The sequence below is a fragment of the Erythrolamprus reginae genome, chromosome 4 (assembly GCF_031021105.1).
Source record: "Erythrolamprus reginae isolate rEryReg1 chromosome 4, rEryReg1.hap1, whole genome shotgun sequence".
Lineage (NCBI taxonomy): Eukaryota > Metazoa > Chordata > Lepidosauria > Squamata > Dipsadidae > Erythrolamprus > Erythrolamprus reginae.
Window position 1 is genome coordinate 52,366,896 of NC_091953.1, and position 144,179 is coordinate 52,511,074.

Genomic DNA, 144,179 nt, shown 5'->3' on the forward strand with positions numbered 1-144,179 from the left:
TAGGGTCCATCAAGATTTTGAATGAGTAAGTAACAATTTTGTTTCATGTAGCAGAATGATAAGAGAATAAGTTTTAAGTTTCTTGCAGGCTGGACCGGTATCCAAAGTCACCATATGCAAGGACAAAGATGGAAACCCCAAGAGTTTTGGATTTGTCTGCTTTAAACACACAGAGTCAGTGCCTTATGCTATGGCTTTGCTGAATGGGATTCGTTTATATGGAAGACCAATTAAAGTTCAATATCGGTTTGGTAGGTTTAGTTACCTGCCAATACTATTTCATAAAAACTCAGAGATCTCTGGAATATAAATGTCATCAAAATCCTGACACATGAAATAATGTGTCAAACAAAATTCTGCTCTGACAAAGTATATTTTTCTGTGCTTTGGGCAGTGTTGGACAGCAGCCGGTGCACTCAGGTGCTCTGTCCTGATAGGAATTTCCCGGATGCATATGCAGCTGCGCACCCTCGTGTGAGATTTGGCTTCTGCGCATGTGCCAAAATATTGTGTGAGGATCCTCATGTGAGTGAGATTTTGGCTATTTTCGCCTATGTTTTGCTTCTGAGCATGCGTGGAAGCAAAAATATTGGCAAAAATTGCCGAAATCTTGCATATGCATCCTCACACAACATTTTGCTTGCTGCGCATTAGCAGAAGCCAAATCTTGCACCAATGCGCCTGTTGGGCATGCACACATCCACATTGGCTTTGGAGGGCACATTGGTAGGAGGTAAGATGAGCGGCCCTTCTCTGACTTTGGGGCCCATTTACTGAATTAACTTTTTTTAAAAAAAACAACTGATATACAGTATTACATTTCTGATCTTTAATAGTCATTCCCAAGAAGCAAGAAATTAAAATTTTACTAAATTAAAAAGAATGATTTGATATTAGATGCATTTTTATTTCTTCAATGATAAATTATTAACCCTTATTTCTAAACCAGTGCTTTGGTCCATTCTTAGTGGATGATTTGTCAGATTGACCTTTTTCTAGTCTTAAAGAATTCTTACCCCATACAGATTTTGGTCTAATCTTAACTGTGAGTCTAGGAGGACACCCAAATTGCAAACCCATTCTGAGGGGGATAATTTTCCTCCCGACCAGCACCAAGGATGACCAGAATAGTATTTCAGAGGCAATATCCACAGCCACTCAGTCTTGTCAGGGTTAAATTTGAGCCTGTTAATTCCCATCCAGACCGTCCCAGCCTCCAGGCACCAGCACATCATATCCACTGCTTCACTGGGCACGGGTTGGAGATATATAACTGGGTGTCATCAGAATATTGCTGATACTTCGTCCCGTGTCATAGGATGATCTCACCCAGTGGTTTCATGTAGATGTTAATTAGGAGAGGAGAGAGGATGAAACCCTGAGGCACCCCAGAAAAGGGGTCTGGGGGTCCACTTCTGACCTCCTACCAACACTGACTGCAACCGGCCAGAGAGATAGGAGGAGAACTATCCAGAGAGGGGTGGCATACAAGCCTAATTAATAATAATAATAAATAATAATAATGATGATAATAATAATAATATCACAGTGCCTCTAACTCTCAACTCCCTTAGTTGTTGCAGAAGGATACCATGGTCAATAGTATCGAAAGCAGCTGAGAGGTCAAGTAGTAGCAACATAGAGGAGTGACCTCAATCTCAGACTTGCTAGAGATCATTCATCAGAGTAGCCGAAGCAGTTTCCATGCTGTAGCCAGGTCTGAAGCCCAATTCAAAAGGGTCTAGATAATCTGTTTCATCCAATGACCGTAGGAGCTGGAGTGCCACCATTTTCTCTACAACCTTTCCCACAAAGAGTAGGTTGGAGACTGGATAAAAGTTCTTTAACTCATCTGGCTCCAACGAAGGCTTTTTGAGGAGGGGCCTCACAACCGCTTCCTTTAATGGTTGCAGGAAGGACCCCCTCCCTTGAGGCATTAACCAAAGCCTGGAGCCAGCCTTTTGTCACTTCCCTGGTGGCCGAAACCAACCAGGAGGGGCATGGGTCCAATAAACACGTGGAGGAACCCATTGCTCCCTTAGCCTTGTCCACATCCTCAGGAGTCAAATTCATCTCACACAATAGGCCTAAAACCTACCCCTGTCATCTTGGTGAGAATTGCCCAATTAGAGTCCAGGTCCATCCAAATCTGGGTGACTTTATCTCACAGAAACTGAACAAATTCATCAGCTCTACCATGTAAGGGTTGCTCCATTCCCTTTGCATTGAGAAGGGAACGAGTCACCCTAAAGAGGCGGCTGGGCACGAATCAGCTGATGCAATAAGTGCAGAAAAATGTGAACATTTTGCCACCCTTATCGCCACTAAGTACAGTGGTACCTCTACTTAAGAACGCCTCTACTTAAGAACTTTTCTAGATAAGAACTGGGTATTCAAGATTTTTTTTGCCTCTTCTTAAAAACCATTTCCTACTTAAGAACCCCAGCCCAGAAAAATTTTCCAGGAAATTTGATAGCGACACGAAAGTCCGGCTAATTTCCTGCCATTCCCCCTGGGTTTCCCTCTCTGGTACATTGTATGGGAGGCAGCCTCGCGCCGGCTGTATGGGAGGCGTGTGCTCCTCGCTGCCTCAGAGTCCGTCTCTTTTTTTTTAAGGCTTAAAGTTTTGGATTTTTTTTATTACCCTCACCTCACCTTCAATACACATTTTAATTAAAAGGTTTCAATTCAAATGTACTTACCATTGTGAAAAATTATATTTTTTTGATTGTTTATGTTCTTTTAGTGAGCATGAAAAGAAACTAATAATTTTAGTATAATTCTGATATTTGTTTCTATGCATTTTTAGACATATGTACACAAGTGCAGTGATATTTTTAATCCTAAAATATTTAGTGTTTCATTTATAGGAAGTACTCACTGCCTAGAGTTAAGCAGTCCTTCCCAGAATATAGATGAGGATGTACAAGCATCAACATACAGGTAATGTGCATTCAGTTGTTGTGGGGTAGGGGTAGGGGTAGAAAAGGGCAGAAGAAAAAAATCACCATCATTATAGGACAAGCCCAGGTACTTTCATGACACTGCACATCAGAAACCTTGTAGTACAACACTGTTAATACTATTAGGATAATCTTGTAGACCACTATATGGCTCAAAAACTGCATGTACATCACTGCACATTACTTTCAAAGTATTTGTAAAACCATAAACTCTATCCAATGCTATGGAGATGTAGCTTTTCCATAAGTATGTATCAGTGGTGAAATCCAATTTTTTTAACTACTGGTTCTGTGGATGTGGCTTGGTGTGACTTGGTGGATGTGGCTTGGTGGATGTGGCAGAAGAATGATACTGCAAAATCTCCATTCCCACTCCACTCCAGGGGAAGAATGCTGCAAAAATAGCCATTTCCACCCAACTCCAGGCAAAGGTTGTTGCAAAATCCTCATTCCCAACCACTCTAAGGCCAGCCAGAGGTGGTATTTGCCAGTTCTCTGAACTACTCAAAATTTCCACTACTGGTTCTATGAACTACTCAAAATTTCCACTACCTGTTCTCCAGAATTTGTTAGAATCTGCTCGATTTTACCCCTGGTATATACAGTATATATTAGATTGTAGGCTTAAGATGTTTGTTTATTATTTGTTCATTCAATTTCTATAGCCACTTATCTCAATCAATTATTCTTCATGTCTTACAGTTAATTTAACTGTATAACTTGCACCCAAATTAGAATTCTAGTATGTGCTCATTTAACTGTTTGCTATTATTTCATACTATTTTGTCTACGGTTAAATCACATTGAGTCACAATTCTGCTTAGCATATAGGAATCTATTGGTAAAGAAATGAAATAGATTGTCTGTATATTGTTAATAGATAAATTTTGAGACTTTATTCATCCTTGTTTTTAATAGGTATGCAGACTCTTATTGTGATATTCCATCACCTGTTATTCCGTATCAGGTGAATAATAATCCACATCAGATTTATTCTGCCATTCAAAGCATGGTAAGTTTAGCATAATGATAGTAAAGCTATCCCAATATGTCATGTGAATGCCAATTCCTTTATTATATACTGCAAGAAACAATTATTAAGAAAGCCAAGATATAGTTGCTTTTCAGCTTCTGGCTGCATCTTTTATTGTCTAACTTGACTACGAATTTTCAGGTGAGATGTACTTTATAATTAGCAGTTGGCCTTATTATCCATTTTATTATCTATATATATTATAGATATAAAGGGATAAATTGACTACATCGTTCAGCAGTGCTTGTGCTGTGTAGTTTTATTATTACTAACCTGCCTTGCCTTGTTTTAGAGAGATGTCATGTGATGTCACAATTACATGAAATAATGCAGAATGTGGTAGAGTATTTGGAAGCTATAGCTAGTCTAGAAGGCAGTGGTGCAAGTCAATTTTTGTCATCTCTCAATATATTCATATAATACCACTGTTCTGAGCTGAGCTGATTTCCAGTAGGCTTCCAAATTAAATTAAAGGTCCTGATTGCCACCTATAGAGTATTACATCGCATAGGACCAGGCTATTTTCAGGACAACCTGTTCCCCATTATTTCTGCTTATCCTATCAGGTCTAGCACAGAGGACATTCTCTGGGTCTCTTACACTGAATTATGTCTTCTCTGTGTCTGTATTTGCCCTGTGGTCTTGATCCCATTAGTGTTTCTGAAGACTAGGAGACTCTTCCAAGAAGTTAAATGAGCTTTGGGAAGATGCACTGTTATGATTGTCATTGTTGTGAAATGGGCAGCTCTATGAATCATATAAATAACTAATAAGCCATGCCCCATCGGACTTCTACTTGATAATTTTACATCAATGATGTAAACAAAAAGGCAGAGTATGCAACTCCATGGTTTGCAAGTGTTGTGAGCCGCTCCGAGTCTTCCAAGAGGGGCGGCATACAAGTATAATTAATAATAATAATAATAATAATAATAATAATAATAATAATAATAATAATAATAATGTGTCGCATTGTGCTTAATGTTTGAAGGTATTTTATGTTACCATTTTAAAAATCTTGTATATCCTCATTACTTGTTATCGTGTATAATTTGAAATGATTTTTAACCAACCCATGGTCTTTTTTCATAAAATAAATTTCAAACATTTTAAAATTCTCCTCTTTTTTCCAGATGACATGTTTGACACAACAGTATGTTCCATACAGTCCAATGGGCCAGCCATTTCTTTACCCACAGATGACATCACCACAGTTTCCAACTATTCCAGTATCATCCTACATGAATACTGGGCAAGATTCTTCTGAAAGTGTCTACTCAGAAGCAAAACCCCACAGTCAGTACCTTGTTACAAAAAATACTCCCAAACGAAAAAGAACTCTGGAAGTTGGGGACGACGACAGTAGCAATAAAAGTAGTAGGAAAAAGTACAGGAAAAAATGAATAAAAATATAAAGAGATAAATTATTAACACTATAGGATTGTATTTATTTATAAATAAATATATTATTAAATAAAAGGATATGATCCTGATATTTATAAAAACAATATCACACATACATACACCACCAAAAATAGAATCTAATTATGTTCTTTGAAAATGTCATGAAAATTAAATAAAGTTTATTGAAAAACTTCTCATTTTTCTTGAAAGAGTGTGTTTTTCAGAAAACTATGTTCAAACTGTAAACAGAAAGATTTCTGAATTACATATAGTTAAAATATTGAATTATTGTACTATTCACAATGCGATGCATAAAATTTGTAGTTAAAAATCCATTTTTGTGGGAAAATATAAGACGTCATTGTCAATGATAAATTGATGAGTCATTTAGCTAGAAAAAAAGTACTAAAAACAAGATTGGAAGATTGCTGATTTGTTCTATATTTCTTTTCAAACATCAGGCATAAACTATATATATTGCAAAGTAAATCTAAAGCAACATAAACATTAACTGCATATTTGTGAATTATATTTTGCTCTCGTCTATAGTTCATGAAAAGCTCTGGAAACGTTGGAAAGGGGGTTGCTTTCTGTTTCTTTGCATTCATACTTATTATTTGTTCTCAACAGATTTTGAATATTTTACATAATCAGTTATCATAATTTAAAAGGTAATTCATATATAGACTCTGCCTCCCGGTGATCAGGTTTTAAATTGCTGTGCTTTATTAGTTCATTGTTTGATTATTACATTTAAATTTTTAATAATTTTATATCTTTACTTTTGTAAGCTACAGAAAACAGCAAGATGGGCAGAAAATAAATGTAATACTAAACAAATATCTACTTTTAATCTACTTAATCAGACCTTCGGCTCTGCGATCATCTGGCTTAAGGCCCTCTGCCATGTCTGCGGGAACCAAGGCATTGGAGAACCCAAAACAAACAACAGTACAGTAAAAGAAAACAACAATACTTATATACATATTATCCCTGCTAGTTGAATACTGATTAAGACATTAGTACTAAATTTTCAACTAAAGATCATATGTTACCAAAAGATATTTCCTCAAATTTCAGCCAGTTTTCTGTAATCTGAAACATTGCTTCTGTACGAAGTTTAGTGTTAAAGAACACTCACACAGAAGGAAACAATATATTTTCTGGATATTTTGATCCAGGTTTGAAAGAAAAAATAACCTCCCAAGTATTTTGCAAATTAAAAAGGCAAAAACCCCTATGGTGAGAGTTTAATATTAGCATAAATCAAATAAATGTGCTTCATCCAGAAGCATGCCATGTTTCCATACAGAAAAATGAAAGTTATTTAGAATCACAGCATAAATCAGAGAAAAAGAAAAAAATAGGAGGTAGAAATAAATCTGCATTTAGTCAGCCAGTTTATTTTTAAAGATACAAAGCAAAGTTCAAGAAGAAGTTAAGACCCATGCTTGCTGAAAAACAAAAAAAAATACTGAAAGGAAGATGGATGCCTATGACTTTCTCACTGCTCCCATAGAGAACTGGAACCTTACCAAGTGGTGGAGTCAGACAGTGAGGAGATTGGAGAGGAACCTGAGCCAGTTCTGGGGGCTGGGGAAAGCTCGGATAAGAGCTCTATCGAGTCAGAGAGAGAGCCAAGGCTATCTGATAGTTATTTGTAGCCTCAGGAGTCTGACAGCAGCGAAGCAAAAACAGTGGGAGCCTGTTCCCAATTTGCGCATTACAAGGAGCTGCCAGACAATAAGAACAATTAAGAGAACAAGGTTGACTTGTGAGTAAGGCTTGGATATTATTGGTCCCTCCCATAAGATATAAAAGAAGAGCAAACGGGATGTGAACTTTTGCAGGAAGCAATTAGGTCATATGGCCGATTCAAAATGTGAAAATTATGTGCCAAGTTTGTCCTTGTCCTGGAAATTAGCTCTCTGGCAGCATTCCATGTAGTGATAACCTTTTTCTGAAAGACTTTATCAAGCCTTGCGGAATGTAAATGAAAATAATTTACAGTTGTATAAATAAAGAGATTTTGTGGGACTAAGATTGTGCTTTCTAAGGAAGCCTAGATCAGAACACCAAATCCCATTCCCAATGGATCCACAGCCATCCAAAAGTTGTCTTGAGTCATTCCTATGCATTCCCGTTCAAATACAGGGAGCAGCACTGCCAGAAAACCAACTTAGGCAGCAAAATCAGCAGATCATCGGTAAGAGAGAAAAATTATCTTAATGTTCACCAGCCATCTTGGATTGGAGTCCTGTCAGCCATCTTGGGTAGGAGTCATAAATAAATGTGCTTTGATGAATTGATAATAATTGGTCAAAGCCAAAAAAACAATTATCACTTATGAACTTTTTTTCTTAACTGAGTTGGTTTACAAATTGCCAATGAATAATCATTGAAAAAATGCATCACAAATGAAGACATGGTTTCCCACCTTTTTTTGATTAAGCTATGCTATGGGGGCATAGCTTAGTACAGAGATCAGTATAAATGCACATATGGCAAGTACAGTGCTATTTAATTTTATTTATAGCCAATGGTTAATAACAGGGTGTTGTGTATATGCATGTAACTATAAACTACTAAAACTGGCATTTTTATACATCAACCGCCCGTAATTACAGGGTAATTAGTCCAGGAAGACACACACCACACAATAAAAGAAAAACCCAAAAGTTTTTATAAACAGAAAAACAGAAACAGCTCCCTTTTTAAATGTCAAAGGGATTTTCTGGTACACAAGCCACAGGCTAAATGCAGTCCAATTGCTCACTCAATAACTGGGAAATTGAGTCCAATTCTAAAGTCCAGAAAGTCCACACACACAATCCTAAACAGCAAAAACCATGATCTTGACGAAACAATGAATCAGATAAACTGCCATGAGGCTAAAACACCAGGCTGCACTTTATCTGTAGCACTAATTACAGCAGCCCCACCCAACCACAGGTGGCCTCATTTTCTCTTGTAATAATCCTTCAGTTGTTGTCTCCTATGTATCACTCTACACATGCGTGGATGTGTCATTAATTCTTGTTCAGAATCCAGGGATTATACAGATCTCCTGGGCTGTCTGCCAAACTCCCCTCTTCCCTGTCACTCACGCTTCCTTGGTCAGAGGAGACTTCGTCGGCAGATTCTACTGGGAGCAAAACAGGCCTGCGGCATGTGGATGTCTCCCCCACATCCACCTCCACATTCCTTGGGGCAGGAGCTGGACCAGAGCTAACCACAACAAATACTCACTGAAATCTTACAGAAATTCCTATTGCTAGGCAGCCCTTTTCAACTAGTCTGAAATACAATGTATTTTAATTCAAAATATATGATTCTAAGTAGCAGAAAGAAATTCAATGTACAGTATTTCCTCACAGACCTGCTGACTTTCCTATGTAAGTTTTGCAAGCAACCCAATTAAGTTTGTCATCAAAAATATCTCATCAACAAGGATTGGTGTCTCATATGATAATGATTCTTTCTACATGCCAATTATTTTACATCCCATTCTCTGAAATTAACCTAGAGATAACTGGATGATGTTTTAGCGATCTTGGATCTGGCAAAGTTTAATTAAATATAAAAGCATAATTATTCTGCTATTTAAGATAAGAAACTACTGAGAGTCTTCTGATTTCCCCCCCAAGCTATCTTATTTGTTTTTTGTTTATTACCTGAACATTAAAGCCACTCTTGCCATACTGCATTGTAGGTATGCTTCCAAGATCAGTGAAGATTCCAAGATACAACCAACTTTAGCTCCTTGAGCAAAGACAAGATTCAACAAATATTAACACCAGTCCAAAAGTTCTTTCAGGAAAAACTATGATAAATCATTCCTTTATTCAAGTAACAAATAAAATATAAGCATTAGAGGATTTAAAACATGTTCTGTCAAACATGTTCTGTCGAGTCTACGGAGAGGGGCGGCATACAAATCCAATAAATAAATAAATAAAATAAATAAATCTACATTATGATGCTTTGTTACCCAAATCAGTTCTTGTTCTTTTCCCCAAGGTACCTGTCTCTGAGAGGTTAGGTCTTTGTTATAGCAAAATGCCATAAATACAATAAAAATATTTTATTGGGGTAATACAAAAAGACCATTTTATAAATGCAGTCTCTTTTATAAAAAGATATGATTTGCTATGCAGAAAAATTGTTTCACATTAGTTTGCAAACCAGCCATTCATTTTTGTGTGTCACAATGCAGAAGGAAATATAATACAAAAGATATCTAGATACATATTAGCCAAACTAAGAGTTAGGTTTCAAATGAAAGCATGAAAATGAATAGCAGTCTTGTATTAACACATAAATCATTTAATTGTACAAAGTAATGAGAGCGATTTCAGTAATATTATTTTTAACAGAAAGGCAAATGGCTTCAAAAAGAATATCACTAATATTGTGTTTGTTATTAAAAAAAGAAAGCTGATATTCTAAGCAATGTACATTTATATTTTTGCATATAAACTCTAATCTCTCAAATAAGAGGTTTTTATAGCTGATGCATTACTATATCAATATAGTAGTCCATAGTTCAGATTATGAACACCTGTTCCAGCAATCTAATAGCGATAGAAATGCATATTTTGGTATGATATATAAGTAGGTATAATTGCATCTCTATCAGTTTACAGTTTGCACAGATGCAATTCTAATTCTGCCGTATTTGGACAGGGAGTCTCTTCTCAGTCACTCACATCCTTATCACCTTGAGGTTCGATTACTGCAATGCTTTCTACATGGGGCTGCCTTCGAAGAGTGCTCGGAGACTGCAAATTGTGCAAAATGCAGCTGCGTGAGCTATTGTGGAGCTCCTAAGATCTACCCACATCTCAATATCACTCCATGAGCTGCACTGGTTGCCAATTGGTCTCTGGGCACAATTCAAAGTACTGGTTAAGACCTACAAAGCCCTACATGGCTTAGGACCACATTACCTACGGGACAGTCACTTGCCTCATGCACTACAGTGACCAGTTAGGTCCCAGAGTTGGCCTTCTCCAGGTTCCGTTGACCAGACAATGTCATCTGGCAGGGTCTAGGGGAAGAGCCTTCTCTGTGGCAGCCCCATCCCTCTAGAATGAACTCCTTCCAGATAAATGTACTGCCCCCTCCCTCCTGGTCTTTCATAAACCTCTGCCAGCGGGCATGGGGGCCGTGAGAGAAAAGATTGTCTCTGGCCGATGTGAACGATTTAATTTAATGAATAGGAATGACTGCATAGGGAAGTTTTATAATTTTATAATTATTTTTAATAATAGATTTCTTTGTATATATGTTGTTTTTCATTATGTTGTACGCCACCCTGAGTCACTTTGAGAAGGGCAGCATAGAAATCTAATAAATTAATAAATAAATAAGGCAATCCAGAAAGAATTTATACCTATTTACTGAACAAAGTTCAGGGGGGTTTCTCCCTAATATGACTTTGAAATATTATTATAAGGCAATTATAAAAACTATACAATATTTACTGTTCTTAGCACATATTCATTTTTTTTTAAAGATCAAAATGCTGCCTTGGTAATTGGTTTGGGGTTTTTTTTGGTAGAAAATGTTCTCTTGACCACAGTAAAATATAGAAAGAATATACGTAGAAGCATTGCTACTGGTTTCAAAACAACAGGATGTGGTCTTCTGTCAATAGGACTATGAAAGAATAGTACAGTATCCTTTCATAGGATACAGTGCTATCTTATGATAGGATGGGGGGGGCGAGGGAAAGCAATTCAGAACTTTACTATCGATGCATGTTTAAATTTCCACTCCAAGAAGTTACATTTTTCTCCAATAGCTTCAAACAATGTGGAACATAGCTTGTTTAATTTGACTTTCCCCCATTTCTCAGCACTTAAATTCCCTCTGAAATAATAATATACTAAATATTGCACATTCTGGAAAATATTTTTGAATCATTAATTTTTTTTATAAAACTGATGATATCCATAAACCTAGAACTCCAGATTTAAATCGCAAACTGCCTTTTAAGGACTGTTCCATTTGGGGGGAAAAATATTTTACCAAATAGAAAATTGATGATGAGTTTAAAGCATTGTAAAACCAATTACCCAAACCACCAGTACTGGTAAAATATTTGCTGGTCTTGTTGATATCAATACAATTGGCAATACCTACATAAAGATTATGAAAGAATTCCCGAAATACCTTTATCCACACAGGATAGAACCTCATTATCCTTGAAGACTACTTCATATTATTTTTCCAAGAATTGGAAAATTGCTTCTTGCAATCAACACCAGCAAAATCCTCTGAACAAATTTTGATATTCAAAATACTCAAATGCTGCCAACTGAAAGTCGTTTCGATTGAACGTAATTATAAATGTAACAAATAACTTACTCAGTTACATTGATACATTTACTGACCATCATGATCAGAAAAAATGTTTAGATTGTGCATCAGCTAAAGTCACACTTATTTAATAATATAGAGTACACAAAAATGGTTCATATTTTTTATTTATGAATTTATAAACCGCTTGAGTCACATTTACAATGCAACAGTTCTTGTGATTTATTTTTTGACATTAAAGTATTTGAAAATAGTTCCATGTCTTTTAATTTATGAATCTGGACATAAAAACAAGATGTATACTTCAATATTTATGACAATATCAGCAGCCTGAAAATACCAGCATTTTATTGGAAAGAATGGAGTGTTAACAATTATTTGTAGGTCTTCACTATTTTCTTTAGCAGCATTGGCTAAACCTGGTCCTTCAAAATAAATTCTATGGAATGGTTAAAAAGCTTCATGCTGCATTGGATTAACAGTGTGGACAGAGTTTGTGTATTATTATTATTATTATTATTAGTATGCAGTAATATGAAAAATGTTCCAACTTCAAAATATCTTCAGCTTTAAATGCCCCATTTAAAATTTTTGAAACAACTTTTCCTGTTTTCCAGAAGTGTTCTGATATCATTTTAACCTTAGTGGAAATTCCCACTCATATTTTTAAAGGTTAAAAATGGGCTGTTTTGAGGTCAAATTTTCAATATGGTTGGAACAGTATTAGAATGCTCAGACAAGTCATTATTGTCTCCAGATTGCTTCAGTTTAAAGTATTTTGCACAGGTATAATTTTAATTTACCTGAAACCGAATTGACTATTAGGGAAAATTAATGTGTTTACTTCATTGTGATGTTACTACATTTTCACATAGACTTGTATGAAAGTTTTGTATGAATCATTGGGACATTCATATGTTGCTTAACCATAAACTAGCTGTGATCAGTTTGAATTGTGAATTGTTGGAGCAAGCTAATTTCAAACAGTGGTTATGAACAAGGCATGTTTCAGTATGCCATAATTAGGATTAACCATAATTTAGGGTTAAGGTGTAACACTAAACTGCAATAAATTCAAAACGGAAGCAATTAGCTTTAATCTCCTCATGGCCTTACTGGAAAAAGGGGAGCATATGAACACAAGGCTCATTTTTATAACACTACTCAATAGTTTTGTATTATATCAAAACGGGTCATTCTTGCATATAATCAGCAATGGTTAATTAGTGCCAACTTCTATATGGGAAGTCATCATGTACAATGATTACCTCTTATTAAATCAAATGTTAAGAATGGTATCTCCCCAAAGTTTATGGTGTTAATGAACACAGACATAGAATTGACAGTACCTAAAACATAGTCAGGCTTGAACACAATGTTAAGAAAAGTGCTTTCAAATGCCATTTAAAAGGAACTTCATTGATAGATATTAATACTGCTTCATGTCAGGCCAGGCCCAATCAATACAAACTCCTGAGAAATATCAGGATACAATACCAACACTATTGTCATCATTACTCTCGAATTATTTTGTTCCATATTCAAGTAATGAAATCTTGAGGTTCTGTTCATTATTAAAGCAGGAAGTAAGATAAAGTTTCAGAATGAAGTTTCTGATCATTGGCTTTCTTTAAATAATGAGCTCACAGTTCTCCTAACCGAAGCAGAAATGAAATATTTTTTAAATCCAGTTTCTGAATGTCTTCAATGATGGGAACTAATGTACACTTGAAGTCCAGCATCATGCAAATAGAATTTAGATGAATAAATAGAATCCTTCTTTGTTGAGAGTATTTAATAATAATGCAAGAACACTGAAGTTCAATTGAAATTTGTCTTCCGTAAATGCCTGTTTGGGATTTCCACAGCACTAACTTGAAGAGGCCAAGATCCTCCAACAATTCCTGCTTGGATTGCAACCCCTGTTACGACAGCTAGATCTGGATCCACAGAGGTGTTAGGTTTCTTTCCAAAGAATTCTGTAATAATTTTACGTATTTTTGGAATTCGGGTGGAACCTCCAACTAATACAATCTCATCTACTTCTGTCTGGTGTAGATGTCCTTCTTTCAGTACCTGTGCAATGGGCACAAGGATTTTCTCAAAAAGGTCATCATTTAAAGTCTCAAAGAGTTTTCTAGAAATTTCTGTTTCAAAGTTAATTATTTTCCGTGAGCCATCAAGAGATTTTGAAAAGCTATCTTCCCTGTGCTCTTTCATTTCAGTTTCTGAAAAATTATTTTCATGTATGTTCTTCTTTTGCAAATTTTCATGCTGGTCTTTCTTCTCCGGCATAGTAAGAGAAATTTGGATGGTTGAAGAAGTATGAACTGTCAAATTTAATTTGACAGATTCTACAGCTTGCCTGAGTCTATGTATTTCTTCTTTTCTAGAGGGCAAAGAGCCATACGTGTGGTGGATTTCATTATAGAGGTATTGCATCAACCGTTGATTGAAGTCTTGCCCTCCCAGTTTGTTGTTCCCTAAAAGACAAAATCTGTATATATCAGATAACTGATAGGGCAATAGATATAGCTTGAATAACATTTAACACTTGGACATGAGTAAGATGTCTCAGTAGAATAGAGCATGTGTTATATCTATCATGGGTTAAATAACACTATTCTTGCAAACCTAGTCTGAAAATAAACTATTTAGTTGAACTTGTAATAGGAAATCAATCACAACTAGTAGTCCATATTTGAATACGTTACATCAAAATGATATATACGTTACATCAAAATGATATATAAGCTATGCATATCTAACTATAAACTGTTAACCTTATTTGGGTGAATAGCCTATGACAACTGTAATACCACTGACAGAATTTCTGTGGTTAAGTTCACATATCTTGCTAAATCATAAAAACTGGATTGACCCAATACATAAAACAAATAAAAAAACCTAGCATAATCAATTCAATGTTTCCATGTGTTTTATGTCTTTTCACATATTATGACAAGAAATGTAAACCACCCCGAGTCTTAGGAGAGGGGTGGCATAATTTTAATCAATAATAATAATAATAATAATAATAATAATAACAACAACAACAACAATAATAATAATATGCTGGATGGAAGAAGCATGTTCTCTGCATTCAGTCATTATTCATACATGAACTGTAATGTAGACAGATGTAAGTGCTAATTTAAAACAACTGTTGAACATAATTAAATAATATAATATAAAAGCATTTATTTACCTGCCATAGCTCGAGTCAGGAACATTCCTCCTTGTTTATTTAGGAGGGAAACATCTAAGGTTCCTCCACCCAAATCTACTACCATAACATTGGATACATCAGACTTGTGAAGGCCATATGCCAATGCTGCAGCAGTAGGCTCATTAATTACCCGCAAAATTTCCAGACCTACAAAGATAAAAATGTATTTTAATTTTCCAACATTATTTCATATAGTCAACAAAATATATGTTCAAGATAAACTGTACATATTTTTAAATCAAATATGATACTATGAGAATTTAAGCAAAAACTTAATCTGTCTCCTTTTGGAACTCTTTCTACAAATTAATGACCATTTGAAACAGAATATTCTATTTTGCATTTACAGTGATACATTTTAATCATTCAGGGATTTCATGGTGGCTTCAAATTATGTACATAAAACCAATGGTTTCATTACTGCTCCATTTTAGGCCCCTTTGAAAACTGAGTTTAAGAAAAATGTGAATTATGTACATAAAACCAATGGTTTCATTACTGCTCCATTTTAGGCCCCTTTGAAAACTGAGTTTAAGAAAAATGTGAATTATGTACATAAAACCAATGGTTTCATTACTGCTCCATTTTAGGCCCCTTTGAAAACTGAGTTTAAGAAAAATGTGAAAAATATGTGCATCACCTGCAAGGCCTGCTGCCTTAACTGTGTAGTTGCGCTGTCTTTCATCAAACTCTGCTGGCACTGAAATAACTGCTTTGGAAACCGGCACCCCGAGAAAATCCTCTGACATCCTTTTCAATTTCAAAAGAAGCTGAGAACTAATATATTCCGGTGTTACCCTAATAGTCTCATTGGTTACAACAGAAAATTCAGCAGTTCCCTTGTTGTTAAGAATCTGAGAGAGGGAAAAGGAGCAAAAAAAAAAAGATAGCTTACAATTGCCCTGTGAAATCTAACACAGACCCAATTTGCATATTAAGCTGTAAGTATTTATTTTATTTCACCATAATTTGTTTCTGCTATGTGGAAAATAAACTATGGTTTATTTCTGGCAAAAAATGTAATTAGGTTAATACAATATTCAGCACTTGTTTACATGATGTTCTCCATAAAATGAAACTAACACCGCCTCTGCTTGCTGGGTATAAACACAACTTCTGTATATTTGAAGGAATACCACTTATGACCAGTTGCTTACAGGTTCAAAATAAGAAAACAGTTGTTTTGACAAGATGATTAGACAATTCTTTAAAGGTAATCCTCACAACCATTTTAGTGACTTTTGGAATTTATAATGGCAAAAGTGAATTTTTTTATAGTTGTTATTTCTGCCAAAAGAACTGCTAAAATGAGGAATCCCCAATGTTCTCTGAACTTGTTTTCTTGCAGACATTTCATTACCCAAACTAGGTAATATCATCACGATATCTGATATGCACTGATGATGTTACCTAGCTTGGGTGATGAAATGTTTGCAAGGAAACTGAGAGCACCAGGACCCCTCATTTCAACCCTGAGCTTCAAATATTCTCTTTTACTGTTAAAAGTATTAACTGAAAAGTTCTCTAAGTATCTGCACTTTCTATATTTATTAAAATATTAAACAACTGCATGTTAACAGAAATGTGTTTAAGTGTGCAAGAATACTTCCTATGCAGAATTTGCATCATTTTTTTAATGTGTATCTGTGTGCCTTTGAGTCAGTTTGGACTCATGGTGACTGCTTTGTCTAGTCCCTGCTGTTGGCAAGATTTTAGGAAGCAGTTTGCCACTGTCTTGTTTCTAGGATTGGCCCACGGTCTCCCAGCTTGCTCCCAGTTGTGCCTAAGACTTGATTAGAATTCATGGTCTCTCAGTTTTTAGCCAGGTTCCTAAACCACTATACCAAACCATCTATGTTTTCTTAGGGATTATTCTGACCAGGCTGCCTAATATTTTAAATAAAGATGTATCCACCAAATCTAAATCTAATGTTCTATTTATGATTTCTATCTTTCTTATATTAATGCCTCTTTCTTGCAATTCTGCAGAGCAAAAGTCAAGAGCAGCTAAGAAGTAGGACTTTTGCATGCACATTCTAGAATGCTCATTGTCCTTAACAACAGATTTTTCACAAATATACTTTGAGCAGAAGACATAAGTGAAAAAATTCAACTACAAATGTCAAACTATCTAATTGCCTCTCAAGAAATATAAGAAAATACACACTTTATACGTGGAAAAGTAGTGTTATATTGTAAGAAATGAACAAGAAAACATATAACATATTAAATAAACTACCTACCACAAACCAAGAATTTCAATTACACAGGAAAATATCCTAATACCTCTCCTCAAAATAATAAAAATGAAAAACCCCACAGAACACTAAAGAGCAGCACTGTTTAATTCTTTTCCTTAAAAAGAATTAAACTGTCACACATTCATAATCTATTTTCCCCTGAAAAATAGACACAAACAAAAACTATTCCACAAATATGTTACTAAACATATAAAAACAATGCATTTACAAACTCAAAAGTAAAATCATTCCTTATAATTGCTAAGACACCTGAGTAACTAACTGTACACTGGCAGAAAATAAGGATCTGGTTGAACATGACATGAAGGCCTTGTGCATCTGGAGTCAATAAATGCTAATTAATGATGAGTAGAAACGTGCCAAAAGTTATCAAGGAAAAGAAACAAAAGTTACCGGTACAAGAAAATGAATATGATTAAAACCACAAGGTTTATTCCTTGTAAGCAAACCTACCTCTGCATTTTATAAATAGTATTCATTTTGTAAGGGAACTACATGATGATAGAATGTGCTGTGGAAACTTAATTGTAAAGAAGTGTCTGAACTGATCTTCCATTATTTACAGCAAGAGATAAACAGGATGCATACAATGTAATTGATATTAAACACACATATTCAATCCAATTTATAATTGGATTAAAACTTCACAAAAACACTAAGTTTCAATAACAGTTTAATAAAGCAGGTGGACATGAACATCTTCTTAAGATCTTAAGCACTTTATTCCTGCCCCCCCTTTTCAACAAGAAAGTGATTATTTGAAATCATTCATAGGCAAGTAGTAAATAAAGTGTTAACTTTACCTTAAATGGATATCTGCTGCTTTCACTTAAAAGTTCTTTTGGGGTGAAGATCTTCCCTATAAATCTCTTGGCATCATACACAGTATTCTGTGAATTTGCATCTGCTAATTCTAGTGCATCATATCCCACACACACATCATTCTCAGTAAATGACACTATGCTTGGAATGCTATTGTGTCCATTTTCATCTGGAATCACTTTTGCCTGTCCTTTACCAGGAAGGAACACTCCAACTGAACAATATGTAGTACCAAGATCAATCCCAATTACTTTTGGCGTGGGCATAGGTAAATACTGTTGGGCTAGATATCCAGCTAATAAAAGGGTCAAAATAGCAGAACCTAAAAAAGAGAGCGTGGGATAGGTGGGGAGAGAATGATTAAAATCAGCTAATTCATTCCAATATAAATAGATGTATCACCTGCTTCTTCAATAGAACAGAATCTTGTAAATGTATTATTGCATTTTATTATTAACCTCTTTTCTCCTTTATCCAAAGTACAGCTATTTATAAAGGTGTACATTTCTTTTGCATTTATAAAGACTATTTCACAATATGCTTCCTGAATTATACACCATGTTTCTACTATGAGAAAGTACGCATTTGATTAAAACATTTTGAAACTATGCTAGGGATTTTAGAAACAGTTTTACGTATCTAGCCATATGAATTAAACATTCCTGTATTTTCTTGAATAAGGTCTGTCTGTGTCAGAGGACAGAACACACACATACAAATTCCTAAAGATTACATGGGGGGGGGAGGAAGAAAACACAAAGGTGTTTTGCTTCCTCTATTTCCAGATTAACAAAGGTTCTTTTGGCTTTCTCGTTTTTCAGTAAAATAAATGCAGAGAAAAATCCGCAAATAATAAATTTTGACAACCTCCCCCTGCATTTATTTTAGTTTAAGCCTCAGAGCACATTACAAGTAACCGTTTTCACAACTCGATCTTTCATTTCCTTTCGATTTTACAGGCAGAACGTGATGGTGTGGTGATCATTCCGCTGTCACCTGAAAGCTATTTGTGTTTACTACCACTGAAACATCTAATCATCTACCATGCCTTGTTTGGCACGTTACGATCCTGAACAGTGGGTTTCAATTCAAATACCATACTTCAGCTGTCTCCCTAGGAGGGGAAGGGAGAAAATGATTATATTCACCGAAGGGAACGACGTACTAGATAAAAGCTTCCCAGCCAACAGACACTTACCCAACACCGTCATTTCTCCAGCCATTTCTAACAATCTTGTCCCGGCGGGTCCTACAAGGACCGGCTGTTACTCCGTTGCCCGACTTCCGGAATCATTTACTGCTTTGCTGACTATACCTTAGATTTTCGTGAACAGTTTAGAAGCAACCCTCGCGTCGTGCGGGTCATTCTGGGAAGTGTAGTCTCGCTCGTCTAAAACTCCAATAGAATTTATTAGTACCGAACTACGATACCCAAGCAGCAACACGCAGATTACAATGGCGCTTCTTGCGTGTAAGGCGCTCTCAAAGACACGTCACCATTCTCCACGAAAGGTCTAAATGGGACAGGAAGGAAGTTCCCCGGTGACGTGATCTGAAATGGGTGGGGGTTTTGTAATGCGTTTCCTGTTTCTCGTTTCTTTGCGTTGATATTTTCGGGATTTTGTGAAATCTTTGTAGTTGCTGTTCTTTCTAATGGGTTAATGGTTGTAGCACTCCATATAATCATTTCTTAAACATTAGCGTACGTATTAAAACTTTGCTATGTAAAGAGTAGTTATAAATATGCTTTTAAACCACATGTTTTGCTATCTAGCTCACACTTAGTATTTAATCGGAATGCCATGGAATATGCTAACATATGCTTTGCTGAAAGCAAGATATAATTTTCCTACAATAATATACTTTAAATCAAATACAGCTTTTACAATCTATTGTGAGGTGTGATGCTGACTATCAGCTTACATGGCTTCAAAAACAGGTTGGACATTAGTATGGAAGTTAGCAATCTGGATACCTGCCACCGTCCAAATTCAGGCAGAACTTTTAGAAACTGTTTACCTATAGCTAAATACACAGCAACTATTACATATTTAAGGCTTGATAGGACTTTAGACTAGCAATTTAGAAACAAATGACAAATCCAAGAAAAAGATGAGAGGTAAAATGAGGTGGAAGTGGAATTCAAAGCAGAGCATAAGAAGGCAAACACGACAGAGGTGAAGCTTAAAAAATGGTCCTCTTAGGATGGTTGAGCCCAATAAGTAATCCACACTGAGCTACCTAGATGCCCAGTTCATATATATTGTTCATTAGAGTCTACTCTTTTTCCCATCTACTTTTGTTATTTTATATTTAAAGCATCCTTCTTAGATGGTGAGTGAATCTCAAGAGTCTTATCAGGCAGGCAGGCAGTGAGATGGAAGTGGGTGGGTCTTAAGTATTTGCTTGATCTGTTTCAGGCAGACTGGAGTAACTGGATTTGACTGCTAGAATTCTCCCCTTTAAAACAATTATAGCTTTACTTCCTCCTTCACATCAGAAGAGCCATAACATCACTGTTTATATGTTACCTCATTTTTGATGGTAATATTTTTATTGGAAGAATATACAGTATTTGATCTTCAGGAAAATGAACTGATTTTGCATAATCACTACATTGTTTAAATTTTACTATCATATTAATTTACTCATGATTTGCTCTAAAATCTTCCAGCGTATTTATACCAGGTTGACTATAGTCCACTACATTTTCTCTCCCCACCCCCATTTTTTAAAAAAGTGGGGATAGCATGTATTGTCCATTTTTTTTTAAAAAAAACCATCCATTATCCAGAATTCTTCAAAGTTAATACATTACACTATTATCAACAACCAGCAAGTTATTGTAGTACATTGGGATGAAAATGTTCTGTTCTGAATATCCCTGCAGACACAAAAAAAGCTTTCCTGGAACATCTTTTTATCAAGATCACACTTCAGTCATACTCCTTCATTTGCTCTTCAAAACTGTTTCTTGGAACAATACTCTTATTGCAGAACATTGAGCCAAAATGAGGGATGAGCAGTTCTGCCTTTTCTAAGTTAATGATTTATTGAGCAGGTAATACATTCATTGGTTTCCTCCTCTTTTATTTTAAACGAACAAGAAAGATGTCAATTTAACAACCCAATTAGAGAAAATATTTGTTATGTCCAAATATCCATTAATTATAAATTATATCAATTGTAGCAATTTATGTCAGCTTTGTAACTATATAATTGATGTTTGGTATCCCATGCTTCAATTTGTAATAAACACATATTTTAAATTGGCAGAAATGATTAAATTACATCAGCTGTCCAGACTGCTTAAGACGTAATAGAATTTGTCAAGTCTCCAAACAGAAATTTTCATAATTTTCATAAAGAGTAAACTAAATGCAATTGAGGCTTTATTGTAACTGAAGAAATTTATCGTTTGTCATCCTCAACTTATTTTTTAATACCATTTACCATATGTTACTTCAGTTTCCAATTATATATCAAACTTTTCATCTCTTTTCAGATATTTACTGATATTTTTCTGCAAAGTTTTTTCTTTAATGTCTTTCATCTATTTTCTTACTAGAATTGTTTGCTGCCCCGAGTCTGAGGAGAGGGGTGGCATATAAATCTAATAAATAAAATAAAATAAATAAATTATTTTTACTAGGACATACTTATTTTGAATTGCATTTTCTGTTAGCTAGTCGTTCCATACAATCCAACCTGTCATTATTCTAAAATAATACATTATTTTTATTAATTATAATTTAATAAATATTTTTCTTGAAATTTGAAATACACTGAACTTTATTTTCTCTGTACTTTATTTTTCCTTAAAATGGAAAAAAATTCTAGTATTTCTACTATTTCTTCAACCAAAAGGTTTCCATTATTCTTACTGAATTTTTTAAAGTGATTAGATAAATAAGTCTGTGAAAGACTACAGTATATCTACAGTGTACAGTTGGTGATCTTTTTCATCTCCAATTGCACAGTAAGTAGGTTTGTCATTCTTTGGCCAATTACATTTTTCACCAGTCTATATGAAATGTTGTCATTTATTTAGAAGATTTGTATGGCTGCCCATGGCCATTTTCTATCACTAATGCATAATCTAGATATATAGACTGAACCAAGAAACCAAATCACTCCTGCTTTTTTATCTATAATGGACCAACAAAATGCTGTAGATGTAGTATACTTGGACTTATACATATAATGTACATGTGCGTATGTATGTGTATGTATATGTATATATCATACATATATTTGGACATCAGTAAGGCATTTGACGAAGTAGACCACAACCTATTTCTTGGTAAGATAGAAAAATGTAGAATAGACAGTAATACTCAAAACACTCAAAAGTATAGTCCTCAGTGGGGAAGGGTGCCCATAGATTCTGGCATAGGTCCACTACTCTTCAACATCTTTATAAAAAATTTAGATGAAGAGTTAGAAGAGGAGCTCATCAGATTTTCAGATAACTCCAAGCTAAGGGGATTCGGGAATAGCGAAAACTTATGTGCTTTTTAATATTAGATTTGTTTTCGCTGGAATTTTTTTTTTTATTACTGTTGCGAGCTGCCCCGAGTCTTCGGAGTCTTCGGAGAGGGGCGGCATACAAATCTAATAAATTGAATTGAATTAGAAGATAGGCTCAAAATTCAGAAAGAACTTGATATTTTTCAACACCGAGCCCTGTAAAACAAAATGAAATTCATTGGTAAGAAGAGTAAGGCAAGGCAAACCAAATGCATGGGTATGGGTAACACCTGGTTCAACAGTAGTAAATATTAGAAGGATCTGGGAATCCTAGAGGATAACCACTTAAGTATGAGCCATCAGTGTGCTGCAGGTGCCAAAAAAGCCAGTCCATTTCCAAAATGCATCAACAGGAATAGCATCAGGATCACATTAATCATTAGTATTGTTATATACAGTACTGTGCTGATGAGGCTACACTTGGAATACTGCATCCAGTTCTGGCCACCATGACACACACAAAAATGTTGAGACTCTTGAAAGAGTACAAAGAAGAGCAACAACAACAACAACAACAATAATAATAATAATAATTTATTAGATTTGTATGCCGCCCCTCTCTGAAAACTCGGGGCGGCTCACAACAATAATAAACAATAATAAACAATGTACGAATCCAATATTTAAATCCAATATTTAAAAACACAATTAAAAAAACCCTTATAATAAAATAATCACAGAACCCTATCAAACCATACATAAACAAAAATAGTCAGGGGGGGGGGTGTCAATTTCCCCATGCCTGGCGTAAAGGTGAGTTTTCAACAACTTACAAAAGGCAAGGAGGGTGGGGGCAGTTCTGATCTCCAGGGGGAGTTGGTTCCAGAGGGCTGGGACGGCCACAGAGAAGACTCTTCCCCTGGGCCCTGATTAGTTGACGGGACCCAGAGAAGGCCCACTCTGTGGGACCTAATCAGCCGCAGGTATGATTAAGGACCCAGAGACTAAAATATTCAATGAACTGGATGGATCTAGTCTAACAAACAGGGGGTCTAGGGGATGACGTAGTAGCAGTCTGCTAATATTTGAGAGAAGAGGGAGGCAACTATTTTCCAAAGCACCTGAGATCAAGACAAGAATAATAGATGAAAAGTTATGAGTGATCCAACCTATAACTAAGAAGAAATCTACTGACAGAACAATTAACCAGTGAAATGGCTTCCCTTCAGGAATTACAGGTGCTCCGCCATTTGGAGGTTTTTAAGAAGAGTTTGGAAAGCTATTTGTCACAAATGGTATAGGGCAGTTATGGCGAACCTATGGCATAGCTCCAATGTGCATGTGTGTACTGGCCAGCTGATTTTTGGCTTACACAGAGGCTCTCAGAGGGCATTGTTGGCTTCTAGAGAGCCCTAGAGGGGTGGGGGTGGGCATTTTTAACCTTCCCCTGCTCCAGGGAAGCCTTTGAAACCTGGGGAGGGTGAAAAATGAGTCCACTGGGCCCATCAGAAGTTGGGAAACAGGACATTTCCAACCCCCAGAGGGCCTCTGGGGAAATGGGGGGAGTGTTTTTTTGCCCTCCCCAGGCATTGAATTATGGGTGTTGGCATTCGCACATACGTGATGGCGTGCACAGACGCTCTTCTATCATCTGAGGAAAAAAAGGTTCGCCATCACTGGCATTGGTGTCAAACTCTTGGCCCGCTGGTCGGGTGTGTCACATGCTGGCCAGGCCTGGTTTAGCAAAGGGAAAAGTCCCAATACATCATATGATGCCACTGTGATGATGTGAGTTTGACACTACTGATATAGGGTCTCCTGCTTGGGCAGGAGGTTAGACAAGATAACCTCCAAGATCTCATCCACCTCTGTTAGGTCTGTGTTTTGTATTCTCTCTTAGATAAGCAAAATATATTCCTGTAAGAGAAATCATTGCTTTACTAGTTGACAAATTATAAGTTTAGTGTTACAAATTTTTTTCCCCCCCACCCTCTGTGTGTGTGTTGGTAATTCCAGGCCAATATATTATTCTCTTGAAAACAGCAAGAAAAGAAAACATCAATTTCCCTAAAATATTCTGTCCAAGATACCACTATTATTACTTAACCAAAAACAGTCTTCATTTATTGGAGAAATTATACATTACCATATATTTGCTGGTATAAGGAGTTATATGGCAAAATTAGGAGATATACTGTAAGGAGATGGATGTGGTTAGATTACCATTAATTAGCACAGTCCCATTATACAGGAAAAAAGAATAAAACAGCTGTTATATTTATTTTCCACTAGATGTCAGAATATTGCTAGACATTGAGGTACAGTATGTACTATAAAAATTTAGAGAGCAGATTACTAAAATGAAGTCTCATTTTCTAATTATATATTTAATCCTCTAAATGTAGAAAATTCATTGCCTCTAAAAACCTTTAGAACTTGACAGTGCAACACATTCTTTCACTTTCACAATTTCACAATAATTCTCTTTCAAATGATGAATATCTTTCTTTTTTAATGTTAGTGACCACCATGAGGCACAAAAAATCAGCTTCATTAATGCAGTGCCTCCTGGTGGTCACTGTAATTGAAAACCACAAAGAATGTGCACTGTGTAAAAGAGAATGAGAGTGGAAGTCATTTAAAGCCCCATATCATGAAGGCATGATACTAGTCTGTGCTTTGAGAGCTTAAAGAAAGATGGATTGTACAGGTAATCTTCAAGTTATAATCACTCTAAGTGACCACTCAAATTATGAGGCCGCTTAAACAAAGGGGATTTAGGACCAGTCTGTGAATTTGTGGCCATTGTAGTCATGTGATAGTGATCCAGGTGCTTGGATGCCAGACACATGATTATGACCTTGCAGCAAGCTGTTGTCATGTCATTGTCATTGTCACTTCCTGTTGGCTCCCCACAAGTAAGTCTTATGGGGAAAACCTTTAATTTTTAGCCTGTAATTTTTAGCCATACTTAAAATACCAAGATATTAAAATAAGTGAAAGTGTTAATCACAAGAATACAATCTAGCTTCTGTAGTACATTAAAATGACTAAAAATTATTAGCTAACAGTATTGGGAATAAAGATTTTCTAGATAATACTTAAGGAAACTAACAAATTAAAAATAAATCACCAAGGCTTATTATTTAAGCAAAAGCTTCTATTGTGTATGAAAAGGCAGCCTCATTTTTTCTGCCTCTGTATAATAGTGAAAGAAACTTAAATCAATAGAGGTAGTAATCAATGGAGGACAGAAGGAAAAGGGGGGACATGATCGAAACAGTTAAATATTTTAAAGGGTTAAATAAGGTCCAGGAGGGAAGTGTTTTTAATAGGAAAGTGAACACAAGAACAAGGGGACACAATCTGAAGTTAGTTGGGGGAAAGATCAAAAGCAACATGAGAAAATATTATTTTACTGAAAGAGTAGTAGATCCTTGGAACAAACTTCCAGCAGACGTGGTAGATAAATCCACAGTAACTGAATTTAAACATGCCTGGGATAAACATATATCCATCCTAAGATAAAATACAGAAAATAGTATAAGGGCAGACTAGATGGACCATGAGGTCTTTTTCTGCCGTCAGACTTCTATGTTTCTATGTTTCTATGTTTAATCAAAGTATAAGGATAATAACCAATAATTCCATTAGTGTCAGACTGTAAGTAGAGCCAATCAGATGGAGGGATTTGTTTGCATATGCCTATAAAAAGATTTGTAATGCATTCCTTCTCCAGACTTTGTCATCTGGCGACTACTGCTGAAATTAGTCGGTAAAATCATTTTGCTTCAGTTTAATGCTGTCTTGGTCTCTGATTTAATATGGCTCATTTGGAGAGATTTTTTTTTTTACTACTTCTACCACCTCTTGTAGATAAGAGGAATTTCTCTTTTATGCCTGATGAGTCCCAAATAGAAGCAGTTGTGTGCTTGCTCCTGATGATCCCTATAAATAAAACCACCACAGAATAGAGCTACTAATGAATCCCAGGATAAATATGCCATTAAACCATTGAAAATTTGTTCAAGAACATTAAAAACTGTTATGTTTCATGAACTTGGGTAGTAAATTTAGCTAAATTACATTATGAATTGATTTTTTTCTCCAAAACAGTACCAATGGATTAACAACTATCATTAAAAAGTGGTTCTAATTTAGTAGGAATGCTTTAAAACTATAGTGTCAATAAAACCTGGGATCTAGGTTTCAGAGAAGAGATGGTGAATACCATATCTAGTTCTGACTAAATATTGGCTTATAATCCTACCTATACAGTAATGGGTGGTAGCCGGTATGCGCCACACTGAGTACCGGTAGTGAAAATGGAGCTGTGTGAGTGACTGGTGGGTGGGTGGGCATGCTCGTGCAAGATTTGGCTTCTGCACATGTGCAGAAGCAAAAAAAATTGCCAACATTTCATGCGGCCAAACATCCTCTCGAGTTTTTGCTTCCTGTGCATGTGCAGAAGCTAAATCTCGCTCGGGTGCGCACGCCCACCAATCACCCGGAGCTGTGCACGCATTACACCGATAGTGGCAATAAGTAGGAACCCTGTCTGAAGCAATAGTGAAAAACTTCGTTAATTGCCTAAAACATTTTCTTCCTTTAGTTCTTCCCTTCAGACTTTTGTTTGTCTATACTATGCTATATCCTTTTTCTTTTCTTTTGTGTGTATATGGTCCCCTATTCTTTATAATTCCTTATATATTTTATAAATTCCTTTTACTCAACCACAAACGTCATTGGAGTCTGCCTCGTAGATCCTAGAATCTACTTAATTTGAGAGTATTCTAAATATTTTCCAACTGAAGAAATCAAAGCACTTTTTTAAATCAGATAAATATTTCTGATGTAAAGGCAAAAACCTTTTTTCTCTCTTTAAAAAGTAGCAAAGTAGCAATTCTAGCTTTTGTATTTCTAATTTATGGTTTAAAAGGTTAGAGAACTTGCAAAAACTAATCCTTTAACAATAAAAACAAATGAGCTGGTTCAGGTCTAAGAAAATATATGCATTGGTAGTAACTGTCATGCAATATATCAAGATTGCATCTTGTAGCAAATGGCCCAATTTAATTTGGTTTGTATGTTATATAGCCTTGAAAGTTTGATCTAACTTCAGCTACATATTTTCTATTTTTTTAAACAAGCCACTGGTTTTCAGTTTTATTTCTTCGTCCAGGGGTGAAATCTAGCAAATTCTGACAGGTTCTGGTAGTGGAAATTTGGAATAGTTTGAAAAACCGGTAGCAGAAATTTTGAGCAGTTTGGAGAACTGGCAAATGCCACCTCTGTTGGCCCCAGAATGTGGTGGAAATAAAGATTTTGCAATACCCTACCTCCAGGAGTGGGGAGGGAAAGGGGATTTTGCAATATCCTTCCCCTGAAGTAGGGTAGAAATGGAGATTTTGCAGTATCGTTCCCTTGCCATGCCCACCAAACCATGCCCACCAAGCCACATCATTCCCACCAAGCCACGCCCATAGAATCAGTAGTAAAAACAATGGATTTCACCACTATCTTAATCTATAATGTGAGGGTACTGAACTACCTTGCTGAATATAGCTGGATATGGTGATCACATTTATGTATACATACTATTAAAACTCTTGTGCCTATTTGATTGTAACCTTCAATTAGGCAACATGGTATATCACAGGGCAACATTTTTTTTGAATCAACGTACTTCATATGAGCTAATTTACAGAACCTATTCAAAATCTGCAACACATGTTTCCTATGGGATTGAATTTAGGCAAATTTATGAACACTTCAGTACTGCTGAAGATTGTCATTCCAGCTTTCCACAAGGTACCTGTAGGTCAATGGGAAAGCTAGTAAGAAGTTGGAAATCTCTGACCTGCGTGCAGATAGTTACTGCTGCTGGGTGAGGAGGTTGGGTGAGAGGCACTATGTGTGCTAGGGTGAGCACCATGTGTAATGGGGAGGGTGTCTGAAGTGCTGCATAGGCTAGGGAAGGCACATGGGTGCCCAAAAGCACTCAAGGAGCATTGTGCAGGTTGAGCAGGGTACAAGGAGGTACGTAACAGGTGCAATGCACCTTAGGGAGTATGAGAGATACCCTAAGCATCAAAGAGTATGCATGAGAGTAGTGAAGAGCTACCAAAAGTTTTACGACCACATTGTGGGCGTGGCTTATTTAGGACATCTTGCATTTTCTTTCAACATCTTTCAATGCAAATTGGGTGCTATGGGGTGGAGCTCCATTTTCGCTACCCCACTTGGTCTCCCCTCCCCTGTCCAGGCAGCAGCCCCCCCCCCTGCATGAAAGGTGCAGCTTGGGTTGAGTGGATGCAAGGGAATTTGGATGCTGAGTGGGGGGGAGCCCAGTGAAGGTCGAAGAGGGAATGCAGGGATACTCCATAAATATCTCTGAAACAATGATCCAATGGGTCATAGGTTGTCCAGTATAATGTATCACCAGGGTTTATATTGAAGCATTAAATTATTTTTTTTTACTACTCTTGCACATCACTGGACCATACGTTTTACTCATTGTTTACTGAAGAAACAATTGAGTTTATAGATTTATGCTTAGCATTAAGCCACTGAGAGCACCAATGTAAGTGAAAGATATTAAGTCAGTGTTCAACATTGAGGTCCTTGATACTGCCAGGCTATTATCTAACAGGATGTAAACTGGTGTGCATATATAGCCACATTCTGTAGAAATGCATACATATCAGCAAACATACTCTATGTACTAAATACATAATATTCTATTTTTTTTTAAAAAAACTTTTTCTTCCAAAAACCTGGAAATAGAAAAAAGGTAGAAATTACCGTGTGTGTGTGTTTGCCAGACTTCACAAAGGAACTACACAGCTCATTATTGGAATCCTGATTAGTAGATTTGACCACAAGTGTTTTTGATGTGCTCCAACTAATATTTAGTTGTTATAAATGTGTTTATCTATTTAAAGCATTTCTAAGGGCATTCAGCTCAAACAATCTGATTCTTGATCTATAACAAAAGTATAACAACAGTTTGACTATATGGTATACTAAAAAGAACAAACCAGTATATACTCGCAAATCAAACTGGATAAAGAACCAAAGGGAGATTCCATTCAAGTGACTCAAATGCCTAGAGACAAAAATCAGATCTTAATGGTTTTTCTAAAAGCAAGCAGAGTTGGGGACACCATCATTTTAGAGCATTGGGACAGCTATTTAAAAATGTTACTGGAAGACAGTGTGATCTCTCTTCTTTAACAAACTCTTAACTTCTACAATTTGCATATCCTACAAAGATGTTTTTGAGAATTGGAAAGAATTATCTTAATGGTAAAATTGAACTATTATTTTAGGTCCTCTAACTAATTGTTTTTAATTCAGGACAATCACAGACTTCATTCCCCCAAAGAATAATTGGTATCCAACTTAGAACTGTAGTGAAACAAAATGATTTAAAATAACACAATGCAAAGTATTTGTGTCTGCTGATATCTGTTTACAATATCATATGAATTATGATGGAAAATTAATGTGATCCCAAGCAACTCATAGATCTCAGTTGCAAGACAGAAAAATCAGTCCTTTTCAGATTTTGTCAGTAAGATTTCAGAAAGTTAAAAGTTTTTTGCCTGAGGTTAGAAGATCACTTGCCTGTTTTTAATTGCAGGAAATTATCATTGTACAAGTAGAGTTATCAACTATTTAAATAAACTTCTATTATTAATATACAGGAAAAAGTATCATTTTACAGATCCTTATGGTAAAACTTTGAAATAAATATTTAACTATTCTATGTTTACTTTCCTAGTTATTTTTTATGTAGGTCTAGCATTTCTTATAGATACTGTTCTGTTTGTGCAATTCTTTGCTTATGGATTACAATTGCTTCTTCCATGACTTTCAGGCAGAGGTGAGAGGTGTCATTAATATGGGAACATCCATCATTTTTTTACAGTGCAATATAGTTAATCAATGCGTAGTGAAATAATGATTAATAAGGGATATAATACTCAGTTGGAATTGTTAAAAACCAATCAATTTTTTATCATTTTCTAGAGATAGTCATGTATAAACTATTAGATGTAATACAAGACAATTTGTAAAGATGCAGAACGTCCAGCTCCAATGGACATCTATCTAATTATAGAAGTGAAACTTTCAGCTTATCAACGTAAGTCAAGGTCCTTAATGTTATTGCTTTATAACTTTCTAAAAAAAATCTCTCATCATCTAGCATCTAGTTTGTATTAGCTGTAACCTCTACTAAAGCTTTCAATATACCTGGAGGGATCTTAAAGCTATTTCTGTCAATGCTGATAGAATCATTCCGACATTAGTCAGGGTATTCTTATAAGACAGTCAAAAATGTTAGCTACAACTTGTCTCATTTTCTCAGCATCATTCACTTATATACTGTCATGTGGTACCAAGTGTCTGTTTTGCCTGAAGAAAAGTAGACCGTTTAAAGCAGAGAATGAGCCTATACCCCTTGAGCAGAATACGGACAGGTCACTTGAAAACTATCTGGTTGTAAAAATTAAAAAACCCCTCTTTATTATATAACTATAAAAGAGTACAAATACAATCAGCCTGTCTTCTTTTTCTACTTGATTGATGTTTACGTGCTTACCAGGATGACTTTTAGCTCTTTATGAAATTCCCCATTCCCGTATGCTCTCTATGCATTTGTACCATAAATTGCTGTTTCATTTTCTAAAATGGATGAACCGATTTATATATAATATTTGGAAACTTTCATAGATTCTCCAAGTTTTTTGTTTTTTGTTTTAAATCACTATTTGAACAACCTTCCGACTCAGAGGCTACCAATATTGTAGGGTTTCATAATCTTTTTCAATCTTTTTCATTGCAATGCACAAACTACATCAGAGTTTATTATCTTATGATAATATACAATAATCCCATCATGAAACCAATTTTGCATTGTTAGATTAACTAGACTGAGTGTACAGTATATGTCAGATAATGTGAATGCATATATTGGAAATACTCTTCTACAAATAATATAAATTGTTTGATTTATTTCATTTGGTTTATATCCCTTTTCTATGCCCAATTTTAGCCCTATGAGATTTTAAATCCTAATTAATTCAGAGCTGTGATATTTAGGGATAGAAGACATAGTCTTTTCTCTTATATTGCTATTTCAATTGAGATTAAATTTTCCACCTATCTATAAATCAAGTAGTCCTTGACCTATGCTTGTAATGGAGCCTGCCCACTATGGTCATAAGTCATGAATGGCATAAAACGAATCATTCCCATGACTGACCCACTTTTTTTTGTGGCAGTTGTTAACTGAATCTTGAAGTTTAGTCATTAAGCAACTGCCACTGTCATTAGTGTAATTTACTGTTATTAGTGCTACAAATAACTGTAAATATGGACCAGTTGTCAAGTGCCCAATATGTGGTGTCATGAACGTAGGGAAGGTTAAGAACTGAGTTGTAAATACCTTCCTGGTTGTAACTTTGAATGGTTGCTAAGTGAATTGAAGGTCATAAGTTGCAGATTACTTGTAGTTGTGAAATATAATAATAATAATAATAATAATAATAATAATAATAATAATAACAACAACAACAACAACATATTGCATTTAATATGCTGTCCCACCCCAGCATGCCTTTTCTCCATATTGCTTACTATCAATTTTGGCAGAAGAGTGGCAATTTAAGAAGAAAGGTATACAATCAGGAAAAAAATTGATCCAACTGGACATCACAGTGCAAAAGATATGGATTCATTCTTTTTGATGTAATGGCAAAGGCAAATTAGTTGTAATCTAGTTAAGCACTCATTGATGAGGGCTGAAACCTGCCCAGTAATGCTTAACACAACAGAATGCAAGAATAAAAGTTATGTTGTTACAGTCAGCAAGAGACAGCAAAGTGGAAGTTTGTGGCTAAGAAAGTGAATGAAGCCTGAAAACAATTATTATTAGGATTTATAATCCTATAGAACCCAGGCATGGATTTTGATGTCTGAAGTATGGCCATGTCCTCATGTTGTTATCAGCCCATCATTCACTCAACTCCCCATTGGCCTTCTCCATATAATGTATAGGAGTGTTTGTAACATACTATACTATTGTTAATAATTACAGAAACAACAGAAAGCATTAAATCTATAGCCCTCTAGACAAGATTGTCAAGAATTTCAGGACTGCCTGATTTAATTTGTTAATATACTCATTCATACAAAATGTGCAAACTGTCTACTTTGCATGGCTCCGCATGACAACAAATTAAAGCAGAATGATCATCATAGCTTACAATTGTCCTGTGAAATAAAATAGATCTTGTGCTTTCTTAAAAGTCAAGAGATTAAGACCATAGCTCAGAAAGCAAGGTGTTACAGAGTGTGGATAAAGCCACTAATGAAGCTTTCAAACATTTTATTACCCTTAACCTCTTCTTAAAGAAGCAACGAAATTGGTTTGAAACTTGCCATAAGTTTTCCACTTTGATTTCAAAATTAATCAATTAAAGTTTGGTCAAAACGTCCAAAACTTTGCATAAGACTAGTCACAAAGTATGTTTACTTGGTGTAAATGGTGTCTTCATATCATCATATCATTCAGATTTAAACAAATGTAAATAATAATAATAATAATAATAATAATAATAATAATAATAATAATATATTAGATTTGTATGCTGCCCCTCTCTGAGAACTCGGGGCAGCTCACAACAATAATAACAATGTACAAATCCAATATTTAAAAACACAATTTAAAAACCCTTATTAATAAAATAATCACACAAGCCAATCAAACCATACATAGAGCAGTAGTTAGGGGAGGTGTCAATTTACCCATGCCTGGTGAGTTTTCAACAACTTACGAAAGGCAAGGAGGGTGGGGGCAGTTCTGATTTCTGGGGGGAGTTGGTTCCAGAGGCCCAGGGCCGCCACAGAGAAGGCTCTTCCCCTGGACCTCGCCAAATGACATTGCTTAGTCGACAGGACCCAGAGAAGGCCCACTCTGTGGGACCTAATTGGCCACTGGGATTCATGTGGCAGAAGATGGTCCCAGAAGTATTCTGGTCCAATGCCATGTAGGGATTTATAGGTCATAACCAACACTTTGAATTGTGACCGGAAACTGATCGGCAGCCAGTGCAGGCCGTGGAGTGTTAATGAGATATGGGTGTACCTAGGGAGGCCCAAGATTGCTCTTGCGGCCGCATTCTGCACGATCTGAAGTTTCCAAACACCTTTCAAAGGCAGCCCCATTGCAGTAGTTAAACCTCGAAGTAATGGGGGCATGAGTGACTGTGAACAGAGATTCCCTGTCCAAATAAGGCTGCAACTGGTGCACTATATAAAATAGTTGCAACCATAGATAAAACAATTTACTTATATTTTGACTATACAAAGAATGTTGTTTTCTAGATGAACAGTATGTGACATAACTAAATCTACTCGTTCATATATGTTCTTTAATATTATGGACATGTAAAACAAATGCTTTGTTATTCAATTAAACTTCATTTAAATAATGATACATAGTGTATCACTTCAGCTGACACTATTCAGTTTGAATGTCATAGGGTAGATGAAAACAGAATTAGGGTAGATGAAAACAGAAAACTAATTTAGGCTAAACTACATCACCCAGTGAATGTATCTTCTTAATAGAAGCAATATAAGATCTTACACTGATTATTATTTTGCATTACTGCAATTATTAAAAAAGGAAAAACAGGGAGTGATTTTTATAATGTATTAGAATTCTAAGAGGAAGAAGTATAATGAAGTAATGATATATACTAAGTATGGATAACTTTTCTGTCCTTGCTGTTTCCATCGATAGCTGCCTTGATTCAAGTGACATGTACGCTCTTGGATAGTGGGGCCTTGGAGATCTGCCTACAGGGCTAGGTGGAAGAATTTTCATAGTAGCTATCAGACAAGATTTCTCAAATCCTTTCTTTGTTGGAGGTTGGTAGTTCTATGGAGATGCTCAGGGTAGAGTCTTGTCCTTTTGTCCAGGAATGGTTTTGTTGGGTTTGAAGAAGTGATAAGATCATTATGACTCTGAGCTTGGCCATTTGCTCTTCAGATCCTTGCTCCTCTTGGTTGACTAAAGCTGCCAGGAGCTGTAGCATGGGTTGACTCTATATGTGGTATATTCTTTTTTGAGCATGGGTATTGCTTTGCCCTCTTAAGGAGGTGCTGGTTTACCCCCTTCTCAAGAAATTATTGCTGGATCCCACCATATTGGACAAGGGCTTTAAAGGTCAAAGCCAGCACCTTCAATTAGACCAAGAAACAAGGTATAATCTGTACCATTATATTTTATTGAATGATTTCTGATGCCTCTCTTTGTCACAGCATGTGTTTCTCTGCAGTCTTCAGACTTATGCAAGGCTTCCATTTTTTGAGAATACTTTTTCTGATACAGTAGAAATTATAGTTCTCGCTACTACACACGTATAGTACTGTATTTGTCATTTTGGATGAAAAGTTCAGAAAGAGCAATTATTTAGAAACTTTGACAATTATTTATTAACTAAGCTGAAATTCACAACCTGTGGCTATACATTTGCAGGTGTGAAAACTGATCAAAATACAGATATGTATCTAACACATTTTGCATAAAAGTGTAAATTTCATGGATGCAGTATTATCAGGGGATGTCACTAGAAGGAATATTTGTAACAAATATGAAAAACACCATTTATTCTGATATAATTAAAAATGTAAAATACTATTTTAAAAAAGCTTTTAAACTCATTTGAAATTTTTGGACTTTAACATTATAACAGTCATTGAATATTAAAGCTAAAAGATTATGGTTTTTTTTATAGAAACAAAACCAAAATCTTAAGATTCAGATATAAAATTGATTTGCTCATTTAACCTTTCTATGTATAATATAACCCATTTCCTCACTTTTTAAATCCCCCATATCTATATACAATGTTAAATGTTAAAGTTATTTATAAGCATTCTTAGCTTTTCTGCAGTTTATCTAGAAAAATTAAAGAGATCTATGTTATTGGTTCCCCCCCCCCACATAACATCAGCTCTTCCATGTCAAAAAAAACCCTTCTTTGATAGTTGAGAGAGAAAATATCAAATGAATGTCTATGTTAGTATCTCAACCCTTGACTAAACTGAAGATATGTATTTAAAAAAAACATTTTTGCTTATTGTCATCAGATCCCCTCCTTGTGTTCAAAAAGATTTATTAATTATAAAATGTTCTGTCGGGCTCTCTGGTAGAATCCTCCCAAAAATTCACAGGTACAAATTTCGGACACACACACATTTGAAAATTCAAAACAATGTTCTTTATAATGAAAATTCACTTAAACCAAGCCCTCTTTTGGTATAGCCAAGAGCACTCGTCTCCAAACAAACTGGTAATTTATACAAGTCCCTTATCAGTTCTGTGATACTTAGCTTTCAGCTGTGAGGCAATTCACAGTCCTTCTTTCACAAAGTGAAACACACTTTGCTCTGGTTTAGTTTCAAAGTGGGGAAAAATCAGCACACAAAAAGTCAAAGTCAGTAAAGCAGTCACGAAACATAACGATCAGATAATCCTCCACAATGGCCAAACCCACAGGCTGCTATTTATAGCAGCCTCACTAATTACCACAGCCCCACCCAACCACAGGTGGCCTCATTTTCTTTGATAATATTCTCTCAGTTGTTGCTGCCTATGCATCGCTCTCTGCATGCGTGGCTGTATCATTAACTCTTGTTCCGAATACAAGGAAGAGAGAGATAATTGATCTCCTTCTGAGCTGTCTGCCACACTCTCCTCCTCCCTGTCACTCATGTCTTCTTGGTCAGAGGAGCCTTCATCAGCAGATTCCACCGGGGACAAAACAGGCCTGCAGCATGTGGATATCTCCCCCACATCCACAGTCCTTGGGGAAGGAGCTGGGCCAGAGCTAACCACAACATAAAAGAACCTCTGATACATGAATGTATACATGAAACTGGGAACCCTGGAATGGTTTACCAATTCCAAAGCATACTTTTTCATGTAAAAATAATTTGTTTCAATATGAAATGCTAGTTATTCTACTAAAAATTTCTTGTTCCTTTAAAGTGATTTCTACCTTCCATTTTTATGGACAACAGGCAGAAATATTTTAAAAGCTATTTATATAATGTAAGATAACTATCAGTTTACCCAAGAAACCAAAGTGATTTCATTGCTGAAAGGTTTCAAATTTCAGCATTCTGTAGTTGCGGCAACTGTCATAAATTTGGATATTGAGCTGCCTTGGAGATAATTGATTTCCTCCCTGAAATAATTTAATAGTGTTCACTTCAGAGAAAATCTTTCTGGTTATTGACTCATTCTGATTAGTCATTTGCAAAATTATTGCTATGGCTACAAATGTCAGTTCTCTCAGACATGGGCACCTTTTTTGTGGCTGCACCCACTTTTTTTGGATTAAGAAGGTTTTTAATAACCTAGCATCCTCAGAAACCGGTCTCACCCTACCTCCAACCCTAGAATGTTACAAATGCTAGCAGATTTTCATATTATACTAACCTTTCCAATCAGTTGTTATTACATTTTAGCCTTCCTTCTTTTTTCTTTTGATCCAAACAATCTACTGTATTTGAAAGAACTGTGTTAATGACAACAATCTTTGTAGAACAACTATCTTCCTACCGGGAAAGCCATACTGTATTTGCAAGTGTCTCCAATTTTATATAAAATATATAGAAAATTACTTATGCACATGGCTACTGCTCAGAATATATACTTTTTAATTTGTAAATAATTGTTTACCCTTTTAAAAGATGAAGATGTGACACATGCACAGATTTGCTGGCAATGACATCTAAACCATGGAGACAAGTATGCATATTTTTATTTATGATATTTACAGCCTATTTTTGTCTGAAAGTTTCACATAGCATTTATGGGACTCACTTTTCATTTTATATCAGAAATATAGCTTAAGAGATAGGTTGCTGCTGAGATAGAATGATTGGTCCAAAGACACCCAATTAAGTCCGGTATGAATAGCTAGTTCATAACAGCAATGCAGGCTATTATTTGCAAACAGTTTGTTTCTGTTGTCAAAACCAGCTATATATATTATGGCACAATTATCAATAGACAGCTAGGTCAGTCAAAGGGCTGTAATGATTAATTCTAGTGCTGGTCTCTATTACTCATGAAATATGTATTTATTAACATTTCTTTTTCACTCTGAATTCCAATGATTAGACTAACATATGTAGGTGAGTTAGGGGTGGAGTGGAAGATTGAGAATTAAAACAACATGATGGTAATATTTTACATCCATTCAGAGCTGTCCTGGGAAACTGCCAAGTGGGCCATGCCTAACCTCACTCTGAGCCAACTAAGAATTCAACCGGTGAGGATCTCAGGAAGGAAACTGAATCCCAGCGTTGGGAATCAAAACGGTGACCATAAAATATGATGACCAAGAAGCAAGCCTTTTTCACTCTGAATCCCAATGCTTAGACTAACATATGCAGGTGAGTTGGGGGTGGAGCAGAAGGGCCTCTTGGGAAAAAGTTTCCTGATACAATTTAGCAAGACATTGCCAGTGGGGCTGGCGTGCGATACAATACCTTTAGGAGTGTGGGCTGTCCTGAGCCATAGACTTATAAACGGTCATGAAGCCCCCATTGCCTATTTCTCTAGGACTCTGTTGAACACTGAGAGAAATTCTGGCCAAATTGACCAGGAGACCCTTGCTGCTGTAGCTGGGGTCAGATGTTTCCATGAATACTTTTACGAGAGACATTTTGAAAGTTATTTGGAATCACAGCGTAAATCAAAGAGAAAAAGAAAAAAACAGCAGGAGGTTGAAATAAATTTGTAGCCAGCCTGTCTATTTTTAAAGATACAAAGCAAAACAAAGTTCAAGAAGTGAAGTTAAGACCCATGCATGCTGAAAAACAACAAAATACTGAAAGGAAGATGGATGCCCATGACTATTCCACTGCTCCCATTGGAATCTGGAACCTTACTGAGTGGTGGTGTCCGCCAGCAGCAAGCAGAGCTAGCAACAGAGTCAGACAGTGATGAGGTTGGGGAGAAACATGGGCCAGTCCTGGGGGCTGGGGAAAGCTCAGATGAGAGCTCTATTGGTGTCAGAAAGAGGGCCAAGGCCATCTGATGGTTAATTGCAGTTTCTGAAGTCTGATAGCAGCGAGGCAGAAGAACAACAGGAGTTGAATGGCAGAACCTGGTGGCGCCACATGTACTAATTACAGGACCACTAGCCATTAAACACAAACTGAGAAACAGGCCCACCCCCAACAATGTTCTCCCTACAGCTACAGCTAATTCCTGACAGCCAGTGCACTTATCTTTTGATCTTGAGGTGCCACCGAGCGACAACGAGGAGTCCAGCTCAAATGAATCTAACTTGTTGGGCGAGCTGTTCCAGAAGGTTCCAGAGAGGGAGCCAGAGAGAGAAAACACATCCTCTCCAGCCTCAGCCAATGCCCCGACTGAACTGTACAGGTCCACTAGAGCAGTTAATCGTCCTACATATTTAGATGATTATATATGCTAATTTATGCACTGAACTAAAGGGGAAGGGATTTAGGTCCTGGGAAGTTGGGAAGTTTTCACTTCAGTCCAAAAAGGAAGTGGAGCAGGGAAATTCTGATTGGCTCCTTCCCCAAAAGGCTCCCTATTTAAACCCCTGCCAAAAGCAGGCAGGGGCTGATGTTTGCTCACTATAACCAATAAAGAGCTGAAGTCTCACTGCCAGTCTCCTGCTTCTTCATTATCTGAAGTCAACATAAGTAATAATGTCTGCAAACCAGGATTATTTAAATCATTCAAACTCTTCCATACCCTAATCTGAAAAGTACACTACGGCATCTTTTTTTTTTTTTAAATAAATTTTATTGATTTTATAAGTTTACAAAAAACAAACATATAACAGTGCACAGTGCATGTGCCCATCACCAAACAACACACACACCCCGTCACCCCCACCACCCCTATAGGAGGATTCAAAGACTTTTAAGTTATTTGTCTATCTATTGATCCTTGGCTCTATCTTGAACGATTTTTACTAAAAGAGTGATTGTAATTTATTTTTCGTATTTACATCACAGATTCTACTTAACATATAATCTTTTACCTTGTTCCATCGCACCATCAGCTTCTCTAGTTTATTCTCATCAAAATTATTTAATCTTATTTCCATAATTTCAAAATGTATGTGATCCACCATGTACCAGTACCAATTCTGTAGTGTCCATTTTGTAGAGTCTTTCCATCCTAATACTATCACCGCTTGAGCACTTTCCAATGCTACAGTTTTAATTTCTTTAGATTCTCCTAGTTCCCTATATTTAATTAAGATTGCTGTTTCTTTTGTAATTATCCAATTAATGTTTAACATTTTATTAATTTCATTCTGGACTACCTTCCAGAATTTCTGTATTTCTGTACATTCCCATATGCATAAAAATTCCTTTTTTCTGGCATCCATGCCAGCATTTACCCTTCTCTTTCCCCTGGAAGTGTGCAAGTTGTACAGGTGTATAGTACCACTTATGTAAGATTTTTCTTCTCATCTCTTTAACTCTCGTGTTTTTAATCTTATATATATTTACTATTATTTCTTCCATTTCTCTTTCGTCTATTTGTAAGTCATCCTGCCAACATCTTGTTAAACTTTTAACTACTTCTTCTTCCCTCTGCAATAGCATTCTATATATGTTACTGGCTTGTGCTTTACTTTCATTTATCTTTACCATTATTTTTTCCAAGCTATTTTCTTCTCGTAAGAAGGCTTCTTTATTCTCACTTTTATTTAAATATGTACATATTGCGTTTATCTGCAACCATTGCTGTTTACCAATCCACCATTCCAATCTAGTTCTACTGACTCTTCCATCTTTCTCATATAACTGTTCCATTCTCATTACCCCTTTACTATTTAATATTTTAATAATTCTAGTAAGATTAGCCTCGTCCCCTATATTCAGTACATGTAACGTTGATAGCTTGGATATCTTTATTCCACTTGTCCTCTGCCATTTAAGCCATATTTCTAAACATGCTTTAAAAGAATCACTTAGGGTACTGGTTTCAATTCTACTCCAACTTTTAAATAATAGTTCTTTATTATTTATATTATTAATTTCTCTTTCTAATTCTACCCATTTCTTTTCCCCCCATAATAGTAGCTCGATTAGCCTTTCGATTTGAAATGCATTTCTATATAATACTAAGGATGGGCTTCCCCAACCTCCTTCTTTTTCTTGTGCATACTGCCAATGCTTCCTTATTCTAGATTTTTTCTTTCCTTCAATCCAAAAGTTTAGTCTATTATCCCATTCTCTTAATTTTGCCTCAGGAAAACTACCCGGTAAAACTTGAAACAAATACATCATCTTTGGTATTATCATCATCTTAAGGGCCCTAATCTTAGCCATTCTTCCTAAATTTTTACCCTTCCAATTTTTGATCTGCTTCTGGATTTTTTTCCATATTAAGTTGTAATTGGCCGTTGTTATTTTTGATGGATTTTTAAATAACCAAATTCCCAAATATTTCATTTTTTTACAACCTAATTTCAATCCTGAGATTTTTTGAATTTCAATTTGCTCTTTGGGGCCAGTATTTAAACATATTATCTCTGATTTTTCTATATTAACCTTAAGCCCAGATTGATCTTTAAATTCCTGAAGTAATATCATTATTTTTTTCATCATTTCAATTGGGGTTTCAGACATTACTATAGCATCATCTGCAAATAAGTTTAATTTCAATTCAAGTTCCCCTATTTGATAGCCTCTCCATTCCTTATCATTTCTAATTTTATTTGCTAAGGTCTCGATTGCTAATGCAAATAGCATTGGAGATAATGGGCAACCCTGTTTAGTTCCATTTTGAATTTTAATCATTTCTGTTCTATTGCCATTTACTCTAATTTGAGCTACATTATCCTTATATATTGTTTCTATAACTTTACAAAATTTATTTCCCATATTTAAATCTTTACATAGTTGAAATAGGTATTCATGATTAACTTTATCAAAAGCCTTATAAACATCTAATTTTAAAATGCTTAATTTCCTTTTGGTACTTGTAGCATGATGTAGGACATTAATCACGTTTCTTATTGGTTCAAAGATTTTCCTTCCTTTCACAAATCCATATTGATCTTCTCCAATTATTTTTGGTAATATATTCTCCACCCTATTTGCCAATATTTTCATAAATATCTTATAGTCCTGATTTAACAAGCTAATGGGGCGATAGGAACTAGGATCCGTTAAATCACGATCTGGTTTTGGGACCGTTATAATTTCTGACATTTTCCACATCTGTGGAGTTTCAAAAGTTTCCATTACATTATTAAACAATTTCTCCATATACGGTAGTAATTCATTCATATACACTTTATAATATTCAGCTGTAAAACCATCTGGACCAGGAGCTTTAGCAGGTTTCAATCCCTTAATAACTCTAGATATCTCCTCACTTGTAATTTTTGCATTTAACATTTGACTGTCCTCTTTCTTTAATTGCTTTTTAACCTCTGAAGTTTGTGAAACAACATACTCTTTTTTATATAATTCCCCATAAAAATCTCTCATTATTTTTTCCATTTCTACAGTATTACGCTTTATTAGACCATCCTTATCTTTTAAAGCAAAGATAAAAGATTTCTCTTTTCTTTTTTAAAAAATAATGTACCATTTGCTTCATAGATTTGTTGTTCCAACTTCTAATTCTATGTTTCATAATCATCTTCATTTTATTCCAATTTTCCTCATCAAGTACACTACGGCATCAAATGAATACTGCAAGGAATAATAAGATGGCAACTTTCAAACTATATATTAGTTTATTGGGATTTTTTATAATGTTTTAAATTGGTTTTTATAGTAATAATAAAACATTCACACAACACATAACAATGTGCTCAATGCTCAAAGTGCCCACCACCAAACATTCATACCCCTCCACCAAGATGGGGGCATATTTTCTATATACCATTTTAACTTAAGAGCAATATGTTTTTATTTACATATTATAAAGTAATTCTAATTTATTCTTTGTACCTTGGTCTTGAATTCTACTAACCACATATCCTCTTACCTTGTCCCATCGTCCCATCATTTCCCACAGATTAGTTTCATTGGCTGAATTCATCCTCTTATCCATAATCTCAAACTGAATATAATCTACCATGTACTGATACTAATTTTGTATTGTCCATTTTGTCTCATAAAAACATAGAAACATAGAAGATTGACAGCAGAAAAAGACCTCATGGTCTATCTAGTTTGCCCTTATACTATTTCCTGTATTTTATCTTAGGGTGGATATATGTTTATCCCAGGCATGTTTACATTCAGTTACTGTGGATTTACCAACCATGTCTGCTGGAAGTTTGTTCCAAGGATCTACTACTTTTTCAGTAAAATAATATTTTCTCATGTTGCTTTTGATCTTTCCCCAGACTAACTTCAGATTGTGTGCCCTTGTTCTTGTGCTCACTTTCCTATTAAAAACACTTCCCTCCTGAACCTTATTTAACCCTTTAACATATTTAAACGTTTCGATCATGTCCCCCCTTTTCCTTCTGTCCTCCAGACTATACAGATTGAGTTCATTAAGTCTTCCCTGATAAGTTTTATGCTTAAGATCTTCTACCATTCTTGTAGCTCCTTTGGATCCATTCAATTTTGTCAATATCTTTTTGTAGGTGAGGTCTCCAGAACTGAACACAGTATTCCAAATGTGGTCTCACCAGTGCTCTATATAGCAGGATCACAATCTCCCTCTTCCTGCTTGGTATACCTCTAGCTATGCAGCCAAGCATTCTACTTGCTTTTCCTACTGCCCGACCACACTGTTCACCCATTTTGAGACTGTCAGAAATCACTACCCCTAAATCCTTTTCTTCTGAAGTTTTTGCTAACGCAGAACTGCCAATACACTACTCATATTGAGGTTTCCTTTTCCCCAAGTGCATTATTTTACTCATCGTTCCCCAAGTGCATTATTTACTCATCGTTCCGGCCTAGGACTATTACCGCCTGAGCGCTTTCTATCACTGCTTCTTTTATTTCTCTAAATTCTCCCATCTCATTCCTTTTGACTAATACCATCATTTCCTTTGTAATTGTCCATCGTATATTTAACATACTATTAATATCTTCTTGCACTTCTTTCAAAAATTTCTGCGCTATCTGACATTTCCAAATCATATGCATAAACACCCCCTTATCTTGACACCCGTGCCAACAAGTATTCTTAACATTCTGCTGAAAGTATGCACGTTGAGCAGGTGTATGATACCACTTATGTAGTATTTTTCTTCTCATTTCTCTAACCCTTATATTCTTGATTTTTCTTATATTCTCCACTATATTCTTCATCTCTTGCACATCTATATTTATAAGGTGGAATAAGAGCGATTCAGTTAAACTGATTGGTCCCTTAAAAGGGACTGTGGAAATTTGGGGAAAAAATGGCAAGGGAAACTAGGATTATATAAATCGAAATTGTCATTGCTGTATGTAATAAACAGAGATAATGAAACAAATTTAAATAGGGTAATAGAGTTGAAGGGAAAAGGTATAACTAGGATAGAACAGTTATACGAGAAAATGGGAGGGTAAGTAGAAATCGTATAGAATGGTGGCTGGACCAGGGAAGATGGCTACAAATAAATGCAATATGTAAATGTTTGAATGAAAGGGAGAATAAAGAAGCACTACTAAGGAAGGAGATAGAGTTAGAGTAAAAACTAAGAGAAAAAGTGATGACACCAAGGCACAAGCAGGTAATATAATATGTTATTGCAAGCAGATGGATTAACTAAATGGTGGCAAAGTGAATATCTTAGTTTATTGGTCATGGCCATGTATCATCACTCTGTGATTAAGCAAATCTGTCAGTATTGAAAATATATAGTAACAGCCAGTTAACCAATATTGTTGAGAGTGAATATATTTTAGAGCATCAGTTAAAATGTTGTGTAAGTTGGTGTTTCAAAATGATTAAAGAATAAATAAAGAAAATATGTTGCAAGAGTCGTCTTCAAGATCAAGTTAATTGTACTCAGTATTTGGATGTGTTCCATTAGTAATTAATGATTTCATTTAGAATGGTAAAAGAGGGGGGAAATTTATTGTTTTTTGGCAATAATTGATAGATTTTTTTGCTGCAATCCATTGGTACAATTTCTCCCATATCTTGTAGAAATCTGATTCTTTTTTATTTTGAATTTCCATAGTTATTTTAGTCATCTCCGCACATTCCATAATTTTAGAGATAGTTGTTAAAATAGAGGGGTTTTTTTCCTGCTTCCATGTCTGGGCATATGTAATTCTAGCTGCCGTTAAAATCTGTAAAGTAAGATATCTTTCCTCTCATGTAAATTTCTGTCTGAATATGCCTAAAAGAAACAGTTCTGGTTTGAGAATTACGTTATTCATTATGACTTGGTCTAGGAGATTTTTGATTTCTTCCCAGAATTTTTTGGTACGGATACAGGTCCACCATAGATGATAGTAGGTTCCGGGTTTAGTTTTACATTTCCAACATACCGGGGATAAATTGGAATATATTCTAGACAGTCTAGCTAGGGGTAGGTGCCATTGGTAGAACATTTTAAGTTGATTCTCTTTATAGGATGTTGCTAGAGTCATATTGTAATTTACTATCCATATTTTTTCCCCATTCTATTAGATTAATCGTATAGCCAAGATTCTGGGCCCAGGCAATCATACATCCTTTGACTTGTTCCTCCATATTGTCTTGCAATAATAAATAATTATAAAGTTTGGAAATCATTTTTGAACTTGGGCCAAAGAGAATTAAGTCTATTGGATTATTTTTTTGAAAGCCAAATTTATTTTTGTGTTCATTATATTTAGATTTAATTTGTAAATATGTTAGCCAGTCCAAATTTATCCCTATATCTTGACGATGTTGTTTTGTCAGCAGAATATTGTTTTCATCTAATAATTGTTGGTATGTTAATATGTTTGAAGGAGACAAAAGATTGGGGTAGGTAATTAATTCATTCGGAGATATCCATTTTGGTACAGAGTGGTAATGGTTTCTTTTTATGTATTGCCATGTTGTTATTAGAGTTTTTCTTAGTGATATTTAAAGTAATTAGGTATTCTATGAGTGTCCATCATTAGAAAAGAATACCATCCTGATTGTAAGTCAAAACCCTCAAGGGTTAGTAATTTTGTATTCTTCAGCATTACCCAGTCTCTTAACATGGATAATATTGCGGCTTGATGATATATTTGGAAATTGGGGAGTCCAAGGTGTCCTCTGGTTCTATGATCTTGGAGATTTTTAAATTTAATTCTAGCCTTCTTTTTGGACCAAATAATTTTCTGTATTTCCCTATGTAAATTGTTAAAGAAGGTTTTGTTCAGGTTTATTGGGGCGACTTGAAAGAGGTACAAGAATCTTGGTAAAATATTAGATTTTATTGCAAATATTTTCCCCATCAGGGAAAGTTTCAGATTGGACTTAGTAAGTCTTTTTGGATATCTTTAAGTAGTTTATCAAAGTTATCTTTTTTATGGTACTGTAATTTGAGGTCATCCAAAAGCCCAAATATTTAATTTTTTGACTATTTTTAAGTTAATCAATTCTTCCAATACGATATTTTGGTTTTGTGTCATGTTTTTGGTTAAACTTTTAGTTTTTTCCTTGTTAATTTTTAGGCCTGTTACTTCTCCAAATTTGTGAATTTCTTGTAGCAGTTTCTATGGGATCTTGTACAATAAAAACAATGTCATCTGCAAACGCTTGTAGTTTAAATTGTTGCCCATTTCCCCCCAATTGTTGGACATACTATGGATTTACTTCTGGGAAACATAGACTGCATTACAGTTTTAAGTTTTTCTATTTTTCTGCATCTTTGCATCTCCCCTACCCGAGTCTTGTCTATATTAAATACATTGCTATTTTTTGAGTTACAATATAACTTAAAAATATGGGATTCTTTATGAAAGACTGATTCCAACAATTAACTAAATTGCTTCAAGAGGGTATAGTTATAACAGATTGAAAATCTAGCCTCTCTCTATGCCAGTGATTGGCTGATGTTCCTGCTGTGCCAGGGGAAAAGAGGGGGGATTTCTTTGCCAGTTTTCAGTGAAGGACTTGCTGCTGTGACAGCAGATCTCACTCAGGGACTTGATTTAATGCTAGCAATTACCATAACTTTGTAATTGCAATCCATGCCTGTTGAAGATGGTGGCGACCGTAAGGCCTTGAGTAGAACATCTTTGTCTTATAAGGATATAATGTCTTCCATTGATCTTCTCTTTTAATGTTTCATCAACTCTGCAACCAATTGATCATTCCTTGGATAAACTCTGTACCATAATTGTATGCCAACATTTGTGATTCATTTTCACTTAGCTAATCAAAATATTGTTCCACAAGACCCTGATGATGTTCAATATGCTTTGTAGGAGGGATTGCCTCAATCCAAACTGGCTTTCTTAGAGAGCATATTTCTCATAGCCGTTTCAAAGTATAAGACATGAGTTATTAATCATACCATCTTCTCTCAAATATCTATCAGTCTACTGAGATGGCTCACTAGAGTGTTTGCCAATTAATAAGAAATTTTAAGTAATGCATTGTGGGGAGTTTTTATTCTTATCCAACCAAATAGAACATTGGAAAGGAATTTTGTAAAGAAGATTAGGGCTCTCTTTTTGTTTCTCATTAGCACCACACTCTGAAAACTGAATAGTATCAATTTTTACATAGGAAAAAAGTCCAGTAAAACTGAGTTTGAAAATATGCTAGAGCAGGAGTGTCAGACTTAAGGCTTGTGGACCACATGTGGCCTATGGAGTGCTTAGACCTGGCCCGTGGGACTGCCATAGAAACAGTGAAGGACCAGCCCGCAGTGCCTTTGCCAGCAAAACCGGAGCTCAGGAGGGGCACTCATGGCCCTTCTGATATCTGTTTTCAGCTGCAACAGTCTCCTACAACCCTCTACCTGCAAAAATGGAGCACCTATGGCCCTCCTGAGGTCCATTTTCACTGGCAGAGCACTTCGGCCACCACAAGTACCCCACTGACACAAGCAATATTGAGCTAGCCACACTCATCCTGGCCATGCCCACCCAGCCTTCCAAGGTCAAACACAACCCTGATGCACCCCTCAATGAAATTGAGTTTGACACCTCTGTGCTAGATCTTGCTACGCTTGTAGTTCTATCTGAAGAACTAAACTGAAGAAAAACGGAAGAAGCTTCATGGATGAGATGAGAAGTGAAACATCTTCAAGGAAAAACATAAGTCAATTCAATTCTCTTTTGAAAAAACATCTTTGGACAACCATGACTTGGATGACTGAAAATCTCCATAGACAAAAATAAAAAGTCACTTTGCTTTTCCAGAAGAAGCAAGTAGGCAGGCTTTTGTAGTGCTTTTAAGATGAGTGGATTTCAGATGTTTGCAAGATGGTAATTAGATGAGGAGGATATAGAAGACTGATTTCATAAACAGACGTGTACTAACTCGGCTGTGTCCCAATGCTTTTTGAATGCAATAGTCAAGTGAGCCACTAGGCAGCCATTACTTAAATTGGGTAATATACTAGTTGCTGAAAGACGTTACATAATATTATGTGATCATTGAACAATAACCGCATGGCTATGTTTTAGCAAAGGAATTACTGATGTACAGAAGCAAAGTCAGCACAGGAGATAATGATAAACTAACCTTCCAGTTAAGTGTGCTTTCTAAATACCTGTCTGCAATATTAGAAACACTGAAATTGGTGCATTCCCAAACCAGTAATCCTGGCTTCAGCCAATTACCTTTGGTTCAATTATTTCTAAACCACTGATGGGTCTTCAATTAGTGCTGCTTGCATGATTCCACACAAGAGCTTTCAAAGCTTCTCATACATTGCAAACTCTTTTTATATCAGCTGTAAATGCTGATAATCCAAGGCTAAAGGTTAAACCATTTTATAGAATTAGAGTTATCCATGTTATCTTTAACAATATTTCCATCAAGACAGGTGTTAATGTAAATGTGAATTATTATAGCTCAAACTCTTCTTATGCTACAACTTTACATTTTGCACAGAATATTGTATATAACTTCTGATAAGGTATATGCTAAACAATGACATTTTTTTTAAATTGGAGAGAATACATAATGGAAATATTTTAAAAAAAGTTTATTTATTGATTGATTGATTGATTGAAAGAATGCTTAGTCTATATCTCTCTAAAATGAAACATTTGGGAAGAAAGCCACCTCTCCCCACATTTTGCATTTGTGTTCCAATAGCAGAGAATAAAACAATAGTATCTTAGTTGGGCTTATTTTATTCAAGACCAATAACTGAAATTGGGGTTGACTTTTATATGATGGATACACAAAATAGTATTTAAACTGCACATATGGAGAGCAAGTTTATTTGAAAAGCAAATTAAATTAATTGACATTCATGTGAAGCTCTCTTGCTTATTGCTAGCTGCTCATATGAATAGTTTGCTGATCATATTGATAGGAGAAACATTCATTTTTGATAAATAAGATTTTCAGTTGAATAGGTTTTAATTAGATGAGTTTTACCTGGACTTTCATCTATACAATCTGAAGCCAATCCTTTCAGGTAAATGTTTAATGCCTCCCTCTTAACACTTGAACACAGATACTTCAAATTCAAATAATCATGAAGACTACCTAACGACTATTAATTAATCCACTGATGCAATACCGAAGGCTTTTCAAACATTGATACAAAAGTGCAAATGAGTCAAAAGTCAAGAAAATGACTTGTTGAGTTGAACTCAATAGGAATTTCACTATTCATTTACATTCTGTCTCTTAACAAATATTCAATAGTAAATCAAAACATTTACATTTTTAAAAGTTAGGTAATTAGAGAATACACAAATTGATATCCCTATGTTTTTCTGCACTTTCACTTTGATTTTTCATATTTTTTAAAAAAATCAGCTATTTAGGGAAGGGATATACTTTGTTTCCAAAAGATGTTCTTTTTTAATTCCTACACTTATCTCATTCCTAAAGAGGCACTTTTGCACAGATTGATAGCCACAAATCTTTTTTGCCTGTTCCTCCGTAAAAATAACCAGGGCTTTTGGAATGGGATCAACTAAGGTTAAAGGAAGAAGGATGCAATCACAAAATATTTCCTCTCCAAGTCAACCTGATTCTATATCATGTCTTCTATAGTGTTGTTGCATACAAAATATGAAGATGATTCAGAAGGTTGCATGCAATGTACAGATTTGAGATCTTTGTATAAAAATGACTGCCTGTTTGGGCCTTATTTCTAAATCATTTTTACTCCTTCCCAAATGAAATATATGTTGCAGCTGCTGCTGACACTTATTTATTAAATTATGATAATCATAATAAATTTTATATATTAGAAATCTGATCATATTGAGCTCTTGGCTTCCTGGAAGTTTATTATCCATTTCTTAATATTCATCTCTAACAATTGCCACTGAATTATAATTTGAATGTGACAAAAAGAGAAGTATTATTAAATACATGGGGACTAGTCATACTATATAATAGAATATATTTACCAAATGTAACTCTAGCTGAGTTTAATTAAAATAAAATCACATTTTGTCATCCCGTCCCGTCTCCCAGGCTTTTAATATGCCTCAGATAAAATAAATGCAGAATCCGTATTAAAACATTTAACTATTGAAAATATTTTATTTGTATTATTTAGTTTGTATTATTTTATTCTCTGATAAAAAGTAAAAACTGACAGTGGCATGCCTAATTCTATGTGGGTAAGAGATATGACTCAACTGCTGTAGAAGTTGAACATAAACGAATTAGACTGCTATGTGTCTGATTTAGTCACCAATGAACTTATTCATTCATTCATTCATTCATTCATTCATTCATTCATTCATTCATTTATGTATTTATTTATGTATTTATGTGTTTGTTTTGTTTGTTTTGTTTGTTTGTTTGTTTGTTTATTTATTCATTCATTCATTCATTCATTCATTCATTTATTTATTTGATTTGATTTGATTTGATTTGTATGCCGCCCCTCTCCGAAGACTCGGGGTGGCTCACAACAACAATATAACAATGTCCAACAAATCTAATAATTTTAAAGCACTAAAAAACCCTTATTAAAAGCAAACATACACACAAACATACCATGCATAAACTGTTTAGGCCCGGGGAAGATGTCTCAATTCCCCCATGCATGATGGCAGAGGTACGTTTTAAGGAGTTTATGAAAGGCAAGGAGGGTGGGGGCAGTTCTAATCTCTGGGGGGAGGTGGTTCCAGAGGGTCTGGGCCTCCACAGAGAAGGCTCTTCCCCTGGGTCCCGCCAAATGACATTGTTTAGTCGACGGGACCCGGAGAAGGCCAACTCTGTGAGACCTAACCGGTTGCTGGGATTCGGGTGGCAGAAGATGGTCCCAGAAGTATTCTGGTCCAATACCATGTAGGAATTTATAGGTCATAACCAACACTTTGAATTGTGACTCTTGGCAAGAATCTTTACACTACAATTCAGTGACATTATTTTATTCTGAGCTATGGTGTTTTGGAAACTCTTGAAAATACCACACATTATTAAGAAATAAAACATATGGATCAAAGAACAAAGAAATATTCTGTTCTCAGTTAAAGTACAAATAGCTAGGCTCATTTTGACATACTTTAGACTAGGGCTGTCAAACTCCCAGCCCATGGGTTGGATGTGTCACACACTGGCCACACCCACGCCTGGTTTAGGGAAAAGTCCTGATATGTCACGTCACGCCACTGTGACAATGTGATTTTGACACCCTTGGTTTAGACACATTATGCAATGGTCCAGAAATCAATATTGCTGGGAAAGATGAAAGAAGATGTCTAGTATCAAATGGATGGAAATATTTACAGTAGCAGCAGGTTGGGAAATGCTGAGCAGATGGATGTAGACAGATCATTCTAGATGAAAGTCTATCTGTATGGTCACTAATGTGTTGACACTCACTTCATAGCAAGAAAATTTATTTAATTTATTTTGCAAGAAAATATTTTAAAATAAAACTGATATTACTGAGAAATAGACAATAATACAAACTTTTTTAAAAAAAAAAAAGCTTGGTAATAAATATATATTCCTAAATGTCTATTTGTATATAACATTGAACATTGAACATTTTTTTAAAAAAATTACTTGTTGCTAATAATTAAACTTCTACACTTTGAAGAAAGTAATGAAAATATATGGGGGGGAAATAAACATATAGACAAAGTATCAGGATCAAGAATTAAATGTCATAAATAATGTAATTTATATAGATTCATTTACCCTTAAAGCAATATAAACTGTTATAACTGATTATACATCATTATTCACAGTGGGTTAATTAAAATAAGCATAGCAATATTTATATGAAAAAATAGCTTGTTACATGTTAATTGTATCAGGAAAAATACCGTATAGAAATATAGCATTAAATTCAAAGGATAGCTCTATAGGATTTTTTTCAAATTAGATAGTAATTATATACATTTTTACAATATTTAAATTTAAATATTTAAATGTTTAGGTAAACAAAATTATAAAAATTGTTACTCATATTATAGAAATATAATTTTATATGACTTCTGTATAAAATCTAATTAGTATATTTTAAGAAAGTTGCAAATAAGTTGCAAATTTATATCATTTGTTGCAGGATTTGATAAAAAGGTAAAATGAAATATAGTCTCAAAATTAATAATGCATACTATGATTATTGTATACTTGTACAAACAAATCATTTCAGTTCATTTCTTGAAATTCCCAAATAAGTATTAATAATTCACTGGAAATGTAAGCAACTTTTAATCTGACTCAGCGATGGAAATTTTCTGGATGCTGTCAGACAAATTTTCTGCATCCAGATCTTCTTTACTGTTGTCTGACATTTCCTGTGAGATATAGCAACCAGAATCTCTTGCACAGTCATTCAATTGTAGTTTGTTAGGGCTGAGGTTAGGGTTTAACATCTGTGGCATTGATTCTGTTTCCTGGTCTTGCTCATCTAAAAAATAAAAAACAACCAGTCAGTCAGAGATTGAAAACTTTTCAACAAAACTTGAGAAAAAGCATAAAGCAGCATACAAAGTTCTTCCATAAATGAAATGAAAGTTTCTTATTGAATCAGTAAGAACAGAAAGGAGCTGATATTAACCATGAAACGCATTGATAACATTCATTTTTCAAGCCTTGATTCATAAAGTTTTTTTAAAAAGTAAGCTGGGTTTAAGGGCACTTTTTCAAAGTCATGTGTACATAAAGTAACATACATATGATAAAAATAAATTCATCAAGATGTTTTCTTTTACAAATTACAATGATAAAGGAAATGGAGCAACTCCCCTATGATACCAGGTTGCAACGCCTTGGTGTCTTCAGCCTTGAAAGACAACGTTTAAGGGGTGACTTGATCAAAGTGTATAAAATCGTGCATGGGATAGAAAAGGTGGATAGAGAAAAATTATTTTCTCTATCCCACAATACTAGGGCAAGGGGGCACTCCCTAAAGTTCATAGGTAAGAAAGTGAGGACAAATCAAGGGAAATATTTCTTCACCCAGAAGGTCGCTGGTTTATGGAATTCACTTCCAGAAGAGGTCGTGACAGCTGTCAGCCTTGATAGCTTCAAGGCAGGATTAGACAGATTCATGGATGCGAAGTGTATCAGTGGAATTGAAACAGATGTCCATGTGCCGCCTTTATGTTGGTTGAGGCAGGCAGAATTCCCTTGAGTACCATTTGTTGGGGATCAGGGGAAAGGGAGGGTCCTGCTTTCTCTTTCTGTTCAAGATCCCCATGGACAATTGGTGGGCCACTGTGTGGCACAGAATTCTGGACTCGATGGGCTTTGGACTAATTCAACATGGCTCTTCTTATGTTCTTATGTTCTTAAATTGTAATGGTATGTGGGAATGATTTTTAGAGATGGGAAAGAGACGCAGTCAGATAAATCACTGGATAAGAAGCACCTTATCCTAAAGCAAATACTTAGGCATAGCAAACGTCTCTTGTTCCTTGGATGTAAAGAAGATGGGAGTGAGATGTACTTTCTGATTTACAAGATTTTGTTAATGTAACATTAATGAACAGTATTAGGTCATCTGGGTTTGCTTCTGAGGACTACTTAACAAGGCTTGTTGACCCAACTACTGTTATCTTTGACCATTAATCATGATTTTTGATACTGACAGAAGCTGATAGAAACTGTAATCAAAACAGATGTTAGATACCAGATTGAGGAAAACCAAAGCAATTGTATACAAGCAACATGAGAAAATATTATTTTACTGAAAGAGTAGTAGATCCTTGGAACAAACTTCCAGCAGACGTGGTAGATAAATCCACAGTAACTGAATTTAAACATGCCTGGGATAAACATATATCCATCCTAAGATAAAATACAGAAAATAGTATAAGGGCAGACTAGATGGACCATGAGGTCTTTTTCTGCCGTCAGACTTCTATGTTTCTATGTTTCTATGTATTCCTTAGCTTTGTATACTAAACAATGTATTGATAATTTCTAAATAAGAGAAATAATTCAGAAACACTTCTTTTTCTTCGTAACTTGGTACCAAGTTCAGAGCCATAGACTAGAGCAATAATATATAAATTTGGACTGAACAACTGAACAATTTAGCAAAATATAGGCATTAAAAAATATTTAAACATATCTTAAATCTGTTAATTATACAGATCAAGCCACCTTAACTATCTTGATCCAAAAGGATTTAGCGCGTGTGTGTGTATCTCCTTAATTTATTATTTATTTATGAAGGAAAAGACAAATTTCCCATGATGAGGAACTAAAGCTTCTATTCTGGCACCTTGGAACATATTTTTACAATCCGACCAATCAGGCGTTTATAGTGGGGTTGCCCCTCTGACCTTCTTGCCAATCAGCTTAAAGCTCTGTTAGGAGAGTTGGCACTAGACTAATGGTTGGGAGTCACCACAACATGAGGAACTGTATTAAGGGGTTGCGGCATTAGAAAGGTTGAAAACCACCAATCTAGATTGAGACTATTATTGTTTCCATGGCTTGTCCTGCATGGTTGTACCTTCTGCTGCTCTACTTGTATCCCAATATGTTTACTGTTGTTGTTATAAGAAAGCTATCAATGCACAATGTGACAAAGTGTTTTATTTTTTAGCCTTCTTGTCACAGAGCCTGATGGTGAATTGGGCTGAGAGAAGTGACTATCACTGTCACTGGTAATCACTGTCAACAGGGAGGTAACGACCAGTTGGCCAATATATGATTCAATTCTCTGTGAATCAATTGTGCTCTCAGGCTACAGTGTGGACCTTTCTACCTCAAGACTGCATTTCTCAAAGATGTCACACATTAATCTTTTCATATGGCTTCCTAACTGAATGTGTATTTTGAAAAGCATTTTACCACAAATGACAAATGTCAGTTTAATCTGTAAAATATTAGTTAAAGGCGCAAGATACAGAAACCGGTTAAACCCCCCCCACTAGTAATTGTTACTGAATCAGCAGAATATACTATCTTTTCAACTTATAAACCTCATGTAAGTAAAACAGTTTCATAAAAGATAAATGGCTTTTGGTCGGAGTTATATAATATAGCACTAGCAGAGCTACGATATACATCATTTTGACATATATATTCTGTATTACTTTAGTCTGTAGGATTAGAATTGGGATATTCAAGCAATATAAAGCTGATACATACATTCTGACAGACCTTTATTATAAATATTCATTATATGCATTTTTTTTACCCTTTGTTACCCTTGAAACTTATTTTTCTCCTTAAATGTGTAATTTCCTGGCTTACACTTATATGTAAATATAATTGCTGCAGCCTTTCTGGACTCCAACAAAGCTCTAAAAAGTCAAGCTCCCTTGCAGCTTATCTAAATAGGTCTATGATATAGTCTTGTTGTGATTGCAGTTGTGATATATACGTGATATACTGTTCTGTAAGGTGATTAATTTGTTTTGCCATTGTTTAGTATGCAAACATACAATTGTGGACAATATAAAAATGATGACAGTATTCATTTCATGGAGCATGCATAAATGCCCTAGATAAACTATTTTTCCTGCAGAAGATGAAAGGTTTTTACATAGAATTAGTTAATAAACTTTATTAGTGAAGTGTCATGAATTTCAGTAGGACATATGCAAAGAAAATTGTCATGGATATCAGAAGCTCTGCTTGACTGAATCACTAGAATTTGCAAAAATATGCTTCCCTGGTTGAGTTCACTGTTAGACATTTTAAAATGAATTCTAGTTGAAGCCCGGAGACACATTTATGCTAATGTATTAGTTTAGAACCACATTTTATGTTAATGTATTAGTTTTAAAAGCTTTATGAATATAATATTCCTATGGAAGAACTTGTATTTTTAATAATATAAATATTTATTTCTATTATTTTTTGTCATTTGTTTTGGATATAATCAGTATTAAAGTGATTGGTTATATGAATTTATTATCTCTGCAGTGAAATGAATGAAATCTATGAGTCTAAACTTTTGGGCACAGAGAATATCCATGTCATAGTTAGATCATATGTCAATCAAGCATTGCAAATTCTTTTTCAAGCAAAACAAATATAAGCCTCCAAATTTTTGAGAACACTGTACCATCCAGTTTTATTGAAATGATCATTTATATGTATATTAAGCTTAATTCTGATTATTTCAGTATTTTTTTTTAGCCAATAACTAGCCCTCTTATAAAATTGTGCTTCGGATTCCTAAGCTGTACACATAATCAATTTTAATTAGGACAATCATTTTTAGCAGGCAGAATCATAAATATTGACCTTGGAAAGTTGATTTCAAATGCATTATTTAGTTACACCAAAGATGTGCAGGATTTCAACCCAATTTCTCACTTGATTTGAATTTAGTGCTTCGATTTTGCAAAGGTCATGCAGAATTAGTTATTCTGCTAAATGTTAACCCCAGGAATACATTGCCTTGCCTTTCTTTCATTACAATTAATTCAATAAACAACCTATTATGCATCTTCACATACTTTTCTTTTCTAGTCATCTCCATTACCTTGTTTATTTATTTATAAAATTTCACCCTAAGTGACTTACCTTCAATAGCACGTTGACATTGTCCTGATTATGTGTATCTGTATGGTTTTCTTAATAAAAATATTGGAGCAAATGTGCCCTTTCCATTAGCAGTGCATTCCATGCCTGTGATGCAGTAGTGGGTTCTAAAACCCTTTGGTATCAATTCACGTGCACACTTGCACATTCTGGGTGGGTGGGCAAAGCCTCCTGCCACCGGCACTACTGGTTCACAGAACCAGGCTGAACTGGGAGCATCTCTTCACTGGCCAATCAGGGTAACTCTGAGAGTGTACAGTCTCAATATGATACTTCATAGTATTGTTGAGAAATACATGTTCGTTCACCATTTCCAATGAATAATAGGAAGCTATTTTTCAGCCTTAAAATAACTTTAGCAAGTCACAGGTTAGTTCAATTAATTTTTTTTAAATGTCATTGATACCAGTGACAAATGGACTTGAGCTTTACAGTGACATTTATATATACTGATATATATACTTTACATTATTTAAGTGATTTACACTGCCATTTATATATTTTAAAAATATTTTTGTGGTTTCTTTCACTCTTACAAAATGATAAACAGTTCATGCAATATATTAAAGCCTTCTGAGGCACATCCACATCTGTGGAGTATATCCAATTTTCATCATTATTATTTTTTATTAGAAATGTAGTACATACTTTCAGAGTCATGCAGATTCTCAATAGCTGAAAGTAGCCTTGTCCTGTCTTCTGGATCGTTGATGTTGAGTTCAATTAAATGCTTTTCATGTAGCTCTTTCAAATCTTCCAATGTCTGATAGCCATTTAGCAAAAGGGTTGATAAATAGTCCTAAAGGGAAAACATTTAAAATTTCAATTGTAATAAAGATTGACATTTACTTTCAGGAAGTGCAAGATGGCCAAAAGGACAGAGTGAAGTGAGGGAGACAGGTGTGTGTGTGTGTGTGTGTGTGTGTGTGTGTGAGAGAGAGAGAGAGAGAGAGAGAGAGAGAGAGATGAAACATATGCTGCAGTTGTAAATGCAGGTGGGCTGTTGCTAAATACATTAATTTTGGTAATGTTACCACAGGGGTATGGCAATGGCCATAAGTTTGAGGACTGTCCTAACAACCATTAGTTCAGGGCCTCATAATTTCAATTACTGAACAAATGGGCACTAAAAGATACATCCTAATTTGAATAAAATAACTTGGTTCATCCTTGAAATGAAATTCATTGAAGTTGTGACATATCAGTCAAAATGTGTCAAAAACCATCTGTACTGTTCCTAGTATAAATACATCAATGACAAAGGCTAGTAACTTATTCTATACCAGTGATGGCGAACCTATGGCACACAACCACAGGTGGCACATGGAGCCATATCTAAGGGCATGCAAGACATTGTTCAATGTCAGCTCCAGCATGCATATGCATGCTGGGCAGCTTATTTTTAGCCTTCTTTTTGGCCATTTTTGGAGCAACCAAGAAGTTCACCCTCAGCCTCCTTTCAGCTGTCAGAGATCTTCAGGAACTTCTTCAGCTTTGGATAGTTGCAGCCAGGCCTTCAGGAGAGCCTTCCTGGCTGCAGAAGAAATGGGCCGAGGTGTGCGATGCCTGGTTGCAACTATCTGAAGGTAAGTAGCAGGACAACTCCATTTCTTTTTGTTTAAAAACTTCAAATTGGCCCATTGGACCATTTTTCACCATCCCCAGGCTTCAGGAGGGTTTCCTGAAAACTGAGTAGAGTGAAAAACAGCCCAATGTGCCTACTGGAACTTGGGAGGCTTTGGTGAGGCCTGTGCGCATGGATGGTGGGGGAAGCACAGGGCATTGAATTATGCGCATGTGCAGGGCACTGAATTATGGGTGTGGGCACGCATGCACACACACAACCTTTTGGCATCCAAACTGAAAAAGGTTCGCCATCACCACTCTCTACCTTCTATATGTTATTGAAAAGAATTATGTAAAAGCTTTAATTGATTGTAAAAGTAAATATCTCTAGGGCCATTTACCACAGCTTATGGAAAATTAGACTTAGAATGTCAAAGAATATATGGTAAAGAACATGCATTATCAAATGGAATGACAGGAAAGAAAATAAAAATATAGACTGATTGTAAAAACAAAGGAAAAAATGGATATACTCAAATGAAAATGTTTTTTAATAATGAAGTTATGCAAGAAATTGAAGGCATAGGCATAGTTACAAATGATAATTAAAATAGATATCAAGATATAGGAATTTATATTATCTAGATTATGTGGGAATATCTGATAGCAGAAATCCAGAGATTGGTGATAGTTGTGCATGCGTGCACGCATACACACACACATACAAGATGTTGAAGACCTATCTATGTCGCCAGGCATGGGGGGAATAATTATCTCTTTCCCTCACTACCACCTTTTTTCCTGACTGTAATACATGAGAATGGTATGATTGTGCAGTAATGATTGTTTTTAATATCTATGGGTTTTAAATTTCGTTTTTAATTTATATTGGATTTGTACTCGGTATATTGTATTATTGTTGTTGTGAGCCGCCCCGAGTCTTCGGAGAGGGGCGGCATACTAATCTAATAAATAATAATAATAATAATAATAATAATAATAATAATAATAATAATACAGGCATACAGACAGACAGACAAATTAACAATATAGCCTACCCTCTCACCCTATTAATATATAAGATAAACTTTAATGTCATTTTTTTCTGTGGGCACTCTGGCACACATTAAAGATAAAATTCCGTTGTCTATTCTCCAAAGTGTACACATACATAATGCAAATATAGATATGCTATATACATACCTATGTATATATATCCATATGCATATACCTATACCCTAACATATAAATGCGTATAAATATTAATCACAATGTATATACTAATATCCACAAACACTATGGAAGGAGGGGGCTATGTTATTATCAACCACCTCCACTCTGATGCTTGGGCCTCAAGCTAACTAGCAGAACCAGGTCTTTAGGCCCTTATGAAAGGTCAGGAGGGTTGGGATCAACCTTCTACTGGGGGCAAGATGTTCTAGAGGGCAAGTGCAATGGAAGAAAAAGCCCTTTTCCTGGACCCCACTAGCCGGAATAATTAGGCTGATTGTTCCCACAACATGTCTTTTCGGTCAGCAAGGATAAAATTGGCCAATCCCAGTGGGATGAGATGTCCCTCAAATAGCCTGTATCCATGCTATGAAGGACTTTAAAGATTATTACCAACACCTTGAATTGCATCTGGAAGCAGACTGGTAATTAGTGCAACTTGCAGAGCAATGCTATTAAATAGGCAATTATTTGGGCCTCTAGAACTGCCAGTGCCACTACACTCTGCCCCATCTGTAGTTTCTGAATGCTGTTCAAGGGTAGCCCCATGTAGAGTGCATTACAATAAGCCTACTGTGAAATGACTAGGGCCTGAATGACTGACCATAGAGAATCATGATGCAGGAAAAAGCTGAAACCGGTGCATAGCCTGAAGTTTTGCAAAAACTCTCCTAGCTACAATTGCCAGCTACTCTTTAAGCCAGAGTTGAGAATCCAGGACAACCACCAAGTTGCAGACTGGATCTATCTGGGGTAGTGCTATCCATCCATAGTCAAAGATAACAGAATCCCAGATCTTGGGAGCCCATGCACCCAAAGCCATTTGGTCTTCCCAGTGTTCAGTCAAAGCCTGTTGTCCTCTATCCAGGCCTCCACAGCCACCAGGCAGCACGAGAGGCCAAAAACGGCATCACTTGGATACCAGCAGTGGAAATTGAATATCAAGTTAGGTATCAATGGTGTGTCACAAGAGCCGCAATGGCACAGTGGTTAGAATGAAGTACTGCAGGCTATTTCTGCTGCCAGTAGTTTGGCTGTCAGCAGTTTGGCAGATCAAATCTCAACAGGCTCAAGGTTGACTCAGCCTTCCATCCTTCTGAGGTAGGTAAAATGAGGGCCCAGATTGTTGAGGGCAATATGTTGACTCTGTAAACCACTTATAGAGGGCTGTCAAGCACTGTGAAGCAGTATATCAGTCTAAATGCTATTGCTAAGTGCTATTGCTATATCGCAGCTACCTGAATCCATGGTGACTGATTATCTCACCCAGATTTCATGAATTTAAATTTAAAATTAACTTATGTGTGCATATGGAAAATGAATGTCTTAAAACATGATTGATTTGATTATGATAAAAGATTGAGAATTGGTGAAGGATGCAAAGTTGATTAGCAAATATAAATAAGAGATAGATCCTTATTTGGTAGTATCAAGAATTTGAGGAAAATTAGTATGTAAAAACCAGAGTTATTTGCTATTTACATAACAATCAAACTGAATAAAATGCATAAATTCCAATTTAATTCAAAACAGTAATTCCCAAAGGGGAAAAATGCTTTATTAGTCTAAAGAAAGCCATGGATGTAAGCAGCAATTTAGAGCTGGAAAACAAAACTAAAAGTGAAGAACAGAAGAAGTGGACACATTTCCAGTTTTAGCTAACCTGGAGATGGATTTGTTCCAAGAACTCCTGAAGAGAATTAGGCTTGACTCTTTTACTTTTCCTGCGAGGTTTTATCTTTCTGGGTGCAGATTCCTCTTCTGTAATCAGATCCACATAAATAAATTTGAAATTTCCGACCTTGTTGTTTAGCAGTCCAGTCCACATGCCCATAGGGGTTTTACAGATTATGTCAATTATATCTCCTTTCTATAAGAAGAGGAAAATAGAATGTAAAACAAAGAATAATGTAACAAAATAACAGATGATTGCTGATTAATATTGCTAAGTTTTTTCTATTGATTGTAGTATTACTTTAAAGGAAAATGAATATATAACTCAATACAACGTATATTTTCTATTTTTAAGTAGATCTGCCCACAACTTAACCAAGCCAACAGGGAGGTGGGCAGTTAAGAAATAGGATAGATGATAGATAGATAGATAGATAGATAGATAGATAGATAGATGGATGGATGGATGGATGGATGGATGGATGGATGGATGGATGGATGGACGGTATGTAGGTAGGTAGATAGGTAGATAGATAGAGGATGGATGGATAGATAAAAATTCCATTCCCTGAATTTTTTGACTTTTTTGCTTCTGCTCATGAGCAGAAGCAAAAAATCGCTAAAATCATGTGAGCATGAGCGTGTCCTTTTGACATTTTGACACATTTTTGCTTTCTATGCATGTGCCCGAATTAAGAGGATGTGCAAGCAACCCGCTGCCGGTTAGCACATTATATTGGTTTTGACTTGATCCAAGACATGAGTTTATCCCATACTTGAAAACACTTGCATTAAATTATTACATTTTTGGAGTGCCTGTGAGTTTTCACTTCAGACAGTTTCATATCACTGATAAACTTAGGGGCGGTGGGGGGAAAGTAATTTAGGCAGAAGTCTCTTTTCCCCAGATTAAAATTATTACTTTGTTATTTCTACTCAGGAGTGAAACTCTTAACCACACTTTTCTTTACTTTTGACACAAACACAAGTATGGCTTTATTTTTGTTAATACTGAATGGAAAAGTAAAACACCCCCTACTGCTTTCACAGCTGTAGGTGAAGTAATATATAGAGCAGTGTCTTTGGAATCATTTGTGTGAACAGATACTAGCAAAGAAACTACAATAGAATTAGCAAATAGATCTATACAAGCTTAAAGTACAAAGTAATTAATATATACATAGAATGAAGAAATCTTGCCTTGATTTTTAAAGAGTCTGAATCGTAAGGACTAGGAATGAAGTCTGTGTGTACCCTGGCTCTGCCACAGAATGGTCCAACATAACTGATTTCTTCGTCAAACTTTAGACTGTCTCTGTTGCTTGTTCCGTCTGAATAACAAGTTATACCACCTGGAAGCAATAAAATTGATTCATTTTTGTGTAATGTCTAAGATAGGCACCATGTGAAATCAAACTACTCCATAGAAAACCTTGAAAAGATAGAATTATACATAAATGTAAAAATACATAGTAATTTAAAAATACGTAGTAACATAAAAATACATAGTACACAACATCAGCAGCAGCCGGCATACACAAACCATTATTTCTGACGAAATCATTGAAGTTTCCAGAGATGGCCCTGTGTGCAAGAATAACAAAGGCTTGATGGCCCCCCGATTCTGCAGAGTGTTTTGTAAAAACAAGTCCAGCAAACAGAATTTCATCTACACTAAAAAATCCATAGCCAGAAGCAATACCAATCACAGGAAACTTAGATCCAGACCAGATCCAACCCACCAGTGGTGGGCTCCTGCTGGTACTGCTAATTGCACGCAGGTCCATGGCTCTGGTGCACGAGTGTGGGATCGAGCGCAATTTTGCTTCTGCACTTGTACAAGTAGCAAAATCTCACATCAGGATGCACATGCACACATGTTTTGGCAAGTTTTTTTGTTCACCTGCCTCTCCCCAAACTGAGATAATTTAAACACTTAAAGAAAGTGAGTAAAATTTATTAAAATTAGTATTGGAATAGTTCAATTGAATTTATGAGACTTGGTGCTACTTAGGTTTGACGAGATCATTTCCCATAATTTATTCATGCATATTTCAGGCTAATTATTTCTGAAGCTGTGTTAATAGATGAACAATATGGCCCTCAAAGTCCACAAAGCAAAAACACCAATGTCATTAAAATGATTAAAGTCTGAATTGGCAAAAAAGTGATCTGAGGACTAGAGTGTAGATCTTCCTCAAGGCTAAAAACTAATGATATGTATTTTAAATATATTATTTAAGCAATCAACTGTTGAATATTTCTTCTAAATTCAGGCATATGGGAATGGGGATATGACTGTGAATGAGTGAGTGAATATGTGGCTTTTGGGGATTATAATATATTTTATACTGTTTTATTCTATTTATTGTTTTTACTTATTTTATATTGTTGGTATTTATGATCATTACTGTAAGCCGCCCAGAGTCTGATTAGAGTTGGGTGGCAGATAAATCTCATTAAATAAATAAATAAATATTTCGTTACTGTACATGTTACTGAATAAACGTTTAGACACAATGACTGGGATGCACTGCAGAATGAAAGTTTTAGTTTCAAATATTCTATTTTTGGTTAGATCTGAAGAGTCTTGTTTCAGCACATAACTAAATATCGTAGTATTCCATTATTTGTACTCTATGACAATCATTAAGTATTGTACCTCATGATTCTTGACAAATGTATCTTTTCTTTTATGTACAGTGAGAGTATATGCACCAAAGACAAATTTCTTTTGTGCCCAATCACACTTGGCCAATAAAGAATTCTATTCTGTTCTGTTCTGTTCTGTTCTATTCTATTCTATTCGCTCCGAGTCCACGAGCCGCTCCGAGTCCACGGAGAGGAGCGGCATACAAATCTAATAAATTATTATTTATATTATATTATATTATATTATATTATATTATATTATATTATATTATATTATATTATATTATATTATATTATATTATATTATATTATATTATATTATATTATATTATATTATATTATATTATATTATATTATATTATATTATATTATATTATATTATATTATATTATATTATATTATATTATATTATATTATATTATATTATATTATTATAATATTCCATTCCATTCTATTCATGCAAACCCTTAGAGCTCTCTGTTAAAATTATTAGAAAGATAAACATTTGTAAAATACTATCTGTATTTGAGTACTTCAACTGGCAGAAACCATGTTTATTTGAAAATATGATTGCTCTAGACCAGTGATGGCGAATCTATGGCACAGGTGCCCTAGTTCAGCTCCGGCATACATGTGTGTACCAGGCAGCTCATTTATAACCTCATACAGAGGTTCTGGGAGGGAATTTTTGGCTTCCAGAGAGCCAGCGGGGGATGGGGGAGGCATTTTTACCCTCTCCGGCTCCAGGGAAGCCTTTGGAGCCTGGGGAGAGCGAAACACAAGCCTACTGGGCCCACCTGAAGTTGAGAAACAGGACATTTCTGGCCTCCAGAGGGCCTCGGGGGAGGATAGGAGAAGTGGTTTGAATTATGGGTGTGGACACTCACACATGCTCTTTCAGGAAAAAAAGATTCACCATCATTACTCTAGGGCATTGTTTTCCAACCTTGGCAACTTGAAGATATTTGGACTTCAACTCCCAGAATTCCCCAGCCAGCGAATGCTGGCTGGGGAATTCTGGGAGTTGAAGTCCAGATATTTCCAAGTTGCCAAGGTTGGGAAACACTGCTCTAGGGCATGAAAATTGAATTGGTATATGTGTGTGTATTTGAATTTTTCAGTAAAATACATCTTAGTAAACTATATACCAGTTTTTCCTATTAGACCATTGAGTCCCACCAAACAATAGTCTTCCATAATTTTTATGTCTATTGACAATCAGATAGAATAGAATAGAATAGAATAGAATTTTTTATTGGCCAAGTGTGATTGGACACACACGGAATTTGTCTTGGTGCATATGCTCTCAGCGTACATAAAAAAAAGATACATTTGTCAAGAATCATGTGGTACAACACTTAATGATTGTCATGGGGGTCAACTAAGCAATGAAGAAACAATCAATATTAATAAAAAATCTTAGGATACAAGCAACAAGTTATAGTCATACAGTCCTAATTGGGAGGAAAAGGATGATAGGAATGATGAGAAAAACAGTAGAAATATTAGTGCAGATTTAGTAAAAAGCCTGACAGTGTTGAGGGAATTATTTGTTTAGTAGAGTGATGGCGTTCGGGAAAAAACTGTTCTTGTGTCTAGTTGTCTTGGTGTGCAGTGCTCTGTAGCGACATTTGAGTGTAGGAGTTGAAACAGTTTGTGTCCAGGATGTGAGGGGTCAGTAAATATTTTCCCAGCCCTCTTTCTGACTCGTGCTGTATACAGGTCCTCAATGGAAGGCAGGTTGGCTGCAATTGTGCTTGTACTTTTTATTGATATCATGAAAGAAAAAGAATTTTAAATAATGTGTTCATGACTAGACCCACCTCCAGAGCTCAATTCCAAAAAAATTTATAAGGATTGGGCTATTTAATTGAATTATGTTTCCATCCACATAATATTTATTGGCCAAGCAACCAGGAATAATTAGCACGGTATCTGTTCTTCAAGTACATCACTTTGTTTTCTCCAAATGTGTCTTATTGTATTGTGGCCAAAAGTGTGTGTTTCATCAGTCAAAAGCACTTTGTTCCCAAACATTTCAAACTAATTCAGACATACTTTAGATATGACTTGTAATGCAATTGAGTAAAGATTATGTTCTGACAACTCCTACATGCAGAATATTGCTGTATAAGCAATATTGTATTGCAGATAATTGGACAACAACTCCAGTGTCAGCTAAAATTTTGAGGAGCTCATTTGTAGATCTATGGGTTCTAAATTGTCAATTTAGCTATTTTTGCACAGAATTGTTTTTTTCTTGGTCTTTTGAATCTTGCCAAGTTTCATATAACTTCAGTTTCTTAACAGTATTTCTCACTGTTGAAATAGCTGCTTTATCTGGAAACCTTTTATAAGTAATCCTCAATTTACAGAATAGCTATTCATTTAGCAACTGTTTGAAGTTACAACAAGACTGAAAAGTAACTTATGGCCCATCTGTGCATTTATCATTGTTGCAGCATTACAATAAAAATTCAGGATCTTGGCAACCAGCATTCATTTATGATGGTTGCATCATCATGGGATCATATGATTACCCACCTTTCTAGCGAGCTTTCAAAGAGCAAATTCAACGGTGGGCACTGGATTCACTAAATGAATCCATGACTCACTTAACAAATGTAATGATTTGCTTAGCAATCATAATAAATATGGTTGTAAAATGGAAATTCTACTTAAAATTCTGGCTATAAGTTGAGGACTACTGTACTTAATGTTCTATATATGCTTTGTAAGAACATAGTGCTTCATTTTTAATTGTTCAGACACAACTGAGAGATTATGCATTTTTCTCATCTTTGGAACTATCTTCCCCTGGCTAATTGTATGTCTAATAAATCAATCAATTAAGAGCCAAGGTGTCGCAGCAGGTAGATTGAGTGCAGTACTCCAGGCCACTAAAGCTGACTGCAGATCTGCAGGTCAGCAATTCAAATCTCATCACTGGATCAAGGCTGAGTCAGCCTTCCATCCTTCCAAGGTGGGTAAAATGAGGACCCAGATTGTGGGGCAATATGCTGGCTTTGTTAAAAAGTGCTATTTCTAACATGTTGTAAGCTGCTCTGAGTCTAAGGAGAAGGACGGCATAAAAATCAAACAAACAAACAAGCAAGCAAATAAATAAAAACCTTTTGTGATATTATTAATATTTTGCACTGTTTTTTAAAAAAAATAATGGTGAATCAGTCTGAAGAATTTCCAAAGTGCTACACTTGCCATTTTTATTTTTATTGTGAATTTGTAATACTGTGTTTCCCCAAAAATAAGACCTTGCTTACATTTTTTTGATTGCTGAAATAAACGCTTGGCCTTATTGCCATGCACTCAAAAGCCCGATTGGGCTTTTGGGGAAAACAGGATATGCATACAAAAATAGCAAGTACGCACTGATATTTTATTATTAATATGTAGAGAGTATACAAACTTTTTTAATATATAGATTCACTAAAGAAATATAGATTGACTGAAGGACATAATTTTTGTCTGGAAAGGACTGGAATATTTACGTCTAGAATTCTCTACCAGGCTGATCATCTACAATTTCTCGACTAGAAAAGGATTGTGTTATTTTCAGGCAAGTTATCTGAATAAGGTTAACATTTTCAGTTAGTTACACATGCACATATACTTTTTATATAATTACGTTTTACTTACTTGAAGAACTTTGGCCGCTATTAAGACTATAGAGGCTGTCCATGGAGTCACTTGTTTTTATAGAAGCTGTGATTGTTTCTCCTCCAGGGTCACTGTCCCTATTTGAAGTAGAAAAACTTTTTCCCCCTTCACTCTTGAGAACCAAATAAAGAGAGATAACATTTCTTTTAGATGTTGCTCTTCATTATACAATATCTACTTTTTAACTTAAGGCATTTTTATTAATTAATTGTTTTCAGGCAAGGAAGCATTATAATAGCAAGACTTGACATGGTCATTACTTACCATTTGATAAATAATTATGTAACAATAGTTTCAGAAGAACTTTGTATAATGTCAATTACTATTGTACTAGCAACTCTATTACTAACTCCTAAATAAGGCTGTCCCATTTTTTCCTTAAATCTTAAAACAAATTGGTTTCTATGCATGAAAGTCTTCGTATACTTAAGATTTAATTGAATATAGTCTTATTTAATTTTCCCCACAATAGGCTGCATGAAAGACTTTTGAATATGCATTTTACTCAGAGAGGGAACTTTGGTGTATTATTATGTGTCCTTTGAATAAAAATCACTAGCATTGTTTTCTTTCTCAGGATATCAATGTGGCATTTCCAGAAACAGTTTCTTTATTCAGTCCTTCACAATGCATTTTTAGAACTGGTTTATATTTATATATTTTGCATTATATATATCTTTGCTTTAATGAATACAGTGATCCCTCGATTTTCGCGATCTTGATCTTCGCGAAACGCTACACCACGATTTTTCAGAAAATATTAATTAAAAAATACTCCACGGTTTTTTTGCTATACCACGGTTTTTCCCACCCGATGACGTCATACGTCATCACCAAGAGTCACTTCTCTGTCTCTTTCTCTTTCTTTCCTGTCATTCTCTGCTTCAATCATTTTCTCATTTCTCTTTTTTTCTCCCCTTTTTTCTATCATTTCTCTCTCTCTTCCTTCCACTCTTCTCTCTCTCTCTTTCTTCCTCTCTTTCACTGTCTTCCTTCCTTTCTCATCTTTCTTTCTCTCTCTCTTTCTCTATCTTGCTTCTTCCTCTCTCACACTCTCTTCCTCCCTCTCTCATCTCTTTCTTTCCTTCTCTCTCTTTCTCTATCTCTCCCCCTCTTGCTCTCGAGCGGCAAACGGCGGCCGGGCAGCCGGGTGAACAGGCGAGTGGCAAACGGGGGACAGGCGAGCGGCAAACGGCGGCCAGGCAGGCGGGTGAACAGGCGAGCGGCAAACGGCAGACAGGCGAGCGGCAAACGGCGGGCGGGCGGGTGAACGGACGAACGAGCGGCGGGCGGGTGAACGGACAAGCGACGAACGAGCGGCGGGCGGGCGAAAGGACGAGCGGCAAACGGACGAACGAGCGGCGGGCGGGCGAAAGGATGAGCGGCGGGCGGGCGGGCGAAAGGATGAACGAGCGGCGGGCGAACGGACAAGCGGCGAGATGTTTACTGTATTTTATTTATTTAGATAGATGTTTATCTAATACAGTATTAGTTGCACTTATCTAATATTAGTCGCTCCCCGGCTCCACCATCTGTGCATGCGCGGCCATTGAAAAAAGGGCGCGCATGCGCAGATGGTGTTTTTACTTCCACACCACTATATTGCGAAAAATCGATTATCGCGAGAGGTCTTGGAACGTAACCCTCGTGATACTCGAGGGATCACTGTATTCAATCTATTCTGTCTACCTTCTGCTAGACTCATTTTTAAAATTTCCTCACTGTTACCTTTAATACTTTCAACAAATCCTGCCCTTTTATTTTATAAACTTTCTCTGAACTGTTTCCACATTATTATTTTTTAATTTTGTTGAACAACATTTCATTGAACATATTTTAAATTTTGTATGATTATATATGCCTAATATCTGTTTCAAATTTTACTTTGAACAAAGATATGGCTCATACTATATGCATAAGTTGTTGAATAAATATATTAGACAATGCAGTAACTACCTCATAAGAAGAATAAGTAAATCAACATAGAACTCTTCTGAATATGTTTCTAATTTCTAAATTCATACATTACAAATGTAACAAGTAAGATGGCTGCTTTTACAAATATTTCCATGAAAGGAATTCCAATGCAACTTTACCTTCACAATATAAAAAAGTGTGAGATTCTGGAGAAAGGGGAATAGAGATATGAAAAGCAGAAAGAAGTTAGAATTATATCACTAGTTTTTTGCTGCATGCCTTTCCATCATGATAACTTTATGCAGAACCTCCCGAGTATTCATTAAAGCTGTGATTATGAGTTATCTGATTCCTTTTTTAAAAAGTTACTTATATTTGAAAATTTGGAATCTGAAATTGGTCTTTTTGGATAACCTGGATAGGAAGGAACTATGTTTTTCTGTTTTATCTTTGGAGTAAAGAATGCCCTGAGAGGAATTTATGGTTTGCACAAAAACAAAGTTTTGCTATATCCTCATGTATGGGAAGAACCAAACACGTTTTCTCATGTAAAACCAGAATTTTTATTATTGTTGCATGGTTGTGTTGCGAGAGTATCTAGGGAATATAAATAGAGGAACGTACCTGGAAGGATCTAAGATTTAGTCAATGAGTTATCCACAGAAGGTTTTTTGCTATAACAAAATTTCTTTTAAAATTTGGCCCAATGGAAAGAGTTTGACCTGGTAACACCTGATGAAGTGGACAAGGCCATGGGAGCTGTGAGCTCCATGACCTTTTGTTGGACCTTTATCCCTTCTGGCTGGTTTCGGCCAGTAGGTAGATGACATAGAGCTGGGTCCAGGAGATTGTCAACACTTCCTTGAGGGAGGAGTCCTTTCTGGCTCCCTACAAGGAGGCACTTGTGCATCCTCTCCTCAAGAAGCCTTCACTGGACCCAGTGGTATTCAATAACTATCATCCAGTATCCGACCTTCCCTTTATGAGGAAGGTTGTCGAGAAGGTGGTGTCACTCCAGATCCAATGGTCCTTAGATGAAGCTGATTATTTGGGCCCTCAACAGTTAGGATTCAGGCCCAGCTACAGCACGGAAACTGATTTGGTCATACTGATGGATGATCTCTTGTGGGCCTGGGATAGGGGTTTATCCCCTATCCTGGTGTTTCTTCTCAGCGGCTTTCGATGCCATCAACCATGGTATCCTTCTGCGCTGGCTGGAGGGGTTGGGAGTGGGAGGCACCATTTTACGGTGGTTCTCCTCCTACCTCTCCGGTCGGTCGCAGTCAGTGTTACCAGGGGGGCAGAGGTCAACTCCTAGTTCCGTCCCTTGTGGGGTTCCTCAGGGGTTGATCCTCTCCCCCCTGATGTTTAATATCTACATGAAACTTCTGGGTGAGATTATCCAAGGGCATGGGGTGAGTTACCATCAGTATGCTGATGATACTCAGCTATACATCTCCACCCCGTGTCCAGTCAGTGAAGCAGTGGAAGTGATGTGCCAGTGTCTGGAGGCTTTTAGGGTCTGGATGGGTGCTAACAGGCTCAAGCTCAAACCCAACAAGACGGAGTGGCTGTGGGTTCTGCCTCCCAAGGACACTTCCATCTGTCCATTACCCTGGGGGGGCTTTTGACCCCCTCAGAGAGGGTCCACAACTTGGGCATCTTCCTCAATCCACAGCTGACCTTGGAACATCATCTTTCGGCTGTGGCGAGGGGGGCGTTTGCCCAGGTTCACCTGGTGCACCAGTTGTGGCCCTATTTGGACAGGAAGTCTTTGCTCACAGTCACTCATACCCTTATCACCTCGAGGTTTGACTACTGCAATGGGGCTACCTCTGAAGAGTGTTTGGAAATTGCAAATTGAGCAGAATGCAATCACACGAGTAGTCATGGGCCTTCCCAGACATGCCTATGTTTCTCCAACACTCCACAGTCTGCATTGGCTGCCAATTGGTTTCCAGACTGAATTCAAAGTGTTGGTTATGACCTATTAAAGCCTTATATGGCATTGGACCATATTACCTGCGGGACTGCCTCCTGCCGCATGAATCCCAGTGACTGGTTAGGTCCCACAGAGTTGGCCTTCTCCAGATCCCGTCAACTAAACAATGTAATTTGGCATGACCTAGGGGAAGAGCCTTCTCTGTGGGGAGCCCGGCCATCTGGAACCAGCTCCCCCTGGAGATTCGTATTGCCTCCACCCTCCTTGCCTTTTGTAAGAGTCTTAAGACTCATTCATGTCACCAGGCTTGGGCCAGTTAGATTTTGTCCCCTGGCCAACGAATGATTGTATGGTGGTTGTACAAATGGGTAAGATTGATTTTAATATAGCTAGGAATTTTAAAATAGTTATGTAATTTTTAATTTAATTTGATTGATTTTTATTGTAACTTCCTGGTTTTTACATGTTGTAAGCCACCCTGAGTCTTCAGAGAGGGGCGGCATAGAAAGTCAATAAATAAATAAATAAATTTTTCAAAAGGTTAATCTTAGCTAAAGACATTCCTGGTACCTAGCAGCAAAAACCTTAAAATTCAGGGACCTTATATTAAACCTTAAATTTATTCCGCATACCATATACTTAGATATGGAAAACTGAAAGTATGCAAGCAAGCCACAACAAAATGAAGGTTAAAATAAAGTGTGTTTTCTGTCTTTTTCTTGCTAGTCCTTTTTGTTGTTGTTGTTTTAATGTTTCTGAGTAGATGTTGTATTGGAATTGTAAATATATGTGATTTGATAATTAGTCATAGTTACTATTTTAACTATTTTAAAATAGTTATGTAATTTTTAATTTAATTTGATTGATTTTTATTGTAACTTGCTGTTTTTTACATGTTGTAAGCCACCCCGAGTCTTCGGACTTCGGAGAGGGGCGGCATACAAATCTAATAAATAATAATAATAATAATAATAATAATAATAATAATAATAATAATAATAATAATAATAATACTGTAATTGGCTAAATGCTCATTTTACAGAAAGATAAAATTATATATAATTTCCCAAGAATCTGCATAAAAAGAAAAAAAATGTAGCCTGAATCTCAAAATGCAATACAGTAAATTAAAAAAAAGTTTACCATTTCCTCTGAAAGCGCCCTAATGTATTTTTTACCCATCTTTTTCTTCATAGTCATGGAAATGGCTCGCATCTTTTTTCCAATGCTTCCTCCATTGTTGGGTTTGGTTTGTCTCAATTCTGTGCCATCACATGTGGTATATATTTCATCTAGCTATTTAAAAAGAGGGCAAGAAAGAAAAGCTTTTAATAATTATGCACACACACAAACACACACACACACATTCTCTATAGACAGACAGATAGATAGATGGAGGGAGGGAGGGAAGGAGGGAGAGAGAGAGAGAGAGAGAGAGAGAGAGAGAGAGAATTGGTTGCATAGAGTGAATTGAAGCAGATCAATAATATGTATTATAAGAATTTACATGACTAGCTATTGTTTTCCAGTGCAAATTTTAAGCTATATCCACATAATATATTTTCTCGATGGTACAGTGAACCATACTTCCCTCTCTAAATTATGCTGTGACACAGCCACCTATCCATAAATAATTGCAATTGTCAGCAGTCGGAATTGTATATACGCACAGGTTTCCACATCAACCAGAATTCTGTAATCTTTCCATTGCAATCAGTTACATTGTATTTGTTAATGACATGTTTATTCAGTGATGATGTCATAATGAAAATCATATGCTGGATTCTACATGGCAACATATCACCTGAAATAGAGCTCCACTTCTCTCATAGCAAAAGTCCCATCAGTAAAAATCTACAAATTCAATCACAACTTTTCTACTAAAAAATAAATGTTTTGCTTCAGTGGGAGAAGAATGTAGAATATATTGCCAAAAGAAGTATAAAAATATTGATAGTGCCAGAGTAACCCCAAAGCCTGCAAGAGAAGTATAATGCATGGCATTTGGTACAAGAGATTTGTTATCACACCAATCCTTATTTAGGGGACTTTGAACATTTTAAAAACAGAATATCTTGACTTCTCCCACTGGAAGAGGAATAAAATTTGCCAGAGTAGCAAAACGTTCCCCATTTTGTTAAAATTCTTAGGTCATGTATGACTGTAACATTTCAAGATCCACAAAACAGCAAGCACTAGTAAAATTAATTAATAATACCAAAGGCTCTTTTATCTTCATCATTCTGGTTTAACAATTTGCATTTTGATTATGGATAAGGGGGAGTGCGGAGATGTTTTTTTTCTACCACAAAAATTGGGAGAAAAATATTTTATTTTATTTTAGAAGTCATTAACTTTAATCAAATGGTGCTAAATTGATTATTTTTCAAAATATGTTGAAAAGTCAAAGGGACGTGATGCAAATGAAGTACACTGCACAATATACAAACCTCAGATGAATCATTTGGTTTTGAGCTTGAGTTATGTCTTCGATTGTCAAATTTTCCAAAGCTGCTTGACCTCTATAAAAAAGAAATAAATGCTTACTGGATACTGTTCTCATCTTTAAAACTGATTCGCTATAATCTAGAAAAATTATTTGTCATATATTCAGGGATTAGTAGCAAAAATTATCTTAGATAAAGCAACCAGATTTTTGCAGGAATAGAAATTTTCACTTGCGAATACTGTACTCTGATTTTAGGTACAGATTGCTGAACTGAAGGTAATTTAAATCATATTCACCAAATGAACTATCATACTGGATTGTGAAGCTATATTAACCATATGAATTATGTAATTAATAATAAAATTGTTGTGCACCATCCAGATTCACTTTTGGTGAAATGAGTGGCTGTAAAAGTAAACAAATCGCACATTCACCTTATTGCCAAATATTGTTACAATTTTACGTCAGTAAACATTATCAAAATAATAGTGATTTTAAAGTAAGAATTATATATTTATTCCTTAAATAATGGAAATTGCAGCGTATAACTTTAATGAATGTATCAAACATTTCTTTGTCATCTTTTATGTTTTCCGTGTTGATGCTAAAAGTGTTTTATGCCAGGGGCTTAGAAATATTGTAGGCATTTCAGACTTTATGTAACACTAGTAGTGATCTGAAGAATATTATACAATTGATACTTACTATGCATTTTACAAAGTAGCATCTTTGCAGAAATTTTACTTTAGAAGGTATTTCAGCCTAATCATACATTACACATTTGCTATATTTGTTAAATCCAATTTCTTTTACATTCTTTAAAACTAAAAAAGTTGGCACAATAATTAATAAGAAGCATAAAATTATAATTTCAAAATTAGGTAGCTCACAATTATATAAAGACCATCTTTCCAGTTTCAGTTTTAATGTGAGTTTTTATTTTAGTTCCTAGACCACATCTCTGATGTCAATTTTTAGAAGCCTAAAAATAATTTTGCAAATGAAGATGCATTTCCTATATGATCTTTGCACATGTATTCAAAGTAGGAACATATTTCTTTAAAACAAAGGTACTATAAATTTGCCATGCTATTATTTATCATAAGTACAAATGCATAAACATACACAATACACATAAATAAGTTGTCTGGAGAACATTATTTTAATTCAAGGATTACAAAAGCGAATTGCCTAAAATCACTTATTGTTTCATGATAAATTAATATCAAATAAAATACAGATTTCTCACTAAATTTGTTGGACTTCTCCTTTGCAATTGCAGATCCAAACATCAAAAACACTGAATATAATTATAAATTGTGTGCCTGACATGCAATATAAAATGATATAGTGTTTGTCCATTTGTAGATAAAGCTTCATATTGAGCCTGAGACTGCAGTTTGAAATAGATTCATGTAAAAGTAAATTCAGTTAGATTTCAGTTAGATATTTATTGTTCACAGTTTTTTTCTTAATTAAATTTACTTAACTGGTTTACTGAAAGCCAAGCTAACCATGAATTTGATGAGGTATGATAGCAACTAACAGATCCTAGGCTGGAAATTTTTTTTTACAGAAATATGCCTCAGTGGTTCAGTTTAAGGCCACCAAGTGAACAATCATATATCTGTTAACTCAGAAAGTTAGAAGAAAAATGCATAGAATGTAAAATTTGGAGCATATACCTAGTTGAAAGCTTTAACTTCTTTGTGTTGCAGAAAGTAAATCATTTCTCTCTCTATGGTTTTATTCTTGTCTGAAGTAGAATCTAATTTAACCATGTTGCATATGACAATCTTTGGCCAAGTAATCCAGTTGCTAAGTAAGGGATTAAGGGTCTGGAGAACTGCAATTTACTGCCATGTCCTGATATGAAGGTTGACCCCATGATATCAAAACCGTGCAAGTACTTAATAAGGAAACTTAAATGAAAAACATGATTGTGATTGGTGTTGTGAATCCTTTCCCCGCAGATTGTGGCCTCAATGAACATTTCTAATCCTGCAATCTCTTTGGAAAAGCTGTTTCTATTTTCATGTATTGCACTGATGCATTCCCCTTCCCTGTGCATCAAGGTCTCCTTCTAATGAATTCTTCATGACTGCTACTGAAAGAAGGGGGCAAAGAGATATATTTCTTGTACATATTTAATGCCATATCCTTAAGGGTAAAAATAATAAGGGTGGGATATAAATAGATGATAGATAGATAGATAGATAGATAGATAGATAGAGGTAGGTAGGTAGGTAGGTAGATAGATAGATAGATAGAGAGAGAGGGAGAGAGAGAGAGAGAGAGAGAGAGAGAGATAGAGATAGAGATAGAGATAGAGATAGAGATAGAGATAGAGATAGAGATAGAGATAGAGATAGAGATAGAGATAGAGATAGAGATAGGTGGGTCGGTGGGTGGGTGGGTGGGTAGGTAGGTAGAAAGATAGATAGATAGATAGATAGATAGATAGATAGATAGATAGATAGATAGATAGATAGATAGATAGATAGATAGATAGATAGGGATGGGATGGGATGGGATGGGATAGAATAGAATAGAATAGAATTTTTTATTGGCCAGGCGTGATTGGACACACAAGGAATTTGTCTTTGGTACAAATGCTCTCAGTGTACATAAAAGAAAATATAGGTTCATCAAGAATTAAAAGGTACAGCACCTAATGATTGTCCAGGTACAAATAAGCAATCAAATCATATTAGGAACCAGTCAATGTAAACCGCAAGGATACAAGCAATGAAGTAACAATGATACAGTCATTACTTGGAGGAGATGGGTGATGGGAAGGATGAGAAGATTAATAGTAGTGCAGACTTAGTAAATGGTTTGACATGTTGAAGGAATTATTTGTTTAGCAGGATGGTGGCATTTTGGAAAAAACTGTTTTTGTGTCTAGTTGTTCTAGTGTGCAATGCTCTATAGCATCGCTTTTAGAGTAGAAGTTGAAACAATTTGTGTCCAGGATGTGAGGTATGTGTAAATATTTTCACAGCCCTCTTTTTGACTCATGCAGTATACAGGTCCTCAATGGAAGGCAGGTTGGTAGCAATTGCTTTTTCTGCAGTTCTAATTATCCTCTGTTTGTCTTGTTGGGTTGCAGAACCAAACCAGACATTTATAGAGGTGCAGATGACAGACTCAATAATTTAACCATGGAACTGCATCAGCAGCTCCTTGGACAGTTTGAGCTTTCTGAGTTGGCGCAGAAAGAATATTTTTTGTTGTGCTTTTTTGATGACTTTATGATGTTAGGTGTCCTTCTCTGTGGCGGCACCGGCCCTCTGGAACCAACTCCCCCCGGAGATTAGAACTGCCCCTACTCTTCCTGCCTTCCGTAAACTCCTTAAAACCCACCTTTGCCGTCAGGCATGGGGGAACTGAAACATCTTCCCCTGGGCATGTTTAATTTATATATGGTATGCTTGTGTGTATGTCTGTTAGTATATGGGGTCTTTTAAATCTTTTAATTTTAAATTTGTTAGATTATTTATGATTTGTTTCCACGTGTTGTGAGCCGAGTCTTCAGAGAGGGGCGGCATACAAATCTAAGTAATAAATAAATAAATAAATAAATTTTAGATTTTGTGATATGGCAGAACCTAGAAATTTGAAGGTTTCTACTTTTAATACTGTGTTGTCTAGTATTGTAAGAAGTGGAAGTATCAGAGGGGTTCTCCTAAGGTCTACTACCATTTACATGGCTTTAAGTGTGTATAGTTCCAGATTGTTTCAATTGCACCATAAGAGAGGTGGGTTCCTCCTGGTTCGGACAGGTTCACCCGAACTGGTGGTGACCTGTTGGTGATGTCACAATGACATCACAGAACGGTTCAGTCGGTGCCGGTCTGTGGATACAGACATCTTTTTTAAAAAAAAAAAAATTCTTCTTCTTCTGAGTATGCGCAGAAGCCGAGTTTCCGGCACTCTGCATGCATCACCATCTTATTTTTAGCTTTTTGGGGGAAGGGTTGTTTTTCTCCCCAGATTTTTTGGCTCTGTGTATTTGTATGTGCCCATGTGGCATGGAAGAAAGCAAACTGGCAACAAGGTAAGTTAGAACCCACCTCTCGTTCCTTGATGTTGGCCTTCTTCAGCACTGAGATGGTAGTAGAGTGTTTGTAGTAAGAAGGAACATAGCACATCTCTAGCAATTTGTTGAAGATTCTGGTGAAGATGGGGGCCAATCCAAAAGATAGATAAATAGATAGATTGATATATATAGAGAAATATAGATATAGATATAGATATAGATAGATAGATAGATAGAGAGAGAGAGAGAGAGAGAGAGATACACAGTAGATAGATAGATAGATAGATAGATAGATAGATAGATAGATAGATAGATAGATAGATAGATAGATAGATAGATAGATAGATAGATAGCTCAGTCCTACAGACACAGGCCCCAGAAACGCAGCTCTATGAAGCTGGTTGGATACCATTTGCTAAATTTGTCATATGTGATGACCATGCCACCTACCAATCCTGATACATGATACAGGCGTTTTATGTATAGTCAGGATGCCTGCCATGAACTGTTTTTTTTAAAAATGTCAGTGTAATAATGGGACATCAAAAAGCAATTTTTTAAGCTTTAGTCCTTTTTTCTTATAATTTTTCTTTTCTTTTTTCTTTCTTTCCTTTTTTTTCTTTAGATTTGTCTTTTACTTAATTTAAAAGGTTCAGTAAATGTAAACAAATAAAGAAGTAGATACCACTAAATCACCAATTTGATTAAAAATAACAAAAACAACCAATGGGAAATAATGTTTATTGCTGGTGTTCTCATACTCAACTGGAGCTTGGGGAAATCAGTTGTCCTTTCAGAGTCTCATATGCTTTCTAAACAGAAGTGTTGGGCCATTTTGACACGTAATTTACCTTAGTGTTGCTCTGCACTTATTAAACATTAATAAGGATTGCAGGAGGGGTTTATCATTGTAAATAATGTGTTTGTAGCACAGGAGAGCATTAAGCAGGCTTGCTTTACCATTCTGACCCCTAAATTTTTCCACTCCCCATTAAATAATCAATACAACTGTTATTTTTCAAAATGCATTTAAACCACTGTTTTACTAAAAATAAAATCATTGAAGAATTGGGCCCCCATAAAATATGTATCTGTTTACATGTGCCTATGAAACATGATTTTTGCTTCTGCATGCATGTTACACACATTATTAGCTTCAGCAAATTTCAACTTCAGGAAGCTAACATAGCAACATGCACACTTTCTTTCTTTCCAGTATTAGCTACGTTTTTAAAGCAAGTGCAGTCTCTTGGAAACAAGAATGGCCCATTGCTTTTGACACTGGCATTCAGAATCCCATAAGATTAAGTGATTCCTTTTGGCAGAATGGCTACATTAAGCAAATTAACCTCCTGAAACATAAATTGCTACAGGAGGGACAGGGATTGTTTGCACTCATTAAGAGCAAAACTCAGAAAACCGAAATGTTCTATCCAAACTCTCAGATCTTTTTTTTTATTGAAAAATGCACTGGAAAATGCAAGGGTTAGTCATTTGTTTTAGTTGCATTTTCCCCACTGAAGTTGTGATTCAGTGTATAGAAATCACCTTTTCCTACTGATCAACTGATCAGACTGAAAGCTGGCTTCTTACTACTATTAATAGCAGGAAATTAATAGCAGGACCTACTCTATTTATTCTCTACATCAACGACCTATGCGATCATATCACAAGCAACTGTGTTCTTTTTGCCGACGATGTAAAACTTTTCAATACCACGGACAACACATCTACTCTCCAAAAAGACCTCGACTTTGTCTCACATTGGTCTAGCACATGGCAACTTCAAATATCAACCAGCAAATGTTCTACTCTCCACATCGGCAAAAAGAATCCGAACCTCATATATAAACTGAATAAACAAAATCTCACAACCAACCCCCACTCAGTAAAAGACCTTGGAATACTAATATCAAATGATCTAAGTGCCAAAGCCCTCTGCAACAATATCGCCAAAAAGACTTCTAGAGTTGTTAACCTGATCCTACGCAGCTTCTGCTCTGGCAATCTCACGGTACTCACCAGAGTCTACAAAACTTTTGCCAGACCCATCCTTGAATACAGTTCATCTGTCTGGAACCCATACCACATCTCGGACATCAACACCCTTGAAAATGTCCAAAGATACTTCACCAGAAGAGCCCTTCACTCCTCCACTCGAAACAGAATACCCTACGAAAGCAGACTATCAATCCTAGGTCTAGAAAGCTTAGAACTACGTCGCCTAAAACACGATCTAAGTATTGCCCACAAGATCATATGCTGCAACGTTCTACTTGTCAATGACTATTTCAGCTTCAATCGCAACAACACAAGAGCATGCAACAGATTCAAACTTAATATTAACTGCTCCAAACTTGACTGTAAAAAATATGACTTCAGCAACCGAGTTGTTGAAGCGTGGAACTCATTACCTGACTCAGTAGTGTCAACCCCTAACCTCAAACATTTTTCCCTTAGACTATCCACGATTGACCTCTCCAGGTTCCTTAGAGGTCAGTAAGGGGCATGCATAAATGCACCAGTGTGCCTTCCGTCACCTGTCCAATTGTCTCTCCTTATCTCATTTATCTTTTCTTCCTTTCAAATATGTTCACCTATACTTTTATATCTTTTCTTCTATTCTTTTCTTTACTTATATTATTACATATCTTTCTCTTCAATGTGCATTATGTATTGGACAAAATAAATAGATAGATAGATAGATAGATAGATAGATAGATAGATAGATAGATAGATAGATAGATAGATAAATAAATCAAGTCATCTATTTCTTTTCACAGCCAACTTATTACCCGAAGGCCTGGAATGAGGCCACTCCTTGAATTCAGAGGTGAATATCAGAGTAGGTTGTGTCTGAAGAAAATTAAATTAAATTAAAGAAATTAAATGTGCATGTGTTTCTGTGCACTTGAGTGTGAATTGTGGGAATGGACATTTTCTGTCTCAACTCCTTACCTAAAAAGCATGCATACCTGTGTTATATGTGAGAGCACTAATATGTTAGAACAGCTATGCAATTTATACTATGGATTATTATTAATAATTAATTAATTTGAGCCAAATTGAAGACCTGTCACCTCTTGATGACTCTGGGTAGCTTACATATAAAAGACAAACAATACATATAAAAAGAACATGGCAAACAAAACCAAAAATAAACAAACCCTCAAATCCTAAACTAGAAAAAAATTAAAGTAAACTACACCAGCCTATCCCTACAAGCTAGTGTAATCAAGTTTTTCTAAGCGTATGAAAAAACAGTGGGTGATACCATTCCAGAGATTTATTTTGGATCAATATATTTTATCTTAGCATGAAAGTCTCTAAAAACATCAATATAATTGTCAATCATATATATATATATATATATATCACACCACACACTCTCACACACGAACCATTTCAACTTTTCATTTTTTCCAAAATCTTTTAATGCAAAAGTACTATTGTATAAAAAATTATACTGAATGTATAAATAAAACAAAAATATGGTTTTATTCTGATGTTTCTTGCATTATTCAATGCCAATATAAATATCCTATTTTAATTTTAGAAAAATACATCACATTTTTAGACTATTATATTATGTTGTGGTTAGCTCTGGCCCTGCTCCTGCCCCAAGGACTGTGGATGTGGGAGAGACATCCACATGCTGCAGGCCTGTTTTGCCCCCGGTGGAATCTGCTGATGAAGGCTCCTCTGACCAAGAAGACATGAGTGACAGGGAGGAGGAGAGTGGGGCAGACAGCTCAGAAGGAGATCAATTATCTAGCTCCTCCTTGGATTCAAAACAAGAGTTAATGATACAGCCACACATGTGGAGAGCGATGCATAGGCAACAACAACTGAGAGATTATTATCAAAGAAAATGAGGCCACCTGTGGTTGGGTGGGGCTGTGGTAATTAGTGAGGCTGCTATAAATAGCAGCCTGTGGGTTTGGCCACTGTGGAGGATTATCTGATCGTTGTGTTTCATGACTGCTTTGCTGACTTTGATCTTTGTGTGCTGATTTTTCCCTGCTCTGAAACTAACCCAGAGCAAAGTGTGTTTCACTTTGTGAAAGAAGAAGGACTGTGAATTGCCTCACAGCTGCAAGCTAAGTATCACAGAACTGATAAGGGACTTGTACAAATTACCAATTTGTTTGGAGACAAGTGCTCTTTGCTATACAAAAAGAGTGTTCTGTTTATTTGCATTTTCGGTATAAAGAACATTGTTTTGAATTTTCAAACGTGTGTGTGTGTCTGAAATTGTATCTGTGCATTTTTGGGAGGATTCTACCAGAGAGCTCGACAGAACATATTATATTCTTTTATTATATCCTTATGTTGCATATTCCAGGAGGTATCAACATCTATTACTGGGAAAAATTAATTGTACTGCTTACAATGATATTCAGGACATCTTTAAAACTTACCTAGTTATGTTATTTTATTTATCTATGTAACTTACTAATATTTTGTGAAAGATATAGTCTTAATAAGCTTACTCTAGCTTTTGTAAAAGTGCTACTGAAATTGGTAAGAAATGAATAGGATAAGTATTTAAGATTGCAGATTTATTTATTTATTTATTTATTTATTTAGGCTCTACACTACATCCTACCACATCTTGAATCTCCAATGACCTACGCTAGGATCCTCTTTGTAGACTTCAGTTTAGCATTCAACACCATCATACCGGACATTTTCTTAACCAAACTAAATAATCTAGTGGTACCTGAACACACTTGTAAGTGGATCACATGCTTTCTAACAGACAGGAAGCAGCAGGTGAAGCTAGGAAAAATCACATCAGATACATGTACAATCCCCACCCCAAGGCTGTGTACTCTTACCACTTCTCTTCTCTCTATACAGTATAAACCAATGACTGCATCTCAAATGATCCATCTGTTAAACTACTGAAGTTTGCAGACGATACAATGTACTGGATTGTCTTTTCACTTGTTGTGAGCCGCCCCGAGTTTTCGGAGAGGGGCGGCATACAAATCCAAATAATAAATAAATAAATAAATAAATAAACAGTGATTGGACTCATTCGAGACAATGATGAATCTGCATTTAGACGGGAGGTTGAACAACTAACAAATGTATTTTTTTCCTTTATGTACACTGAGAGCATATGCACCAAGACAAATTCCTTGTGTGTCCAATCACACTTGGCCAATAAAATTCTATTCTATTCTAACCTTGTGGTGTGACTGGAACAATCTGGAACTGAACATAATCAAATCCATAGGAATGGTGGGAAATTTTAGGAGAAACCTTTCCATCCTTCCACCTCTCACAACACTAGACAATACAGTATCAACAGTAGAGACTTTCAAATTTCTAGGTTCTATCATATCTCAAGACCTAAAAGGGTCACCTAATATCAAAAACATCATCAAAAAAGCACAACAAAGAACGTTCTTTCTGCGCCAACTCAGGAAGTTCAAACTGCCCTAGGAGCTGCTGATACATTTCTACAAGGAATCATTGAGTCTATCATCTGCACCTCTATAACTGTCTGGTTTGGTTCTGCAACCCAACAAGACTGACACAGACTTCAGAGGATAATCAGAATGGCAGAAAAAACAATTGCCTTCCATTGAGGACCTGTATACTGCACGAGTCAAAAAGAGGGCTGGGAAAATATTTACTGGACACAAATTCACATCCTGGACACAAATTGTTTCAACTCCTACCCTCAAAATGTCACTACAGAGCACTGCACACCAAGACAACTAGACACAAGAACAGTTTTTTCCCGAACATCATCTCTACTAAACAAATAATTCCCTCAACACTGTCAACTTTTTACTAAGTCTGCACTTCTATTTCTACTAGTTTTTTCTCATCATTCCTATCATCCTTTTCTTCCCACTTAGGATTGTATGACTGTAACTTGTTGCTTGTATCCTAAGTTTTTTATTAATATTGATTGTTTCTTCATTGCTTATTTGACCCCTATGACAGTCATTAAGTGTTGTATCACACGGTTCTTGACAAATGTATCTTTTTTTATGTACACTGAGAGCATATGCACCAAGACAAATTCCTTGTGTGTCCAATCACACTTAGACAATAAAGAATTCTATTCTATTCTATTGTAATTTAACAATACAAACAAATATATATGATCATCAAATAATCGATACTTACTAACAGCAGTTGGGACCGGCAGCTCCATTGCTAAGCAATGCAGTTGTAAAGTGAAACTTCACATGACTGTACCCAACATATCACTAAACATAACATCACATGACTGTGACTGGCAACTTCCTGCAGGTTTACTTATTGTCTTTGCTTCTCAGAAATCAGTTGTGAAAGTTGTGATCATGTGACTGTGTGACACTGCAACCATCATAAATGTCTGCTGGTTACAAAACCTCCTATTCCCAATCATGTGGCCATAACAGCTGAAAATTTGAAGATTGCTCATAAGTCTCCTTCTTCAGTGCCAAGATTACATGTAGTCATTTTTTAATCAACATAAATATCCCTTGAAACTAAGATAATATCATCAGACTTCAGTCCTTCCTTCCACAATTTATTTATTTATTTATGCTTCAATTTGATGGCTTGAATTCATTTTTATTGCAAAATACCTGACCATCCTTTTGTTTATTTAAGACACCAAAAAGTGCTGGATGTATATGCTTGACTGAAGACCTGACATCAGAATAAGAAATCAAAATATCTTAAAATCATCTTCCACATGATAATATAGCATCTAAGAATACAGAATGCTAAATGGCAAAAGATGGATACAAGATAATATTTTGTATCTGATTATATCATATTTCAGCCTTTTAATATAGCTATTTTACAAATAATTTCTTTCCAGCTGAAGGTGGAAAGACATAATAAACATTTTTCTCCAAAAGACAGATCTCTATTATTATTTTGTGAAATAGTTAGAAATTGCAAAGGTTGTTTTCACTGATGATTGTACAGCACATGTTTTACTGCACGTCCTTAAAGGACAGTGAGCTAAGTTTGAGTTTATTATTGCACTAGAGATGGAAACATTTTCATTTTTTAAGCCTTTTCTTTCAAAAGTGAGTTCTGAGCAAAGTTTGCAGTTTTCAACAAAGTAAATTTGAGTGAAAAACAGCTAGATGCCTCTTTTTCATTCTGTGAAAACTGCAAACATCATTTTGCTTTCTTTTTTCATTTTTTTTTCAGAAATTACATGTTAGTTACCTGAAATCACATTTTACTGTATTAATGCTTTATTTTATATTGCTTTTAATATATTTCATTTTTTCTACACCTGACATTCCTAATAAATTACTGATCTGATCCTGGTTTCTATAAGAGATAAATTTATTTCAAGAAAATGATTATTATTTTATTTATATATAAATATGATTTTTGCATTGGCTAGTTCAGAAACTATATCAAGTTCAAACTTTCAAGTACAAGTCTATTTCCAGCTAATTCAGTAAAATATAATGCAATGATGATTAACCATTTCTGGACTGAGTGCACAAAACACGTAGGTGCACATGCAAATACGCATGCACATGCCCGAACCCCCAAAATGGAATGTGCGTGCAGTCCCCTGCATGAATCCCATGCATGTGCGTGCCCCCTGCATGTACTTCATCCCATGCATGTATGCACTGCCCTCCTGCATATGCCTTACCCTCCATGGATGCACGCATGCATGCATGCACACATGCCCCCCATGCACGTCAGAGACCTGAGATAATCTAATCTATATCCATTGTATTTTCTCCATTAAATTGTTGATAGAACTACTTGCTTATTATTAATGTATTAGTATGAATCATAATGCCAGTTAATTTATGTTCATGGAATTTAAAGAAATAAGTTCCAGAAGATATTGTTTACATTACATAAAGATCCAACCTGCCCCTTCAATAACTTCCTTCCTATCTTTAATACCTTGAAATAAGAAAAGTTCAACTCTAACTTTTGTTTTACTGCATCCATGCAACAATGCCCTTGACTGTAAGTGATGGCCAACAATTCACTAATTCTTAGGAAGATTTTTTTTAAAGGTATGTGGATAGGGGAGAGGAATTTTACTACTTTTAAATGAATGTTTGATGCATCATTTTGGTTTACCTGATTAATGTGCACAGTAAACTCAGCCGCAAGCATTGTAATGTTTCTGCAAGCTTCCCTAAAGCAAAGCTTAGCCATTAATTCAGTGGCACATGTCAGCTCAGCAGAACAAGGTCACTCTTCTCCTTCAAGGGGAACCTTTTTAGAAATAATAAAACTGACAGAAAGATCTCTTTTGCATGCTTTATATCACCTGAGGTTGAGTGCTGCCATGAATATAGCAGGGCTTATAACAGCTGCAGCTCCCAGCCCCCAAACTAGTGGAATCTAGACATTCTGTTGTCCTTAAAGTCATTACAGTTTTATGTGAAGATGTGTTATACATAATCTTCAATAAGGAAAGAGTGAGTAAAGGAATAAAGACATTTTAATTAGGATATTTGTAAGACAAGCTAATGAGTAAAAACATGTTGTGGGTAGAGTAGGAGACTACTAGGAACAAAGGGGAGGAAAGAATTTTGAGTGTGAATGATAGAATAGAATAGAATAGAATAGAAGGAAATTACCTTGGAGGTCCTCTAGTCCAACCCCCTGCTTAGGCAGGAAACTCTAGACCACTTCAGACAAATGGTTGTCCAACATCATCACTGGAGCATTCACAACTTTTTGAGGCAAGCTATTCCACTGATTAATTGTTCTAACTGTCCGGAAATTTCTCCTTAGTTCTAAGTTGCTTCTCTACTTGATTAGTTTCCACCCATTGGTTCTGGTCCTACCCTCAGGTGCTTTGGAGAATAGCCTGACTCCCTCTTCTTTGTGGCAACCCCTGAGATATTGAAACACAGCATGTCTCCCCTAGTTCTTCTTTTCATTAAATTAGACATACCCAGTTCCTGCAACCGTTCTTCATATGTTTTAGCTTCCAGTCCCCTAATCAGAGCTAAGTGCACTGATTTGTTTTTCAAATGGTGGATCAATCATAATCTTAATTCCTTTACAAAGGAAGTCATTTCAAGATTGTAAAAATAAAAGTATTTTATCTTTTTTTTGTTACTTCATTGATCAAGGTATTACAAAAGGTCACTGTACTGATCTGCCTGATTTGCCTGAGTTTGATCCACAGACAATTGCTTATTGATTGCTTGTGTTGTTGTCCATAACTTTCTAAGGTAGGGTGATCTTGGCTCCATAGTCTCACCCATGAACTTGGAATGAAATGTAGAAATGAAATGTAAAAACATCTTTGAAAAAGCCACATGATCTGTGGCTAAGGTGACCAGATTTTAACATTGATAAAGTGGGACACCATTGACAGGGGTGGTGGGTGGGGGCGGGAAGGGGGTGTTGATTAAAAATTTGGTCTACATGGAGCAAAAAAATTCTTTTTCTCTCTCTCTCTCTCTCTCTCCCTCCCTCTTTCTCTCTCTCTCTCTCTCTTCCTTCCTCTACCCCACCCGCAAGCACTGTCTTTAACCAACCAAGCCACAGTCAACATAGATTGGTTGGGGAAGGGGTGAGGGCAGGGCAAAGACATCTCTACCAACGAAGAGGAGGAGGGGCAGAATTGAAACATGCCCCTCCTCTCCTGCTCTCCCCCACCACTGGCCATCCCCCTCTTCATTCCAAAATCAGGGCATTTTTGAAATCCCATGGGTTGCAGAACAAATAATTAAAAAGCGGGACTGTCCCACCAAAAGCGGGATGCCTGGTCACCTTATCTATGGTATAACCTCCAATGTGAATATCCCAATATGTAGAAGAAGCAACCTCAGCTGTATAGTACATAACTAGTGATATTTCCTTTTTAAAACTTACAGTTTTTTCTCTAAAGTGATTTAATGGGCTAAAAACACCAATTTCTCAATTTAGCTAAATCTTTTTCCTAGTTCTTTTGAGCTAAGCACAGCCATTTTCTGTTTTATTAATGTTTTGTTTTCACAGTTTTTTCACAGTTCTTACATACTTCTGCTCTAATATAATACTACATGATAAATAATGACATTCAACACCCACATGACTTAATTTTCTAGTTCAAAAGGTCCGCTTAGCTTTATTGGGAAACCAGGAAATCTGTTTTTATAATTGCTTTATAAAATATAAAATACAAGCACCACATTATCGAATATAGATAATAATTGAACGCAGTGGTATTTAGGCAATAGAAGTGGTTAATATTCCAATAATTTAGAAATTAAACTTCAAAATTGAGTAAAAGTTTAAATTGTCAAATATGATTTCTAAATAATGAACATTCTTGTAATTAAGTAATGAAAGAAATGAAAACCATTCTTGCTTAAATTGATTAAACTTCTGTTGTGGGTTTCACAATTACTATAAATTTCCCAAGGTAAGTTCCCATGTTGATATCATTGGTAATATATCTTTTTTTCCTAAGTTGGGCAAAGTTTAATGTTGTAGCCATAAGTATTTATCTCCTTAAACTGCAATATGCCTTTATTTAAAAATTTGCTGAGAATGTTCCATTGGCCGCAATCTTTGCTGTTTCCTGCTGATATATAATTTTCATTAGTAGATCTGCTAGTTGTCAAATACATTTTTGTATTCAGAAATGTTAGAGTATTCTACCTTTTTGTTGATGTCTTATACTGATTATAAACTACTATTATCCTTAATGCTCCCTCCAATATAACTAATAATTTTATTGATATGAATTATTTCTGCTATAAATAAATATAATTAACAGTTTATTATTAGTGAATTTTAGTGAGACATCTTAAAGCAGGTATAAGGAAACTGTTATCATCCAGATATTCTAAAGTGCAACTCTCCACATCTCTCACAGTTAGCCAAAGTAGCTGGTTTTCACTCAGCAATGGTTCTTTAGACATGCCTGCAGTATCACTCCTCAGACTGCAGATGTTTTATAACAATTTTCCATTTTGCTAATATTGAATGGATTTATTTCTACATTTCTTTGGAAATTTATTTCCAAAGAACCATATAAAGCTTCAGTACCAAACTTCAAGACCAAACCAACCAGCCATCAAGATGTCTGACTCCAAGTATTTCACCACCATCAAAAAAGTTTCTCCTTTGGGATTGGAAATGCTGAGCAGCACCAGCACCAGCACCACCACTACCACCACCACCACCAGTGGCTCCTCGGCTGCCTTCCCAACCCTAACCCTAACTCTAAGACCTGGAAACAAAGGGATTGAAAGGTGGGAGACCTACATTGAGGGCTGCGTGGCTCACACCAACTACTATGACTATGCCTTCCTTGCCTGGAAGAACAGCAGCTATGCCTACATTGTCACTGCCCAACTTTACGTTCTAGGAGATCTCGCAGAGCCAGACCAGTGGTGGCTCTTTGACATTCTCACCATCTTTACCTGCCTTCTCACTGATGGCTGCCACTCACTATTCCTTCTGTTGGTTTGGCCCAGTGGTGGTGGTGGTGTTTCCTCTACCTCCTGCTTGAAGACCTCTTTTGCTGCTGGTGGACCTCTGTCATCTCCTCAACTGATCTCCAAGCTGGCTTCTCTGCGCCTTCTCCCTGCCCAGAGTGTGGAAAGATGAGATGGGAGCCCCATTGGCATTCCTCTCCTCCTCCTGTTTGGCTGTCGTCATCCTGTATCCAGCCTGTGGCAAGATCTTGGTGGGTGACATTGAAGCAAATTCAGTGAAGCAAGAAGAGCTGGAAGAGAGAGGAGGGCAGGACCTGCGGGCCGTTACTGCCCCCCTCCTCTTCCCACTCCTATTACTACCATCTACAATGCAAATTTATTACCTTGTGATAATTCTATAGATTAATTTTTATCTTGTGGACTGCTCTATTAAGCCATCTAGGATTACATCTACAAAGCAAATTTATTATCTTCAGTAATCCTATAGTTAAACTTTTATCTTGGAGGTAGAGGTCTGTGTGTATGTGCATATGGAGGATTATGTGGATGGATGGGAATGGCCTGGAGTGACTGAATTTGGGGGAAATGAGTGAGCCAGGGACAAGAAATGGAGCCCCCTCTGCTGAGTCTGTAAACAGAAGCAGATGGACACTCACTTATGCTCCCTCGCTTGGAATGAGTGGGAGATCTTGCCTGCAGGAGAAGAAGGAGGCTAGGTGGGGTGGAGGGACAGACCTCTAAAGAGTTGGAAAGTCAGAGTATTATGGTTATAACTGGTGGGAGCCATGGAATAGGCTGTTCTTGGGGAACTAGGACTTGCTGGGTTAAAGCAATTATTTGTTCTGACCCCTCTCATTCTGGTTCATTGGGCTCATCTTGAACACCTGGTGACTTGGGATGTCCAGGCCTTAAATTCAAGCTGCTGTTGTTAATGTCAAATTTATTGTTAACAAGGCCCCCCTCATCCAAGACTTAATCTTGGATGAGGGAGTTTACCTGGCCTATATAACTGAGACCTGGCTGGGCCAGGAGGGGTTTGTCCCCCCTCAGAGGTGCCCAGATGAGTTTCAAGTATTGAATCAACCCCAACCCCAGGGAAGGGGTGGAAGAGTGTCAATTATTGCCTGCAAGGGTCTTCTTTCTCACAGGATCCCTTCCTCTTGAAGTTGGACTCAGGAGTTTTGCTGTGCTTAGTGCTGATGTACCTTCCTCCCAGACACATTACAATGGCACTGCCTGTTCTGCTAGAGGTGATAGCCAGGTTAGCAGTAGTTTCCCTGGCTTATGATGCTGGAGGACTTCAACTTGCCATCACTTGGAAAATCCTAGGAAGCAGGAGTTCATGGCTTCCATGACAACTGTGGACCTGACCTAAGTAATTCAGGGTCAGGTTCTTAGGCGGAGATACACACTTGACCTGGCATTCCTCTCGGGGCAGTAGAGATATGATCTGAAATTAAGGGGTATAGATACTTTTCCCTTGTTGTTATGAGATCATTTCCTGCTGAGGTTAGACTTTAAGGCACCACTCCCCATCGCAGGGTGGAGGAGCCAATTAAGTATTTCCACCCCAGATGCCTAATGGACCCTGCAGGGTTCCAGAAGGAGCTTGGGAAGATATCAGACTCTGTTGTCCACAATCCATCCGTGTTCCTGGTGATTACATGGAATAGGGTGACATCTGGGGTACTCAACTGGGCTGTGTCTTTGTGATCTCTCCATAGCAGGGGATCCAGGAAAGCTACCTGGTTTACCAAGGAGCTCTGGGAGATGAAGTACTAGAAGAGATGTCTAGAGTGACGCTGGAGAACAAGTAACTCCGAATCTGACCAAACAGTTCTAAAAGCCTTTAATAACATTTATTTAGTGGCTATACCATTTTTAGAGTGACCTGTTCCCTCCTTAATGCAGAGGGAATGGAGGAGCCCTTGCAAGGCAAAGCTGAGGAATCTGAACTTTATCTGTCAGATAAAGTCATCTAGATTCAGATGGAACTGGACTCTGATTAGGCAATCTCGATCAAGATGACAGGGGCTGGTCTTAGTCTTATTGTATGGGATGAATTTTAATTGGTGACACTTGAGGAAGTAGACAAAACAATAGGAGCAATGAGCTCCTCCACTTGTGTGTTGAACCCATGCTCCTCCTGGCTGGTTTCAGCCAGTAGGGAGGTGTAACGAGGCTGGCTTCAGGTCTTGGTTAATGCATCCTTGAGTGAGGGGTCTTTTCCACAACCATTAAAGGAGGCAATTGTGTGACCTGTCCTGGATCCAACTGAATTGAACAACTTTCATCCAGTTTCCAACCTACCCTTTGTAGGAAAAGTTGTTGAGAAAGTGGGGGCACTTCAGCTCGTACAACTCTTGGATGAAACAAATTATCTAGACCCTTTTCAATTCAGCTTCAGGCCTAGCTACAGCAGGGAAACTGCTTGGGTCGCATTGATGGATGATCTCTGGGGGGGCTGAGATGGGGGTTATTCCAGTATCTTGGTGCCACTTGACCTCTCAGCAGCTTTTGATACCATTGACCATAGTATCCTTCTGCGATGAATAAGAGAGTTGGGGTTAGGAGGTACTGTGTTATGATGTTTCTCCTCCTATCTCTCTGACCAGTCGCAGTCGGTATTAGAAGCAGGACAAAGATCAACCCCTAGACTTCTCAGGCTCAGGCATCTTCCCCCTCCTATTTAATATCTACATTAAACCACTGGGTGAGGTCATTCGGGGGCAAGGTATCAGCAATATGCTGATGATATCCAGTTGTATATTGCCACCCCACATCAATTCAGTGAAGTAGTGGATATGATGTGCCAGTGCCTTGAGGGTCTGCATGGGAGTCAATAGCTCAGACTTAATCCAGACAAGATCAAGTGGCTGTGGATATTGCCTCCTAAGGACTATATCAACTGCCCATCCTTGGTTCCCGGCGGGGGGATTATCTCCTGCAGAATGGGTTTGCAATTTGGGTATCCTTCTGGACTCACAGGTGAAATTAGACCAACACTTGACAGCTGTAGCTACAGAAACCTTTGCACAGATTCATCTGGTGTACCAACTGTGACCCTACCTAGATCAAGAGGCTCTCCAACACTTAATGTTGTGGAGTCTATAATGTTGAGGATCGTACAATGCTTGTTTTAAGGTGTTTTTAATGTTTTTTGTCTGTTAGTCACCCAGAGTCCTTTGGGAATTGGGCAGAAAACAAACAAACAAACAAACAAACAAACAAACAGATAAATAAATAAATTAAATAAGCAATGTGGAAAGCACACCCATAACAGTTCAAGGGATGGCAAATGCAATAAAACTAATTAAATGTGGAAAAGCATCAGGTGCAACTTGGGGAACTTGGGGAAGAACTGTTAGAACCATTAATAAACACAATGAATGAAATTAAAGAAGCAAAGGTTATCCCATCAACATAGAAAGAGGTATACATCACCCTGTCATAAAGAAAAGGATAGCCCCAAAGAATCTAGAATCATATAGACCAGTGATAGCGAACCTTTTTTCCCTCGGATGCCAAAAAAGCATGTGCACACGCTATCGTGCTTGCATGAGTGCCCACACCCATAATTCAATGCCTGGGGAGGGTGAAAACAGGTTCCCCCACCCCCCCGGAGGCCAACTGGAGGCTGGAAACAGCCTGTTTCCCAATTTCTAGTTGGTCCATAGGCTTTTGTTTCACCCCCCCCAGGCTAAAAAGGCTTCCCTGGAGCCGGGGGAGGGTAGAAATGCCTTCCCCCATTCCCCCAGAGGCTCTCTGGAAGTCAAAAACAACCTCCCAGAGCCTCTATGAGAGCCAAAAATCAGCTGGCTGGCACACATGTGCATTGGAGCTGAGCTAGGGCAACAGCTCACATGCCAACAAATATGGCTTCGCATGCCACCTGTGACACCCATGCCATAGGTTTGCCATCACTGATATAGACCAATTCCTTGTTGATAATGGATTATTAGAAACTGGTGTAAAAACTGCAGTTATAGGAATGTTACAGGAATAGAGCCGGGATGGCGCAGCAGGTAGAGTGCTGTACTGCAGGCCACTGTAGCTGACTGTAGATCTGAAGGTCGGCGGTTCAAATTTCATCACCGGCTCAAGGTTGACTCAGCCTTCCATCATTTTGAGGTGGGTAAAATGAGAACCTGGATTGTGGGGGCAATAGGCTGGCTCTGTTAAAAAGTTCTATTGCTAACATGTTGTAAGCCGCCCTGAATCTAAGGAGAAGGGGGGCATAAAAATTGAATAAATAAATAAATAAATAAAAATAAATTTTAAAAATAATATATTTTAATACACAGTATTTGATCTGTGCAGAGTATTTTCATGTTGGAAGAAGTTAAAATCTGTGGTAGAATTCCATTTACCACAGCATATGACTTGATTTTGAATTAACATGTAACTATTAATTAGTCACCACAAATTAAATATTACTTTAGTAAACAGAAGGCTGGCTATCTAGCATTTTTCTTCCCCATTTTCTTTGCAAAATGTTCCAGTTTAACATCCAAATAAATAGAAAGAAGATATTATATATCCAATATATGTTTATTACTTGTGTTATATTAAATATTTGAAAACTTTTAAAAAAATTAATTTTGTAAAGTGGACTTCCTTTTATTACTAGTTTCAGATCATTTTGTGATGCTTTGCTCACTGTATATAAAATACTCCAGTAAAAATAAGAGTACTGACTGTTGGAGTGGAAAATTCCCTTATTTGTCAGATTACATTTTGCAATTTTTCTTCTCATGGCAATATTATTACAAGCAAACCATACAATTGGGAAATATTTAAGAACATGTCTATAGTCATAAAAAGAGTGGGAGAATTTCACAACTGACTTCCTTCTGAATCTGTCCAGCTAGACAGGGGTTTGGTACAATCAGCATTATCAAAAATGATTGTCTTTTAAAATTTTGGAATATATAGTTACAATAACTGTTTTCTTTTAATTGTCCTCCTCTTGATTTCGTTCCAACAGCTATTTGCTTTTAACTTGCTTTCCTACCTAATAATTTGTTTTTACAAAAAACTCCCTCTTTGTCCAATGATAACTGGAGGTTTTAAAGAAAAGAATGGACAGCCATCTGTCTGAAATGATATAGGGTCTCATCTCCTACTTGACCAAGGAGTTGGACTAGAAAACCTCCAAGATCCCTTTCAGCTCTATTCTGATTGATTGATTGATTAACCTAGAGAACTCCATTGTATTAGGGCTAGTCCCATCTTCAGCCACTAGACAAATTTATTCTCCATACATTTAATTTTAAAAATGAGCCGAGGTGGCGCAGTGGGTAGAGTGCAGTACTGCAGGCCACTAAAGCTGACTGCTAGATCTGCAAGTCAGCGGTTCAAATCTCATCACCGGCTCAAGGTTGACTCAGCCTTCCATCCTTCCGAGGTGGCTAAAATGAGGACCCAGATTGTGGGGGCAATAGGCTGACTCTGTTAAAAAGTGCTATTGCTAACATGTTGTAAGCCGCCATGAGTCTTAGGAGAAGGGCGGCATTAAAAAAATCAAATACATAAATAAATAATTCAAAGTGTTGGTTATGACCTGTAAAGCCCTTCATGGCATTGGACCAGAATATCTCCGGGACCGCCTTCTGCCGCACGAATCCCAGCGACCGGTTAGGTCCCACAGAGTAGGCTTTCTCTGGGTCCTGTCGACTAAACAATGTTGTTTTGTGGGACCCAGGGGAAGAGCCTTCTCTGTGGCAGCCCCGACTCTCTGGAATCAACTCCCCCCAGAGATCAGAATTGCCCCCACCCTCCTCACCTTTCGTAAGCTCCTTAAAACCCACCTCTGTCATCAGGCATGGGGGAACTGAGGTATGTTGTGTGCGTGTTTTTTAAATTATGGGTTTTTAGTTTTAATTATTAGATTTGTATTTTATATTTTTTTTCTATTACTGCTGTGAGCCGCCCAGAGTCTACGGAGAGGGGCGGCATACAAATTTAATTAATAAAATAAATAAATAAAATAAAATAATAAAGTGTCTGTTGATGGAATGTTGAACACTCGAAGCCCTTATAAACAGAAGACCACTAACATCCCCCAAACTCCACTGGGGATATTACCTAGCCTGATAACAAAATGTTTGGAAACCAACCTACAAGCTCCAGGAATGAACCCTCACAGTTATAATGCCCTAGGAAAATGCAAACTATGAAAACAATAATAGATATTAAAAGGTTAAGGAAAAAGCAGCAGAAGAGAGAAAAGTGTATTTAAAGGGAAATAAATATAGGAAATTCTGTACCCTAATATATTTCTGTATATGAACACTTTTAGAACAAGAAGAAAGTGCATTTCGTTGGTTTGCAGGTTGTATTACAATCATGTTAAAGCTCAATAGCTGTTTCAGAATAGATAGTACTGAACTATTCAGCACACTGGAAGATTAGAGCATGTTTAAGATTGCATGCAAGGTATCATATATCAGCTGACTTATGTCATTTTTTACTCTTAGCAACCACATAGGTAAATTTTCTCCAAGTGTTTCAAAAGCACAGTCACCACCACTTTATAGGTGATTATAGATTATAGGTAAAGAAATGCCCTAAGGTTAAATTAAGTTTTCTAGCACTGCAAAATATGTGAGAAACTTAGTTTTAAAAAGGGGAAATAAAATCAATCAGTTATTGTTTGTTTTTATATTTTTAAGAAACAAATATGTTTTCCTCACATATTTTAGTCTAACTTTAATTTTAATCTAACTATAATGAATAAGGAAGTGTTGATAAACTAACTGTATATTTTTCCAGGTGGGAACTATGTATATTCATATTTGGTGATAAAGAATGTGGGCCATCTTTAATAAAATCTTCCAAAAAGTATTGCAACTTCTGCACAGCAACCTAAATCAGATAATATCTGATTGTGTAGGCTTGTATGAGAAATATTTATAACCTGTGGAAACAAGCCTTTACAAGCATGGTTATAAAAAATACTGTTTCCTGTACAACCAAAATGAGGACGGGCACTGAAAATAAAGAAAAAAGAAAAAAAGGGGAGAGAAATAGAAATATTGCAAATATCAGCAAGTTATAATTTTTGGCCTCAATCCAACATGTTATACAACCTCATACAGGACCCTGGGTTTAGGGTTTTATCTGAAATGCATCAAAATACATAAAATACAAAATTGTGAGGTTTTTTATTTGCATCTGGGATTTTTCTTCTTCAATTTTTTTTCTGTTTCCTGTACACCACTTAAATTAAACTGGTGAGAACTAATCTTATCCACAATGTATTATCAAAAGATACTGAAGACATAAATCTTCCTCTATTTTCTTATCTTGGGCATAAATGTACAACTAATTGGAAAGCATTCTATAATTTATTTCAGTGAGTCCAGGAGCAGTAATGTCTACATTGGATACCAAGGCTTTTGTTTTTGCAATAGTAATAGCATAGCAATAGCATTTAGAGTTTCATACTGCTTCATAATGTTTTTACAGCCCTCTCTAAGTGGTTAACAGAATCAGCATATTGCCCCCACCAATCTGGGTCCTCATTTTACCCACTTTGGAAGGATGGAAGGCTGAGTCAACCTTTTGTTGATGAAAACATATTAATTATTTTAATCCATTTCCTCTCCCCCTCTTTTCTTAACAGCTGATCAGCACCCATTCGCCTAGTTACCCAGCCTGAGGTGGGGGCGACGCAGGAAGGAGAGCACAGGAAACGCAAAGCAAATTGTCACCTCAGACAGTGACACTGGTAAGGTTGTAAGTTGAGGACTTAACAGTTCACTTGAACAATGATGATAGTTCAAGCCACTCCCACCTGCTCACATAGCCAGCAAGCCACTCCTACTGCTTGGTTTACATCTGTCAGTGTGCCCTCTGAGGGCGTTGTGGGCACGCGGGCACCCATTGGGTGCACACACACTCATCGTCATGAGATTTGGCTTCCGCGTATGTGTAGCAAGCAAAATCTTGTGTAAGGACGCTCGTGCTCATGATGTTTCAGCAACTTTCGCTGATATTATTGCTTCTGTGTGGAAGCAAAAAATTGGTGAACATCACCAAAATCTCACTCATGTGAGCGTCCTCACATAAGATTTCACTTGCTGCGCATGCGCAGAAGCCAAATCTTACATGGTGGCGCATTGGGGGCACGCATCTGTGCACACATCCCAGAATTTCCTACCGGGACAGAGCACCTGACCGTGCTGGCTGCTGCCCACCACTCTATATATGCCTGCTCATAATGTATTCATAAAAGATTTTCTTGGGTCAGCCTGGTAAAAAGGCTCTATACCTTCACAAGGGCTGAGGTTTTTCTTCAAAGTGACTTCCTTATTTAGTAAATAGTAGGGGAGGGATGAGTTGCTTCATTTGCACCATGTAACTCACACTGGCTTCTTCATTCTTCTTTCATAATCCTGATTGAAGAATTATATTTGTATCACTAGTCTCTAATGCTGCTGGACACTGCTAATGGTAATCTCTAAAATATACTAATGTACTATATTAATATATATTGCTAGATATATACACTAATAATCAGATAAGATACAATAATTATATTTGGGGTATGTAAGTAATGCAAAATTAGCAGCATATATTCACAACAGAATTTTAACTAAATTAAAACCAAAATGCTTTCCATACGTACTCTAAATTATGCAGGAAGACAAATATAAGTATTTAAAGACTATTTTTTTTACAACCAAAGAATTGACATCAGAAATGCATTAAAAATTTTATAAATTGGTATATGTCACAGGATAACAAAGGAGAAACCAGAAATTAGGATTTATAATGTTTACATTTTTTTCCTAATTATATTTAGATTTCTATATAATACTGGAAAGTGTAACATTTAGCAGAGAGATTCAAATATATGTGTGTAAATGCTATTGCTATTCTATTTGAGTTGATTTGAGGAAGTCAGCCCAGCTCCCTCTTGGTTGTGATTCTTATAATTAAGAGTTGAAGAATGTTTCAACTATCATAGAGTTCCGTAAAATTAAATGTAGAATAAAAAGAAAAACAAAAAACTTAATTCAGTATCCTTATTCTTCTGGCAGTTTATGAAAATGGATCTTTATTCTCAAGTGTAACAGTGGGAAATAACTAGAGGAAAGCATTAACATGCATTAACTTACTATATGCCATATAGTAAGTTCTTAATGTAAGGAATTTTTACATAGTAATTTAATTAGGTTATTTTTTTATCATCACTGATCTTTGGGGAATACTATATATACATATACATATACGCAGTAATGGGCAGCCAACATTTTTACTGCCACATGTGACTGGGTAGGAGTGGCTTGCCGGCCATGTGATCAGGTGGGAGTGGCTTGAACGATCATCATCGTTCAAATGAACTGTTAAATCCTCAACTTACAACCTTACCAGTGTTGTTCACTAGGGTGACAATTTGCTTTGCGTTTCCCGCGCTCTCCTTCCTGGGTCGCTACCCCTGCTGCAGGCTGGGTAGCTAGGCGAACGGGTGCTGCCAAAAGCATAAATGCTACAAGTGCCGCTTCCACCCCGGCTTCTGCTTGCACCTCAGGCGGGAAGTGGCCACGTGTGGCTGGAAGTAAGCTGGGCAGGAGAGAGGGAAGCTCGTCAGAGGCTAGGAAGGAGGAAAGAGGAAAAAAGCAAGGAGTGCAGACGCAGCAGCAGGGAAAAAGAAAGCCAAGCCAAGACCAGTAATCCAGGAAGTGACAGCTGCCGATCAGCTGGAGCTGCGCACGCATCTTCATTTCCGCCGGTGGAACTATGCTCCACCCCATCCTGCCTGCTGCCCAACTTTGCATATACGTATACACTCACTCACACACACACACAATGACACACATCTATCTATCTATCTATCTATCATCTATCTATCTATCTATCTATCTATCTATCTATCTATCTATCTCTACCTCCCTACTTCCCTATCTATGTATAAAAAATTACTACTGGTTCTGTGGGTATGCTGTGGCTTGATGGGCATAGCAGGGGAAGGATACTGAAAAATCTCCATTCCCTCCCCATTCCTGGGGAAGATTACTGCAAAATCCCCATTTCCTTCCAATCAGCTGGGACTTGGGAGGCAGAGAATAGATGGGGCTGGGAGCAGTCAGAGGTAGTTTTTACAGATTCTCTGACCTACTCAAAATTTCTACAACTGGTTCTCCAGAACAGCTCAGAACCTGATGAAACCCACCTCTGATATGTGTGTGTGATATACTCTGTGTGTGCGTGTGTATGCATGTACGTATGTATACACACACACAGACACAGACACACAGACACATATACAGTACATATACACATCCATATAAATACATACACATATATAATCTGATCTGAGGAGGATAAAAATAACAATAAAGTCAAAGCTGAAGAAATGGAAAACATTTGTTGACATATTTTTATTGTATATACAGTGATCCCCCGATCATTGCGGGGGTTCCGTTCCAGGACCCCCCGCAACGAGCGGGTTTTCGCGAAGTAGCGCTGTGGAAGTAAAAACACCATCTGCGCATGCGCAGATGGTGTTTTTACTTCCCAGCAGCGAGGAGCCGAAGATTGGGGTTTCCCCGCTGCCCACGCAAACTCCTCGCTGCTGCCGCGCCCGCCGCTCGCCCGCCCTGAAAGGGAAAGCCCCCCCAGGCCGGCTCCGATCCCCCAGGCCGGCTCCGATCGTTTTAAAACAGGCGCGCCGCTTCTCTGCTGACTTCTGGCGAACTTCCCCGCTTTAGGAGTCAGCGGAGAAGCGGCGCGCCTGTTTTAAAACGATCGGAGCCGGCCTGGGAGGGCTTTCCAGCAACCCCCGAGCCCGGGTTGGGGGCTCGGGGGCTGCTGGAAAGCCCTCCCAAGCCGGCTCCGATCGTTTTAAAACAGGCGTGCCGCTTCTCCGCTGACTCCTAAACCGGGGAAGTTCGCCAGGAGTCAGCGGAGAAGCCCCGCGCCTGTTTTAAAACGATCGGAGCCGGTCTGGGAGGGCTTTCCAGCAACCCCCGAGCCCCCAACCCGGGCTCGGGGGTTGCTGGAAAGCCCTCCCAGGCCAGCTCCGATCATTTTAAAACAGGCGCAGGGCTTCTCCGCTGACTCCTAAAGCGGGGAAGTTCGCCAGGAGTCAGTGGAGAAGCCCCGCGCCTGTTTTAAAACGATCGGAGCCGGCCTGGGAGGGCTTTCCAGCAACCCCCGAGCCCGGGTTGGGGGCTCGGGGGTTGCTGGAAAGCCCTCCCAGGCCGGCTCCGATCGTTTTAAAACAGGCGCGCCGCTTCTCCGCTGACTCCTGGCGAACTTCCCGGGTGAAGGGCGAAGGGCGGGCGAACAGAGAACGGCGGGCGAACGGCGGGTGGCCGGGCGAACGGCGGGCGAGCGGCGAACGGCGGGTGGCCGGGCGAATGGTGGGTGGCCGGGCGAATGGCGGGCGAGCAGGTGCTGGGGGGGCTTCGCCCTCCCGCCAGCAAGAGGGGGAAGACCCAGGGAAGCCGCCCAGCAGCTGATCTGCCCGGCGCCATCTACGCATACGTGCCCATAGAAAAAAAGGGCACGCATGCGCAGATGGTGTTTTGACTTCCGGGTTGAAAAATCGCAAATTAGCCTGTTCGCAATGGTCGGGGACGCAATAACCGGGGGATCACTGTATACTGATCATTTCTGATTAGGGCTGTAATGATTTTTAATTTCAATTTGAAAATTGGCTTGTTGGCCATATCTTCTGTAAGCCTAAAGACCAGAATTCAAAAACTGCACTATATTGGATACCTCCTGAGGAAAGAGGAAACAAGACTTGCACTTAAAGAAAAATTTAATATTATTAATGTCCCTTGGGACAATGCCGAAGATTCTGCAAAGGATCACAACCATTGGAAAACATTTGTTGCCCAATGTGCTCTACATAGGATCTAATGGTGATGAATAAAGGATTTGAAGGAGAAGCTTTATAACATATACTAGCACAAATGTAGAAGTTTTTAATCATTAAAATTGCCACACAACAGTTGCAAAAGTTACTTCATTAATTCAAACTAAAGTCTTTTATTTGCATCCCCATAAGTTAAGAACCAACCCTTTTGCATAGCCTAGAATTGGACTTGTTCATTATTATTCATTTAAGATTAAAAACTCTTTTCATAAATTAAGGAAACTAAGATTGATGCTATACACAATTTAAGATTTGTATTATCTATATATTTGCTCTACTATATAACAATTATATAGTAGTTTCTGCCTTTTATGATTAACCAGCAACAGTAAAAAAAAAAGTAAGAAATATATAATAGACAGGCTTTCTGTGTAGGATGAAGGTCTTGGAAAAGATATGTAAGTGTTGTGATGTATGAATACAGAGTACACACAATGATGTCAAATTTTGTGCAACTCATGTGACACTCTATGGACAGGGACATTGGTCTTTCCTGATACACCTTTTCTCTTAGGGTAGAACTATCATCCAGGATGGGTTGACCTCATCCAATCAGCTGAGGACTGAGTGTTGATTTTAATTTGGGGCTCTGCCTTGCCTGGTATCCCCAGTTACAACAAAGCCAAGGAACACAGACTCAATATGGTGTCACCAGGATGACAGGAAATTCAGGAAACTCTGGAAACCACAGCTCTGGCAGAGAAAACACTGGTCCTAGTCATAGGCATAGGAAATTAGGTGTCACAGCCACAGTGAAAAGGACACTGCCCTGCAAAACTTGGGTGGGACTGAATGAATAGTTGTACCCTATGAGAAGAGGTATATCAGATAGGACCAATGCCCCTTCTCCATATTGGGTGGAACTACCATCCAGAATGGGAGATACCCAAGCTGTCTGTCCTCAGGAGGGATTCACCCAGGTGGCCACATGACACACCTCCTCGAAGGACGCCTGGGTCACCCAGGCCCCTGAAGTTGCCAGACTATACATAAAGTGCATCATGATCTGAGCAGGCCATGCCGTTGCTGTGGAGTTGTAAGCTGCTGCGATTTTCACCCAGATCCATCTGCCCATAGTTGAGGCCAATGTCTTTTGACTTATGGTCAATGGAAGGAATGCCATGAAGAGAGACTCCATTCTGCGAATGGTTGCCGTACGTTTAATGTAAATACAGAGTACCCACCATATGTCCAACTTGCCACTTGTGCTCCAGATTGTGAACCAGCAGAGGGCATTGGGCACAATGAAACTAAATGTTTATCTTTGGCCCAAATGTCAGGTCCAGTCATCGATGTTGTCCTGATGGAAGACACACAAGTCCTGTCTGACTGAGAGGGCAGACAATTTGGAGATCCTCCTGGCTGAGGTGATGGCCACCTCCTCCACCTGGGAGCCATCATTGACTCCATTGAAGGTAGGGTCCTCTTGTCACAAGACAGGCAAAATAGCATCAGAAAACTATCCTTATCCAACACCAGTATGAGGTCCCAATTTCCTTACTGTCTTCCCTCTTGTGGGAGATAATCTTGGCAATTTCCATCACAATTACACCCTGGGTATGCTTACATACAAGGGATCTTCAATGAAGAGCCCTGCAAAGAAAAGGTAGTGCACTCCCCACAGGTGGCTAGAGCAGCTGAAACCCCCCGGATAGGTCAAGGGCGGGGAGCATCGACTCTCAGAGGGAGATGGCTATGGTCCCAGCTAGAGCTGTGGCCATGCCCTATTCAATGGCCACTGAGACCAGAGCACAAAAGTTGGCAGGATCTATTTGAATCACAGGGGTGGCTGGGGGATCCAGTTCATTGACTGGGGTATTGGTAGATGTTCCACGAGACTCCACAACCAGGCCTCACATCTGGTTATCTGATATGGACATTTGAGCACTGTCTAAGGGGAGCTGGTCTCTGGACAGTCCCATAAACCCTTGGATTGGTTGATTTGGACGCGAGGATAATAACTCCCTAGCCAGGGATTGAGCACAATGTATTTGAAAGGCTTTTATCCCATCTGTGCTCATCCCTTTCTTTGGCCCAGGACTTAGAGGGCCTATTGGACTACTCATGTCCAGTTGGATCAGTTGCCCTGGAAGTGGAGGGTTAGGAGTCTCCCACTGGATGGGGTACCAACTTGGAGTGTCACTTGCTGGACTTAGGGACTGAGATGAAATAGTCTCTGACTTGCTAGATAGCTAGCTCTTGTTCCAGAGAGGTAATGACCTAATGTTATATGAGGCTTTGGTAGGCGGATAAGTGGTGCCCTGATGATGACTCTGGCTTACAGACAAGGCCAAGATGCTTAGCTCACAATGGCCATTAGTTGCAAAATGGCTACCCGGCAAGCAGGAGAATGATCATAGTTTTAAAATGGCCACTAGCAAAAAATCATGTAGAAAATGGCCACTGGCAATGCTCTTTGGCTGTTGGAGAAGCAATGTGCCACAGTGTATTTCTAAAGTGCTCGGATTTGAGCCTCAGAAGCTGATTCTGGGAGTCTTGTCAAAATACAGCTGATAGTCAGCATGGCACTTGCAGCCAAACTGCCTGTTTCACAGGACTTGTGAGCAATTAGTTATGGAAGGCAAAGGGGCAGCATTGTGGCAACAGTGAATGGACCCTAAAAATGTGGCCGGGTTGCTAGTCGTGCTAATCCTGCAACTGAGCTGAGCATGTAACGTCCTAAACTCTCCCAATCAGTTTGCTTCCAGCACTGGAACCCTCCCGCTCAATGTTAAATGATTGTCTGAAGGGAGGGAGGGGGGAGTATGGAAGCTCCCCAGGCCAATGCTATTTGGCCCATGGAGGGCTAGAGCCTAAGCCCCTTAGGGGTGTTGGAGCAGGTTGGAGAGAAACCTCCTGGTCTATGGTAGAGTAAAGACAATGTCTTATAAGTCTCAATGCTTCCTGCAACAAAGGAAACCACTGCAGCAGTGAGAGCCAATGCTCTTGGCCACAATTTACCTGGCGCTCTGATGACAAGGAAGAGCTAGGAAAAACAAACTCATGATGCGATGTCTGAAGAACTCTGACTCAGAAAAAATCTGAGAGGAATGGAAATGATCAAGCCACATCCATCCAGTCTGAGTATTGAATCATAACTGGGAATACCAGGCAAGTGAAGGCCCAAATTAAAATCAACAAACTCTGTCCTCAGCTGATTAGATGAGGTCAACCCATCCTGGATGATAGCTCCACCCACTATAAGGAATGAACATTTACATTTAGAGAAACAGGATAGGAAGAATATTGACACATTTAATTGGTAGTATCAGAAAAGACTCTTGAGAATATTCTGGTGTGTCAAGGAAAAAACCCAACAGATATTGAACAAATCAACCCAGTTCTCTCTTGAGGCACAAATGCTCATACTTTCCTATTTAAAAACATTGTGCAAAGACTCAACTCTCTGAAAAAGGCTACAATTCTGAGAAAGGCAAAAGAAAAAAGAAGACTAACAGCAATATGTATGGCAAATGGCACATGGTATAACTCAGATGTATTGGAAATAAGGACAATTTTTCTAATAAAAATATAAAGAGATATATTTAAACATCAAGAGATTCAAATCTATTATTTGATATGTGAGTGCAAAGTATCTGAACTTTTTTGCACTATTAAATTAATTATTTCCAACAACACCTAAGGGCATAGTTTTAATGGTGACAGTGACATTTTCAGAACAGACAAGTTCATCTATAATCTATAATACAGTAACAATTTGGTGTTTATTTTATATATGTGTATATGTGTGTATATAATTATATTTTATGTATATAAATATACATATAATTATGTGTATATAATTATATTTTAACGTATAACTCAGAGTGATGTTATAACAGAGCTTGTTTTAAAAAGGAAGAAAATTGTAGATATTAGATTTAGCACATTTCTGTAAAACAGGAAGTTATTATTTTAGTAATGGGAAAAAGTCATATAATAGTGGGAAAGATGAATCAATGTTGATGATGTTGATAATAACAACAAAACAACAGGAGCTCTTCCTTAAGTAATATACAAAGTTGGGGGCAAAAGCATACCATAATAACATTTAAAATATATAAATTTGAAGGAAATATATAATTCTAATGTTGAGATCAACAAACTTAAATTTATTAATTTATTTAATGATGATTAAAATAATGATATTTCTTTAAGACAGTTAGGTTACTAGAAATATTCCAGAAAATAAATTATCACTGCAGTTATTATCAACACACTTTAAATTTTAAACAAAATTGTTTTAGCATCATATAACTGTTCATTTGTTGAATATAATAGTTCTATTTCTCTATTGTTAAGCAACATTAAACTAAATAAAACACAAATTTACTGGTTTATGTAAATTAGCTAACTCTAGTTGTGTAATGAGCTCATGGCCGGGTTCCCATTTACATGACTAATAATTTGCATAATATTTTCTAACACAGTAATTTCTGAATAGTTGCCAACTTTATAAATCTATATGTATACCATCCCTATTTCTACATCTACATCACCTTTCTTCCAAAGAAAGAGAGAGAGAAAGAGAGACAGAGACACACAGAGAGAGAGACACACACAGAGAGAGAGAATGTCCTTCTAATTCACCTTTTGAGATGTGATTTATTCCCTGTGGTTGAATGTAAGACTGAAAATTTAAGTTTTTCAATAAAGTAATGGAGTTGAATGCATAATAATAGATAATAATAGGAAAAGTAAACTCATTTTTTGTAATAGAGCTGAAAATTAATTATTTTTTTTGTAATGTAATGTTTAATAAAGAAGAGCTACTTATGCAAAAGTTAAAAATGTAGGGAAAAATATGATCCTCTTAAATTGCTGCCTAAAATAACTTGCATCACAAAACGTTCGCCTACAAAAGTATATAGACCATGGGTGAGAGTAAGGGGATGTTTAAGTTATTACCTACTGTGTTTCCCAAAAAATAAGACCCTGTCTTATATTTTTTTAAACTCTGAATGAAATAAGCACTTGGCCTTACAGGGTATAGAATATCTACTTGCAATATAGATTATGGCTAACAACAAAAAGTTGTTATGATTCCAAGATTCCTGCATTAATCAGCTTATTATACATAATCTATTGAGAACATTTATTTGTATTTATTTCATGTATAATAGTTTCAAATCAAATATGTTCTGAACTAAGATTGATTATTGGTAAAGTATTTTCTAATCTCTCTGCTGCATTGATAATGAATATTTTGTAATTCCAGAGACTATATGAAAGCCACACTCAAACTCACAAACCTATTTTGAAAAATTGAATTAATTTGAATTCAAATTAGTACTTGTAAACAAAATATACACGTCTCTGAATTAAAACAAAGGTATTTTTTCTAGACTAGATCGATCTTTTAGCAGAAGAAAATTAAAATAAAATAAATTTCTAGCAATTTTTTTCTCTTGCTATTTGAGAATGAAGTAATATATTTTAGAACATTATCAACACACAACAATATTTGCCACCCAGTTTAATCTGAGAGCAGTCCATTAAAATCAACACAGTGAACCTATCTACAGTCTTAGTGAATGAATAAAATGTGCAAAGCTTTTGAAGCCTGTAATTGTATGGGCTACACTATCTCAAATATCTTAAATATCTCAAATATCTTAGGACTGATTTCCAATCTGATATTCAGTCTTCAAATGCTGACATTTCTTACCTTTGTTTTTTGTGATTTCTCCTTATCTGAAACATTGGAAGGTTTTCTCTTCAACATCTTAAAATTCAGATTTATTAAATGTTGCAAGACAAGTGTTGCTTGCTTGTTCTCAGACCCAAAATACTACTAAACGTTATACGCATAGCTCAATCAGCTAAATAAAGCTTCCTTATTCTACTTAGGTTGTGGCTCAGCTCTGTCAAAGATCTTCAGTTGATACATTCAAGACAGGAAGGAAGACAAAAAGAGAAGTAAAAAAAATGGGTGAAGAAATAGAGGCTTAGGGTACTTGATCAACACTAACCTTTCAACTTCAACACTTGCACTGTAACATTTATTTTAGAATAACTTTAACAACTATTGGCTGCATCTGTACAGGCAGCATTTAATGGAAATGCGATTAGTTAGGAATTATAGGTCCCTTTTAACAACTTTATCATTCATGTAGAACAGCAATCTACAATCAGCAAATTTTATTTTCAGGATTATAACTAATTTATTTAAATTCCATTTTTGAACTATGTTAGTCTTGTTTATTAAGAAGAAACAAGAATTTGCTATCCTGTATTTCTGAAATGAGTCACAAATGAAATTCTTAGAAGACAGAGATGGGTTATAACTTATCTTCAAGCCAGTTTGCTTCCTCCTGTGCTGCGTGGAATGTGTGCATTACATACCATGTGGCCTGTAATATTATGAATTCACTTAGAGAATATTGTATTTTTCGGACTATAAGATGCACCAGAGTATAACATGTCTGCATACGCATAGTGCACCACATGGCTGCACCGTGCAGGCGCATGTGCACGCGCAGAGCTGAAAATTTGCAAAACATTTCCCCCCAAAACCCCAAAAACAAGTCGGTGGCACATGCACAATGCTGGAAACTTGGTTTATGCGCATGCACAGAAGAAAAAAATCAGCAAACCCCCCCCCCAATTTTTTTCCAAAAAAAAATCCCCCCAAAAGGATGGCAGCGTCCACAGACCAGCACTGACAGAACCGGCTTCATGACATCACCAGCGGTTTGCTATCAGTTCTGTAGAACTGATGCGAACTGGGAGGAACCTACCTCTGTTAAAAGACAAAATAACTCATTCTCATACATAGGAATAAGTCAGCTGACATGCCTATGTAGAGACCTCACATCAAAATAACCAGGAAAAAAATGCAAATAGAAGATTATCCTACTTGTACACATTTATTGTACAATTTGAAAATACACATTCCGAATTTAAAGACATTAAGAACTCCAAATCTAAATGTACATTCCATGTTCTAGTATTTAAACAAGAAAGTGTAACCAGGAAAGAATCTCTGATAATTCAAAGATTATTTCTTTTTCTGTGCACCATTAATATCTGTATGATTTTTTTTAAAAATGACATTCATATGTAGACTTATACATGAGCTCCTTTCACCAGATTATTTATTGTTAAATAGGAAGAAAGAGGCCATTTCAGGAGATATAGTACCCATCCATATCTATTCTATTTCTTCATGCATCAGAAAAATTATAGCAGTTTGAAAGCTGACCTGATTATCTCTTTGTCCTTGAAAGATTAACCTCTGCACTAGTTGTAGAATATTCCACAGCTTAAACTAATAATACCGGTAATATCACAAGTACACAATTTGCATAAACAGGGATTCTGAATGAATTTTAATAGTTTAGAAAATAATTTACCTCTGATAGTCTGGAAAATATATATTTAATTTTCAAATGGTTTCTAAAAAGAAGAATGGAATTCAAAATATTGATTGAAAGGTTGCTCAAGGGTTGAAAGTGTTGTATTATTATGAATTCACTCAGAGAATATGGTATTTTTCAGATTATAAGGTGCACCAGAGTATAAGATGCACCTTAGTTTTGGGGAAGAAGATAGGAAAAACAAAAAAATCTGCCTACCAGCGTCCATCTGGCTAGTGTCCTTAGCAAACAGCCTGGAACAGATATTTTAACCATGCAATGCTCCATTTGAGAGGATGGACACGGCTAAATTTGGGGTATATTTCACCCTTTTTTAGGTGGGAAAAGGTATTCTGAAAAATATGGTCTGTAGATTAGTTTTTTAATCTTTCTCGCTCCTATTCACATGCATATAGTACATGTGTAATATTGTCTGCTTTAATGTTTTAACATTAAAACATTGTTTTAGCATTAACACCTCTGCTAAGGCTACATGGACATTTTTTCCTGAATACTGTACTATCAAATACAAATGGCAAATACAATGACTGATGTTAGAAAAATTAAAATTTTCAGTATAGCTACTTCAGTGTAGCTATTCAAATTGAAACAACTTCCTTCTACTTTTTCTAGTGCTCTAAAATAGTTATGCTGAAAGTTAGATTTAGAGATAATTGCCAGTAGAGGTTTTTGGCTATTCATACGTGACAAACAAACCATAGACCTTCATAGGCTATTTCCAAATGTGATAGCAGTTTTTTAAATATCTTTGGCTGATGTAAATAAATAAACTAGAATTGCTTGCCAGCAGTGCCAATTAACTAATGTGTCTACTATTGCCTTAAAACAGTAGTAGTGGTGAGAATTTCAGGGAGAAATTTTTTTAAAAAGTATGTTTAGATAGTGTTGTGGTTGGCTCTGGCCCAGCTCCTGCCCCAAGGAATGTGGAGGTGGATGCAGGGGAAACATCAACATGTCATAGGCCTGTTTTATTGCCGACAGACTCAGGTAGTGTAGTTTCCTCAGAAGAAGAAGAAGGTGGGGGTGACTTGGAAGAGGGGAGTCTGGCAGACAGCCCAGGAGGAGATTCTGCTGCACGAATCCCAGCGACCAGTTAGGTCCCACAGAGTGGGTCTTCTCCGGGTCCCGTCAACTAAACAATGTCACTTGGCGGGACCCAGGGGAAGAGCCTTCTCTGTGGCAGCCCCGGCCCTCTGGAACGAACTCCCCCCAGAGATTAGAATTGCCCCCACCCTCCTTGCCTTTCGTAAGCTGCTTAAAACCCACCTCTGTCGCCAGGCATGGGGGAAATTGAGATACTCTTTCCCCCTAGGCCTTTACAATTTTATGCATGGTATGTCTGTATGTATGTTTGGTTTTTATAATAATGGGTTTTTAACTGTTTTTAGTATTGGATTATTGTTATATGCTGTTTTGTTATTGCTGTTAGCTGCCCTGAGTCTCCGGAGAGGGACGGCATACAAATCCAATAAATAAATAAATGAATGAATGAATGAATGAATGAATGAATGAATAAATAAATAAATGCTGTTTCTGTTTTTCTGTTGATAAAAACTTTTGGGTTTTCCTTCTATTGTGTGGTGTGTGTCTTTCTGGACTAATTACCCTGTAATTACGGGTGGTTGAGACACGCTGGCAGAACAGATAGTCCTTCTCTTGGCTCGCTAGCATTGATTCTTTATCACCTTTGCTTTCAATTATCCATGTGCCACAATTATTTACATCATACGCTGGTAATTGCCACAGGTTTTTTTTTTTTAGGAATGATAATATTCCCTAAAGTGTTCAGCCACTGATATTTGGCAGTGACTGGTCGATTGGTTTCACAGCAACAAAAGGGAGCTTCAGCATTGTCAGTGACTGATGAAAACTGTATGGAACTAAATAAACAGGTCCACAGTTCATACTTATCCCTCTTTCAAAAAGATTTGCTAAATACTGTTTTAGAAAAAGAAAACTAAATTAAACACTCACTAGACCTCCTTCAACATTATCCAAATATGTTTTCTATTAATCAGCAACTTAAGGACTCAATTCGCATGGTTTTTCAGCTTTATTGTTAAACAAATTTGTAAAATAAAATGCTTGTTGAGTCAGCACACTATTCTCAGAACTGTAACGTGCTTTAACCCCCTGTTGCTGGGCCCCAGACCAAAACAGATGTCAGTCCAGATATACTGGAAATAAAAAAAAGATAATAGCAGTATCAGGAACTGTCATGCTTCTTACCGATTTTTACAAAATTGTACTAAGGATGCTGCTTAAGCTTCCCCCCCCCTTTGTCCTGAAGGAAATGCTTCTTTGTCCTTTGTCCTTCTTAGGAGAAGAGCTTGCCCACAATTCTAAATTTGATGGTACATTTGGAAATTAGAGCACTGCCATATAATAACTGTTAAAAAAATAAACTGTATTTGATGGTGGCAATGTCCCAGGGTTATGTGAACATCTTTTGGGATCTTCTGACAAGCAACTGCAGGGATTCACTTGACTGTGACAAGAAAGGTGGTAAAGTGAGGCAGAACTCACTTAATTACCGTCTTACTCAGGAGATAATAATAATAATAATAATAACTACAACAACAACAACAATAACAACAACAACAATTTATTAGATTTGTATGCCACCCCTCTCCGAGGACTCGGAGGACTAGAAACATTGGCCTCCATTGGGGTCGAGGATTATCTCTCTGACCAGTGCACTCTTTTAGAGGCAGGTCAAGCTCCACAGAAAACATGTAGGGGACAAGGCAGGTTGCCCCCGACTTACAACAGTTCATTTACTGACTGTTTAATGTTGCAACAGCCCTGAAAAAAATGACATATGCCCCTTTTTCACACTTATTTATTTATTTATTTATTTATTTATTTATTTATTTATTTATTTATTTGATTTGATTTGATTTGATTTGATTTGATTTGATTTGTATGTCGCCCCTCTCCGCAGACTCGGGGCGGCTAACAACAATGATAAAAAACAACATGTAACAATCCAATTTAATAAAACAACTAGAAACCCTTATTATAAAATAAAAAAAATAAAAAAAACCCCAAACATACACACAAACATGCTTACAACTTTTGCAGCAGCCCCACGATCGTGCGATCAAAATTTGGCCACCATTTCATATTTATGATTGTTGCTGTGTCTTAAGGTCACATGATCCCCTTTTGCGACCGTCTCACAAGCAAAGACAATGGGGGAGGGGGGGCAGAGAAGCCAGATTTGCTTAACGACCGGGTTTCTAACTGATCCACACCCAGGCATGAAAATGTGCTGCTCAGACATTATACTTTTCCATCCACACCAAAAAAAAATAAAAAATAGAGGGAACATTGTCCACAAGTCTTAAATTTGCCAAGTTTGAATACCCTTTCACCCCTAATCCCTAACTACGGGGTCTTCAAACTTGACAGCTTTAAGACTAGTGGACTTCAACTCCAGAATTCCTCTCCAGTTATGCTAGATGGGGTAATTAAAAGACAAAAATAGCCCAATTTTTGCAAAAAACCCAGGATGTTTTTTGCCCATTTTTTCAAAAATTGGATGGGCAAAGGTCTGGAGAGCCTGCAGATAGCTTTTGGATGCTGGGGGATGGCAAAAATGCCCCCATTTTTGTGAAAAGTGGGCCATTTTTTGGCCATTTCCCCCCTGTCCCCAGGAGCTGTCACATACAGATTATAGTTTGTCGGCTATAAAACATTATCTGCCTTGGATATGGCCCCTGATGGGGCCAAGAGGCAAAAAGGAAAGCAGTATGCTTCCTCCCATATTTGGGTATATACCAGGGTGACTCGATAGAAAAAAACATTAACTCTTCCCTGGTGCAAGCTGATACGGAGGAAAGCCTGTGGTCTAGAGCAGTGTTTTTCAACCAGTGTGCCGTGGCACACTAGTGTGCCGCGAGACACGGTCAGGTGTGCCGCGAAGAAGGAAGCTCAGGTTCTGGTCTCACAACTTTTTGCTGAGAGAGAGAGAGAGAGAAAGAGAGTGAGTGAGAGAGAGAAAGAAAGAGTGAGAGAAAGAGAGAAAGAAAGCAAGAAAGAGAAAGAGAGAAAAGAGAGAGAAAGAGCGAGAAAGAAAGAGTGAGAGAGAGAAAGAGAGAGAGAGAAAGCAAGAGTGAGAGAGAAAGAAAGCAAGAGAGAGAGAAAAAAGAAGAGGAAGGGAGAGAGGGAGAGAGAGAGAGAAATGAGCAAAGAGGGGAGGAAAAAAGAGAAATGAGGAAATGATTGAGACAGAGAATGAGAGGAAAGAGAGAGAAACAAAAGAGAGAGAGAGAGAGAAGTGACTCTTGATTTAAAACATATGATAAAAAGCACCCAAAAAATAAGAGAGAAAACCCCCCAGCCCTCACCTGTTTTTGGAAATAGTTCAAGAGTATGTATACACACACACACACAAGAGGGGGAGGAGACAGGGATGGAAAAAGAGAGGAGAGTGTCTTAGAGTGTCGTTCTGTGTCCTTTTGGTTGGTGGTGTGCCCCAGGATTTTGTAAATGTAAAAAATGTGCCACGGCTCAAAAAAGGTTGAAAATCACTGGTCTAGAGGTTAAAACACTGCTCTGCAAGGTAGTCTGCAGGTTCAAATTCCAGTTAGGGTATGTCTAGCTGATGAGAGAATAATAAGCTCAAAATAGATCTATACTAGTTTCCCTTCCTTTTCACTTATCAGCAAAAATATGTTACACACATGCACGCACACACACACCTTTATATATCTATATCTATATAAACATATATAGGATTGATATTTCTCTGATGTAACGGACATACATGCTAATAAACATGCCTATTAGTCTCCGGGCACAATTCAAGGGGTTGGTTATCACCTATAAATCCCTATATGGCTTAGGGCCAGATTATCAATGGGATTGTCTCTTGCCACATACCTCCCAGAGATCAATTAGAGCACACAGAGTTGGCCTCCTCCAGGTCCCATAAGCCAAGCAATGTAGACTGGCGAGACCTCGAAGGAAAGCCTTCTCTGTTGCTGCCCGGCTCTATGGAATCAACTCCCCCCTCCCTGATGTCTGTACTGTTCCCAACCTGCTGGCATTTCGTAAGGCTATAAAGACATGGCTATGCCAGCAGGCCTGGGGGCCCTAAATTACAACCAGCTTGATCATCTATATAATTATGACTGTGGATGAATGGTATATATGTATGTTGCGGGGTTATCTCAATACGGGTTTTAGCTAGGGTTTTAGTAATTAGGTTCTTTTTTCTTTGACTTCTTTTTATAGCTGTTGCAAATATATATTGTAATTTCATATTGTTGTAAGCCCCCCTGTGTCCTTAGGGACTGGGCATCATAGAAGTCAAACTAAAAAATAAATAAATTAAAAATAAAACTCTATATATTTTTAAGAAAACTTACCCATGAATTTGGGAGATCCATATCTGTGACAGAGCTTGTAAGTTGTGGCTGATGTGAACAACAAGTGCACTTCCCCCATTCTTCTATCCTTGTGGTAAAGAAATCATAGGGACTCAGCTGAGTATCTGGGAAAGGTTTCCATTCACTCCAGAGATGAAATTCCATTTCAGAACATGTGTCATTATTTCCTAAGTTGTTAATTCCAGAAATGTAAGTTGTATCCAGTAATGCTGATATAAGGTCTGATCTAGGTTCAATTTCTGCCTTTAATCTTGAGCTCTCTTTCAATATTTTTTTGTCCTGGTATTTTGTTATTTTCATACATGAAATTGGAGCTTCATCTTCACCATCAGGATCTTGTGTTGATATATCTTGGGGGGGGGAAATTAAATAATAATAATAATGCTTGGTTCACTTAATTATTTTTACTTAGTTAATTTATTTAATATATTTGTTTTCTGTAAAACAGATACATTTTAAAAGTAATAAACTGAAAAAACACATAAAGAATAAAATAATAAAAATCTGCTCAACCCTCATCATTAATTGATTGATAATATTTACCTATTCTCAGATGTTACCAAGATAATATACAGTAACTTGGATACAAACATAAATATCAATTACCGTATATATTTTACACAGTGAAATATAATTAAATCATTACAAGAGATACAAGCAGACAAGTTGAAAGGATTCAACCAGAAGACTAACTAAAGATTTCAGCTTGCATATCTAGATTATATAAAAATCTTTACACGGAATACTGATAATCATGAACGTGAAAAGATATGTCAGTTCCCCAAAACTAAATTTAAAATATCAGTGCAGATATTTTCTGCAATAACTCACACATATTGTTCTGTTGAAAACATGTTGTCTGCATATATGGTACTTTGAGTTTATTTGGTACTACTCCACACAGTGTTTTAAAGTTTAGTTGGTGGTTGATGATTGATTGCAATTACTCCCAGAATCTTATATTCTGATGTTATGGTTTTGATTTGCTGATTAAAGTCAGTTTTTTAATCAGAGTTATGTAGAGGGAATACAGCTCAGAATCAATTTTGTCTGGACTAACCTATAAATCCTGTAAAATAAATAATATATTTATTGCTAAACTATAATTTACTTGCATAGTATAACTAGTTTGTAAATCTGTGATGAGATTGCTTGCCTTTTATTGTTGGTAGCTTTTTAAAAATTGTATGTCTATTTGCAGACAGAAAGACTTTTGGATGCATTTTCTTTATTTTTCTTTATTTTTAACAAAAATACATAAAATGTATTGGTCGCTTAATGTTTTATTTGAACTGTGTCCATAGCTTGGAAGTTATATTTTAAATTTGTGTTGAATACTGAAATGAATTTTATGGACACATTTAATGATTGAAATTAAATCATTTTACTTACTGGTTGATAACATATGCTTGATATCATCCAAACTATGTATACTGTCTTTCTTATTTCGAACTAAATTCTGTAACCGTTTCAAGGTTCCCGTTGTTTCAGCTTGATTTTCATCTGAATCTGTAACCTAAAATAATAAATTCATATTTAAGTAAGTTTTTTTTTCCCAAGATTTTAAGAAGGAAAGATTTCCTACATATAATTAATTCAGCTTTCCTAAATCTGTTTTCTGTATGTATCTAAGTTTCCCCATACCTTTTACACCCTTATACATCTCAAAATCCCCCTCCTTTATCTGAACATAATCATTTTTAATATCATTTTCTTTTTTAAAATTTTAATCCCCAGTGTAATCATTATGTGTATCGCTATTTTCATCATCATATTCACTGTAAACCCCAGTGGAGTCATTATGAATTTCATTATAATTATCATTATAATCATTAATTGATATATCACTGTCCCTATTTCCATTTCATTTTTCTTTTCTTCTTCTGTTGTCTTCTCCATTTTTCCTACTTATATTTCTCTCTTTCCATATTCACAAACTTTAATTCCAGAAGATCTTCTCCAATCATTTAGCTGTTCTCTAAAAAGATCGATAAAATCTTCAAAATCAATTTTCTCCATGACTTTAAAATTCCAATTAAGTCCAGAATTAAAAAGAGACTTACTTACTTACCTACTTACTTACTTACTTACTTACTTACTTACTTACTTACTTACTTATTTGATTTTTATGTCGCCCTTCTCCAAAGACTCGGGGCGGCTCACAAGATACAATATAAAACAATGCATACAAAACAAATCTAATTATTTAAAAACTACAAGCATATTTCAGCAGAGTGAATCCAATTTCATCCAGAGGTGTCATCAATCCTTAATCTCTAAATTCTCACTGTCTGTCCAGTACTAAACAGAGCTATGTTTCCTAGCCTTTTATATTTTGTAGATTTTCTTTTACTTAACTGACAATCCAAATCTTCCTGATAATTTTGTTGCTGGTTTCTGCTCCACTTCAAATCTTATTTCCTTCCAAACTATAATACGTTTAGCCTATTTTTAAATATCCTCCATTTCAAGCTTGCAATTTTTCAAGGCCAGCAGCTAGACAAGTGTCCCTAGAAATATCCAACCAGAGCAATAATTTCTCCAAACACTAGATGGTATCTTCTGTTCCTGCCTCCCAGCTCTGCCTCTTTTATTAAAGTTTTAATAAAAATCCAATTTAAAATTATTTCCTCCACATTTTATTTTTTGCCTTCCAAATTTCTCATGCTTCCTCCAAATCTTTAAATTACAATACAATTTTGTATTGTAGGCTTTAATTATAGCAGAATTTAGTTATGTATCTTTTGTTTTATTTATTTGTCCCTTGCTTCCACATACAAGAATGGACCCTTTCTTTTCCTTTTAAACTTCTTTTATCTTTTCTTTGGCGATATCATTCACCCGCCTCGGCTTCTTCACCTCAACAGCATAAATCTTTACTTTTCTCTTTCCAGATAACTCCAATGTCAAGATTCCAATCCTTGGGAAAGCAACAGCCACAGCTAAGGTTGACTCTCCCATTGTCTCTGTTCCAGCTCCTGAGGGGGGGGGGGTTTGCCTCACCTCCCAATCCACCGTCAGGTGCTCCTTTTCTTCCCCACCCCTTCTGGGTGGTTCTGACCTGGTTCCGAAAGGACCAAGATTGCAAGATGTGTGGGTTTCAGAATTCCCCTATGGGACAAGGGGAAACTCCATGGTGCTGCAGCATTGGCCATGCCCCTTCCTTAGCTATTTAAGGTGCTGAATTATGACCTTTAAAGTCCCACATGGCATGGCAATCAATTATTTAAGGGACACCCTCTCCTCAGTGACATCTACCTGTCCCATCAGATCTGGCAAATGTTGTCAAAGAAGTTTTGTCTTATGAGTTCTAACACCAACACTCCGTAGTCTGCATTGGTTGCCGATCGGTTTCTGGTCACAATTCAAAGTGTTGGTTATGACCTATAAAGCTCTTCATGGCATCGGGCCAGAATATCTCCGGGACCACCTTCTGCCACATGAATCCCAGTGACCGATTAAGTCCCACAGAGTTGGCCTTCTCCGAGTCCCGTCAACTAAACAATGTTGTCTGGCAGGACCCAGGGGAAGAGCCTTCTCTGTGGTGGCCCCGACCCTATGGAACCAACTCCCCCCAGATATTAGAGTTGCCCCCACCCTCCTTGCCTTTTGTAAGCTCCTTAAAACCCACCTCTGTCATCAGGCATGGGGGAATTGAGATATTCCCTCCCCCCTAGGCTTACAAAATTTATGCATGGTATGTTTGTATGTATGATTGGTTTCTTAAATTGGGTTTTTTAAACTACTTTTAATATTAGATTTGTTTATATTGTTTTTTACTGTTGTTAGCCGCTCCGAGTCTACGGAGAGGGGTGGCATACAAATCTAATAAATAAATAAGTAAGTAAGTGAGTGAGTGAGTGAGTGAGTGAGTGAGTGAGTGAGTGAATGAATGAATGAATGAATGAATGAATAAATCATTTTCTGCCATTGCCCTCATCCTGTCCAACATCACTCCTCCTAAGGTGAATTATACTGTTGGCCTTTTGGAAGTGCTTCAAAACAATCATCTAACCATCCAACAAGCTTCATTTTATGATAGAACAAAACCTGTTGGATGGTTAGATGATTGTTAAATTATGACCTTTTTCTTTGAAACAGTACTTTCAGAATAATAAATGAATGTTTCTTAAAATATGTGTGATCCCATTTCTCTGGAAATATTTTCTTTCTGGCCTATTAAGATATTTGTGAAATGTTCTGCCCCCCCCCCACCACCATATTGGGAAACAAGGAATTATTTCAGTTTTGGGAAATCATAATTGGAAAAGGCTATTATGATGAATTAAGCCAACCATTAAACATTTTGCTGTGTCATAATCATTGTAACATAAAGCAATTATTTGAAGTTTTCATGGTTGTACAATTTTGCAGAAATCATGTGAACAACGGTTGCTTCTGCAATAATTTTTAACTAATTACTTTGACTTATATTTCACTTTTCCATTAATGGGTGATGATAATAATGTAAACTTACAAAAGGCTTATTCTAGATTAGAACCTATTGAGGATATGTCCAAATGCCTTCCAAAACTACAGCAGTCAATGTTATTATTATTACTTTTGTAATTGTAAACATCTACATAATAATTCACCAAATAGGTCAGGAAGAAAAATGGTAAGGAAATGAATTCCCAATACCTTTTTCTCATATCTCCATAAATTTCTGAATTATTAAAAATAGTAAAATCAGTACCTGCTTGTTTTGTGCCACTTTGTTCCTTAATGTTCTCAATCTGATGAATTGTTAATTATTTCTATATTATTATATAGAAACCCTAGGGTCAAGGTTCTTTAATTTCTCATACTAGTGGATTAATTATTGTAGAGTGCCTAGGGACACAGCGTATGTTTATAAGTGTTGAAAAACATTTTGGACACATATACACCATCTCAGAGCTTGCCAGATTCAAATTCCAGCATACTGATTTAATGGCACCCCAGTTTATATATTTTTAAAAGGCTGCATGCAAAACTTGAAATCCATATAAAAAGAAAGGATCTCACTAAATAAGATTAATGCTTGCCCCATATTGGCAATCACCCCCCCCCCCAAATCAATGCTGTCCCAACCTAATCCATTTGCTTTCCTGCTTCAAACTGATGTCCACCTCCAGTCTGATCATCTTCCAAATTGCACTTGGCATGTTGCCTTACAGCCTGTTATTCCAGTTAGGAAACCAGCAGCAGCACAAGTAGCCAAATATGATAAGAGGGTTGATTCTAATGCTTTCTACCTTGTTTGTTGTCCTGCCTCCTTACTTCGTTGCCTGCAAACAGATGACAGTTTTGTCCAAAAACTCATTTCTAAGTTTATTTACAATCTTACTAAAAACCAACATAGGCACTCAATATAATCAATGAAACCTGCCAGTATCTTGACCACTATAGCTAGTGGTCTGTAGCTTTTCAAAATAATTAAGAAAAAGTGCTTCAGAAATTATATCTGCACAGAACCTTCTTCTCATGGTAGCCCATAAAGCCTTACTTTATACAAACAGATTCCTTAAAGCAATGACATTTCCCCCCAGCTTACAAAAGAATCTGTAAAAAAAAGTTGAGCTGCTTTAATGAAGTAAACTAAGGAAGAGCTTATTTGGAAGAACCATACAATTCCACTGTCAAACATAGAATGGCCCTAGGAAACGATATTGAGCAACTACATAGAAACATAGAAACATAGAAGACTGACGGCAGAAAAAGACCTCATGGTCCATCTAGTCTGCCCTTATACTATTTCCTGTATTTTATCTTACAATGGATATATGTTTATCCCAGGCATGTTTAAATTCGGTTACTGTGGATTTACCAACCACGTCTACTGGAAGTTTGTTCCAAGGATCTACTACTGTTTCAGTAAAATAATATTTTCTCATGTTGCCTTTGATCTTTCCCCCAACTACAGAAAGAGGGCATGGCTAAAGCAGTTTAAAGCAACTAATAGCAATAGGCAGATCCAACAGCCTAATTGCATTGCCGCTACTTCTGCCTGCTGTACATACCGCAAGGCATATATCTGGCAAAGAGGGAAAGTATTCTTTTAAAACAGGAGCCGATAATTTTAAAAGGGCCATAAATTTGTGAGTTTCATTTCACATCCAAATCTTGACTGCATATCAGTCATACAGCCTCATTGTTAAATACAGTATTGTTTCACATTGAGAAAAATTAACACATAATAGAAAGTTCCAATTGTCTCAGAGACAAAAAAAAATTAAATATAGAATCTATTTAAGACAAAGGACTTACATGGCATGCTGTTTCTTCTTTCCTTAGTTCTTGTAGCAGATAAGATTGTTCTTCTATAAGAAAATCTTCATTTTTTTCTGTCCATGAAGGATGAAAATTACAAATGATTATTGTAAGGAAATATATTCTTATCTATGAAATATTTGATACTTTCTGTTAAAAATATTCATTTTATAAAACTGTTAACGAAGAAAAACTAAAACAATAAACCGAAGATGTAATTGAGAATATTTTATGAAGTGGTTTTAGTCTTATTTTCCTGCTTTTTGAATTATTATGTTCATATCATCTATTTTTGAAAGCATATTTTTTGTTGTTGTTGTCAACACTTAAAATGTTGTGATGATAATATATTCTAAGTGTATCAATTGCCTCTACCTGCTCCATGGGTGAGATTAGGCAATAAAATGTTCAATTATCAGATTAACTGAATTGGAAGGTACCTTGTAGACCACTGATAGCGAACCTATGGCACGTGTGCTGCAGGTGGCACGCGGAGCCATATCTGCTGGCACATGAACCATTACCCTAAGTTAACTCCAGCGAGCATGTGCGTGCCAGCAAGCTGATTTTTGGCTCACACAGAGGCTCTGGGAAGGCATTTTTGGCTTCCAGAGAGCCTCTGAGGGGGTGGTGGATGATGTTTTTACCCTCCCCCAGCTCCAGGGAAGCCTTTGGGGCTTGGGGAGGGCAAAACCTGAGCCTACTGGGCCCACTAGAAGTTGGGAAACAACCCATTTCTGACCTCCAAAGGGCCTCCGGGTGCAGGGAAAGCTGTTTTCGCCTTCCCTAGGCATTGAATTATGGGCAATAGCGCACATGCATGCTTTTTCGACACCCTAGGAAAAAAAGGCTTGCCATCACTGTTGTAGATCATCTAGTCCACCCACCCCCACCCCACCTAGTAGGAGACCCTACACCATTTCTGATAAATAGCAGTCCAATCTCTTCTTCAAAGCCTCCGGTGGTGAGGTTCCCACTACTGCTGAAGGCAAGCTGTTCCATTGGTTGCTTGTTCTCACTGTCAGAAAAATTCTCCTTATTTCTAGGTTGAATCTCTTTGATCAATTTCCATCCATTACACCTTGTCTGGCCTTCAGGTGCCTTGGAAAATAGCTTGACCTCCTCCTCTTGATGGCAGCCCCTCAAATATTGGAACACTGCTATCATGTCTCCCCTGGTCCTTCTCTTCACTAGACTAGCCATGCCCAGTTTCTGTAACCATTCTTCATATGCTTTAGTCTCCAATTCCCTAATCATCGTTTTCTAGAGTCACAACATCTTTTTTAGTGTGGTGACCAAAACTGCATGAAGTATTCTATGTATTCTTACTAAGGCTTAGTAGTACCTCACTTGATCTTGTTTGTATCCCTCTGTTAATGCAATTTAGGATTGCTTGGCTTTTTTTGGCTGCCACCACACACTGCTGGCTCATATTTAACTCTAGAGGTAGTTTTAGATTTGAACACTGAATGAAATAGCCAAATGCTTTGGTTAAACTTGACTTGACCAAACTTGACCAAAATGCATCCATACTGACTGGAACTGTGCAGGGTGTGTTGCTATAAATTGGTAGGTTAATCGTCGCCTGTCTTACTTAAAAACATATGAAAGTGGCGAGTGATTAAAACCATGAGGAAGTATAGGAAAAATTTTGACTTGGAATACAAAGGGAGTAAATATAATAAGAATAAATTAATGAAATTAAAGAAAAAAAATACAAAATTATAATAAATGGTATTGGTGTAAAACTACATTTAATTTTGTTTCCTTTTATCTCCTGCCTTTAATTACTTTTGCTTACTAGGAACTACATTCCTTGAATATAATAAATTTTTAATATGAGAAATACTTCAGTTTATTTTTGGATATTGTCATCTGTATGGTTTTAATTTATTTATTTATTTATTTATTTTATTTTATTAGATTTGTATGCCGCCCCTCTCCATAGACTTAATAATATTTTAAAGCAAGATTCTTGATTTATTATTTGTTGGGGTTTAAGTAATCCAGATTTCCCCCCTTAAAATAATGCCTTTACTAAGCACTGATAGAATTGGCTGATCTAAATCCTGCAAAAACTGCATTATCCATGGCCTCAATGGGGCCACCACCATTTTTGCATTTTAAAAATCTTTGTACTGAAGTTTCATGACAATATGTCCAATTTTAAATATATTTATTATTTCAGAATTAAGGATGAAAAAAAGAAGATTGAGACCTAGCCACTAGGAGGCAAACTGCTTCCATTCTCTCTCTCTCTCTCTCTCTCTCTCCCTCTCCCTCTCCCCCCCCCCCCTTCAACTCTTCAAAAACCCTTGCAATCTGCTTTCATAATACAGTATTATTCTGGATAGAAAATCAGCATCATGATTTGGAACATTCTTTACATTTGAGGAGATTTTTCAAAATGGGAACGAAAGTATTTTATTATTATTTATTAGATTTGTATGCTGCCCCTCTCCGGAGACTTTGCCTTATGGACACCCCACATTCCTTTTTTCAACTATTGAAATCCCCCAACCTGTGAAAAATCCTCCCATTTTGTGACATTGTCACAGTTTCCTGCAGTCATCCAAAGATTAGTAGGCAGAGTTGAACCCATAATCCTCAATTGGCATCCCTATCTAAACACTTTTTCTTGTTAGCAAAAATAATAGGTATGTTACTACAGCTATTTCATCAGTCTTACTTTGAATTGCACTAGTGCAGTTCAAGTAACAGTGGTATTTACATCAATATATATCGTACATGCCATTGCATTTTGAATCAGCTGAATTTCTTGAATGTTCTGTTTTGCAATGGCTCAATCAGAGGTGACTAGGGTATGAATGATAGTGAACAGTGTCTCCTGATATAGGAACAGAGGCAATTGGTCTGGTACAAGATATATCTATGCAAAGACTTTTCTAGCCATATCTGCCAATTGCTCCTCAAGCAGGAGCTGTAAGTCCAGAAGGATTTCCAGATGGTGTACCAACTCTCCCAGAATTAGTGATAGACGTTTCCTGGATACAAATGGCGATAAAACCTTCAGTTATTCAATCTGATTAGGCTTGAGCTGAAACTTCTTCCTATCTGTTCAGATCTGCATGGCTTCCAGACATTGGGATAGCATCTCAAGAACAGTAGTTCACGACAAACTTCTTATGAAACTAAAATCTTATGTCATCTCAGGACCACTGCACAATTGGATATCAGTATTCCTGTCAAACAAACAACAGGTGGTCCAAATAGGTAATGCCATATCTAATCCTGCTCCAGTTAACCGTGGCATTCCCCAAGGCTGTGCCCTAGGACCTACTCTCTTTATACTGTACATAAACGATCTCTGTGACAATGTTTATTTATTTATTCATTCATTCATTCATTCATTCATTCATTCATTCATTCATTTATTGGATTTGTATGCCGCCCCTCTCCTCAGACTCGGGGCGGCTAACAACAGTGATAAAAAACAGCATGTAACAATCCAATACTAAACAACTAAAAAAACCCCTTATTATAAAACCAAACATACATACAAGCATACCATGCGTAAATTGTAAAGGCCTAGGGGGAAAGAATATCTCAGTTCCCCCATGCCTGACGGCAGAGGTGGGTTTTAAGAAGCTTACAAAAGGCAAGGAGGGTGGGGACAATTCTAATCTCTGGGGGGAGTTGGTTCCAAAGGGCCGGGGCCACCACAGAGAAGACTCTTCCCCTGGGTCCCGCCAAACGACATTGTTTAGTTGACGGGACCCGGAGAAGGCCCACTCTGTGGGACCTAACTGGTCGCTGGGATTCGTGCATATTACAAGCAATTGTGTTCTCTTTGCTGATTAAGTTAAGCTATTTAATACCTCCAATACTTCTATCCTTCAAAAGGACCTTGACCATGTAGCTGAATGGTCTAACAACTGGCAACTGCAAATCTCATTCAACAAATGCTCTGTCCTACACATTGGTAAAAAGAATCCGAATACTAAATACACACTTGGACAAACTAAACTCTCAGAAGACCGTCACTCAGTCAAAGACCTTGGAGTACTCATTTCCAATGACCTAAGTGACAGAGGTCACTGCAACAGCATTGCCAAAATAGAACTAAGAGTCACAAACTTAATTCTACGCAGCTTCTTCTCTAGAAGCACTGATCTACTAACCAGAGCATACAAAACATTTGTCAGACCAATTCTTGAATACAGCTCACCTGTATGGAATCCTCACTGCATAACAGACATTAATACAATTGAAGGAGGCCAGAAATACTTCACAAGAAGAGTCCTCCACTCCTCCTCACACAATAAATTACCTTACTCCTCCAGACTTCAATTACTATGTTTAGAAAATTTACAGCTATGCCGCCTCCGAACTGATTTAACTGCTGTTCATAAAATCATACATCACAATGTACTCCCTGTTGGCGACTACTTCACCTTTAACAACAACACAAGAGCATGCAATAGATACAAACTAAATGTAAATAGCTCCAAACTAGAGAGTAGAAAATACGATTTCACCAATAGAGTGGTCAACGCCTGGAATTCACTACCGGACTCTGATGTTTCTTCCCCCAATCCTAAAATCTTCAACCTTGCATTATCTACAATTGACCTCTCCCCTGAGGTCTGTAAGGGGCGTGCATAAGTGCACCTTTGTGCCTGCCGTTCCTGTCCTAATGTGTTTTTATCTTTTCTATCTCTACTTTATACTTATATTATGTTAAACATACTACAATACAATACTATATTTGTATGACAAATAAAATAAATAAATAACATCATTTGGATGGCTTGGGGTCCAGAGATATTATCAGATATCACATGTGACCTTCTGCTAAACAAATGATCTTACCTAGTTATTTCATGTAGAAGTTAAATAGGGCAAGGAAAGAGTTGAGCCCTGCATCCCCTCAAAAGCAGAAGCTCAGGATTATACCTTTCTCCCATTAACAACGCCAAGCAGAATTGGCCTTAGAGAAAGAAAGGCCATACTGCTACCATAATTGGTAGCCTTTGAGAGATCAAAGAATGCCAGAATGAAATGATCCCACAAGAGGTCACCTACAAATGTAATTAAAACCATCTCATTATTATAACCAATCCTGAAGCCTACATAATCTGCTTCCTTCCAAGTTCTTTTGGAGTGGCTTGCCAGGTCAGAGTTCTTTATCAGCTATATAATCATGAATAAGGGAACTGTTATGATAGAACTATTTTATAGGTATTATGAATAAACTGCATCCTCAAACCCACGCAGCTTCAACCTTAAACTGTCCACCATGGACCTCACCCCATTCCTAAGAGGTCCATAACGGGACGTGCCTTAGTGCACCATCATGCCTACCTATTGTCCCTTTCCTATTGTCCCCATTTATTTGTAATCATTTCCTATGTTCATGTCCATGTTTATACTTCTACCTGTTATGTTGTACATGTTCAACAACTAAATAAATACAAACAAAAATACAATTATTAGAGTTTATTAGATATTATTGATCAGATTCTAGTGTTTAATGCAGTCAAGCATTAATTCTTATATCAGTTGAATTTGGAAAAGTGGGCAAGGAAAATAGAAAAACGAAGTTATCTTAAAAAGACCTATTGATAATACGCTGCAAACCCAAGGAGTGCAGAAGATTATTACTACTTCACTACCTTTACGACCTTTATTTAATTTTAGACATTAAACTACAGTCATACTCATGTTTGATCACAATTGTGCCTTCTTTTTGCATTAAATGGGTTTTGGGGGGGGGCAATAAATATATAGATGTCATGCAATATGAGCATTTATTCCTCCCCCCACTTCATAAAATGGGGAATTAAAACCCAAAATATAAGGCATTACATTAACATGCACAACTGTAAACTCTCCCCACAAGTGAATTAATTGAGTGTAACCTGTTTCCTTACTATTATGTTAATATGCATTTGCCTTTTCAGAACAGAAACTTTATAACACTTTGACGGCATTCAGATGCAGCTTAGTTATGAATAATTCTGCAAATTTGCAAATAAGAAATCATTTCCTATAGAGGAAAACTTTGTAGTGAATGCAGAATGATAGCTCAGCATGACCCAGTAGCTTTTCAGAGAGTCGTTTCCCATAATTAGGTTACGCTAGGACAGTTCCAGAACTCTGTTATCCATGAAATTCTTCTCTAGCAAAAAAGGAAACTGCTGTTTATCCAGCAGGCAAATTAGCTGCAGCATAAAGGAACCAAATGTTTGTATGATATGATAACTTTATATTCATGACACAATACTGTGTCATGAAAATGCCAATTTTGTGCACAAAAAATTATAATTATACTATTAGAAAGGGCCATTAAAGTGAATGCTATCCACTTGCTGTCACCTATTTAGGAGAATTTGAAAGAATGCAAATCCTGCTGAACTGCAAAATCCAGCGTTCAATAGTCTTTTCATGATGGATTGCTATAGGTTATATATCTGTGTTCAGCAAAAACCTGTATTTTAAAATTTATGAACAATTCAGCCACATGGCTTAGAATGGGTAGAAAATTATCAGTTTGTAAAAGCAAGCTGTCAAAAAATAAAATACATGAGTACACACAATAGATACAAACTTAACATAAACCGCTCCAAACTTGATTGCAAAAAATATGACTTCAGCAAACAGAATGTCAATACCTGGAATACATTACCTGACTATAGTTTCTTCCTCAAAACCCCAAAACTTTAACCTTACACTGTCTAATGTTGACCTCACCCCATTCCTAAGAGTTCTGTAAGAGACCTGCATAAGCTCACCAGCGGCATACAAATCTAATAAATAAATAAATAAATAAATGTGGCTACCGTCCCTGTCCTAATGTCCCTATGTGTTTGTAACCATCTCATGTATTCATAACCATGTTTATATATTTTTATGTATTCACAATCATGTTTATACTTTTTCTGTAATCGTATACATGCTTGACAAAATAAATAAATAAATAAAATGAATAAAATGTAGAGAAATTGCACCAAAAATGCAAAACTAATGTTTGTTGTTTAGACCTGCACACAAAAATATATGGACAATTATTTAGCTACCTAAATTTAAAAGGTGTCCATGTAAAAGGTTTCCTGTGTCCTGTCATGTCCAATTCTAAGGGGCGGTGCTGATCTCCATGTCTTAGATGAAGGAGGCAGGGTTGTCCAAAGACAGTTGCACTTTGATCTCTGCAGTTTATACATTTCTATATGGGAACAACATGCTTCAACTGAACCCTTATAACAGTGATTTTCAACCTTTTTTGAGCCGCGGCACATTTTTTACATTTACGAAACCCTGGGGCACATTGAGCGGGGGGGACGGGGGTTAAAAAAAGTTTTGACAAAAAAAATCTCTCTCTCTTCCTCCCCTTCGCTCTATTTCTTTCTCCCTCCTTTCTCTCCTGTCCTTCCTCTTTCTTTCTCTCTCTCTCTCCATCCTTCTTTCTTTCTCTTCCTTCCTCTCTTTTTTGCTCTCTTTCTCTCTCCCTCCCTCTATGTCTCTCTCTCTCTCTCCTTCCCTCCCTCTCTTTCTCTCTCTCTCTCTTTCTTTCTCTTGTTCTCTTTCTCTCTCTCTTGCTTTCTTTCTCTCTTGTTCTCTTTCTCTCTCTTTTTCTTTCTTTCTCTCTCTTGCTTTCTCTCTTGTTCTCTCTCTCTCTCTCTCTTGCTCTTTCTCTCTCTTGCTTTCTTTCTCTCTTGTTCTCTTTCTCTCTCTCTTGCTTTCTTGCTTTCTTTCTCTCTTGTTCTCTTTCTCTCTCTCTCTCACTCTTTCTCTCTCTTGCTTTCTCTCTCTCTTGCTTTCTTTCTTTCTCTCTCTCTTGCTTTCTTTCTCTCTGAGCTTCGCGGCACACCTGACCATGTCTCGCGGCACACTAGTGTGCCACGGCACACTGGTTGAAAAACACTGCCTTATAAGACCAAGTGGCTTTGAGTTTTAGGATTTTCTTTAGGACCATCCATCCCTTGTTCTAGATGGAGTTGAATTGTCTCAGGCAGGTCCTATGCTCAGTTTGAGGCCTCAGCTACATTTGTAGCTCCTGCTCAAAAAACGATCTTTTATTTCTGAAGCAGGAAGCACTGTTCATAGTCAGTCATGCCATAGTCACCTCCCAACTGGATTATTACAATATGTTTTGGGGGCCTGCCTTTGAAGAGTATTCAAAAGATGGTGCAAAATGTGATAGCTTGATAAATTGTGGGTGCTTATTGCTTGGCACATGTGACATCTGCACCGTAAGCTGTATGGCTGCTGGTACAGTTCCAGGTACAATTCAAGGTGCTCCTGGTTGCCTTCAAAGACCATCATGGTTGAGGTTGGGTTACCTATAGTAATATCACTTTCCAATGGCGTTTAACTGTTCCATTATTTCTGATGAAGTGTACCAGGATACATAATGAAAGTCTTTTCTGCCCTGTTATTCCTCTTCCTCCTCCTTCGCCCTGTCCCCCTGTCTCTGTCTCTGTTTCTTTCTGTCTCTGTCTTTCTCTCTGACTCTTTCCTTCTCTCTCTCTCTCTGTCTGTGTCTCTGTGTCTCTCTCTCTTTCTCTCTCTCTGTCTGTCTGTCTGTCTCTCTCTCTCTCTCTCTCTCACACACACACACACACACACATACACTAAAACTTGCCACAATCCTGCTAATTTTCTCAAGACATTAAAAATCCTGGCTTTGCTGTTAAGTTTGGGACCCTGATATTGTGAGAAAGTCTGCTTCTTGGTTATACTGATTGTGCAGTTTTGCATTTGTTCTTAGTTGCTATTTTATGCTGTTCTGTTATTTATGTTTTGAATTACTGGATGTGTTTTTACTCTGCTTTTATTTTGTTTTCATTTTTAGCTACTCAAAGTCATGCATACGAAGTAAATAAACAACACATGGCAGGAAAAGATCTTCAGTTAAATTGTTAAATTTAAATTGTTAAATTGCTTCAACTCCTACCCTCAAAACGAGCACTGCACATCAAGACAACTAGACACAATAACAGTTTTTCCCCAAATGCCATCACTCTGCTAAACAAATAATTCCTTCAGCACTGTCAAAATATTCACTAAGGCTGCATTACTAATACTATCAATCTTCTCATCATTTCTATTGCCCATCTCCTCCCACTTATGACTGTATGACTGTAACCTGTTGCTTTTATCCTTAGGATTTACATTAATATTGATTGTTTCCTGGTTGCTTATTTGTACCATATGACAATAGTTAAGTGTTGTACCTCTTGACAAATGTATCTTTTCTTTTATGCACCAATGACAAATTCCTTGTTTGTCCAATCACACCTGGCCAATTAAAAAATGTATCCTGTTCCAGATAGGGCTATAACTAGTATATCAATTTAAACTGGTCAAAGCTTCCACTTGTTCTTCCAACAATAGCTATGAATTGAGGATATCCCCCCTCCATCCCAAAGATAAAGGCCTGCGTCTCTGGGGAATATAACTTCATTAAAACTTAAATTTGATATAATTTTGCATCAGTAGACTTCTGAATTAGCATCCACTTTGTCAAAGAATTTATTTAATGGCATGTCAAAAACAACAACAACAACAACAACACAACATCTAAAATGGAACAAAAAATGAATTACTGACCAAATACCTCATTTTCTGACATGGGATCCTGGATGGAGCTAAATGAGTAGAAATAAAATGATTATAATAATATTTGGGTCGGACTTAATAGGTGCCTAAAAATTCCAAATCTAATTTAAACATTTGGCTAACTCTGCAACCAGCTATAATAACATTCACTTATTTTTTTATTTTTTTTAATAATAATAATTTTTTAAAAATATAATAACATTCACTTAATTATGCTGAAATTTAAAGAAGAATTTGATTATGTTATCTTGATACTACATTGTACAGTTGAAACACCATAACGTTTTGGAATAAATAAGCTACATCTACAAAAATGCACATCCCAGAATATTTTCTAAAGCACTGTATTGTAAAGCTTTGAATGACTACATTATTTTTCTATTCCTCTATTATAAATTAACACAAAATTGCCAAATAATTAGGAATAAACCAATTCATTTGAGTCCCACTTCATACTTGATAAATATAGTTGACTTATATTATGCAATGTATGCTGTCAGAAGGGTTCATTGGCTATAATACAAAAGTAAATTCAACTATATAGTTTAGCAAAATATTATCTGATATGAGATACTTGCAGAAGAGGGGTCATAGTTTGCTGCTCAGTAATTTAATATGCATTAAAGATGCTTTTTTAAACCCAGGACTGCAAATTTGTGTCACCAGTAATTCGGTTGGGATATTTATACAAAGGCCTCAAAAGTCTACTGTAGCAAAATCTATCTTCTCCCATTTGCCAACAATCCAAGTAATCATTTTAATGCTTAGGGAACCCATAGAGATTATTCTCCACTGGCTATGATCAATTTCTTGCAGAGCACTCAGAGCATGGCTAGTTTCCAGTATTAGACTAGGATAGGTCAACCATATTATTAGACAGAGTGAGGCAGTACATGTTGGGCAACGCACATAGTTCTGTTGGACTCTGAGCCGAGGTGGCGCAGTGGGTAGAGTGCAGTATTGCAGGCCACTAAAGCTGTCTGCTAGATCTGCAGGTCAGCGGTTCAAATTTCATCACCGGCTCAAGGTTGACTCAGCCTTCCATCCTTCCGAGGTGGGTAAAATGAGGACCCAGATTGTGGGGAAAATATTTATTTATTTATTTGTTTATTTGTTTGTTTGTTTATTTATTTATTGGATTTGTATGCCGCCCCTCTCCAGAGACACGGAACGGCTAACAGCAACAATAAAACAGTGTACAAAAGTAATCTAATACTAAAAATGATTAAAAACCCATTAATATAAAAACCAGACATACATACGTACATACCATGCATAGAATTGTAAAGGCCTAGGGGGAAAGAGGATCTCAATTCCCCCATGCCTGACGGCAGAGGTGGGTTTTAAGTAGCTTACGAAAGGCAAGGAGGATGGGGGCAATTCTAATCTCTGGGGGGAGTTGGTTCCAGAGGGCCGGGGCCGCCACAGAGAAGGCTCTTCCCCTGGGTCCCGTCAAGCAACATTGTTTAGTTGACGGGACCCCGAGAAGATCCTCTCTGTGGGGCCTAACTGGTCGCTGGGATTCGTGCAGCAGAAGACGGTCCCTGAAATAATCTGGTCCGGTGCCATGAAGGGCTTTATAGGTCATAACCAACACTTTGAATTGTGATCGGAAACTGATCGGCAACCAATGCAGACTGCGGAATGCTGGTGTAACATGGCCATATTTGGGAAAGCCCATGATTGCTCTCGCAGCTGCATTCTGCACGATTTGAAGTTTCCGAACATTTTTCAAAGGTAGCTCCATGTAGAGAGCGTTACAGTAGTTGAGCCTCGAGGTGATGAGGGCATGAGTGACTGTGAGCAGTGACTCCCGGTCTAAGTAGGGTCGCAACTGGTGCCCAAGGCGAACCTTGGCGAACGCCCCCCTCGCCACAGTTGAAAGATATGCTGGCTCTGTTAAAAAGTGCTATTGCTAACATGTTGTAAACTGCTCTGAGTCTAAGGAAAAGGGCGGCATTAAAAAAATTGAATAAATGAATCAATATGCATGCTACATTACTTTGAAATACACTGTCTATACTACCATGATACAAATCCAAATAATAAATAAATAAAATAAATAAATGATGTTCTCAAGTGTGATGAAGGATGCTATGTTGAAGCAGAGAGCAAAAGTAGAAGTGAAGAACAGAAGAAAGATTATTGCAGCGGTAAGAACTCAACTGAAACTCTCCAATTTGGGGATGAATGGAATAGATTATATTGCTGGATTATTGGGAATGTACGTGATTAGATGTATTGCTTTGTGCTTTGGTAAATGCAACCCCTTAAGATATAGGAATAGGATGGTGTAGACAAATGGAATTGTTACTGCCAAGTATCCTGGTTTTAGATATGCAATGCTGATTGAGACAGAGATGTGCAGAGACGAATAAGGCAGGCTTATACTCTAAGCCATTGGTTCTCAACCTGGGGGTCGGGACCCCTTTGGGGGTCGAACAACCATTTCACAGGGGTCACCTAAGACTATGGGAAAAAACAAATTTCTCATGGTGTTAGGAACTAAAGTTTCTATTCTGGGGCCTTGGAACATATTTTTATAATCCGACCAATCAGGAGTTTACAAGGGGTTGTCCCTCTGACCTTCCTGACAATCAGCTTAAAGCTCTGTTGGGAGAATTGGTGCTAGACTTATGAATGGGGGTCACCAGAACATGAGGAACTCTATTAAGGGGTCGCGGCATTAGAAAGTTGAGAACCACTGCTCTAAGCTTTCAGTTCACTGTTATCATTCAAGGAGTCAGTTTCTCAGTAATCAGCTTACTGGTGCTAATATGACTCCTATTAGTTAATGTCAAGTCTGCCTGTTATCTTGGGTGAGAATTTAATTCTGACTTGCACCAATCAAGACCCATAAGGGCAAAAGGGGAGGAGATTCTCTATCTGGCTTTTAGATTTGGAATCAGGCAGCAGCCAAAAAGAAAGAAGAGGAAGTGGCTTTTGTCTTCTTTTGGGAGGCTTTGCATGTGACCAGAAGCAGTACACTACAGATAATAGCAGGTGCCAGGCTTTTCTAGTGACACTGAATCAGAAATTCAGAAATTATATCAGGTATTCATAGTTACCATGACAACCATTGGTTTATTCCATGGCCCTGACTCATATGGGTGGCCAAATGTTACACTTCACTTTTGTCTCAGAATGAAAGTGATATGTTCTGTGACTAAGGGATATTAACATCTGTCTCTTATCATGATCAGATCATTCTCTGACTGTTAAACAGATGACAGATAAACCAATTGTTTTGCCTCTGATTATGCTGTCTATAAAGTAAGAAATTAGATACAAAAGAGAAGAGGATCATTTTTATATGTAATAAACAGAAAAGAATATTTTAACATCTCATTATGAAGATGTACTTTTCAAAATGCTATATATTCATATTACCTCTGCTGTGTAACCTCTGCAATGTTTTCAATTTTTTGTTTAGTGTTCGTCTGTCTGTTTGTTTGTTTGTTTGTTTGTCTGTCTGTCTGTCTGTCTGTCTGTCTGTCTGTCTGTCTGTTTGTTTGTTTCCTAGATTTTTACGTTGCCCTTCTCCACAGACTCAGGGAATCTTAAAAAAGGAACAATACAAAAAACATATAAGAAATCCAGTAGTTGAAACAGTCTAAATTTACCAAAGACCCCAATTATAAAATGCAATCAGTGACATTTATTCTATTTACACTCATGGCCAGAGCAGAGTATCCATGCTCAATGACCCCAAGCTTTATGAAAGGCCAGCAAGGTGGGAGCAGTGCGAATCTCAGAGGGGAGTTGGTTGCAAAGGGCCAGGAAGAGAAGGCTCTGCCCATAGGCCCCACCAGGTGACATTGTCTAGCTGATGGGACCTGGAGAAGGCCAACTCTGTGGGACCTAACCGGTCACTGGGATTCATGAGGCAGAAGACGGTCCCATGAGTAACCTGGTCCTAAGCCATAGAGGGCTTTATAAGTCATGACCTACAGTTTAAATTGTGTACGGACACCAATTGGTAGCCAATGCAGCTCGCGGAGTGGTGTTGAGATAAGGGTATACCTTGATAGTCCCATGATGGCTTGCCCGGCTGCATTTTGCACTAATTGCAGTCTCCACTAATTGCAGTAATCAAAGCTTGAAGCGATGAGGGCATGAGCAACTGTGAGAAGAGACTCCCTGTCCAGATAGGGCCACAACTGGTGCACCAGGTGAATCTGTACAAACGCCCCCCTTGTCACAACCGAAAGATGGTGTTCTAAAGTCAGTTGTGGATCAAGGAGGACTCCCAAGTTGCAGAAACTCTCTGAGGTGGTCAGAGGTCATCCCCCCAGGGTAATGGACAGACAGAAGGAATTGTTCTTGGGAGGCAAAATCCGCAGCCACTCCATCTTGTCAGGGTTGAGTCTGAGCCTGTTAACAGGCTCCGGACAATAGAATATCACCTCCACTGCTTCAATGAATTGAGACGGGGTGGAGATGTACAACTGAGTGTCATCAGCGTACTGGTGGTAACTCACCCCATTTCGTTGGATGATCTCACCCAGTGGTTTCATGTAGATATTATAAAGCAGGGGAGAGAGGACTGACCCCTGAGGGACACCACAAAGGAGGGACCCAGAAGTCGACCTCTGATTCCCTAACAACACCGACTACATCCAACCTGAGAGGTGGGAGGAGAACAACCGTAAAAAAATGCCTGTCACTCCCAACTCCTCCAGTTGGCACAGAAGAATACCATGGTCAATGGCATCAAAAGCCGCTGAGAGGTCAAGAAGCACCAGGCTAGAGGAATAACCCTTATCCCAGGCCCACCAGAGATCATCCATCAGTGCGAGTAAAGCAGTTTCGGTGCTGTAGCCGGGACTGAAACCTGACTGCTGAGGGTCCAGATAATCAGCTTCATCCAAGGATCATTGGACCTGGAGCGCCACCACCTTCTCAACAACCTTCCCAAAAAGGGAAGGTTGGAGACTGGTCGGTAGTTGTTTAAAACAGCCGGATCCAGAGAAGGCTTCTTGAGGAGGGGACACACCACCACCTCTTTTAATGGAGGCAGGAAGTTTCCCTCCATCCACAAAGCATTGGTAACTGCTGGATCCAGCCTCGTGTTGCCTCCCTACTGGAGGAAACCAGCCAGGAGAGACATGGGTCCAATAAAGAAGAAGAGGAGCTGACAGCTCCAATGGCCTTGTCCACTTCATCAGGTGTCATCAGATCAAACCCCTCCCACTTAACTGGACTAAGAGGGATCCCTTTCACCTCGACTGACTTGTTATCAGTTGAAACTGCATTCCAATCGGAGTCTAGATCCATCCGGATCTGAATAACTTTATCAGTGAAAAAATTATTTAAGTCCTCAGCACTGCCCTGTAAGGGATTGTCATCAGCCACCCACCCCCATTAAGGAGGGAACAAGTCACCCTAAACAGGGTGGCTGAGTGGGTTCTGCTTATACAACCAGAAAGATATGAAGATCTTGCCTCCTTTATTGCCACTTTAAAGCAGCGAGTCCTCATTCCCCATGAGCGGCCTACCCCCCGGCTTCCACCATACCTGCCTCTCCCAGTCAAGACCATTATGCTCCGGCCCTCTCCCCCAGAGACAGATCCTCCCACCTACCAGGTCTCATTTATCCTCAACAGGATAATATTAAATAAAATAGGAGACTACTTTAATCTAAATCAAGCCATTGCTCTTTCTAATTCAATATAATTCTAAGATTTTAGATACTTTTGCTAGAGGAATCACAGAAGATATTTACAGTGGAACCTGCACCTGTGTCTTCAGGTTAGTCTTGACTGTTGGCACCTGCCTTGTCTTTAAAGCAGGCCTAGAACCCACAATTTCTAGCCCAGTGTCTTTAACCATTATCTTAGATTAAGTCATGTAATACAACCTACAGCAAGCAAAATAGATGCAATGCTATAGAATTTTCCTCTAAAGCTATGGATACAACTCTTCTATGCTGGGAATTTCTGGAAACTTCTATACTAGAGGTGTCAAACTGGCATCCTGTGGGCCGGATGCATCATGTGCAGATGGTGCCCACCCCAGCTATGCAAATGGGAAAAACATTGCGAACCTATGGCACACATGCCAGATGTGGCATGCAGAGCCTTCTCTGCTGGAACGTGTGCTATAGCCCCAGGTTAGATCTCCACACATTTCTTTTGTGAGCTTCTGTTTCCCTGCAAACAATGAAACAGAAGCTCACAAAAGAAAAAGATCTTACCTCTTGCCACACTGCCGGTGTTTGGATGCCCCACCTCCCTCCAGCCAGCTTGTTTTGGATTTATTCTGTGTGTGTCCACATGTCCACACAAGCTTGTGTCTGCTCATGTGCATGTCTGCCTGTGCACTCATTCATACATATGCACACCTTTTAGTTTGGGTATGCATGCCCATGCAGTTTGGGCACTCGGTGTCTAAAAGGTTCACCATCGCTGTTCTACACTAACTGAATAATTCCTCAAGTGTATTAAGATCCTTCCTCCCCAACTGATATATATGTCCAAGCCAAGGTTTCTTCTCTTCACCCCCAGTGGAAGGCTTGAAGAACTTTCTGCTGTTTAGAATGTATCTATTTATACCATATAGGAGATATGATTTTAGTGAGAATAGATGGCACCTATTTAAAAAATAGTATTACTGTTGTGGTTAGCTCTGGCCCAGCTCCTTCCCCAAGGCTGCAGGCCTGTTTTGCCCCCGGTGGAATCTGCTGATGAAGGCTCCTCTGACCAAGAAGACATGAGTGACAGGGAGGAGGAGAGTGTGGCAGACAGCTCAGAAGGAGATCAATTATCTAGCTCCTCCTTGGATTCATAACAAGAGTTAATGATACAGCCATGCATGTGGAGAGTGATGCATAGGCAACAACAACTGAGAGATTATTATCAAAGAAAATGAGACCACCTGTGGTTGGGTGGGGCTGTGGTAATTAGTGAGGCTGCTATAAAGAGCAGCCTGTGGGTTTGGCCATTGTAGAGGATTATCTAAACATTGTGTTTCGTGCCTGCTTTACTGACTTTGACCTTTTGTGTGCTGATTTTCCCCCGCTTTGAAACTAAACCAGAGCAAAGTGTGTTTCACTTTGTGAAAGAAGAAGGACTGTGAATTGCCTCACAGCTGCAAGCTAAGTATCAAAGAACTGATAAGGGACTTGTACAAATTACCAGTTTGTTTGGAGACGAGTGCTCTTTGCTATACCAAAAGAGGGCTTAGTTTAAGTGAATTTTCATTATAAAGAACATTGTTTTGAATTTTCAAACGTGTGTGTGTCTGAAATTTGTACCTGTGAATTTTCAGGAGGAGTCTACCAGAGAGCCCGACAGATGCTTTCAATGCTTTCAGAACCACATTTTTCAAGTAATTACCATTTGTTGAGACTTAACAACCACTTTGTCCAAAGTTACTACTTTATAAAATAAAATGGTTTATCAGGTAATCTCAATTCACTTTGCACATTGATTTGTGTTTGATTGAAAAGTGATGGGAAAACTATCAGTTTATTGATGTTATGATAGAGGTTTTTGGAGAAATAGTTTAGGATTATATAATCGCCAGAACAAAATGATAGGGCTTACAATATGAACAAGCAGTAGTTAGCAGCATAAAGATACAAAAAGGTCTACATCTTATGCCATGTGGCCAGGTTTTGCATTCTAGACATGGTAGCCCTACTTGGGTAAACCAAACCCAGATCAATATTAGCCATTTGAAACACTATTTCAGCCCATGCGGTAAATTGTATAACACAATTGTAATAAATACAAGTTATTGCAATACACCATCCTACTAGACTTATTAAAACAAAAGGTTATAATTGCAAACAAAAAAAGCTGACAATGAACTAAGCAATTATTTTAGTTTTCAAAATTCACTTGTGGGGAGGATGACTACATATTCCATTAAAAGAACTGAGTCTAGGTAAGTGAACAAGTTTAAGATACCAAATGGAACAATCCAGTGCAAATGATCTCCACTTACTTTCTTTCTTTTATTGCTGTGTTTTCAGCATTAGCACATTCCTTTGAGAAAAAGAGAAGAAGCAAAATGGTTACTTTCAAGTTGTTTGAAGGAACAATAAATAATGTTTGTTTATAAAGCACTTCTTTAATAGAATTCATTTTGCTCCCAATATAGAATAGAATAGAATATAATTTTTATTGGCCAAGTGTGATTGGACACACAAGGAATTTGTCTTGGTGCATATGCTCTCAACGTACATAAAATAAAATATAAATTTGTCAAGAATCATGTGGTACAACACTTAATGATTGTCATAGGGGTCAAATAAGCAATGAAGAAGCAATATTAATAAAAATCTTAGGATATACGCAACAAGTAACAGTCATACAGTCAACATGGGAGGAAATGGGTGATAGGAATAATGAGAAAAACTAGTAGAATAGAAGTGCAGATTTAGTAGAAAGTCTGACAGTGTTGAGGGAATTATTTGTTTAGTAGCGTGATGGCGTTCGGGAAAAAACTGTTCTTGTGTCTAGTTGTCTTGGTGTGCAGTGCTCTGTAGCAACGTTTTGAGGGCAGGAGTTGAAACAATTTGTGTCCAGGATGTGAGGGGTCAGTAAATATTTTATATTTAAATATATTTTATATTTAAATATAATATATTTAAATATATTAGTTTATCAAAATTTAAAATACAAAGAAAAATTAAAATAATGTGAAAGTAAGGAAGGCAATAGAGAAGAGGGGAAAATCTAGGATGAAAGGGAAGAAAGGAAGAAAAGCATTGACTTCCAAATCTTTTTAGCCCCGTAAAAAAATCGAGTAGCATACAGTCTCAACTTTTTACTTTTACATAATATATATTAGTCATTTCTATAATAACAAATCTATCTAATCAGCAAAACCCAAAGCCAATGTTTCTTCTTCTTTTGCATCTCAGGCAAAAGTCTAGTAATAGTTTTCAAGTAGAAACAAAACTGTATCTTTGATTAGGGTAGTCAATTAAACCATGTCTGCTAATTCCATCAGTTTTTCCAGCCAGTCATCCATTGCAGGAATTAAAGTATCTTTCCATTTTTGTGCCTAAAGCATTCTTGCTGCTGTCAGGATATCTAACAATAAAGTTCCATTTCCTCCCCAAGTTCTTTATCTAGAAGAAAATTCTCTGGTTTTATCTTCATATTCACTTTAAGAATATTCTGTATTAAGATGTGAATATCACTCCAATATATAAAATGTATTTCAAAAGTATGTTGGAAATATAAATGTAAAGAAAGAAAATTTTCACGTCTCTGGTGGACATGGAGCAAAGCACAAACAAAAGAAAAGAAAATGTGTGAGGCTCAAAAAAGGCTTTAAGAATCACAATGTTAACTTCCTACAGGATTTCAATTGCTACAAGATGCATCTAAGAGACTGCTGCATGGCTGAGCTTCTGCACAATTTGGTCACAGAAATGCAAGCATCAATTAGGGCACCTATTTGCGATTATTCCTTTTGGGAACTGGAATTTTCTTTAAAGTAACAGACTCCACTAGTACAGTTAGTCTGTTAAAGGCAACAGTATTTGTCATTATTTGCTTAGCTGAAAAACTCATTGGCCGTTTCTGCTAAGTGTTCGGAGCATGATTTCCCCGAGGTGAGGTCCAAGACATTATTTTCCATTAGATTACAGCTTGCTTGCTTGCTTGCTTGCTTGCTTGCTTGCTTGCTTGCTTGCTTGCTTGCTTGCTTGCTTGCTTGCTTGCTTGCTTGCTTGCTGGCTGGCTGGCTGGCTGGCTGGCTGGCTGGCTGGCTGGCTGGCTGGCTGGCTGGCTGGCTGGCTGGCTGGCTGGCTGGCTGGCTGGCTGGCTGGCTGGCTGGCTGGCTGGCTGGCTGGCTGGCTTGCTTGCTTGCTTGCTTGCTTGCTTGCTTGCTTGCTTGCTTGCTTGCTTGCTTGCTTGCTTGCTTGCTTGCTTGCTTGCTTGCTTGCTGGCTGGCTTGCTGGCTTGCTGGCTGGCTTGCTGGCTTGCTGGCTTGCTGGCTGGCTTGCTGGCTGGCTGGCTTGCTGGCTGGCTTGCTGGCTTGCTGGCTTGCTGGCTTGCTGGCTTGCTGGCTTGCTGGCTTGCTGGCTTGCTTGTTCAGCACCAGCTCATCATTGAGCCATTTTCCACACATCTTGCTGGTGGGAGCAGTTCAACCTAGTGGCTCAACATCAGTCTGAACATTTGGTGGCCCGTTCAGCATCTGACCATCTGAGGGTATTTTTCCCCTCAGAACAAGAAGGCTGCAGGTAAAAAAACCCAAGCTGCCAAAACAAGAGGTGCATTTAAACGTGAGGGAAGAAAAGTTTGGCTTCACATGCCACCCTTGTCACTCCAGCTACCTGGTGGGGAAAAAGTGCCAAGAATATCTTTCTTCAGCAGCGCTCAGGACTCAGAAGTAGAGAGCAGGTTTGCTACTGAAGTCAGACAGGTGGCTTTTTTCAGAAGAGGTGAGCATGAACTGCTGGTCCATCTCCTGTGGAAGGGTTCTTATGCTTGAAGGCAGCTTCTGGTGTTGGTGCTCCTGCCACTTGTTGAAGCCTAGGGAATGCTTTGGAATGTAACTTGACAAACCTGAGTTGACTGAGTTTGAGTTGACAGTAATGTTTGGATGAGGAATGAGAAAGGCAGGCTTCTCATGTATTTCTGTGGCATATTCGTCTTCTTCTTCCTCCTCCTCCTTGTCCTCTAAGGCAGTGATTTTCAACCTTTTTTGAGCCGCGGCACATTTTTTACATTTACAAAATCCTGGGGCACACCACCAACCAAAATGACATAAATACATAAATGAATGAATGAATGAATGAATGAATGAATTAAAAAATAAAATAAAAAATAAAATAAATAAATAAATAAATAAATAACCCCCTCATATATATAATCCCATGTAACATCTCCTTATAAATACAGTCAATCATCAATCATCCCTCCTCAAATTTATACCACTGTCTCATTTCTGGGTACTTCTCCTGTCTTTCCCCCTTTTCTCTCTCATGTTCCTCATTTCTCTCTCTTCCTCCCTTTTTCCCTCATTCTCCCTCTCACTTCTCCTCTTTTTCCATCCCTGTCTCTCTCCCCCCCTTAAGTGTGTGTGTGTATATACACTCAAACTATTTCCAAAACTAGGTGAGGGCTGGGTTTTCCCCCCTCTTTTTTTCTTTTCAAAAACAGGTGAGGGCTGGGGGGGGTTTCTTATTATTTGGGTGCTTTTTACCATATGCTTCAAGAATCACCTCTCTCTCTCTTTTGTTTCTCTCTCCTCTCATTCTCTGCCTCAATCATTTTCTCATTTCTCCTTTTTTCTCCCCTTTTTGTTCTCATTTCTCTCTCTATCTCTCCTTTCCTCTCCCTATCTCTTACTTTCTCTCTCTCCTCCTTTTTCTCTCTCTCTTTCTCTCTCGTGCACCACGCCGGCAACAGAGAGAGAAAGAGAGAGCGAGAGTGGAGAGAGAGTGGAGGACGGCTTGCCGGTCCGCGGCCCCCTGGATCAGCGGCCCCGCATGGCCCCAGCACAGACTCCGCGGTTGCCTTCGCCTCCGCCCAAGAGGCAGTAGCCACATTCACCCCTTCGCCCTCCCAGGTGTCCATGGCGCTCAGCGCCCGGCCATTTGCCGCCGCCACCTCCGCCTCCCGGTACCCCGCCCGACTTTTACCTGCAGGAACGGGTGGCCAGGCACCACGAAGGGGGGCACTTGAAGGCCACCACGACGCCGTTATTGTCATCAAGGCGCAAAGCCACGCAGTCCCGGATCGCTCGCTTCTCCGGCCAGCAAGCCGGCTGCCTGGGAAAGCGGCGCACTTTTTAAATGCGCGCTTTTCAAATGCAGCGCTTTCCTAGGCAGCCGGCTTTGCTGGTCGGAGAAGGGAGCGGTTCAGGACTGCATGGCTTTGCGCCACTTCAAAAATTTCTGCAGGAGGGGGGGTTTCATAATGGCTGTGTGGGCGCACGCCCACGCAGCTTAGAAGCAACAGTGGCCGGCACCCTCCCACCGGGCCCCAAAAGCTCACTTGTCATCACCGGGAAGCTCCAGCCAGGCCGGACTCGCGGCACACCTGACCATGTCCCGCGGCACACTAGTGTGCTGGTTGGGAAACACTGGTTGGGAAACACTGCTCTAAGGAGCACTCAGATGGATATTCAAATATGGTTTGCAAGCTGGTGCCATTGAAAGATATTTTCATCTTTTTGCACCAAATTCAAGAACAAAACAAAAACACTGGAGTAGGAAAAGTATTAGAGCACAATACTTCTTTAAAATATATTTATTATTCTGTAGTAAGACAATGGAAATGGGTAAGTTGTTTATTCTTTTAGCATTTTTCGAAGTTACTATAAGAAAATATATTTGAAGCACAATAAATACCTATTAGTATAAGTATATAATAAGTATCTATTTCTATATCTTTATCAACTAATTTTGAAAAGGATAGCAGTATTAATCCTTTACAGAAAAAGAGCAATGAACAGAACAGCAGGGTTAAACAAATATTTGGGCACAAAATCACAAAAGCATATAAAGAATGAGTCAATACTACAGTATATTTGTGACAGATGAATAACCAGTTCTTTTGTCACTTTTCCTCCAACTTTTGTTCCTACTTCAACTCATTGTCAATAGTGAGCACATTTAATATTTACTCAGTTTTATGAAAGTGTGTTCTTCCTTGCGGTTTATTTTCTGAATTTTTGTTTATATGTCCCAACCTGATTTTCCCACCCTAAGCATATTCATATTTAGTTCTCAGTGTCACCTATTTATTACCATCCTGTTGGCACTTGTCAAATGAATTTGTGATTGGACAGGGTGATGAAAATACCTCCTGGTGTTTAACAGGTGGATTTTTATATTTACTGAAAAATCAAAGCATATAATACTGATTTTAAAATATAAATGTCGGCACTGGTTTTACTTTAAAAAGGATGGTACTATATGTTTTCTTTCAATTCTTTCATTGTATTGGCTATGTCAGCAAAAGTGGACCAAAGCTTTTAGGTACAATATGGCAGAATTGACAAAATGTGATTCTACAGACCTTGCTGTAATTCAACTTTCACATTTTTCATCTTTGGACAGGTTGAATAAGAAATGTGGAAGATACATGCTCCCGTTATAAAAATAAAGACTGCTAGATCTGAATTGCAAAAGTCTAGATAACCACTAGAATGGTAATTAAAAGTACAGAAAAACTCTGACTCTCAACAACATTGGATATTTAGAAAATACACTCCTGTTAGAGTGCAGGATTATGTAGTTATGGTACCTCTGGATTATTGTTCTTGTTCTTCTTGTTATTATCTCTTTTATTCATTAAACATGAAACTCAATCAACTGAACATTTAAAAAATGTGTCACAAATACCATTGACTGGTGCTAAAGGTTGATACGGGTTGCTGCCAGCGTCCTAGATATCAACCAAGTATCTTCTTAAAATATATGATGTTCTGAGTAGCACAGTTTTTTGCAGTTCTGCTGGTGTTATTGCAGGAAGCTGCAATTTCTTGATGTATTTTATAAAATTCTTGGACATGGTACCGAGTGCCCCAGTGGCAATGGATATCAGTGTTACATGTTTAATCCATAATCATGTAGTTTCAATGGCATGGTCATGACATTTCCAGTTCTTTTTCTTCAATTCTGGCATATACTAGTACAGCGATATTAATAAGTTGTATGTTTCGGTTTTCAACAACTGTGATATCTAGCATGTTATGTTCCAAATGATGATCTTTCTGTGTTCCAAATGATGATCTTCACCTTCTAATTTTCGACAACTTTATCCATTTTATGTTCCCATGACTTTTTGGACACAGGTAAGTTGTCTTTTTTATATAATGGCCAGTAGATTAATTTAGCAACTCGGTCATGTCTAGATTTGTAATCAGTTTGCATGATTTTGCACTCACATACTAAATGTAAAACAGTTTCAACTTTGTCACTGCAAAGTCGGCAATGTGTTATATAATGTTGTTGCTGCTGCTGTTATTGTTATTATTAGTATTATTATTAGGGAAATCATATATCAATGGACAGCATTACACAGATATCTTCAAGCCACAGTAATGAATGGAAATAAATTCTTCAACTTTGAGAATCTGACTTAGAGTTAGAAATCTTTCTTTGTCACATGTTCAAAGCTGAAAAGACAGCACGGTTTAAGACACAATAGATATTCACACATTCCTCATTTAGAACCACAATTGTCTTGCAAACTTCTCATTCTGTCACTCTCTTCATTCTGGCTAGTTGAACCTTTTCAAAATCTACAAATTTCATATGTTCCTTTTTCTGTATTTCTTAACCCTTTCTCTACTAACTTGTACTGGGCACTATTTTACAGGTGAAATACAATATTCATCTCTTCATCTCTATATTAGCAAATCTATAAAGGTCTTTGCTCTTCACTTGTTTTATGTCTTGTGTCTTATCTCTATTTATCTTCTTATGCTGCCTCTTATTCAGGACTCCTTTTACTTTAAAGCACTGATTCCTCTTTCAAAGCCATCCAAGGGTGGGAGTGTTGATTAGGTGGCAGAGAC

At 37.2% G+C, this 144,179-nt stretch overlaps 3 protein-coding genes across 7 annotated transcripts in view; 1 reads left to right on the top strand and 2 right to left on the bottom strand.

Moving 5' to 3' along the window:
* The window catches only part of RBM11 (RNA binding motif protein 11), an 8,027-nt gene extending 2,606 nt beyond the window's left edge, over positions 1 to 5,421 (top strand). For 3 of the 4 annotated variants that reach the window (XM_070751760.1, XM_070751762.1, XM_070751761.1), the window contains exons 2-5: positions 89 to 251; positions 2,871 to 2,943; positions 3,882 to 3,975; positions 5,130 to 5,421. In XM_070751760.1, coding sequence (XP_070607861.1) covers positions 89 to 251; positions 2,871 to 2,943; positions 3,882 to 3,975; positions 5,130 to 5,399 — 600 coding nt within the window. In that variant the 3' untranslated portion in view covers positions 5,400 to 5,421. Of the gene's footprint in view, positions 1 to 78; positions 252 to 2,870; positions 2,944 to 3,881; positions 3,976 to 5,129 lie in introns of all 4 variants that reach the window. The other variant, XM_070751763.1, reaches the window with a different exon arrangement.
* Positions 5,422 to 11,873: 6,452 nt separating this feature from the next.
* HSPA13 (heat shock protein family A (Hsp70) member 13) lies at positions 11,874 to 19,552 on the bottom strand. The gene is made up of 5 exons (XM_070750266.1): positions 19,235 to 19,552; positions 18,018 to 18,358; positions 15,594 to 15,807; positions 14,933 to 15,100; positions 11,874 to 14,207 (listed from the first exon to the last, which is right to left on the bottom strand). Exons 1-5 carry the CDS (start codon positions 19,257 to 19,259, stop codon positions 13,546 to 13,548), a joined length of 1,410 nt encoding a protein of 469 aa, XP_070606367.1. The 5' UTR covers positions 19,260 to 19,552; the 3' UTR covers positions 11,874 to 13,545.
* Positions 19,553 to 51,502: 31,950 nt separating this feature from the next.
* SAMSN1 (SAM domain, SH3 domain and nuclear localization signals 1) lies at positions 51,503 to 114,196 on the bottom strand. 2 transcript variants are annotated; one of them, XM_070750267.1, is made up of 8 exons: positions 113,832 to 114,196; positions 73,751 to 73,822; positions 72,444 to 72,596; positions 67,421 to 67,553; positions 62,312 to 62,463; positions 61,101 to 61,307; positions 57,290 to 57,440; positions 51,503 to 52,541 (listed from the first exon to the last, which is right to left on the bottom strand). In XM_070750267.1, the coding sequence occupies exons 1-8, from the start codon at positions 114,150 to 114,152 to the stop codon at positions 52,342 to 52,344; spliced, it is 1,389 nt and encodes a 462-aa protein (XP_070606368.1). In that variant the 5' UTR covers positions 114,153 to 114,196; the 3' UTR covers positions 51,503 to 52,341. The 2 variants fall into 2 exon arrangements, with proteins under 2 accessions (XP_070606368.1, XP_070606369.1); XM_070750268.1 differs by lacking the exon at positions 113,832 to 114,196 and adding an exon at positions 106,746 to 106,935.
* Between the last annotated feature and the right edge of the window lie 29,983 nt (positions 114,197 to 144,179).

What these genes read in the sequence shown, in the direction of transcription:
- HSPA13 (XM_070750266.1), bottom strand. Translation starts at nt 19,259, where the DNA reads ATGGCTGGAGAAATGACGGTGTTGG. An exon ending in TAAGGCAGCAGGCCTTGCAG is followed by an intron (nt 15,101 to 15,593) that starts GTGATGCACATA and finishes TTATCTTTGTAG; the next exon opens with GTCTGGAAATTTTGCGGGTA. An exon ending in CCTGACTCGAGCTATGGCAG is followed by an intron (nt 14,208 to 14,932) that starts GTAAATAAATGC and finishes TTTGTCTTTTAG; the next exon opens with GGAACAACAAACTGGGAGGG.
- SAMSN1 (XM_070750267.1), bottom strand. Translation starts at nt 114,152, where the DNA reads ATGAAAATAACAAAATACCAGGACAAAAAAATATTGAAAGAGAGCTCA. An exon ending in TGGATCTCCCAAATTCATGG is followed by an intron (nt 73,823 to 113,831) that starts GTAAGTTTTCTT and finishes TCTTTTTTATAG; the next exon opens with AGGTCAAGCAGCTTTGGAAA. An exon ending in GAATCTGCATGACTCTGAAA is followed by an intron (nt 52,542 to 57,289) that starts GTATGTACTACA and finishes TTTATTTTTTAG; the next exon opens with ATGAGCAAGACCAGGAAACA.